The sequence below is a fragment of the Nycticebus coucang genome, chromosome 2 (genome assembly GCF_027406575.1).
Source record: "Nycticebus coucang isolate mNycCou1 chromosome 2, mNycCou1.pri, whole genome shotgun sequence".
NCBI lineage: Eukaryota > Metazoa > Chordata > Mammalia > Primates > Lorisidae > Nycticebus > Nycticebus coucang.
Genome location: NC_069781.1, coordinates 180,612,126 through 180,744,562, shown reverse-complemented (window position 1 = coordinate 180,744,562; position 132,437 = coordinate 180,612,126). Strand labels below are relative to the sequence as shown.

The following is a 132,437-nucleotide window of genomic DNA, read 5'->3' as shown; positions in this document are numbered from 1 at the left end:
AGGCACCTGCCAAAACAACTGGCTACTTTTTGTATTTTTAGTAGAGAGGGAGTCTCACTCTTTCTCAGCCTGGTCTCAAACTCCTGAGCTTAAGTGATCCACCTGCCTCGGCTTCCCAAAGTGCTGGGATTATAGGTGTGAGCTACCATGCCTGCTAACACTGACTGCTGACTTAAAGAAAGGGAGAATGGGGTGGCGCCTGTGGCTCAAGGAGTAGGGCGCCGGTCCCATATGCCGGAGGTGGTGGGTTCAAACCTAGCCCTGGCCAAAAAAAAAAAAAAAAAAAACCACAAAAAATAAAAAAGAAAGGGAGAATGATCTCAGTGGGGCTGACCTAATCAGGAGAGCCCTCCTCAGGGTCGCTTTCTCCCTGGCAGCAGCTTCAGTGTGTGTGAAGGTTTGACTTAAGGGAGGCTCTTCATCACTGAGGTCAGGGTGGGAAGGAGGGTGGCCCAGCCGGACTGTCTCTCTGTGCCAAGTCCTTAGTCCCAGGGGTTCAAAGAATGAATCCACAGACCATACAGATAAGCAAAAGGACAGAATTTATTGATAGATAACAAAATAGACAAGGGAAACATGGGAACAGAACCTCCGGTAGCAGAAGGGAGGCCCAAATGGCAGCCCACGTGGCCTCTGTCTGAGGTTTTACACACCGCTTTCCTATCCTGTGGGCAGGGGGTGTTTAGAGAGATGGAATGTATGTCTGGAACGTCTCAGAATTGGCTAGGAGCCTGCGGGTAAAAATCAATTTGATAACTGGCAGAAGAATGTGGTCCTTGCCCCAGGCCAGGCAGTAGGGTATGTGTTCCCTGCTCCTGGAGGGGCAGCCCAGAGGAGATACTGATCAGGCCGCTTTCTTCACCATCTCACTTTGGGTCCAGAGAATGTGGTCTGGGAAGAACCTGTTCTGTTCGTGCCTAGAGAAGGGGTCTGTGATGAGGCTGATTTCTGAGCTCACCCAGGCCTAGAAAATGGGGGGGGGAGGGGTGTCCATGTATCAATGGGACACAGGAAGGGCCTGACAGAGACTTCCAGGAGGTGAGGGTGACTCCTGGTCACCAGCCAGCAAGAATATAGGTACCCAGAGCCCTGTCACAAAGCCACGAGGGAGTGACGAGTGCCGACATACTGAGGGGTCTCAGAGGAGACACATCTCGCTGTCCACCTGGCGGGACCCTGTCCAGGCTCCCACAGTACAGATCTGTGATGTCATGAAGGGTAGTGTTTACATCGGTTTGCGTAGATAACTGATGCACGGCATTTCCATTGTTTCCAGCCTTGTTCGTTTGCTTCTAATTAATGTTTCTGTCTTGAGCCTCCTGGCATACACGTCTTTCTTCAGGAGCTTCAGTGGGATGGGTTTCTAAAAGAGTTTTGGGCTAACAGGTGCGTAGATAATGAATTACCCCCCACCCCCTGAAGCTGTGTGATGGTGTGCCTGTGGCTGATCATACGTGGGGTGGAATACGCCGTGAGATTGACCCCTTCAACTATTTTAGGGTGATCAAGTCAGCAGCATTCAGTACATTCCCGCTCTAGCTCCAGAACTTCACCCTCACTCAGAGGGAAACCCCACAGCTACTATAGACTCACTCCCCTCTCCCCCAACCCCCTTCCCCAGCCCCTGGCAACCACTAATCTGATTTGTCTCTTATTATTTATCTTTTTAATTTTTGCCAATGGGATATACAAACAGGGGTGTTTATGCAAATTTTAAGCTGCTCCGATGACAGGTGGAGCCTTTGGAGAGAAGCACAGGGCTCTCCCCGCCGCTGGAGCTCAATCCTGTATGTTTGAGGCTAAACAGCTCTCTGTGGGCACAGCCTCTGTTGACTCCCACCTCAGCATCTGCCCCAATCCTGTGGCTTGGGGCCTCAGCACGGCCTCCCTCTTTCTTCCCTTATCTCCAGGCCCCTGCCTACTCTAAGTCGAGAGGGCCTCCTGCGGCCTGTTCTGCCTCCTGCTTAGCTGTGACCCTCCTCTGACCTGTCGTTGGCTGAGGAGGAAGTAGATGAGGAATCACAGCCTCCAGGGCCTGCTGAGTTAGGGAGGGAGGGCTGGAGTCTGGCACAGGGAGACAATAGGGAGAGGTGGGGACTGTGGCCAAGAAGAGGGCATGTGCCCCTCTAGAGAGGGCAGCTGCCGCCCCCACCCCAATGGTGGCTATGTGTTCCCAGAGTGTCTGTTTTTCAAAAGAAGTCCCACATATGGGTATTTATATAAAGGTGATTAGCATCTCATCCAAAAAAAGCACGTTCTCATTGTCTGTCAAAAATGGAGGAGCAGGGGTGGCTGGTGGGGAGCCACTCGCCCCACACACCCCACGTGCCCCACACGCTGGGTTCTTTGCTGACAGAACAGCAGGTGCCGGGACAGGAGATCTGCAGGTTCCTGGAGACTTGAAAACCCAAGATAGAGGCACTTGGCTCCATCTCCAGGGCTCCTCGCCCCTGCCAGGCCCTCTACAGACTCTAAAACATTCTCTTCAGCTGCCTGAGTCCCTGTGCTGGTTTCCATGGCACTGCAGTGCGTCTGAGGAAAAAGTGAGCCTGCGAGTTGCTTCCCTGGAGCATCTCAAGGCCTCCTGTAGGCCAGGCACCCCTACCGTGTGATGTGGATTCAGAGCACTTTGAGCAGGTGCGGCGGGAGGGTCCTGCCTCCCGACCCCATGAGTGGATTGTGCTGAGATGGCCTTGGGGGCTGGGGTTACTAGTGGGCAGAGAGAGTGAGAAAGAAAACGCCAGCCACAAACCCCAGCCTAGGGAGTAGGCTGGGCACACCAACTGTTGGGGGAGGGAACCCTGAGCTGGGGGCGCTGGGGGGGTCCTACCAGACAGAGGGAAGCCTCTGGCTCTAACAAGCCCTGGGGGCCTTACCACCTGGCCCCTGCTTGGAAGTCATTCTAAAAGGCTCCCCTTGACAATACTTGTTATGCCCAAAGGTCCCGGTGATATTAACTTGGGATCTCAGGTGTCACTCGCAGGTGGGAAGAAATTAGCTCTGGCTTCCTGTGAGACCACAGCCGCGAGCCGGGTCCCAGCCTCTGAGATGCCGCTGAAAAATGGGCTGGGCAGTTCTGAGCACCCCTTCCCAGGCTGCCTGGCATTGCAGGGACTGGTTTAATTGGTGGCCTGTGTCATCCTCATCTATGAGAGAGGTGGCCTTGTTAAGCCATGTTGCAGAAGAGACCGAGGCTCCACGAGGGAAAGCTGCCTAGGAAGTTGTAGAGCTGGGATTCGAATGCAAGTCTGTTGGCTAAAATCCAAGTTCTCATCTTTCTCTTCCTTCCGGCCTCCCCCTTCCCTCCTTTTCTTCCTTCCTTCCCTCCCTCACTCTCTGGCAACCTCCACAACCATCTTTACACAGCAAGTAAGAAGGATGCTCCCCAGGCCCCTGAAGCATAACAGAGGGAGACAGAGCTGCCGTCAGCCCTCCCCTGCACTGCCACAGCCTCCCAATGCCCCCTTCCCTCTACAACACCCCCACCTGGGTCCATCCTCAGCCAGCAGCCAAAATGATGCTTGTAACACCTAAGTCAGACCACCTCCTTCTTTCCCTCAGAACCCCGACTGGCTCCCCACCCGTGCTGAGCAAAACATACAATCAATGCCATGTGCCAAGGCCAGTTGTGCTGGTGACCATCAGGCCTGGCTGACTGCATGGCCCACCATGCCCCCTCACGTACTCTGTTCCAGGCTCACGGGCTTCTTCCCTGTGCCTCATGCTCCCATGGCACAGACCTGCCCCAGGGCCTTTGCATGACTTCCTCTCTGCCTGGAGCCCTGTTCTCCACACTCTGCTGGCTCCCTCATTCATGTTCATGCAGCTGTCTGCTCTCTGCTGCTGAGAGCCTTGTCAGAGAGCTCCAGCCTCTGTTCTAAATCAGCACCCTCTGTCTTTCCTAGGCCCTGAGCCAGCCAGTGCACTTATCACCACTTGACATCAGGGACACATTTGCTGGTTCGTTGCCAGTCTTTCCCCTGAGAATGTAATCTCAATAGAGCAGGGACTTTGTTCACCGCTGTTTCTCCAACACCAAGAACGATTCCGGGCCCTAGCTGGGTCCTCAGTAAAGTGCGTTGAGCATGTGGTGCTCTCTCTGTCCGTGTCTACGCAGACAGACAGCTTGGCATTATGTTATGAACGCATGTGGTGCTGTCACTTTGTTCCCCTTACTGGTCGGTCTTGGAGGTCTTTATACTTCCCTGCCTGTACACTGGTGGTTCTCAGCCACCGGTAATTTTACCCCTTAGGGGACACTTGGCAATGCCTGGACGCATTTCTATCGTCACACCAAGGCAAGGTAGAGGCCAGGGATGCTGCTAACCCCAAGTGTGGCACAGACCCCACCACGAAGAGTCACCTGGCCCAATTGTCAATTGTGCCTATGTTAAGAGACCTTGATGCACATGTAACATTCTTTTTTTTTGTTGTTTGTTTGTTTTTTCTATGTAGCATTCTTTTTTTATGGTGACGTATTCCATCGAGTAAATGTACCATAATTTAACCACGCACCACATTTAGGCTGTTTCCAATTTTTTTTTTTTTTTCAAGACAGAGTCTTATTTTCTCTCCCATAGAGCACTGTGACATCACAGCTCACAGCAACCTTAAACCCCTGGGCTCAAGCGATCCTCCTGCCTCAGCCTCCTGAGTAGCTGGGACTACAGGTGCCCACCACAATGCCTGGCAATTTTTAGAGATGGAGTCTCGCTCTAGCTCAGGCTGGTATCAAACTCCTGAGCTCAGGCAATTCACTCGTCTTGGCCTCCCAGAATGCTAAGCATGAGCCACTCCTCCTGGCCCACCAACTCTTTTTTTTCGAGACAGTCTTACTTTGTCACTCTCAGTAGAGTGCTTTGGCATCACAGCTCACCGCAACCTTAAATTCTTGGGCTTAAGCAATTCTGTTGCCTCAGCCTCCTAAGTAGCTGAGCATTGTGGAGGGCACCCTCCACAATGCTCAGCTATTTTTAGAGATGAGGTCTCGCTCTGGCTCAGGCTGGTCTCGAACCTGTGAACTCAGGCGATTCACCCACCTTGGCCTCCCAAAGTACTAGGATTACAGATGTGAGCCACTGCGCCTGGCCTCCACCAACTCTTTACTGTTGTAAACTATGCTGCAAGGAATATCCTAGCACAAACAGCCCTCTGTGCACATGGATGGGACAGATACTCATCGGAGGGCAAATATCCTTAAAATGGGGAGAATTCCCCGCCCCTCCCCTGTCCACTGTCACTGCCTCAAGGCCCAGCTGCCACTCCTGTCCCCAAAGGGGATGGCTGCCTGAATCTCTGACCCCTGGGCTCAGCTGTGCTGATATGTACTGTGTCTAGGTACCTTCTCCCCCCATCATGTCTGAAACCCATACAAGTTTTTGGTTTAGCTGTTTATCGTTCATTTTCAATTTCTGTACACCTTTCATGGTGTGAATACACCACTATTTATTTCTCCATTCTGCTGTGACGGCCATTTGGGACTATGATAAGCAGAGCTTCCATGAACACTCCAGTCCCTGCCTTTCCGTGTACACATGGACACATTTCTACTGACGATATCCTAGGAGTAGAATTGCTGGGTCACAGGCAGCCACGTGTCCAGAGAAAGATGGAATTTTATCTGAAATCTTTCTATTTTATAGTGGTAGAAAGCAATGTTTCTTCTTTTTTAAACAAGAACTCAGGCAAACAAAACATTCTTGGGGCAGATTAGACCTGCTGGTGGCCAGGCTACACCCTTTAGTCTAGATCAGACTTCGTTTCCCCTATTAATCCTACTAGCCTACGATTGGTTTCTTTTGTTTTTTTTTTTTTTTTGGTTTTTAAATTTTTATCATTTTCATTATAGGAGATCTATACCACATTATAGAAATTCAGAAAATGGAGGAAAGGAAAAAAATCAGTATGTTTTAGTTGACTAAAACAAACCCACTATCCTTGTATATCTTGTTCTAGTGCCATTTTCCTGTGTACATAAATATTTTGAATACACTTGCAGTACTGAGCTGCATAAGTCATATAAACTGCCTTTCCATGTAATCCTGTGGGCATTTGTATGTCCTTACCTGGTCTTCATATCCAATGGTTTTAGATTTGTTTCATTTTCTGAGTAGAGAAAACAATGTCTTTCTATTTTAAGCTTATTATTATTAAATCTATAAATAACAGGCTGCAGGTTAGAAGCATTTTCTCCCCTGACAATGAGGCGTCATTCCAGGCATAAAGAATGTGGTGTTGAGAGCGTGGAGTCTGCAGTTGAATCAGAATCCCAGCTTGACTCCTTCTCAGCTAGGTGATAGCTCCCCATCTCAGTTGCCTGAGCTGGAAAATGGGGATGATAACCAGCCCCTGACTCATAGGCCAGGGTGAGGATTAAATGGGGTGATACCTATAACATGCTCAGAACAGGGGCTGGAATTTTGTAAACCTATAGCAAGGTCCAGTTATTTAGTCTTGGGTACTCTTGGGTACAATGATAACTATTTTTCATCTTTACTTTTCTCTATATAAAAGTAATATTTTATATTTATTTATAATAAATAAATTTTTATTTATTTATATAATAAATAAATGAAGTCATAAATAAGTAATATTTTATATTTATTTATTTATAATAAATAAATAAATAATATTTATTACATGGTGGCTCATGCCTGTAGGCACTCTGGGAGGCCAAGGCGGTTGGATTGCTTGAGCTCAGGGTTTCAAGACCAGCCTGAGCAAGAGCAAGATCCCATCTCTAGTTAAAATAGAAAAACTAACCGGGCATAGTGGTCCACATCTGTAGTCCTAGCTGCTCCAGAGGCTGAGGCAAGAGGATTGCTCAAGTCCAAAAGTTTGAGGTTGCTGTGAGCTATAATGCCATGCACTCTATTCAGGGAACAGAGTGAGACTCTCTGTCTCAAAAAAAAAAAAGAAAAAAAGTAATATTTATCATAGAAACTTCAGAATACCCAGAGAGAATCCCTGTGAACATCTGTGGCTCTATGCTGCTAGCCTGGTCTCAGTGCATATGTAAATATGCACACATGTATACCCAATATTCAAGATTACACATATATTCCATTTTGTTGCCTGTTTCTTGGTGACCCCAGATTTTCTTTCTGTGCCACTGCCGGGAGACAGTTCTTCGTGGGTTCCTCAAATTCCTGCATGTCTTGCAAGCAGAAGCATTTACCATGCTTTCAAGGATATTTGTATAGCAAACACCTTTGGTAGATAGATGTAGTGTCTCTCCTCTGTGTAACACAGATGTCTCCCTCCAGGGTGAGGATCAGGCAGGCTTCCTGCCCAGTATATGAGATTTGGGTTCCTTAAGCTCAGGGCTCCTTCGCTGTGAGGACCATGCTGTGTGCTGCATTCACATGGTCCCCTTCACACTGCCCTCCTGAGGCTTGTGGACGAGGGGAACTGATACAAACGTAAAGCTCATGCCACCTGCTGTGCTGTGAGAGTAATGAAGTCATTTGTCTCTGACCCAGGAGCCTCGTGTCTTCTGCCAGCAGCGTGCCACTGTGGCAGGTGGATTTGCGGGCCTGGCTTGGATGGAGGGCTGAATCTCAGCTCATGCACGGTAGGGAGAGTCAGGAAACTGCCTTCTCCAGCATCACATCCCAGTGCTGCACACTATTCCCTCGTTTGGCTCTTCCATCACTCTTTGGGTTACTATTCCTTTTGTTGGAAATGTAAGTTGTTTTCACTTTTTTGAACAATGTTGCTGTGAGCAATGGTATAGCTAAGCTTTGTTCTCATGCAACTATTCCCATGCCATAAGTCAGAATTTCTAACAGGAAGTGACAAAACCTCTGATATTTGCATCTTCAGACTCTGGATGGCTACTGTACTTTAAGGCCCAACTGACCCTGAGCACCTGGGGGTTGGCTCACCTTATCCTCCACCGGTCTGTCTCTGGGTCTTCAGAACCTTCCTGGCCTCCAACATCCTTCTGAATCTCCCTGGGGAGCATGGAACATTCTGGCCTCTAATTGAAGATTCATCTCTCTCCAAATCCTGAACTCTTTGAGGGCAGGGACTTTGTCGTCCTTTTTTCCCCAACCTGGCACACAGTGGGTGCTGATCCAATGTTCATTCCACTTGAATGGGAACTGTAAATAAATTCAGGAGGGTGCCAAGGCACCATATTTCAGGGCACTGAGCCTGCTGGTTCTCTCTGGTCACCACCGTACCCCAAGGGGTTTTCTGAGTGTCATAAAATCACGTCTACTGTCAGGGGCAGCGGGTGAGGAAAGTGAGGGCTTGGTGGGGCCTGTGCTGGGGAGGGGCACAGAGTCAGCGCCTTAACCTCCCTAAAGCTTCTCCACTGGAGGCCTTGGAAAAGGAGTATCATTTTCTACTTTTACTTTTTGTATAACCTATAAAGAGGAGGCCACTGATCTGAGGTGTGCAGCTCAGTGAATTCTCACTTGCTGAGCACAACCATGCAACCAACATTTGGACCAGGAACCACATTAGCAGCCCCCAAACCCCTACGTTGTGTCCCTCCTCGGAGTCGCCCCTTCAGTGGTGACAGTGGCCTAGCTTCTGACAGCAGAGGGCCACAGCCATGCCCTGCATCTTGTCCAGCCTCTTTCATATGTATTATGTATGCGAGAGTCAGCGGTGGGTGTCTGATTGGAAGGCACGCTTTTTTCTGCGTGGTTTTCTGTCATATAGATAGACAACATTTATTGCACCATGCTACCGTTGATGGGCATTTGGGTGGTTTGCAATGTGGGGCTATTGTGAACATTCTAGTTCAAGTCCTTACCCTGTACACATCCCTGTTTGGTATGTACTGGGCAGTGGAAATGCCTGGTTATGGCACAGGCTGTGGTTCAGCCTTCGTAGAGTCTCTGAAATGTGTAGAAATTTTTTTGTTTTTGAATTTCAGATTAATGTGAAGATACAATTAGGTTAAAATATTTGCATTTGTTAGGAAGAGTCCCTGTTGTAGTTGTGTCCTGACCCCTGACATTGTGCCCATTAAGTGGGAACACACCAATCCCCCTCCCTCCTCCCCTCTCCCATCTCCCTCCCCTTCTCTTCCCCCCTCCCCCACCTTCCTCCTATCCCCTCCCCCCATCATGAAATGAATTGAGTTTTTCTCTTATGTGGGCACGTATTAGATCGTCTACTGGTTTCATATCAGTATTGAGTACATTGGATACTTGCTTTTCTGTTCTTGTGATACTTTACTAAGCAGAATGTGTTTCAGCTCCATCCAGGTTAACACAAAAGAGGTAAAGTCTCCATCTTTTTGTGCCCAAATAATATTCCACTGTGTACGTATACCACAGTTTACTAATCCATTCCTGGGTTGATGTGCATTTAGGTTGTTTCCACATCTTAGTGATTATAAATTGAGCTGTGATAAACAGTCCAGTACAAATGTCCTTTTGATAAAATTGTTTTCTTCTGTGTAGATGCCTAGTAATGGGATTACAGGGTCAGATGGAAGGTCTATTTTGAGTTCTTTGAGGATTCTCCATGAAAATTGTTTATTTAATGAATGACTTTACTGAGTCAAAGAATCAGGACGATGGGTAAGTTGAAATAAGTTGTGGTCAGGGCTGGCCGCATGGGTGGTTCTCTCCCAGGACAGCGGTCAAGGGCCCTGAGCTCAGAAGGGCCCGTGCTTCAGACTTAATGCTCTGTGGTTGTTGTATTGAAATTCTTCTTCCTATTCTTCCTCTTCTTTTTTTTTTTTTTTTTGAGACAGAGCTTCAAGTTGTCGCCCTGGGTAGAGTGCTTTGACATCACAGCTCACAGTAACCTCCAACTCCTGGGCTTAAGCAATTCTCCTGCCTCAGCCTCCCAAGTAGTTGGGACTACAACCCTCGGCTATTTTTTGGTTGTAGCCGGCATTGTTTGGTGGGCCCAGGCTGGATTCAAACCCGCCAGCTCAGGTGTATGTGGCTGGCGCTTTAGCTGCTTGAGCCACAGGCACCGAGCCTGAAATTCTTAATATTTGTACCAATGGAACAGTGGGGCATGTCCTCCTCCCCCACCCTCCTGGGTGGCATCAGCAGGAGGCCTGGCTAGCATTTATGGCTGCAGTGTTGGCTGTCCCCCGGAGCTGGCATGAAGGGGCAGTGGGGGACATAGTCCTGAGGGAGCGGGGGGTGGGGGTCTCCTGCAGCTGGGCAGCCCCAGGCTGGGGAGCAGCCGTTTCAGAGATGGAAAAGCTCATGAAATGATCATGAGGTCGCGATTCATAATGCATGAGAGGTCGCATAGGCGCCTCGCTGGACACAGGGCCTTTGTTCCCTGCAAGGACTATGGGAGCACTTTCCTCATAATCGTCTCAGAGAGGAAGGAAGCGAAAAAGATTTATCTCCTAGAGTCTAATCAGCTTCCCTGGGCGAGGCGGCTATCTGTCCCTCACAAACCTCTGAGTGCTCCCGAGAGAGTTCTTTGTAATGGGTTACAAAGAGCCAGACTTTGAAGGGTCAAAGATATATAGCTTGCTTACAGAGTCAGAACATATACATTGTGTATATGACAGAGAGAGAGAGAAGCTTTCGCCTTTTCACAGCTGTCTGTTTTGTTCACTTCCAGCCTCCTTGTGAAAGACGTTTGTTTGTTTGCTTGCTTTAGTTGTTTTTTAAGCAAGAGGAGAAAGAAAATAACAGAAAACATTGTATTTTCCCTAAGCCCCCAGCACAAGTCAATACTAGCTTGGCTAGAAATCAGCTTGAGGCCAAAGGTCAACTAATCAATCACCAAATGCACTTTGAGGGCCTCCTCTCTAGAAGGGAGGCTCAGGGGAGAGGCAGCTGAGCTGGCTGAGCAGGAGGGCAATGCTGAGTGTGTTTCCCAGGAAGTTTCAAGGCAAATTTGTTTCTTGCTTTTTACCATTTGCTGACTATTTCCTGCTTCCACATGGCAGCCATGTTGGCAAAGAGGGACTCTGCCTCGGTGGCCAGAGCTGATTGGATCAGGGTTGGACACCTGACCCAAGCTGGGCCAATCAGATTCTCTGTCTTGTGAAATTACCATTCGACTGATGTTTGGGACAGAGGAGCTGAAGTCTTGGGTGAGGCAGTCACCTGTGTTGTCTGTCTCAGAGAGAGAGTAAGACAGGTGCAGAAATGATAGCTCAAAGCCGGGCAAGGGCATGCAAAAGGTGCCTCCTGGGCTCCTTTCAGTTTTCCAGGCCCTGCGTCCAGCCCTGTGAGGTCCAACCAGATTCTTGCCTTTGGGTTTTCTGTGACATCCCCTTGTCCTTCCAGTAAATCTCCTCTTGGTTATTAAAATGCCCACAATGGCTTTATCTAAGACCAGCCACAGAATGGGGGTGGGGGGGCTTAATGTAAAAGGAAAGGGTAGCTTCCTTTGTTCAAAAATTAAAAAAAATTTCAATATAGCAACAAAGCATGGACCCCTTCTAAGCTTGAGGCCCTGTGCAACTGTGTGGCTCACACACCTATCAAGCCAGCCCTGGGTTTATGTCATCTGCAACCAAGGGAACCCAGAGCAAGGCCGACCTGGTTGGAAAGGTGGTCATCTCACTCAAAGGAAAGACATTTCAAATCCTCCCCGCAGCTACATCAAAGGGGAAACCATGGACGTTGAAACCTCAGAGGACAGAAAAAGTCCAAGTTAATTAAATAGAAGGAAAGAAAAGGCATTCCAGGTGCAGGTGACTAAGCAGAGAGCTCTGGGGTGGGGTGGGAGCTGGGAGCAAACTCCACGCCACTGGTGCAGGTGCAGATAGAGTCTGAGGGTCAGGAGGAAGGTTTCCAGGGCCGAGGCTGCAGCCCAAGAATCCAAAAGGGACTAACCCAAGTGCATGACGATGAAGCAGGGGAGATCAAGGCACAGAGAGCTTTCTCTTCATCCAGAGAAAGGGGAAGGGGTTCAGTAAGCAGCACTGGCACCTCTTGGGAATATACGGCTACATCTGTTGTCAGGTGTCTGTTATGTTTAATTAGCTGCAGAATTAACAGACTCCTGTCTGCACTCTGCATGGTGGTTTCAAATATCCCCATGCAATCTTTTATAAACCCTCTTTGTTTTTTGGATTGGATAAAATGTATCTGTGCATGGAAGCCAAGATGCTGGGGCTCACAGTGGATGGGGAGACATCAGCGGTGTCCATACAGAGGCCCTGTGCTCCGGGGCAGGACCTCATGGTACCTGGGCACAGCTCTGGGGCTGATGGGGTACAGGGGTGTCTCCTGCCCACTTTCCTCTAGATCAGCGGTTCTCAACCTGTGGGTCATGACCCTTTTTCAACAATGAAAATACATCGTGGCATTAGGAAGGTTGAGAACCACTGCTCTAGATGATTGTTAGACTGTTGGCTAGGTCCACGCCGATCCCACAACTTGTGTCATGTCACTGTCACCTTCTTGGTGGCCACCCGTTCTGCCTGTGACTCAGAGACGTCCCATTGAGGGCCATCTCACAATGATTTGGGACCCACCAACTTGGATTAAATGTCTTGGAATCGTGGCAGGTCCAGAAATGGATGCCCAATTCTGGCTCACTAGTATTAAAAAATATTTCAGCTGTCATACTCTCACAGGTAGAATGAATTGTTACTGGCCACATATACCAGGGGAAGCATGGAAGCATTGCTTTGATAATCTTATACTTCAAGTTAAGATTTTAGAAACCTCCAGCTGTGAAAGCAACATAAATGGATTCTAAACTGTACTTCATTTGTTAAGCTCTCATGCCTGGAGAAGGTAATGTCATCTCATCATGTGATACTCAATTTGTATTATAAATTATGAACCTGGGGGAAAAAAAAATCATGAGAGACCTCGTTGACAAACTCTGATGCCCAGGCTTACTGTACCTGCAGCATTTTCCTGGTTTACTGTTTTTAGTAGCTTGTTGGAAATAAGATTGAGCTGGAGTGATGCTCTGAGTGTGACGGGGATCAGGCTGAGGGTGTGGGGAGGTCTACATCTGCGTCACAGCACTGCCACTGACTGGCCTGGGACAGTCAGTCAGCCTCTCTCAGCCTCATTTTCCTTCAGCTGTAAAATGAACAGAATCATCTTTCCCTACCTCCCAAAGTTGCTATAAGGATTAGAGGAGATAATTTGATAAATTCTAATGTTTTGCCTGGGGATAGCATCAAACTAATTTGTTAATCATACCTGAAATAACATCATTTTCTACAACTCTTCAGAGATCAGAACTAGCCCACTTTCTTGGGCTTGCAGACAACAGGTGTGTAAGGAGTGACTGTTGAGGAACAGCCCCAGCTGAGGGGAATGGTGCTCATTTATCAAATCCTGATGTAATGCACGCGAGAATTCAGCCATTAAAAATTATGATATCAGGGGCGGCGCCTGTGGCTCAGTGAGCAGGGCACCGGCCCCATATGCCGAGGGTGGCGGGTTCGGACCCAGCCCCGGCCAAACTGCAACAGAAAAATAGCCGGGTGTTGTAGCGAGGTCTCAATGCAAAGTAAGACTCTGGTTCCCAGGTGATCTCTAAACCATGAAGTAGGCCCAATCCAGGAGGCATAAAAGAAAACCACTGGCCACCACCCAGGCTTCTTTGCCCTTTAGTCTCGACAATGGAGGCCTGTTTGCTGTCTATGGCGAACACATCTTGCTCTGTGAAGCGTGTTACTCTATAACCTATCTTTCTCTTCCTCCGTAAGCTTGGTTTCATGCTGGCCTGACTTTGGGGTTGGCTGGTCATTCTTCGGCCAAGAGCATTCCAAGAACCGAGAACACAGACAGCTGCCTGGAACCCTGACATTTTAGGAGACAGGTAGCCACCTTGAAACCCAACAACTTCATATCACAAGACTGTAATTAAGATGTGTAAATAGTCACAAGTTTAAAAAAGGAAAGAAAGGAGGGCAGGTCAGGGAGGTGCTAGGAGTGGCTGTAGTGGAGCAGTGTGTACTGGACGTGCAGATGACAGCACAGCACAGGCCCGAGACCACCCTCTAGGGAGAGCTGCTTGGTAGACTGGGCCTTGGCTGACACGGGGAACTTGGCATTCTTTCTTTCCTAAGTGATAAAGGTGTCTCCCTGGGGCTAGATCACAGGCAATGTGGCTTGTGCTAACTACCTGCTTTTCCTTCTGGGAGTCTGGGAGTTGGTAGGTGCTAAGCAGAAGGTCCCTAGGTGACCAACCCCTTGGCAAACTCTTGGGTGCCGAGTCTGTGTTGGCCTTCCCTGGACAGAGACATTACAGAAATGTGGCTGCATTCGTTGCTAGCAGAAGAGTGCTCTGTGATCCTTCCCAGGAGGGGAGTGCGTGAGGGAGCCTCAGTAACATCCTACAGATTCACCCGTGTGCTTTCCCCTTTCCACCTGGCTGTGACATTGCCTCAAATATCGCCTAGCCACAAATGCAACTGCCTGTGTGTGCTGCAGGCTATTGAGTTCTTCCAGTAAATCTGTGACTGTGGGGGTGGTCTTAGGGATGCCTGCCCCAGTATGCATGCATGTGTGTGTGTGTGTGTGTGTGTGATTTTTTTCTTGCTTCTGTCTAGAAGGTAGTTATGTTGCTTTCCTAAAGAAAAAACAAAGACGCTTCTAAATTTTGCTCAATGAACATGCAGCCCTGATGTTGTCGCAGTAATAAGATCACGTTGCTGGTGTGGGGTCCTAAGTGACAGGTCCTAGCTGCTGCTCAGCTGGGCAGCTTCCTTCCCACACTGGCCCTGGCTTCTAATGTGCCTCCCGCTGAGACCTTCTGAACCTGCCACCACCCGTCATCCTACCCGGCTGCGTGCAGGAAATGCTAGGATATCCTGGAGCCAAGGTCTTGCCCCCAGAAGGGAACTGACCGTGAACATGATGAGATAGAAAAACTCCCCAATACAGACGTAATTTGGGCAGCATCCTTACCTGTCTTCAGAAACGAGACCAAGTCCCTCAGCTGTCCTGGGGAATTCCTTTCAGGAAGGCTGAGGCAGCTACTCATTCTTTCCTGAAAAGGTCACTGCTTGCCTTACATTTGCTGTCCCTTTGCCTGCCTCGGCTAAGCTTGTAAACAGGAGGATCAGAACAGAGGGACTTCAGCTAACCCAGCCCTTCAGCAAAAGGACACTTTGCCAAAAAGTGAAAACGTGGCAGCCAAGATTGCCCCAGAATTTTCAAGTTGGTAACACGTTTGTGTTTCTTTGTTCAGGCTCTGATTTGTCTGCTTGGACAGTGTGTGTGTCTGGGGTATCACAACTGGCCCAGGGTGGCCTTGCTCGATAAAGACTCGGCCCGCACCTGCCCATCTGTGGAAGTACGAATGGGCACGGGAAGGAAGGACTGCCCGGGCAGGTGCGGCTCTCAGAAACGCAGCAAACGTGATCCAGGACCCTACACTGTGGCAGGCTAGACGCCAAAGAGAGCTAAGCAGGGCGAGAACAGGGCTGTCGTGTAGACACGCTGGGGACCCAGACCTGCCCTGGCCACAGTGCACTCGGGCAAGGAAGTCTCGCATGAGACCTATCTGAACATCTGTGTCCTCGGATGACTCTTCGATGGTGTGTAGTGCCAGCAGCTGCTGTGGGCCCCCAGCTCCCCGGGGGAGAACCTGTTGGGGGAGAGGAGGAGGGTAGACTTTGTACTCTCCTGTGGGGAAGAAAGGATGTGGGGGAGGGAGTTGACCTTTATGGAAAGCAATAATGTACTAGGAACTTTACATTTTATTTAATCCAAGCAGGAATCCTTTGGACAAGGGGTTGGACTCTTCAAAAATTTAATATGCTCCCCAATACTTCAGGGATCTCATCACAATGTAGACTCCAGTCCAATGGGTCTAGGACTGGGGGCTGAGATCCTGCAGTTCTGACCACCCTGAGGGGGAGGTGACGCTGCTGGTCCATGACCACACTTTGAATGATGAGAATGTAGGGAACTCACTGTGCCCATTTCACAGATGAGGAAACCCAGGTCCATCTGACTCCAAGGCCTATGCTCTTTCTCCTGTGCTGATGAAAGTTTCCCAGTGGCTGATGACAGCCGATGGCAGTGTGACAGGGAGAGAAACGAGGCGGGTGAACAGCCTGGGTCTGAAGCCCAGGGAAGGAAGGAGGAACACAGACTGGGAAGTTGCCACAGCGGGTCAGGCGTGAGGTTGTATAGCTGGGTATAGGAGGTGAGAATTGGCAGGTAACAGGTTCAGGGAAGCTGTGCAGGCAGAGCCCGGGGTGCATGGGTGAGGATGGGTATGGCAGGGGGCAAGGCGTGGTGCTGAGTGCTGGAAAGCTGAGCCTGGTCAGTCAGGGTCTTCAGGAAGGGTGGCACACCCAAAGCAAAGAAGGGCCTTTACAGAAGCATGGGCAGGCCAGAGGGGCCCACAGCAGGGCAAGAGGAGAGAATGTGGTCACTCGAGTCCGGGGGCATTTGCTACGATGTGGGGAGAGGTCGGCCAGCAGGAGCTGGGGCTGAAGGACGTAGCCACTGCCCGAGCCTGGTGTGGATGGTGGTGGTCGGGGGGCAGGGGTCTCTTTTCTTCTGGCCTCTGAGTTCCTGCTGCCCAAATACAGGGAGCCTGAGTGACCAGGTCCTAGAGATCAGCTCCTAGAGCCAGAGGCCAGAGGTCAGGAATGACATGGAAGGACACACAGAGAGTAATCAGCGTGTCCTGAATCCTGGGTCGGCCGCTTCCTGGATGGGTGGTTTGAGGCCAGAGTTATCATCTCGGAGTCTTGGTTTCTGTCATCGTGAGGTGGGGCACATAACAGTGCCTTTCCCACGCAGTCACTGCAAACATTCAAAAAGATGAGGTACATCGTGGCTCTTATAACCCTGCTGACCTGGAAAGCAGCTTTGGGAAAAGAAAAAGGCTTTTTCTCAGATGCTAAGAGCTAAAGACACAGTGGTCCCATTGAACGAGTCAGTAGCCCAAGCTGGAGGCCTATTTTCCAAACAAAAGGCCTCCAGGCCCTCTGTAATGTGCTCACGAACCAGTCCCGAAGCTCCACCACCATGCTCAGGCGTAGCAACCGTCTCCATTACATGATGGCTTGACGTGAAGTGCAGAGACTGTGGAAACCTGACTTTCTGCAGCTGCGTCTGATGACTGTTGGAGAAACAGTGAAGAGTTTGCAGTTGTCAGGGAGCTGCTCCTGTCACTGTCTCAGGGAAAGACCCTGCCACGTTCCACATGCACATCCCGGAAGCCCGGGGGCATCCTGGTGACGCTGTCCAGTCCATTACGAGTGCGGCTCACTTCCACCTCTGCCCCTATGGCAGAAGCCCTTACTGCCCTTCACCTCCTCACTGGTTTCCACATGTCCACCCGTTGTTCACACAGTGGCCAAAGTGACCTGCCCAGCAGGCAAATCTTAGCATGTCACTTCCTGCGGAAACCTGGAATGAATTCCCATCACTCTAAGAACACACAGTCCTACAGGCCTCTCGGGAGCTGGTATTGTCCACGTCTGTCCTGTGCTCCACGCCAACAAACACCTGACCCCTACGGCCTTTTCTGCTTCTCCAGGTCTCCCTGCTGCCTGGACCCATGTCCCCCCACTCTTAACTGCCCCTTCCCTCCTCCTCATCGCCCAGGTCTCAGCCCCTCTTCCTCAGGGCCTCCCTGAGCAGGTGCCATCCTTTATCCTGGCCCTGTTGTGTTTTAGTTCTCAGCACTGTGGCTAAGTGACTATGTGTGTGATAGGTGGACTGATGGCATCTGTCCCTTTAAAACAGGCATCCTTGGGGCGGCGCCTGTGGCTCAAGGAGTAGGGCACTGGCCCCATATGTCGGAGGTGGCAGGTTCAAATCCACCCTGGCCAAAAACTGCAAAAAAAAAAAAAAAAAAGAACAGGCGTCCTCAAACTGCGGCCCACGGGCCACATGAAGTGGTGTGAATTGTATTTGTTCCCGTTTTGTTTTTTTACTTCAAAATAAGTTATGTGCAGTATGCATAGGAATTTGTTCATAGTTTTTTGTTTTTTTTTAAACTACAGTCCGGCCCTCCAACGGTCTGAGGGACAGTGAATTGGCCCCGTTTAAAAAATTTGAGGACGCCTGCTTTAGAATGTTTCAGGGGCAGCCCCCGTGCTCATCTTATCCGCCACTCTTTGCCAGTGTGTAGCGGAATGTCTGGCACATAGCAGCTCCTCCTGGAACATTTGCTGAATGAATGAATGAGCAAATGAATAAATGAGACAGGCTCTCCTTCTGTCCCCAGTTCCTAAATCTTAACACTCATGGTTTCAGCTCGGGAGGGGCTGGCGTGAGTTCTCACTTTGAGGGCAGACACCTCAAGGGCTTGGTGTGGAAATGAGAGCAGCAACTTGCGGACATAGTTGTGACCCTTTGGTGACTTTTGAAAAGTCCGTCAGAAGTCATAAGCCCCTGTGGCTCGTGTATGGTGGTACTAAGTTAGCTGGACAGGTTCTGACCCAGGGGCTATATTACCCCTGCAAATTCACTCTGCCTTTCACAGGAGGGGTCAGGGATGGCATTGTTTGGCAGGTGCGTTGAACTGAGCAGGAAGCTAAAGGGTGAGGCTTTGTGGAGTCCTTAAGAAGAGCCAGCACAGTGGGACTGCAAACTAGTACAACCTTTCTGGAAGGAAGTATGGAGAAACCTCAAAGCACTCAAGCTAGACCTCCCATTTGATCCTGCAATCGCATTACTGGGCCTCTACCCAGAAGGAAAGAAATCCTTTTATCATAAGGACACTTGTACTAGACTGTTTATTGCAGCTCAATTTACAATCGCCAAAATGTGGAAACAGCCTAAATGCCCACCAACCCAGGAATGGATTAACAAGCTGTGGTACATGTATACCATGGAATACTATTCAGCCATTAAAAGAAATGGAGACTTTACATCCTTCGTATTAACCTGGATGGACGTGGAAGACATTATTCTTAGTAAAGCATCACAAGAATGGAGAAGCATGAATCCTATGTACTTAATTTTGATATGAGGACAATTAACGACAATTAAGGTTATGGGGGGGAAGCAGAAAGAGGGATGGAGGGAGGTGGGTGGGGCCTTGGTGTGTGTCACACTTTATGGGGGCAAGACATGATTGCAAGAGGGACTTTACCTAACAATTGCAATCAGTGTAACTGGCTTATTGTACCCTCAATGAATCCCCAACAATAAAAAAAAAAAAAAAAAGAAGAAGAGCCAGCACTGTTCCAAGAGCCCTGCTCATTCAGTGCACATGACACAAAGCAGGTGTCACCATCCCCATTTTACAGATGGGGAAGCTGAGGCCAGTAGCTCGTGCATTTGCAGTCTGGCTGCTGGCCGGAGCTCCTTGCCCCTGCGCTCTGTTGCCTCTGGCTGACGGTGGGCACGTTTTCTCAAGCTGCTGTGTGACCCAGGCCCTGGGGAACTTTGATCCTGTGCACAAGCCCAGTGGCTCTTTCTCTGAGTCTCCTTCCCTTCTCCCAAGTACAGGGCAATGGCTAAGTACATCCCTTCTGGAATCAAATGCCCTGGTGTGAGCACCAGCCCAGCCTCTCTTGTGCCCTGATTTTCTCGTATCTAATGTTTGGATAATACCTGAACTTGCTTCATGGAATTTTGGAGATTAAAGGAGTGGATGCTGGTAAAGGGCTTAGCACAGGGCTTGGCTGCTATGTCATGAGCATGATCCCTATGCTTGGTATTAATATATTTTAAAATAACAACAAATCCATTATTTGCTCAAAAGAACAGAACTTTGTCTGAAGATTTAAAAAATCTGTCCCCGGGTGGCCTGTCAAGCCGTCTGCTCTGCTTAGCACTAGGAGTCCTGAGCCACAGCCTGATTCCTGCTGCCCCAGCTGTCTGCTCCAGGCAGGTGACAGGGTCCCTCTGAGTTTCAGTTTTCACATCTGTGAGGTTGGAGGTCATCCTGCCCAAGATGCCTATGGGCGTTTAAAAAACACGGGCTTAAAAGCAGCCAGTAGCTGAATCTGAGAGTCCTCCCTTTCTTTTGCAACCATTTAATCTCAGACTCAGGCAGACAGAACATCAGAGGCACCGTAGTGCCTCTATGAGTTGGCCGCCCGCCATCATTGGGAAGCCCTCGGAGTCATTAGCAACACGGTCGCAAAAGTAGCAGCCTCTGTCTTTTCCTGTTTTCCACCTCGTGGGCTGATGAGGGGCCAGAATTGTCATCTCCACAGTGGGACTGAAAGGACCTCAGGAACTCCAAGTCCCAACAAAGGGAACAATATGCTAGTGGCTCCCAGGAGGCCGTGGCCTCTACCGAGTGTGCTGGGGCTTGGCCCCATGGCCCCTTCTCTGAGGCATCACATGACTCTCCCGAGTCGGGGGAAGGTCCCCCTTCCTCTGACTGGCTGGGTCGACTGAGGGCGGATTTGTGTTTCCTGGCAGGGATTTGTGCAGAATCTCCTTAGGCCCTCAGCAGAGCTGGTGAGGTTGACCAAGGTTGCCCAAAGGCGGGCGTGGAGGCCCGATCTGCAGGACTGGTGGGAAGGAGGCAGAAGGGCAGCTGGTGACACCCCTCCCTCCCCTAACCCTCACTCTGCATGGGAGGGGGCCAAAGCTGGAAATCTGAACTCTGTCTCTGATTTTTAGGGATGGGCTCTGGGGAGGGGCCGAGGGGGTTGCAGTGAGCACAGAGTGGACAGAGCCACCAAGGCAGAGCCTGGGCCTCCCCAGCTCCTTCCTTGGGTTCCCCTGAGCAAACAGTTGGCATCACCGGACTTTCCTTTTCCACATAGCTAAGGGAGGCTTGGTAGTCACACAAAAGCAGGTTGTGGAGATATTTTAATCACTAAGATGGTGACCAGGGGACGGGGTCAAAAACATTAACAAAAAAGTCTGCACTGCCTTTGCTGCCCTTCCAAGCAGGGTTGAGGGGCAGGTGGTAGGGCTGACAGGCTCCAGGTCCTTGCAGCTTGATGAGGGTGACAGGTTACATGTATATCAGGGAGGATGGGAGATGCAGCTGCTAAAGGGAACAAATACAAGATCCTTTCCAGAAAAAATGGAGCTTCCACCCTGGAGCAGGAATCTAACACCCGTCTTCTGAAGAAGGGGCGGGACAGAGGGCAGGCTGCGAGGGCCCACCTGAGAGCACCAGATACCCCCTCATTGCCTGTGGCCAGCTGGGGCTTGGGGACACCTAGGGCAGCTCCTGGTACCCCCTCATTTCCTGTGGCCAGCTGAGGGTTGGGGACACCCAGGGCAGCTCCCGGTACACTAGTGTGCACAGGAGTCTCCTGGGATCTTGTTTAAATGCAGATCCTGACTCAGTAGGGCCTGAGGCTGCATTTCTAGCTGGCTCCAGGGTGGTGCTGCTGGTGCTGGGACCCCACTCTGTAGCCGAGGGATAGTGTTTCTTCTTCTTCTTTGTTCTCTGGACCAAACGCATCAAAGTCACCTGGGAAGCGGGTTAAAACTGGGGAAACCCCGGGCATCCTTCCTGGCCTGCAGAATCAGGTTTTCTGGGACAGAGCCCCAGAAATCCATGTGTTTAACTACCTCTCCAGGATAGTGTCTTCTAACTTCTGAGGTCTGCAGTGCTCAGGGTCTTCCTGGAGTGAAGTAGACATGGGAACATGGCCGCTTCTGAAGGAGCCTGGGCCTCCCGTTTATTGGGGTGGGGAGAGGAGCACCCACATTTTTGGAAAACCTTTCCTGCTCCAAGTCCCTGGCCTTACATTCACAAGTGTATTTAATCCTCACAGCAACCCCAGTGAGGCAGGCCCCATTTCTCCTCCCATTTTACAGATGAGGAGACTGAGGCTAAGGGAAAAGCTCCTTATTCAACATTGGTTATTAACACTTTCTTTTTTTTTTTTGGTTTTTGGCCGGGGCTAGGTTTGAACCTGCCACCTCCGGCATATGGAACGGGTGCTCTACTCCTTGAGCCACAGGTCTTCTTATTCAACACTGGGTGCACGGCGGCTGTCTGGCAAGCTCTGCTCCTAGTTCCATCCCTGCCCCCTTGCTTGGTCTCAGCATAGCTCTATTCAGATCAGAGACTTTAACGTGTGTGCGAATCACCTGGTCACAACCCAGATTCGGGTTCCCAGGTGTTGCCAACCCTGTTGCCCTTGGCCCAGGCATTGGTTAGCACAGGCTTGGGAGCCAGGGCATGTGTCTTAACACCCTAGGACAATGGCTCGGCGCCTGTAGCTCAAGTGGCTAAGGCGCTAGCCACATGCACCAGAGCTGGCACATTCCAATCCAGTCCCGGCCTGCCAAACAACGACCACAACTACAACTAAAAAATAGTTAGGCGTTGTGATGCGCTCATGTAGTCCCAGCTACTTGGGAGGCTGAGGCAAGAGAATCGCTTAAGCCCAGGAGTTGGAGGTTGCTGTGAGCTGTGTGAGGCCACGGCACTCTACCTAGGGCCATAAAGTGAGACTCTGTCTTTACAAAACAAAACAAAACAAAACAAAAATCCTGGCACACCTAAGATACTCTCAGGACACGCTGGTTGAAAATCAGTGCTCTAGGCTTGGCGCCTGCAGCTCGGTGGTTAGAGCGCAAGCCACATACGCTGAAGTTGGTGGGTTCGAACCTGGCCCAGGGCCTGCTAAATAACAATAACTGCAACAACAACAACAAAATAGCTGGGCGTTGTGGCGGGCGCCTGTAGTCCCAGCTATTTGGGAGGCTGAGGCAAGAGAATTGCGTAAGCCCAAGAGTTTGAGGTTGCTGTGAGCTGTGACGCTATGGCTCTCTGAGACGCATGGCGACATAGTGAGACTCTGACTCAAAAAAAAAAGAAAAAAAAAGAAAGAAAGAACAAAGAAAATCAGTGATCTAAGAGATGAGACCCCAGGCATCCTTCAGTGGGGCAGGGAAAGTCATCCAGACCTCCGGCAGCATCCTTCCTATCTTCTAGCCATTTTAACAGCTGCTCAAAGAGACCAGGTTGTCATCTAATTGCAGAGTGATTGGCACTTCATAGCCACAAATAGCCTGTTTACTTGCTCACTGTGGATGAGCACCTGCTAGAGGATTTCTCTGAAAACCAAACAGCTGTCCAGGGGCCTGTTGGTCTCCTTAGGCACCTGATGGGAATCACCTTTTCTAAGCAACTCAGTGGACCTGCCTGCCTAGAACAGAAGCTATAAACTAGAAAATCCTGGGAAGGCTGGGCGTGGCAGCTCAGACCTGTAATCCCAGCACCCTGGAAGGCTGAGGGGGGTGCATTGAGACCCCCGTCTCTACTAAAAATAGAAAAATTAGCCAGTCATCATGGTGGGCGCTTGTAGTCCCAGCTACTTGGGAGGCTGAGGCAGAAGGATCATTTGAGCCCAGGAATTTGCGGTTGATGACACCATAGCACTCTACCCAGGGTGACAGAGGGAGACTGTCTCAAAAATAAATGAATGAATGGATGAATAAGAAAAGCTTAGGAGGTCATCAGGGTGGTGTGGCTACAAACAGGAGGGAGGGAGCCTGTAGGAGGGCCTCATACAGAAGGACATCCTTGGGATGTGGTGGGTGAACACCTGGGACAGGTGGGTACAGGGTCCGTTTTCATGTCACAAACTGGCCCACAATGAAGCTGCTGTAGGTCTTTCATCACGGGAGAAGAGTGAACATTCTACAGAAGGATGCACTTACTGTGTTTTTAATCTCATCTTTTCTAATATTTAGGTGTTAAGATGACTTTGTTCTGAAACGGGCACTCAGAAAGGGTAGTGTCTTTTTTTTTTTTTCCTTTGAATGTCCTTAGTTGGTAAAATTATCAGCAGGCAGTTTTTCCATTCACCCATGAAACCCTCAAGTCTGGAAATCTCAGTGTTGGGCTGTATGTAAGTGTGAAGACGCACAGACTCGGGTGTCAGATGCAGGCTTGTGCAGAAAAGCAAAAGATGGGAAGCACCTGAAACGCCCATCCTGCAGCCACTGGCTCCGTAAATGACGCAGCCTCCGACAAGGGCACAGTCCGGAGACGCGTGTGAGAGCCATGATTCTGCTACATGGAGGGAAAGGATGTAACATCAGTTGGTTTCTAGCCTGTTCACAAGAGATAACAGATATGGATGTGTTTTCACAGAACTTTGACAAATGTGCATGAAGCCTCCAGCCACAATTGCTTCTGGGGAGCGAGTTTCCTTTTTCTTATATCCTCTTTCAGACTCTGCAAAATTTTACTGTGTGAATGATGAAGGAAACTCCCGGCTCAGAGGCTATCGACATGGGATTTTATTTCTTTACACCTCACCTTGAAGCTGATGGCTCTTAAAATCCCAGTGGGCTGGTGCAGAGGCTGCCAGGAGGCTCAGGGCCCCTCACCACGAGGTCCTTACACAGAGTCAGATCACAGCAGGGCTCCCTAAACCAGGTGCTGGTAAATATTTGCATTTTTAACAAGCTGCTGTTGCTGTTGGTGGTTGGGACCCCACTGAGGCTGCCCCCTTAAGGGCTCCAACCCTGGTGGTGGGTTTTTCTCTCCCCATAAAGCAGCAGCAATGGGGACTCCCTTGACCTGCCACTTCAAGGTTAACCAGGAAAGCTGAGGCTGGCTTGGCTGCAGTTTAGCAGGACCCAGGAGTGGTTGAAAGGGCCCACACCTGAGCCTGATCCTGGACCTGTCACATCAAAATCTTCAGCGTGGGCTCGGCCATGGGTATTTTTAAGAAAACCACAGGTGAACTTTGAATATGGACTGTGTGTTCATTTGCTAAGGCCGCCATAACCAAGAACCACAAACAAGGCGGCTAAAAACAACAGAAGAGTATTTTCTCATGGCTCTGGAGGCTGGAAGCCTGGAACAAGGCGTCAGCAGTGTGGTCCCTTCTGAGGCCCCTCTCTCTGGCTTGTAGGTGGCTGTCTTTTCCCTGTGTCTCCCCACATCATCTGCCCTCAATCCACGTCTGTTTCTGTGTCCTAATTTCTACTTTTTCAAAGGACACCCTTCCCTGGTATGACCCCATCTCAACTAATCTCACCTATAATGCTCCCATCTCCAAATAAGGTCACAAACTGAGGTCCTGGGGTTAGGAGTGCATATGAATTGGGAGGGGGGGTTTACAAAATTTAAATTTTGCTGCTCATACTGTAGGAGCACACCAGTTACTGGGGGACCTTGTTAAGATGCAGACTCTTGTCAATGGGCCTGGGGAGGGACCTGAGATTCTGCATTTCTAACCAGAGTCTAGCAACTGAAGGTCAGATTAGATGAAAAACTTAGGTGTGTCATGGTTTTGAGGTTAGTAAAAAAGTATCAAAAACATCAAATGTATTGAAACCTGAAATGTTGGATAACTCACTTTCTTCCAGTAAACAGTAGGAGTTATAGCAAAACCTGTAGGTGGTGGTGGGTATAAGAGGATTTGCTGGTCTGCGTTTTGGCATTTTAGAAATCCTTCATAATAAAATCAGGAAACGGTCCCCAGAGGGGGCCACTTTTACACTGTTGGTGGGACTGCAAACTCATATAGCCTCTTTGGAAGGAAACATGGAAAGTCCTCAGAGAACTCAGATTAGACCCCCCATTTGACCCTGCAATCCTGCCTACTAGGCATCTACCCAGAAGATAAAAACATTATTTTATCACAAAGATATTTGCACTAGACTGTTTATCTCAGCTCCATGTATAATTGCCACGATGTGGAAACAACCTAAATGCCCATTGATTCAGGAACAGATTAAGAAACTGTGGTATGGGTGGCGCCTGTGGCTCAAAGGAGTAGGGCGCCGGCCCCATATACTGGCGGCCAAAAAAACTGCAGGAAAAAAAACAAGACACTGTGGTAGATGTACACCATGGGATACTGTTTCAAGCCCTAAAAAGAGGGGGACTTTACATCTTTTGTGTTAACCTGGATGGAGCTGAAGCACATTCTTCTTAGTGAAGTATCACAAGAATGGAAAAGCAAGCATGCAATGTGCTCCATACTGATATGAAGCCAGCGGACAATCTAATGCACACCCACTTCGCAGAAAAACTCCCTTCCATTCAAGTTGGGGAAGAGGACGTTTGGGAGGGGGGGATGGGGGAGGGGGATTGGCGTGCCCCCACTGAATGGGCACAATGTAGGAGTATCAGGCACACCTTTTGGGTGCAGGACACAACTGTAAGATGGACTTTACCTAACAAATTCAAATATTATGACCTGCTTCTTTGTACCCTCCTATTAACCTGAAGTGAAAGAAAAGCTCCCCAGGTGAGTCTAAGGTGGGGGTGGGGGCTGGCGACCCCAAGTTCCCTAACTGCTGGCAGCCACCCCCTCCGTGACAGCTTTTCATGCCTGTTTTCCAACCATGGATATCTCTGCCTTTTGGAATGAAGGTAGGAGGCAAGATCCTGGGATTCCCCCTGCCTGGCCACCTGCTCTGGGCGACGGGGACAATTTAGGTTTTAAGCGACATTTTGTTTCTGCTCTTTGCGGACCACAAATCTCTTTATCATCATCATCGTGTCGTGGGCAAGTCTGTGCCCTGTGCCCGAGTTCTACTCTCAAGTTCTCCCCTCTGTTATTATTTAACTCCTACTGGCCCCCGTTCCACCTGTTGGGCTCCTAACGACCAGCCTCCGTGGGGTCCTTCATGGGCTGCCCTCACTCTGGAGGACAGAGTCTCTTGTCGCCTTTGGAGTCCCTATCCTCAGCACAAAGCCCAGCACACTGCAGGCACCAGAGAAACGTATAGAGTGTGTGAAGAGTTAATTGTGCAGGTATCTAAAGGCCCGGTGTACTCCCAAGGAGCCAAGGTCAGGGAGCTTATATAACCCATCCTAGGCAGCCAAACCAGCATCGGAATTTTCAGGCCAGTGCTGTCCGATATCCACACATGGACAACAGAAAGAGAATGCAACTCCCATGCTGTGCAATTCTAAATTTTCTAGTATGCTTTAAAAACAAGAAAAAAAGCATGCATTGATTTTGATAATTTAACCGAATATTGCCAAGATATTTCCCCCTATAACCTGCATTTTATAGTCATTGCAAGGGAGTGTGAAAATGAGCACGTGGTGGTGGAGTGTCCTGTGTTTGAATACAGATTTGGACATTGTGCTAGAATTATGTGAGGCTTGAACACAGGGGGAAGCAGTTATATGGGACCCCTGGGAGCTATCTTTGCAACTTCCCATGAGCCTATAATTATTTCCAAATAGTATAAAGATTTAAGATGTCATATAACCGTAGCAGGAAAACAAACAAAAAAACAAGTCCTTGAACTCTGGGGTATATATCATGGGTATAGCCCATCTCAGTTCAGCCCAGGGGAGTTCAGGTGCTCGGCAGCCATGTGTGGCCAGTGGCTGCTGTGTTGGCAGCCGTGGCCTTTACACCCTTAATCCAGGGCAGTGTCCTTGGAGGCGAACTCCCCGGTTGTCTGGCAGAGAAGCTGCTGATCTCAGATTTACTGCTCTGCTCCAGCCTCTTCCCTTGTCTGCCTGCCCCACCCCCCAGCTCTAACTGTTGAACTGAAAACCTTATCTGTTAAATGGGATAATAATGGCGCCAGCCCCTGGAGTTGCTGTAAGGGTTAAGTGAGATACCATGTACCCAGCACTTGGTATGAGCCTGGCCCATGGGTTGCCGACCTGGTTGCTAACACTGGCATTAACCACGTTTTAAATCCAAAACAGTGGCTTCCTCTGGTTCTGCTTAATGTTAGAGAACCCTACCAGCTCTCTCTCTCTTAATCTTCCCCAAACAGTAAATTCCTGAGCATCTCCCCTCCTGCATGCAGCTCTGCGCCAGAGTCCTGCTTGCCCGATCCCCTGTCCCTTGATCCCCTGTCCCTCGTGGGAGGGCAGCTGGCTGGCCAGACCTCCTGCAGAGACCCGTGTAAAGCCTCTTGTGACAATGAGGACTTCCTGGGTAAGCCTTGGACTGTGCTTTGTCACCATATAAGGCAGACCCTTCGTAGGCGGGACACAGGTGAGCTGGCAGCCGCGGGGCCTCACTCAGCTAAGCCACAGAGGTTCCTCCAACTCAGCCTGTGCACAGAGGATTTTAGCAACTAGGAGATCTTGATGCCTTTTATGGTTTTAAGAAGAAGATCTGTGTACCGCAAAAGCAGAAACACAGCCTTATCGTGGTGAGAAACGGAGGTCTGAACTCACAGCCACTCTTACTGCAAAACCAACCTTTGCCAGAAGCCCAGGATGTAGCTAACTCGGCGTAGGGGGCTGGGGCACAGAGGAAAGCAGAGGTGGGGCTGTGAGTGCCCTGGGTTACCATGGTGGGAGGGGGCAGCAGCTGCAGGAATCAGCTACAGAGTTTAAGTCAGAGGGGTTTCTGGATGGGGGCATACCTCCACCCCCTTGGCCTGATGGTGCATGTGTCCTGGGGTCAGGATTTCCCTGGCACTGCCCTTGACCCTGTACTGTCTGCAAAGGACCTTACCTTTCTCTGCCCCCACCTTTTCATCTTGGGCTGGGTTAGGGCTACCCACCTGAGGCGTAGGTGGGGAGGTGGCATTTGAGCTGAATCCTAGGGTGACGGAGAGGGGACAGCAGGGACTGGAAGGCATGTGTGAGGCCTCCACCTGCAAAATTGTCTAACTTGGAAGGTGGGCAGCCACCAAAGGGTTTCTGAGTAGGTGGGAGGTGTAGCTGATTTACTTGGGGGAACCGAGGGCCATGAGAATCACCAGCCTGATACTGTTTGTTCAGCAGTCACTTTTTTTTTTTTGAGACAGAGTCTCATTTTGTTGCCCTTGGTAGTGTGCCCCGGCATCACAGCTCACAGCAACCTCCAACTCTTGGGCTTAAGCTATTCTCTTGCCTCAGCTTCCCAGGAAGCTGGGAATACAGGCGCCTGCCACAATGCCCAGCGATTTTTAGAGACGAGGTCTTGCTCTTACTCAGGCTGCTCTCGAACACCTGAGCTCAGGCAATCCACCCGCCTCGGCCTCCCAGAGTGCTAGGATTTCAAGCGTGAGCTACAAGCCACTTCTTGAGCACCTGCTGTGGGTCAGGCCAGGCCAAGGGCAGGGGACTCAGACACACGGTCCTGCTCCAGGATTTGCATCCTGTGGGTGCTTAGAGGACAGGGGACCGGGTTGCCTTCACTTTTCTCTGCTGCTTTGCTTCAGCCGCCTCTTGCCGGCCTATTCCTATCACCCCTTCAAGGATCCTAATTTGAGGTTTGCTTGGATGATTTAAGAAGCAGGAGCCCCAGATCACCATTCTATGCTCTGACCTTGGCAGGCCACTGGGCCCTGGTCGTGGCTTCCTCCTCAGTCACACATTTGACCAGTGCCCTTGCCCCCCACTTCCCACCCTCACCCACCCTAACCCAGCAGATGGTTCTCAAGGCCAAGGGGGCAGGAAATGGTAAAACTGTCCTTCTAAAGCCAGACCCAAAGAGCACAGTGCAGAAAAGGGTAACTTCTGTGGGGAGCAGCTCGACAGAGGCCCTTGGCCAGGCAGACAGTGTTGACCCAGCCAGGAGGAGTTGCTGATGTACGCACCCTCCACAGGACGACGGGGACAGGGCATTTCCCCTCCGGGATCTTCCCCCCACAAACCCCTGACCCCTTTTCCAGCCAAGAGGGAAACCTCGCTAAGCCCATGGGCATGCCATGAAACTGCCAAGGCCACCAACCCAAGGGAGGCCTGAGAAAGTGTCACAGCCAAGAGGAGCCTGAGGACACCTGAGACGAAATGTCACCTGCATTCTGGATGGGATCCTGGAGCAGAGAAAGACATTGGGTAACCGCTAAGGAAATCTGAATGAAGTGTGGACTCCAGTTGTGAATGACATTGTCACTGTTGGTTCATTAATGATGACAAGCGTAGGAGTCACGTAAGACAGTCATGACAGGGGAAGTGGTGTGGGTTGTACGGTAACCCCAGATCAGATTCTCAACAGCCTTGTAAATTTAAAACTGTTCTAAATGGTTTAATGTAAAAAGCTAGGAGTGTAGCGATTGATCTTGCCAGGATCATGAGTGCCACCTTGTGGACACACGGGCACACTTGCTGCATGTGAGAATTGTTAGAAACTTAACAGGTCCTTATCCGAGGACCAAGGATGTTAGGAGCAGCTGAGAAGGATGCTGGGCTGGGGATGGGAGAGGCCTGCTTCCTGCCCTGCAGCGGCTCTTGACCCAGGGGATAGGGGCGATGTGAGGCAGGTACCTATTTGCATCTTTATGGGGCGAGGGGCGGCGGAAGCCGATTTATCCCATTGGAACTGGTCCAGACAGCCTCACAGGGCCATAACGCAACAAGCTTTATTTTCCATAGCCCCTCAAACCTGCTCAGTGGGGATGGGAAAGGAGGGCCAGCCTCTTGACCCGCTGTGAAAAACTCAGACCTTCTTCAGGATTTTTTCTGTCTGTTCTCAGGAAATTAGGTCTCGGAGTTACTTTAGATCGCAAGCAGTCTCTTTCCATGAAATGGAACATCTTTGGATGATAAAATGTGGACCATGGCTGATTACAGGCTCATGCCTGTAATCCTAGCACTTTGGGAGACATAGCAGGAGTATAGCTTGAGGCCAGGAGTTTGAGACCAGCTTGGGCAATATAGCAAGACCCTGTCTCTATAAAAAAATAAAAAAAATTAGCTGGACATAGTGGCACATGCCTGCAGTTCCAGCTACTCAGGAAGGCGTGAGCCCAGCAGTGTGAGGCTGGAGTGAGCGATGATGATGCCACTGCACTCTAGCCTGGGCGACAGAGCGAGACTCTCTCTCAAAAACAAAAGAAGACAAACAGGATATGGACACTGACCCCACATTAGACCTCCCTGTCCCTCTGGAGCCTGCTGCAGACAGCAGGGAATGTAGGTTTTCTCTTTCTTGCTCCCCTCTCCTGCCACTGCCATTTGTGACTAGGATAGACAGATGTCATCAGGATGCCTAGTCACATTTACATTTCATATGAACAACAATTTTTAGTATAATTATGCCTCATGCAATATTTGGTACTATTTATACTAAAACATTATGCATTATCTGAAGTTCAGACTTAGCTGGATGTCCTGTGTTTTTATTTTCTGTGTCTGGCAGCTGATTTCAGACCTCACAGCCTCACAAGGGAGGAGGCAGAAAGTTTTTACTTCCAGCTCTGCAGATCAGATGTCTGCAGTCAGGAGCCAGATGGTCGAGTTCTCTCCGGAGGCCCTAGAGGGGACTCCCTTCCCTTCTCTGGGTTCAGGCACGCCTGCCTCTTCCAGCCTCCCCCTCCTCTACCCCTTTCTTTGCTCTCATTGTCACATCTCCTGACCCTCCTGCCTTCCCTCACCTTATTAGGATCCCCGTGACCACATGGGCCCACCTGGCTAATCCAGGATCATCTCCCCATTTCAAGGTCCTTAACGCAATCACATCTGCAAAGTGCCTCTTGCCATGTCAGGTAACATATGTGCAGTTCTGGGGATTAGGACGTGGGTGACTCTGGGGGCTGTTCTCCTTCCCACGGGTGGTCAGCTGTCTTCTGGCTGTCCAGGCCTGGCCATATTTCAAGCTGACTGTGAGCTCATGGCCACTTTTGTGCGTTCTTTGAGATCCTCTTCCTGGGCCTCCCCCAATGCCAGGGCCCTGGCTGGGTGATGCTCATTTCTTTGGCTGGTGGCTCCCGATTCACCCTGGGCTAGGGCCCCTGCAGCCTCTCACAGCTGCACGCCGGTTGCCTTGTGGGGGGGCCCCCTTGTGTGATGAGAACAGGCTGCCACACCTACGTATCACAGCTCCCCCACCTCTGACCTGTCGGGTGGCAGGGCACTCACTTCCCAGGAACAGACCCTGCTGTGCTGCCCCAGCTCCTTAGCTGCCTTGCATGTGACACTTTGGGGTTCCCTGTATAGTTTCAGAGACGGGAAGCCAGGGGCATGGAGCATGTGGGAAAGAGAGAATGGACACCCAGCTGAAGCTGATGCCCGGCGGGGGCTCCGCTGTTCTTTGCAGGCATCAAAGTTGAGCTTGGAAAACCCGGTTGGGATGTTGTTAGCAGAGGTACCACTGCAAACAGCAGGACCCTGGGAGCAGAGGAGGTTTTAATATCCGAAGTCAGCATAAAAGACAGGAGTGCATTTGGGGGTAGCTAGAGCACACACAGGGTTCCTAGGGAGCAGTAACTGGTGGAAGAAGTATGGTGTTAGCCAGGCATAGTGGAGCAGGCCCGGAGTCCTCACTGGGGAGGCTGAGGGGTGCAGGGAAAGACAGAGGCAGGGGAATCACATGAGCTTAAGAGTTTGAGGTTGCATCGAGCTATCATCGCACTATTCACTCTAGTTTGGATGACAGAGACTCTGTATAAAAAAGCACAATGGATTATATATATATATATATTTTTTAAGTCTCAGTTCATCCATAGAATTGCTGGTAATAACAAATTTCCCCCATTAAACTCTCCAAGTAGGTGAGCAAAGGGAGTGCAAGCGATTTCTGCTATGGCCACTAGGGGCGCTACTCCACCAGCCTGCAGGTGGCACCTCCACACATTCGCTCCTATTTCGCTGTCCTGATGCCTGCAACAGAGGGGCCACTGAGCCCACCCTAGTCCCCAGCCTCAGCTTTCAGGAAACTGCCTCTCTGTTTAAAATGCAACTGCCTTGGATTTTCCTGAACATACACATGCAGGCTTATGTGTGCAAGCAGTGCCTGGGCATGAAAGCCCGTACTTGGGACCTGATACGTCACATCTTAAGTCCAGTGTCTTGGGCATCAGGAGTCTTGGCTGCAGATGACATGTGTCACTGTTGCCCAGGAGGATGGGGGATGGATATGTCACTCTTGATATGTGTCAGTCTTGCATCTGCTGCTCCTGGTGTGTTGGCATCAGTGCTCAGACTGACTCTTCCATGAGGCCCAGACCTGTGTTTCATCATCTAGGCCTGCCACCCTCAGCATGAAGGACTCTTGTTCTGGCCCCATTTAAACAGCCAGCGGGTGTCTGGTTGGCAGGGTGCCTGTGTGGCCAGCCAGCCCTATACATCCTCCCTAGAGAATGTCACAGGGGGTGGGAAGATGACAGGTCTGTCCTCCAGTGCCCCCAAACCCAGGTGTTGGGCTGCAGTGCCAGCCTCCTCCACTGTTGGCTGGAATTCGTTGGCTGAGTGTGGTCACTGACTGCACAGCTCAGCTTGGCGGGTACCCATGCTGCTGAGTGGTCAGGCCACTGGAGTGCTCACCCTGTTCTGTCCTTTTTGCAACAGATATTTACAGACCCCTGTCAAGTGCCCTCTGCACAGGCACTTGGCTCAAGTGCCCTCTGCACAGGCACTTGGCTGTGTGCTGAGGATACAACAGCAAACCAGTTAGGCTATGTTTACCAGGAGGCTACATCCTTATGGGGACAGCATAAAACAAAGACAGTGGAATTAAGATAGGAGAGCAAGGTCGGAGAGCCAAGACGGCAGGAACAGGTGTACAGGGCCTCCCAAGGGGCACAAGCAGGCCTTGCTGAGGAAGACATTCGGAGGGCCAGACTACACCTGGAGGATGCTCCTTCCAAATAGGAGTGAAGCAGGAGAGGGCTGGTCCTGCTCCAGATGCTGCAGAAGGCCTGGGAGGCTGGAGTTACCCAAGGAGAGCAGAGCAGCCCAGAGATGATTGGAAATTGGGTAAGGCAATGTGAACTGCAGTAAGAAGCTTCTGAAGGTGTTCAGAAGTGGTTAGGGTGACTTGCTGTGTGTTAGGAAAGATGACTCTGGTGTCTGCATTGAGGAGGGAGCCAGGGTGGACTGGGTGGGACCCCGGGTGGCATGGGAGAGGAACAAGGACCCTCTTCCCCCCACAGTCTTACAATGGCTATGAACCCCTCTGCTGCTGTCATCTCACAAAGTGGTGGTTTGCAGTTGGAGTCCTTGACCCCAGGGCTCCCCTGGGCTGGGGAACAGCCTGTGCTTGGATCACCTGCCTTTCTGCAGTGAGTCAGCATCTTGGAGCCAAGGCCAGCCCAAGACTTATTCTGAAATGAATTCTTTCCTGGAGACTGTTGGGTCCTCCCTGCAAATACAATGCCCTCTGTGGGATGACCCAAGGGGACAGCTGGGGCTCAGTCCTCTCTCTCCAGAGCAATGACTGTGGAACCATTGAACCAGGTTACTTCCATAGCAACTGGTGGTCCGTCCAGCTGTGTGTCCCTGGAAAAGGCACTTAACTTCTCTGAACCCCATTTTCTACATGATGGGAGTAATGACTCCTCTCCAGTGCTGTTATGAATTTGTCACTGGATTTGGATTAAGGACAGGCTGATGGGGCCAGGACAACCAAGATCCACAGGGCAGAGTTGTGGAAAGGCAGCAGACACTTGACACACAAGAAAGGAAAATACGTGGTGGCCTCTGAATTATTTCAAGCTGAGAGACTGTTGTTTCCAACTTCAGATCTCATCCGTTTCCTTGCTGACGGCCACTCACCCTCAAGACCACACTGACCTTGTTTTCTTTTCTTATCCACAGCCACGTCCCCCCTAACCATTTCCTCTCCTCTCAATTGAACAGACATCCTCTTCCAGCAAGTGGGGGCTGAGTGGTGGACATGTGTGCCGAGGGCAGGGACTCTGCTCACTGCTGGGTCACCCCTGCCTGGCATGCTGCAAGTGTGCAACGTGTTTGCAAACTGTAAAGACAAACTCTGCCCTGTGGATCTTGGTTGTCCTGGCCCCATCAGCCTGAAACGACAAGGATCCATTCTGTCGTCTGACAGTATCAGGTTTGTTACCTGGTGAGACTGGGGGGACCCTGGGCAGCTCACCTGACAAGAGAGTTGTCACAGGATTTGGCGGGAAGATAGAGTTAGACGAGGCCGTTATTTCCACGGGCTCAGAGCAAGGCTGCATGTGAAGCGGCTGGCATCAGCCTGTACTGCTGGGTGGACCCAGCTCCCCCTTTCTTGGGAACCACCAAGTCAAGAGGGCTGTGGGTCGTCGTGTCTATAAACAGCTTATGTGGCGCTCTTCACCCAAGCGCCTGGAACACTGCAGGCAAAGTTTCTCAGCAACGACTGTAGCCCCGCCCCTTCCCCGCCCACCCTTTCCGGTCACGCCCACTCCCCAGAAGGCGTATCGCCATTGGCTGATTCCTGTCTTGGGTTCCGGCCCTCGGCTTCCGCTTCCCGGATTGGGGCAAATGACCGTCCGTCATAGGTGTTGCTCTAGTGGCAACCCCGGGCTCCTGGATCCTACCGGACCGGAAGGCGGGTCTAGGGTCAGTGCGGGGGGCGCAGGGTCGTCAGGAGTAGGCGTGGGCCGGGCGGCAGGCCCAGCTGGGGCGGGGATCGGAGCCGACAGTGTCTGGAGTGGGCCTGGGCCCTGCCCCTCCCTGGCTGCCCACACCTCTACAGCCTGGGGTGGGGCTCGGCTGAGAGGGAGCCAGGAGGTCTCCTGGTGTGGTCAGTCGGAGCACAGAATCACCCCGCTTCCTCCGCTGTTCCTACGGTGAGGATGGGGGGATGTTCCCCAGGGCCACGGCCAGCTGTCAGGGGGGGAGACTGTGTGGGAGCCTGGCGTGGGCGGGAAAGGAAGGAGGGCCTTGCGGGGAAGGTGAGTCGGGGCACACACTGGGGTACGTGTGTGTGGCGGGCTCTTCCTCTTTGTGTTCTGACAACAACTGACTGTTGCTTGTTGCAGGGCAGTGGAGCTGAGAATCGTTCCCAAGGCAACATCCCTACAGATTAGCCGGGGGTCAAGCCAGCCTGTGGCCACACAGGACTGGTCACCTTCTGGCCCAAGGAACTCCTTGTTCTGGCTCAATCTGCCCCTTTGTGGAATGGTGGCTGGGCTCTGAGACATAAACAGGACTGGAAGCCTGTCCAGATGCGGCTATTGGAATCTCCCCAGGAGGGGGATACTAAGGGGCCCCTTCATGTCTCTAAGGGTGATGGTCCTTCCGAGGTAGAGGGCTGGAGGTTGGCCTGGCAGGGTGGAAAGACCCCATGATGACAGGGGCCAGCCAGAGAAGCTGTGACTCCCCTGTCCTAGGATGCCAGTAGGAGCTTAGATCTGCCCATTTTTTGCTTGTATCATGACTACAGAGCCTGGGTCCCTGTGCCAAGGGGCCAGCGCTGTGGATGTCAGCGCACTTCAGGGAGGATCTTCCTGTTCTGCCCTTGTCAAGTATCCTCAGAAGCCAGGGTCTCTCCCCTTTCGCCTTACTGCTCCCGAGGCTGGATAGTTCTCCGTTGTGGGGCTGCCCTGTCCACTGGAGGATATCAAGTGGTTTCTCTACCTGCCAGATGTCAGCAGTGATTCTCTCCCTCTCCAGTCATTGCCAGATGGCTCCTGGGGGACAAGACCACCCCCCGTGAAGTTCACTGGTACAGGCAATCCTAATGCGCTCCCCTAAATGAGCACTCCCCTAAATTTGCATCCTCTGTGCAAACTTGACAGGGGCAAACCTATGGAAGTCTTGGGGCTAGGGCAGGGGTGTGTCGTGTACGACTTGCCAGCAGAAGACTGTCCCACTTACCAAGGTGTACTCATGAAAGTCCCATGACGCCCAGAAGACATGTCAGGGACTGAAAGTTCAGGAACTTGAATTTGGAGAGAAGTGAGGGATGCAGAGGGTGTCCTAACGGAGGCAAGAGAGCCCTCTGATCTTGCCAAGTGAGTTCTTGGCTTCTCATGGGAAAGAACTGGATTGCAGCAAGAAAGTTTTATTGAGACAGACACAGACAACAGATCTTATTTATTTATTTATTTATTGGAGACAGAGTCTCACTCTGTCACCCTCAGTAGGGTGCTATGGCATCACAGCTCACAGCAACCTCTAACTCTTGGGCTTAAGCAATTCTCTTGCCTCAGCCTCCCAAGTACCTGGGAATACAGACGCCTGCCACAACGCCTGGCTATTATTTTATTTATTTATTTTTGTTGTTACAGTTGTCATTATTGTTTAGCAGGCCCAAGTCAGGTTCAAACCCACCTGCCTTAGTGTACATGACTGGTGCCCAACCCACTGAGCTATGGCCCTGCCAGCAGATCTTACTCCATGGACAGAGGAGGGGGTCCTCTCTCAAGTAGGAGGGGGATGGCTTACAGGGCAGTGGTGACGTTTTTAGATGTTCAAAAGCCCCATATGTGACCAGCATTGTCTTGAGATCAGGCCGTAAAGGTTAATTATCAACTATGGTTACAGAAAGGTGAGTACCAACAGTGTGTGGGGCATCTGGTTTAGAAATTCATCCATCCTCGGGAGGTCCTGGGTAGTGGTACGCTGGAGAGCTTCTTGACCTCCCTTTTCTGCATTACCCCTACATTGACCGCCTTCATTTCCTCCTCAAAGCTGATTAAAGAGATTTCTTGCCTGATTAGAGAGATTGAGGCTAGGATAGATAAATTTTGGAACACTTTGTCATTGCCTTGCAGGGGGCTCTTTAAAATGAGATATTCTTTGGGGCTGTTCTGAGTCAGTGGCACTAAGAACGGTGACCCACGGGACAGGGCTTGCTCTTAGGGGCTGTCCATTCTCTCATTGTTCTATGGCTCCCCTGGGGGCTCCTGCACCCACCCTCCTCCCTCCTAGTCAAAAAACCGGTGTCACTGGCATTGCTGTGCTCTCAGGCCCTTCCCTGAGTCCTGGCACTGCCCTGCGCATACCCTGTACTACTGGTCTGCCCCTCTTCTGAGCATTTCTGTGTCTGTTGGTGGCTTGCCCAGCCCTGTTCTTTCCTTGTAGCTATTTGGGGCCCCGGTGAGTGTGTGTGAGGCTGTGCCAGGCTGCCGTTTCCAGACAACAGCGGAGGAGCCTGTTTCCAGTTAGTGGAGCAGAAGGCGGTTGGGGTGGGCTGGGAGGGGCCGCTAGGGGAGGATGGCCAGGGCCCCCCTTCCTCTGCAGCTTTTTCCTTTCCCATGTGCCCTGTATCCCACCCTTGCTAAATCCTGCCTCACTGATTGAGATATTTTTACCCATTGCCTTTGGGCACAACTGTTCCCACTTCCTATGCCTGTGGGTCGCTGAAGAGCCAGCCAGCTGTGTCCTTTGGGGCAAGTTCCACTCTTGACTCCTGGTGGTCCCATACTCCCCTGATCCACACTGGTCCTTGTGCCCTTGTCTCTGTCTCCCCTGTTAGACTGGAAGCTCCTGCAGGTCTAGGTGTTTCTTGGGCTTCTCTGTGTCTGCCTGCTCCCTCTGATGGGCCTGGCCCAGGAAGTGGGCTATTTATTGAATGAATGATGTCAGGATGGACAGTGTCCTGGAGGAGGCGAGACTCGTGACCTCTTAAAGGGGGCATGACCCCTAGACACACTTGACATCTCTGTCAAGGAGTGTGTGGAAGCTCCTGGGAAGCTGGCAGCCTTTTAGCCCCAGAATTTACCCCCTGGTAGAGCAATTCGTTGGTTTTGAGCAGGAAGGAAGTGTTCACAGGATTTGGGGAATCTGAGTGGTGGAGAAGGCACCTGGCCAAGGTCCTAGTGTGATGATTTTGGGAGGAAGACCCTATGTAAGAACAAAATATAATTCATTAGGATGTATTTCTGTGTTATTTTGTTTTTGAGATAGGGTCTCGCTCTATTGCCCAGGCTGCAGTGCAGTGGTGTCATCATAGCTCACTGCAGCCTCCAACTCCTGGGCTCAAATGATCCTCCTGCCTCAGCCGCCCAAAATGCTAGGATTACAGGCGCCCACCACCGTGCCTGGCTTAGGGTGTGTTTTTATACATTTGTTGATTACAGGATTTCAGCGGAATAAGAAGACGGGAGCATAGGAGAGTATGCAACACGAGCTTTTGGTGATTTGGTAGATTAACACTGATTTTGAGAAAATCTTGAATTTTCCTGGTGTGGGGGGGAAATACGAACCTAACAAAAGTCATGGGTAAAGTTGTCGCAGCTTACTGGTAATGCATGTGAAGCTGTGACCGTCGCGGGGTCTCAGGTTGTGCACAGTATTAGTTAGGGTGGCTGTGAAGAACAGAGCAAGAAGGAGACCAGGCCGCACAGTATGAACAATGTCAGCTTCCTAATTATGATGCTGGCCTGCAGACCCAGTACAGAGCTAACCCTCCCTTCTCTGGCCCTCCCCAGTCACCTGAGATGGCCCTGACCCCTTGGGCACCACGTCCCTCCACACATTGTCTCCCCAAGACCTTCCGGGCTTCCTTGCTGCTGCCCGTCGTCCGCGCAGCTCCGGCTACAGGCGTTGTCACACGTCTCCTATTGTAGTTTCTCCTGGGGATCGTGTTAGGACACTCGCTCATGTTTCAGCAGGGGTACGTGATTGATCCCTGGATAGATGAGCTGCAGAGTCGGTGATGCCAGGAGCCTCTTTCTCCCCGTGCTCTGCACTCTCCCCCACTTTCCTCCACAGTTAGTGTTTACAAGTCCAGTGCTGATGGCTCATCTCCTAATTGACCCCTCCATGGTGATGTTTCTTGGGATAGTTTGGTCCACCTGGTGTAGATAATTTGGTCCACCTGGTTGCCTCTTAGAGGCTTTGTCGAAGAGGAGGGGTCTGCTTGAGTGGTGCTGCTTAGGCTGTGCCCTGGAGGGCCCTGAACCAGGTGGTGCAGCCCCTCTATTTTAGAGGTGAGGACAGTCTCCCACTGCTGGACACTGAGGCCAAAGCTGGAGGTTTCCCTTCCAGGCTTTTATACCATGGAGAAACTTGAGATCAGACAAACCAGCTTGGATAAGCCCTGGCTGCCAGCCTGCTTCTGCAAGATGCCCTGCAGTCCTCCTCCAGGGTGACCCTCGCTGGAGTGGCCCTCACATTAGCAGTGATGCTTGTCAAAGGCAGGTCCCCCTGCAAGGATGACTATAATAAAAAAGATGGGAAAATAGCAAGTATTAATGAACAAGTGGAGAAATTGAAACTTGCTTTGCTGGTGGAAGTGTAAAATGGATAACAGTCCAGCCCAGGGGATGGGGAACTTCCATCCTGGCCTTCTAGGTCCTCAAGTGTGGCTTTTCAACTCAGTCCAGATTTTATAGAACAAACCCTTTCATTTTTTAAAATACGTTTTTGTCTGTCTTTTATATTTTTATTCAATTTTTAAAATAAACACATATACTAAAGAATATGGTAGGTTTCAATGAAATAATGCTCCCAGATTGGTGAAATTAGAGCATATTAGTCATTGATGAGGGCTAAATTGATGGTGATGATTTTATTCAAATACATGCGATCATTCAGCCTTAGATTTTTTTTTCAACTCAGGTTTTAAAAAGAGGATTACTTAGGTTGATTAAAATACAGGGTTTTTTTTTTCTACTTTTTAATCACATCAGCTTGTGAACTGTTTCCAGATGAAGCAATCCAGACTGTCATGTGACAATTATAGCCACACTTCAGAGATTCGCGCGAGTCAGGATGAGGGTTTCCACACTTTATTTGTGGCAACTACTCATTTTTATCATGTTGAAACAAGATTATGCAGCTCGGATGTGTTTTAGCCGCATTTTGTAGCTAAATCAATACTTGTTAACTTTGTTACTGAACTCACAAAGGAAGTTCACTGCTGCTCGCCATGCAGAAAGCCAGTGACTGAGACATGAGGATTGTTGCGGTTGAGGAAGAAAGGATTTATCAGCAAGGGTGTGTCAGCTGGGAGGTGGGTGGCACAGCCTGCCTCATGCTGCGTCCCCGACCAACAGGTCAAGGCTTTTTCTGGAGGTGAGATGAACAGTGCAGGAGTGAGCATCATTGCATGTTTGGGGTGGAGTGTGGGGCGCACAAGCGCAGTGAAAAATTATACTAGTACACATATCGCGTGATCAAAAAATGGCAGGTAACTTCCTCCCAGGGAGGGGATTTTAGTGGTACGAGCTAGGGGTTAATATTGGTCATTCTTTCAACCTTCAGTGCAGGTGGGGTGCAGGGAATGGGCTTCCAGGCGGGTCATACGGCATGATCTGTGATGGGCATTGCTTACGTCATCTTTTCCGGACAAACAGGTAGTGTAAGGCTTTGTGGTTGTCTTGTGGCTGCAATGAGAGCCTGCATTTCTGGGAAAGAAACTCACAAGGGATGCATCAGTACAACAGAAAGTTACAAAGTCTCGGTCAGCAAGTCTGGCCAAGTCAGCTGGGCTCTCTGTCTATTATTTTTATTGCCTACTTGGAAACAGCAGTTGTAAGTTATTGGCTTTTGAGATAAAACTCACTGTCTCCAGCACCACCAATACAAGGCAGCCAGTTGTAGCCACCATATGAACACTGAGAACTCATCCGAAGCATAAGGGAACTAAAAATACTATTAAAAAATATTTTCTTGCTTAGGGAGCCAGTTACAACTTGACCATCTAATTATCAACATTAATTTCTATGATGATTGCATTTTGATGTCTCTCTAACTTTGTGATTTTTCCTTCTGCAGAGAATTCTGCCAGATACCAGTAGAGATGGGGAACAGCAAAAGCTCTTCCAGGCAGAATTTTTGTTCCCAGTTTCTTCCTGAGGAACAGGCTGAGATAGACGGATTGTTCGCTGCTCTGTCATCCGATGAAAACAGCTCAGATACCTCATCCAAGTCCTTCTCTTTGAAGGCATTAAAGGCAAGAATAATAATCAGTTAGCTAATGTTGAGTTGGGCACCAGGGGTCTGCAAACTCTGGCCCTTGGGCCAAAATGGGCTTTCCTACTTTCTTTTTTTTTTTTTTGAGACAGAGTCTCATTCTGTTGCTCCAGGCTAGAGTGTCACAGCTCACAGCAACCTCAAACTCTTGGGCTTAAGTGATCCTCTTGCCTCAGCCTCCCGAGTATCTGGTACTACAGGCATGTGCCACCATGCCGAGCTAATTTTTCTATTTTTGGTAGAGATGGGGTCTCTTGCTCAGCCTGGTCTGGAACTCCTGAGCTCAGGTAATCTACCTGCCTTGGCCTCTGAAAGTGCTAGGATTTCAGGCATGAGCCACCCCACCCGGCTGGCTCTCCTTTTTTGTAAGACAGTTGTATGGGAGTACTGAACAATTTGTTTCCTGTAAAGGTCCAGATAGTACATATTTTTGGCTTTGTGGCTATGTGGTCTCTGTTGTAACTATTCCGCCCTGCCACTGTACTGCAAAATTGGCCGTGCACAATAGCTAAATACATCCCTCCCCCTTTCTGAAATCAATACTCTTATCTGTGCTAAAGAAAGGAACTCAGTAAATAATGAATGATTTACACAATGTTTTGGAAACGTTTCTAACTTGAGATTGACACCAAAGAGGGCAGCCTGTTTTGTGTCTCTCAATCCTGGTGTCTCTCCAGGGCCCTCCTGCCTCTGCGGACTTGTAGATTTAGTAACTACAACATTTCAAGTGTACTTTTGTCTCTAGAATTTGTAAGTTGTCTGACGTCCTAGGAATTTTGTAATACTCCTAATAAAACAATGACATTTCAAATTCAAGGTTTACCTTACCTCCTCTTTTAACAAGGAGTTAAAACTGCCCATTTCCCCATCTTTTTTGCCCCGTTCTGTGGGGCTCTTAGCCGCGTGTTTGAGTGCTCAGACTAAGGTGGAGATACCATCAGCTCATCTTCCTGGGAGTCTGGGGAGGCGCCCTACTGGCCTCCTCTCTAGAACACACAGGACGGAAGGAAACTGGCCAAGGAGATTGTCGGGCTCATCATGGTGTGGTCTGATACGCACGCGTCTGAGTCTCTGCTAGATCCAGAGTGCACCTCATGGCCCGGGGCACACACAGCAGAGCTGGAGCAAACAGATGCAGATAGGCCAGCGAAAGACTTGCCCGCAGACCGGGTGGTTGATGTTCATGAAAGTTTATCTAGATAAATGTGGGTAAGAGTTGATCAGAGGACCGTGGCGACTACATAAAGTTTTCTTAGAGAAGGAATGAGAGGTTTTTCCAATTGAACTTTGCAAACACTGACAGAAACAGGATACTCTTTTTGAGCAGTGAGGGTGGAAGCCTCCTTTGATGAGTGGTCTGATGATATTGATGCTGTAACCAATGGTGTGTTATGAAGTCAGTGGTTATAGGAGACCCCACCCTTCAGACCCTGCTAGGCAGGAAGCCTGGGATTTGTCATTTCCCTTCTCACCATTTACTTGTAATCCCTGGATCAAATCAGATTTAATTCTGGAGCCAGCAAGGAGAACAAATATTTACAGAAAGTTATTGTCAAGGCATTAAGAATTAATTTTTTTTTTTGAGACAGAGTCTCACTCTGCCACCCTGGGTAGAGTGCCCTGGCATCATAGCTCACAGTAACCTCAAACTTCTGGGCTCAAGGGATCCTCTTGCCTCAGCCTCCTGAGTAGCTAGGACTATAGGTACCCGCCACAATACCCAGCTAGTTTTTCTGTTTTTGGTAGAGACAGGAGGTCTTGCTCTTGCTCAGGTTGGTCTCGAACTCCTGAGCTCAAGGGATCTTCCCACCTTGGTCTTACAGATTTCTAGGATTAAAGGCCTGAGCCATTGCGCCTGGCCTTTAAGAATTAAATTTAAAATTTAAATACAAAATAACTAAAAATGCACATTGAGCACAAAGAATGTAGATAAGAAGTAAAAGCTAGCTAATATATTTGGTTCCTAATATAGAGACCAAATCAGCTATACATAGACATTTGCTACGGGTGTGGGGGGGGTGGACCCATGGGGATGCAGGAAGGCTCAGGGGCTGATGGAGGCATCGTGAGGTAGCAGTGGTTGGTCTTGGCCCCCTACGTATTTCTGCGATGCTGTCAGTTTGAACTTGCAGCCTTTCCAGCCTTTTCTACTGCTTGTCCCCAACAGAACCACATTGGGGACGCTCTTCCCTCGGAGATGGTCACCAGACTGTACGATGGCATGCGGAGGCTCGACCTGACAGGGAAGGCACAGGGGCCCAGTGAGAACGTGTCCCAGGAGCAGTTCTCAGTGTCCATGTCCCACCTGTTGAAGGGAAACTCAGAGGAAAAGACTCTGGTGATTCTGAAAATGATTTCGGCTGCAGAAGGGCCTGTGAAAGCCAGAGAAGTCCTAAAGGTAGGGGGGCTTCGAGGCCCTCTGCAGGCCCTAAGCTGCCTTGGTATCCTCAGATGGGGACTTGGGCCAGGCTACACAGCTGACGGGGGGCATCGTGAGATGCCCACCCCTTGGGGAACCCTGGACTGCAGACGTATCTGGGTGAGGTCAGAACTCCCGGACAAAGGCTTTGGCAGAAATTCTAGGCCAGACAAATGTATTGTTAGAAAAACAAATAACTACGTAAGTTGCATAATTTTCTCCCACATTATGACTCCTCATAGTTGGCATTAAAGGGATAAAGGAAACTGCCCTTCTCTGTATTGTGATAGGACTTAGGTTACAGAGGACCGTTTTTAATGGTAAAATTGTGATCTTAAAGTTTACAGAGGACCTGGTGGGCTCTGTGGTGCACGTGCTAAGCCACAGACAGGAGCTGAAGGGCTGGACTCAGAAGAAGACCCCTGGTCCTGCCCCAAGTGTGCAGGTGCTGGCCACTCAGCTGCTCTCTGAGATGAAGCTTCAAGGCAAGTGCCTGGTGGGTGCTCAGCGGTTGAGACCTTGTGTGGCAGGGTGCTGCTTGCACCTACTGTTTCCATTACTGGAGCCTTGCGGTTAAGTTTAGAAGTCAGGACATGTGAGTCCTCCAACCTTGTTCTAGGTGATCTGACCTGTTGGCATCTAGCTGTTCATAGTATCCCCTATAATCCTAGTCATTTCTGCAAAAGCATAGTGATGTCCCACTTTTATTTCTGGTTTGAGTAATTTGAGTCTTTTCTCTCTCTCTCTCTTTTTTTTTTTTTCTTTTTATCAGTCAGCTAAAGTTTTCACAATTTTTTGTTAATCTTTTAAAAGAACCAACTTTTGGGTTCACTGGTTTTTCTTTTCCCCCTCAAGGAGGATTAAGGGTAGACTGGAGTGAATGGCTGAGGGGCAATTTCATTTATTTTTGCCTTGGTCTTTTATTTTCTTCTGCTTTCTTTAGATTTAGTTTAGTCATCTTTTCTGAGTTTCTCAAGGTGGAATGTTAGGTTATTATTTTGGATCATAGATCCATCTTCTCCAATATGGGCATTTATAGCTATAAATTTTCTTCTAAGCACTGCTTTAGCTACATCCCATAGTTTTGGTATGCTATGTTTTTGTATTATACTTGATCTTGGCCAAAAGGTCAAGAAGCAATATGTTATGTTCTTTTTTCATTCACTTAGGTATTTTCTAATGTTTCTCCTGATTTTTTCTTTGGCCTACTGGCTAGGTAGAAGTGTGTTATTTAGTTTCTACACACTTGTGAATTCCTCAGACTGCCATGTTAATCATTTTTAATTTCATTTCCTTATGATTGAAGAATGTACTTTGTATGATTTCAATCCTTTAAAACTTATTGAGGCAACTTTTATGGCCTGTAGCTTAGTCTATACTGGATAATGCTCACTGTACGCTTGAGAAGAATGTGTACTCTGCTGTTGTTGGGTGAGAAACGGTTTATATTTAAATTGGGTTTTTAAAAAACTTGTGGTGAATCTCTTTGCAAAGCAGACTTTATAAAGATGTTGTTCTTTAGTTATAAAGCCAGAGTTTTAAATGCAGTTTGAAAATATGTTATATTCAAAAACTAATTTAAATGAGGTATTTGAAACCTGGAAATAATAAAAATATAATGTATGTGCGTATCAATAATTTGTCTTAGGGGCAAAATGTTCATCAGTCCAGAGTCAGTATGTTTTAAAAGAGGAATCATAAAAATAGGATATTAAAGTTATAATTTTAGTGGCAAAAGTCAAGTTGAATGATTAAAATCAGCCTTCAGTTTTCAAGTAGTACACAGGTAATGAGAGATGAAACTATTGAAAAAAATAGTTTACTTAAAAATCATAGGAATTTCAAAACATCACGCAAGTTGGGAAGTAGAAGATTAAGTAATCAGGCGTTTGCATCTTCTGGTTAATAAAATGGACTGAGGGGGCAGCGCCTATGACTCAGTGGGCAGGGCGGCGGCCCCATATACCGAGGGTGGCGGGTTCAAACCCGGCCCCAACCAAAGTGTAACAAAAAATAGCCGGGCATTGTGGCGGGTGCCTGTAGTCCCAGCTACTTGGGAGGCTGAGGCAAGAGAATTGCCTAAGCCCAGGAGTTGGAGGTTGCTGTGAGCTGTGCTGTAGGACAAAGTGAGACTCTGTCTCTAAAAAATAAATAAATAAATAAATAAATTTAAAATAAAATAAAATAAAATGGACTGAGTTAGAGGAGACACCCTTATTTCAGGTTGGACCCAGAATCTCAGTAGGTGGGAATCACAGTAGCTCTAAATCGAGCCTCCCTGTGTGCCAGTAAGAGCTTAGAACACATAAAAGCTCCTCTCTTCTTCGTAACAACTGAATGAGATCTGTCCTAGCATTGCCTCCATTTTGCACACAAGGAAACTGAGGCAGAGAGAAGACCTTGCCAAGGTCACGGGGCTAGGGAGCCAGGATTTGAAGCCAGTTTGTGTGAGTCCCAGGTGTGTGTTCTACAGTACCACCCTGTACCTCCACTCTTAGTGGGTGGGAGGTGGCAGATGGGACGATGGATGCTGATTGGAAATGATTGAGCGTGATTATAGTTAATGAAACCGCTCTACCCAGAGAGACTCCTGGGGTCCTGGAGAGCAGCCTGGCACTTCTAAAGCCTCTGCACATGGGTGAGCGAGGGTTTAGAGAGTAGTGACAAGGTGACATGACAGTCCCACTGACATTGAGTGTCCCTCTCCCCTAGATGGCGAGGGGTTCCGGGGCTCCCAGTGGCTGGACCAGGAGTGTGACCAAGCTGTAATCGAGGACTGGGTGTTCAGGGTACCCCATGTGGCCGTGTTTCTGAGCGTGGTCATCCACAAGGGCTTTCCCGTACTGTGCTCATCCCTCAATCTGAGCACCCTGGTCCCCGAGTGTCAAGTGGACCAGGGTGGGAAGTTCGAGAGCATCCTGGACGTGCTTGGGGTCATCTACATCAACTCCCACCTGCCCAGAGAGCAGCGGCACCGCTGGCACCTGCTGTTCTCAGCTGAGCTCCACGGGCATAGCTTCTCCCAGCTCTGTGGGCGCATCACCCACCGGGGGCCCTGCGTGGCTGTCCTGGAGGACCACGACGGCCACGTGTTTGGCGGGTTCGCCTCCTGCACCTGGGAGGTCAAGCCTCAGTTTCAAGGTAACGTGGCAGCCTGAGCCCCAGAGGGTGCTACAGTGCTGGCAGAGAGTGCTGATGAGGCAGCTGCTGCCGTGGACACCTGCACGCTGGCAGAAGGTGGAGGAGGCAGAGAGGGGGCCGTGGTGAGCCGGGCTGCTGCTCTGTGGTGGCCAGCCACATCTCAGATATCTTCTGTGATTCTGGCATTGGGGTGTTACAGTACACAGGACGGGCCTTGCCGCCTGTTTCCAGGTGGGGAAACAGGCCCGGTGTTGCTATAGGGTGTGGAGACTTTGGGCCATGGTGCCTCAGAGGGACCAGGGGATGCTGCTGCTTCCAGATGCTTCCCGCGCCCACCACCGTGTGTCTGCTTGGGGCCTTTGCCTTTCTTTTCTGTTGTATAGTTGGCCCAATTTTTGGTTCTGTTGGGAATTCAAAGGTCTTTGTGTGACCTGGGGTGAAAGATTCCGAGTAGATTCTCTTTCCCTCAAAGAACACTCTGATAAAAACGGTCCTTTGAAAATGTTCACAGAGGCACGTTGGCCTGCAGGGGCTGCTGTCTGTACTCCAGGTAGGCTGCCTTCCCTGGGTTTGTCAGGGCTGTGTCTCCCCTGCACGTCTTATCACGGGCCCCCGGAATTGTCATCTTCCCCCTGCCAGGCAGAGCTTCTGGAGGCTGAGAGCTGTGTCCAGCAGAATGACCTTTGCTGGAAGACTTTTAGCAGAAGCTGGGTAGCAATTTGGCTGGGATGGGTGGGGGGAATCACTGGGTGGTGGGCTGGGAACCTCTCTCTCCTGCATCCTATTTCTGGGATTTAATTTATTTTTAGATTTTACAACATTCCAGATCTTTGTTCTAGTCTGGGAATGGCAAGAACCCTCCCCAAATCAAGGTTCCCAGGTGCCAGGCAAGGGCTGCCCCTGCAGGGGGCTTTTCTAGAGAGCTTGCTCTGCCAGTATCGCGGGGCTGGGGTGGTCCTTCCCTGCCAGGGATTTGGAAGATTCAGATTGCTCTGTCTCACCACGCAGCTAGAGGCTGTGCTTTAGGATGTGGAAAATGCTTATTGCAGATAAAGCTTCCACTAGCTCCAGCTCCTTTAATGTTGATTTCAGATGGACTCTGCCGGGTCTTAATGTCTTACTAACAAGGAGACTTAATTTTCCTGAAGAATGTGGGAAAATGAAATGACACAAAACTTCAAATTTCATTTCATTCTGGTCTGAGATGTGAGGATGAGCTTACAGCAGAGGGCAGCCTTGCACCGCAGGTGGTGCAAATCCATGGGCTCTGGGTCAAGTTCAGAGTGTTCTATTTGTCCTGGAAATGATAACTTCTAGTGCCTGAGACTTTATGTAGTTTAAAAACCATAGGGTCACTTAACTTTTGCTTATGTTTTCCGGGTTGCAGTTTCAAAGGCCCAAGGCACTGGACTGAACAGACAGGATTTCTGAGTCCCAGCTCTGGCACTGGGCAACGTGCTTGATTCCCTAGGCCTCAGTTCCCCAGAAATACACGTGACTGCACCACGTGGGCAGGTGGCTTGGGGACAGTTGTGGGCTAGGTGGTGTCTGCTGCATGGTAGAGCATTACTCATGTGAGAATTAGATAAGGAGCCTTGGCGGTTGGCTTGGGTTTTTATGCAGGTAATGATGACTCACTGGGTCCTTGCCTTGTATCCTGGAGAAAGATGTTTTACTCACGCGGCCTTCCATTGAGAGCAGTTCTCAGCACAGACCACAGTGGGGGCACATTGCAGCTGGGGGCCCATGCTCTGTGGTCCTGACACATTGCTTAGAGGTGGACCAGCAAATGTGGGTCAAATAACAGCCTTAGTATTGCAAAGCGCAGTGCCTGGGAGGGCAGGGCTGGGGATGCCAGGCAGGGCGTGGCCAAGCAGTTCATCTGTCTGAAACTATCTTCAACCCTCTGGGGCTGCTGGAGTCCAGGGAAGCAAGCCCAGCCCTAGGCCAGGGTAAAGCCCTTCCACTGCCTGGGTCCAGCTGATCTTCCTGATCTTACTCCCCTTCTCCTCCCACCGACATCCACAAGCCCTGCTGTTTCCTGTTTGTCCTCACCTTATCGTGAGAGGGGTACTTCCTCCATGGAGTGGCTCTCCCTCAGCCGACTCTGTGCCAGGATGTCCTTCTTGACCTTGGAGGCCTCCAGAAGCCTGACCCTGACCACAGAGCCCCCCATGGCTCTGTCTGTCCACCAGTGCTCTGCTGGCGGGACCCTATCTGCTTGATCAGGGCCATCCTCCATAAAGCCCCTCCGGGTCTGGACGCCCCTTCACCTCTGCCCATTGCACGCATGCTCCTGGCTGCTTCCCGGGACTGCCTCGGTGCCTAATAAATATCCCAGCCCTACCCCACCCTGTGCTCATCCCTCTGCAGGCCCTTCTGGCTTGTTTGCTGGGGAGCCTCCGTAGGCGAGGCCTTTATCCGGGTGCTGGAGGTCCTTGTGGGATGAAGGGATCTGACACCAGGTTCCGACTGGCACCTTTCTGTTACGGGCATGTGTATCCACCCCTGTGCCGCGGGCAGACCGTCACCTTTTACTGTCCCCTCCCTGTAGGTTACACCCTCTGGGCAGTGTGTGTCTATAAGTCTTCTATGTTCATATGCATGGTGCATACTCTCAGGTTGGGGACAGCCCCAGGCCAGTGTCATCTGCCTCTGTGAGCAGGCTGTGCTGGGGCTGCCAGTATCTGTGGGGTGACTGCCTGCCCCCTTGCTCATGAGTTATAAGGAAGCCTGTTCTCTCTGGCTCCGATGTGTTTGGCCAGCCTGACCTGACGCCAGCAAAAGGGGCAGAGTTCTGATCTCTGTTCTCCCAGCCAGGGCTAAAAGACATCCCCAGAACAGCTGTCCTATTCTCATCCAACCGGGTCCCCAGTTAGCTTGTCCTGGTCCTTGAGCCTCTGATGTCCAGGAGTGTGGTGCGTCCGGCACACATGAGGGTGGTGAGAAGTCCTGGCTGCTGGGCCCTCTGCACTGGGGCTCATTAGTGTCCCCGGCTCTTTGGGCCCAGCTCAGACACAATGACCCTTTTATTTTGCTCTCTGGTCAATTTCAGGGGACCAGAAATGCTTCCTGTTCTCCATCGCCCCCAGCATGGCCGTGTACACGCACACGGGCTATAATGACCACTACATGTACTTGAACCACGGGCAGCAGACGATCCCGAACGGACTGGTAAGGACTCAGGGAGAGCCTGGAGCACCTCCTGATATCGGCCCCATGGAGGTGTTTGTCCTCAGGCACAGTGTGACGTGTTCCCTCTCAAATCGGGGGAGAACTGCATGGCATTCAGCTTGTCACTCGTGCCATGTTCAGTTCATTCTGTCCCCAGTCCCTGGCTGGGAGCAGTGGCAGCTAGGGCAGGATTTCCCTTCGGGAAGGACGTGACCTCTGCTGGGGCTGTTTTGTGGTTTGTGTGCACATGGCCCCTATGGCCCGTTTTCTTGGTTCTCAGACGGTTGGTGTGTGATCTGTGTGGTTCGAGGTGGCATCAGGGCCTGCCCTGTCACCCTGCCTCATGCCTGGGGATGCTGGGTAAGGGTGGCCCCGGGCTGGGGTCACTAGACCTTGGTAGGTCATTCATCAAACAGCACATGGGGCTTAAGTTGGGGTGACCGTGGCTTCTATCTGGTCCTTGCTCCAGCTTGGTGATTTGGCCACAGGAAAAGGATGAAGAGGGGGAAAAGCCCAGGCCGGGCAGAGAGGGCTGGTGGGCACAGGGCAGAGGGCACCAGCTAGGATGGGACCCAGGCGGAGGCTTGACTTGCTCCTGCCAGCTCCCTCCCCCCACCCAGTTTCTTTTCTCTGCTTTTTGACAAAACTCTCCTTTTGGGGAACTCTAGCCCTGTGTGTGCAGAGCAGAGGGTGGGGGCCCAATTCAGCTAGAGGGGCCCAATTCCTCTCCAGGTGTGCCACGCTGTAGCCACAGAGAAGGAAGGACACGGCCAGGCCCTCTGAGGACACCCATCACCTCCCAGAGAGGGCAGTTGGGTGACGCCAGGAGCGAAGGCTTTGGCTCCCACTCGGTCCCCACTAATCATCAGTAATTAGTGTGAGAAAAACAGAGCAGCTCTGTGAGCTGATGAGGGACTGCGTACCTGCCCAAGGTCAGAACCAGGTGCTCCAGGCCTAGAGAGGGACGAGAGGTGGCGTCAGGGAGGCCAGGCTGGAAACCTGCTCAGGGCCAGGAGTGTGACGGGGGTGGCAGGAACGGGGGCTTGAATCCCTCGGAGTCTGCCTCGGTCTGCGTAAGTTGCTTCCCCACTCAAAGCCTGTGCCAGGATGAGGATCCCGGCCTGGACGTAGGTGGGGGACGAGGGCCCTGACACGTGACACGGCGGTTTGCCCATGTTAGCTTCTCCCCTTCATGTGCTGTGCTCTGGGCCCAGGGCCCACGTCCATATTTTCTGTTCTCTGCTGTCACATGTGTGGGCTTCCAGCCAGCACAGCCTCTGGAGAAGGAGTGTGGGTGGGTTTCCGGAGTCACTGCTCTGGTGACGTGGAGAGCGATGCTCAGCCTACAGTGGTCTGTGCATCTCAGCCAAGGAGAACAAGATCACAGTCCCCATTCTGCCCATCCTGGCGGGTACTCTCAGGAGCCGCTGACACCACTCTCTGTGTGACTTCCTCTGCAGGGCATGGGGGGGCAGCACAATTACTTTGGCCTTTGGGTGGATGTCGACTTTGGGAAAGGACACAGCAAAGCCAAGCCCACATGCACCACGTACAACAGCCCGCAGCTGTCGGCCAAGGAGCACTTCTGCTTTGATAGGATGGAGGTGTGGGCGGTCGGGGACCCCTCGGAGGCGGAGCTGGTGAGTGGAGGTGTCCTCTGCATCCAGGCAGGGGCCTTGCTGGCCGTGCTGATGCTGGTAGCCACATAGCTCCAAGTCCTGCCAGGGAATCCTGAATGGTTTAATAGAGTAGCCCTGGGGATTTTGGACCTGCCCTCCGTGTGACCCTGGCTGGCTGGGTGGCCCTGTGCTCCCTCTGCCTGTCTGCAAGACAAGGTGGGGTCTGGCGTGCCGTCTAATTCCCTGGTGCTGCAACTGAGTCATTGAGGGCCCCTGGTACCTCTTACAACACCTCACACACATCCTCCCGAATCCCAGGGTGGGAGCCCGCAGGGAGGGGACTGTGCCCATTATCCCAGTGGGAACAGTGGAGTCCTGCTTCCACTCCATCAGGGGACAGCTAGCCGGATGTCACTGCTTGCTCTTGGTTACTGGGGAGCCCTCCTCTCTGTGCTTGTCGCTGAACACACCCACCCACTTCTCTCTTCCCCAGGCCAAGAGCAACAAGAGCATCCTTGATGTGGACCCCGAGGCCCAGGCCCTGCTGGAGATCAGCGGGAGGACCCGCCACAGCGAAGGGCTCCGGGAGCCCCTGGACGAGAACGACTAAGGAGGAGCCGGGGCTGCGGCTCAGTGGAATAGAAGGCCTGTCTGTGCCCCATCCCCTCCCTCGTTGGCTTAACTTTACTGGAGAGCACATGGGCCATGGCCAGGTGGTCCTAGACCTGCTCAATCAGACCCAGAGGCAAGAAAAATCCCTCTGATGCCCTGGACTGATGGGCAGAAATCGTTAAGTGTCAGGTCAGTGACTTAACCTTACCCTTTGTTCATTTACTATCAACAAGACTCTGCGATGCTGAGACATTTGATAGCTCTGCCGCCATTAGCATGTTAGGAGCCCGAGTTCCCTCCTGGAGGAGCAGGCTCCATCGCTGGGGTTCCCGAGGCCGTCCTGGTTAGAAAGTACACCTTGATGGTCTGTTTCCGCTCTTACAGGTCAGAGGCATTTGGGTGAAAGTCTTTATGCTTTTTTTGGTACAGTTTGCAATGGCTTGGAATTTCTGTATTTTTTTTATAAAGGCATGAAGAAGTGTATAAAAGGGAGAAATGAAAGCTAACAACTTTGATGATAACACGGTCTCATGGTGGCACAGCTCCTTAGGAGGTGTCTGCAATTAAGGTCCCCCGTCTGGCTTTCTCAGCTGTGTTTAAATCATTCTGTGTCATGAACAAATGGGGCATTTGGGAGGAGCAAAGTTTTGGTTCTGTTAAATCTGGGAGCTTGGTCAATATGCATATATATGGCCCATCTTGTCAGTAAGTGGTGAGTGACATCCCAGGGCTGGCCTGGCGTGTAGACCTCTGGGCCAGAGTCATAGCCCTCAGTATTACTGCTTGCCCAGGGCTGCTTTCAAAGGGGATGATGGGCAATTCAGTGGTGTAGACTCACTCTAAATAAACTTCAGTTATCCTGAAATACTCAACATTACATAGGTGGGAGGGGGGTGTCCCATCAGACACAGGTCTGGAAAACCGCATGCTCTGAGGCCGTCAACGCTGCCACTACTTAAAGGAACTGTGAGCTCTTCTTTAAGAGGGATTTCTCTTCCTTTAGTCTTTTGCTGTAACCCTTGACCTTTTGCAGATCAGATGAAAATGCAGCCTTTTCCGTAGTTCGCCTTGATTATAAGCCATAGTAAACTGAGCTGTTTGGATTTTGCAGGGAAGCTCATAAAAACTTCCACTTAGCAATACCCCCAACTATGCCTTGTGTATTGGCTTCCTAAAGAAAGCGCATGCTCAGAGGCGCGCCACAGACAGGCATAGTCATGTTTGGTATACCTATAAAAAGCCAGCTTTTAATGGCTTGTTGGCAACATTATATGATCTTAACTGACAGCTTAGCAGATTCGGAATATTAAGATCCTCAAATATCTCCTCATGAATCCAAAGAATTAGGTCCCTACTGTCACTTAGTTTTTAGATTTTTTTGGGTAAAAATGCAATTAGATACCTCACTAATAAAAGGTCGGCGTCTGTGCCTTGAATAACACTTGCTGGTGCCTCTGCCTTCCGGCTGTCAGGAGGGTTATAATTTGTCTACTGATAAATAGCTCGCTTCTTACCTTGAGCTTGTTCTAACGAAGAGTTCAGATCACAAAGGGGGATCTGCTTCCTGAGAGGACCGACACACAGGGAAGCAGGGCACCTGCTGGGTGTTTGGCACCCGTGCGCTGCCCTGGGGTTGAGATTCTGCCTCTCAGCAGACTGACAGCCAGTTAGCTGGGTCTGAGAAACTTCCAACGCCGGTTTTAACAGATGAAGAGTTTGTTCTTTTGTGAAACCAGACTCAGTGTTTCTTAGCGGCCATGGTTTTCTTGTTCATTTATTAGTAAGGAATATGAAATTAATAGGTTTCCAAACACTGAACCACCTTTGTATTTTAATTCTCATTCTGCTAATGTGTTGGCTTTAGTTTGGTTTGTCCATGTTTAGTACTTTGTAGCAATGTGTATAAGCGATTTGGTCTGGAATTACATTTTATGTAAATCGTGCTTTAGTTTTATTTTATTATTATTATTTTTAATTAATTTTTTTTTTGAGAGAGTCTCACTATGTCACCCTTGGTAGAGTGCGATGGCATCACAGCTCACAGCAACCTCAAACTCTTGGACTTAAGCAATTCTCTTGCCTCAGCCTCTCAAGTAGCTGGGACTCCAGGTGCCTGCCACAGCGCCCTGCTATTTTTTTTGTTGCAGTTGTCATTGCTGTTTAGCTGGGTTCGAACCCGTCAGCCTGGGTATATGTGGCTGGCACCCTATCCACTGAGCTACCGGTGCTGCCCGTGCTTTACTTTTAAAATTGTACTGGCTTTACAAAAATAATTTAGAACCTTTTGCCAGTTTCCAGAAAATGCAAATGGAGGGAGTTCTTTAAAGTTTAGGTAGAATTCATCTTGTACTTGGTTTGGTAGTCAAGGATGGTGTTAACCCTTGATAACCTTATCAGCTTCTTTTACCATCTGGGTGGTTTTAATAAATCTTCTGGGATTAGCGCTGACCATTTTCATATTCCCTAGTAAAATTTCCACTTTCTGTTTTCACATTAATTTCCGTAATACCGACCATTGTATCCGTAATCTTTTGTAGTTGTCCATTTCCCCCTTCTTTTGTTTCCCTTTCATTTTCCTAGATTGGTTTCTCCCAAGTATGTTTTAAAATTAATTTTGCTTTTATATTTCCTCTTGCGTATGTTTCCTCTAATTTTTCGAGTTGTTAAATTACTAAAAAGTGAAAGTCAGTAAATATATGAAGCTATTCCTTTTTTCTCTTTGGGGTCTGTTTTATTTTGTAGTGATGCATAGATTCTGAGAGGTATGTGTATATTATCAGCTTCTAGATTTTAGCAGTTTTTTTTATTGTGATTTTTCTCTTGGACCCAAGTGTATTTAAATTTTAGTATGCTGGATAATTTTTTACTTTTATTGCATATTGATTAGAGAATTCATCCTTATCTATTTTTTGGGATCACATTGAGGTTTTATGTCCTGACATGTGGCCAGTTAGTCTCCTAAATGAATTTTCTGTGTGCCTTTTCTAACTTTTTCATACTGTTTGCTCTTTGAATTTAGATGTTGTGTTGGTGTATAGTCTGGCCTACAGGATTTTTGTTGATGATTCTTTATTAAATTCTTCTTTGTCTAACTTAATGCTTTTGGCCTTGATTTTAATCTTGCCTGATATTCACAGTGTCAACCCCATTTGTACATGATGTTTGCAATTGCCTGGCATTTTTTGTTCAATTGTTATGAATATGGATTTTTTTCTTATAAATGTTATTTTGAAATAATTTTAGATTCACATAAAAAATTGCAAAAAACTGTATAGGAGTTCCTGCCTACCCATCGCCCATCTTCTCCCAGTAGAAACGTTCGACAGAGCTGTGGAGTGCAATTATTAAAAGCAGAAAATGGATGTTGTCAGTACAATACTATTATTTATCTCCAGTGAGTTTTGGCAGTTTGGTTTATTAATGTCTTCAGTTTAGGTGCCTAAAGATGTCTGAGGTATTAGTCCCTCATTATTTTAATTTCTTAAGGGGTCTGACCTTGGCAATTTGTCTCTTTCAGTTTTATTGGTCTTTTCAAAGAACTAGCTTTAGATTGATTCTTCTGTTCTTGAATTTGATTTCTGGTCTCTATTTTTATTTTGGTGAATATTTAGCTACTATTAACAAAATGTTTTATAAATGTAAATCAAGCTAAGTTGCTTGATGGTGGTGTTAAAGTCTACTATATCCTTGATGAAAGAAAGTCTTCATTTTAGTGTGGTCCAATTATCCATTATACTTTATTGGAGTTTTGTCTTGTTTAGTAAAATTTACCCTTTTCTTCCAAAAGCTTTGTTTTATCAATCTTATTTTATATGGTATATGTAAGAGGTACAAATATCTTTTGCTGTTGTTATTGCAAGTATCACTAGACCCTGGTTCCTTTTAGTATAAGAGATAGGGTTTTGCGGTGTTGCCCAGATGGAAATGCAATGGCCCATCACGGCTCACTGCAGCCTCCCGACTCAGGCACGCGCTGCCATGCCTGGCTAGTTAAAAATTTTGTAGAGACTTAGGGTCTTGCTATGTTGCCCAGGTTGGTGTCAAACAATCCTCCCACCTTGGTCTCCTGAGTTGTTGAGATTCTAGGCGTGAGCCACTGAGCCTGGCATATTTACTTATTTTTTAATGGGAAGCCTATATCTTGGAACAGCAGTTTGCCAAAGGATCCCGAGAAGTGGTTCAGGAAGTACTCCCCACCCGGAGGGAAACACCTGGTAAGTCTATTTGTGGGACATGGTTCAGCATTGACCTCTTGGTTCTGGGGAGATACCACCCCTGCTCTAAAGGTTTCTTCTCTAGACACCCCTGGGAATGCTGCTTGTCAGATGGCACATCTGGGATCTCCTCCTTTAGCCTGGTGTCATGGGTGGGGCAGGGGAGAAGAGCTTCCAGGTTGTGGATCCTACCTTGGGGGACTTTGGAATCTGCCTGGGAGCTGCAGACGTCCCCTCTGCACTTTCTCTTCCTGATGTGGCCCAGGTTTCACCAGCGTAGGTGAAAGCTGACTCATAGCTGCAGGCTTCCAACTGGCCATTTGCAGGAAAAACAGTAAATCCACCTCAACCTCGGGCTATAGGCCCCTGGCATAGCACTTTACAAAATACTCCAAACGCTCATTTACAATGAGGAAATGGGGCCTCAAGGAGGACAACGTGTGGCAGTCCTGCCGCCGGCACGGCTGTGCGCTGGCAGGAGGGGGCTGCACACTACGGCACAAAGACACAGGCGCTATAATAAAAATCACTGATTTAATAAATAGTGTGATGTTTCTGGGCAGGCTGCTCTCTGGTGTCCCAGAGCCGGGGCCTCCCGAGGCTCCTGCAGGTCCCTAGTGGGGAGAACCGAGTGAGTGACCTACTGCTATAACGTCCCCAAATCTCCCTCTGAGGAGTCTGCATGGCAGAAGGACTAGGGGAAGAGCCAGAGTCACGTAAAAATAGAGCCTCTGGGGGACGTGCCAGGGAACGAGGGCCACTATATGTCTTCGTGGTACGTCTGCACTTCCATGGCTCTAGGGCAGTATTTCTCAAAAAGTTTGAGGAGTTCTGAGACAATGAAGACAGATGAAGCCAATCCGGTTAAAGACAGCAGATCTGCCAAAAGGGGAAGGGAGAAAATGGTCAGAGTACACATCACACCCCTCTGGGTCCGGGCCCTGCCCCACGGCCACGCGGTCTCGTCAGGCAGAGTTGGTCCCGGGCTCTAAACCACAGCAGTGGCTACAGCCAGAGTAGGAAGGCGGGAGCTGTCACCCAGGGGGCGGGTCCCAAGTCACTGCTTCTTGCAAACGCAACTCCCCAACCCCCATGCTAAGCTCCCCATCTAGGAAACCTGCCTCATTCCATTCCATTAATTCCTAAGCCTCCTTCTGCCTCCGCTGTGTCCTGCCCGGCAGACCCATCTCTGGCCCCTGCTCTCAACACGCAGGCTGCCCAGCAGTCACTCTACGTTTGTTAAGCTGCCTTTCTTCCCAGAGGACGGAAACATCTGTCAAATCTTGTTTTGGGGGCTCCCTTTCTTTTGTCTGCTCCTGCAGGGAATTGAGCAGTGACCCACGCTGACAGTGCTTTTCAGGTGACAGGGAAGAGTCTTACCTGAGGTGTCTCTACGGCCCCAGACCTGACTGATCACCCTGAGCTGGGCCGGAGCCATGTTCCACCCCGGGCTCTGATGGGCCTATGGGGCTGCCTCCCCAGCCTCCCTGTCCTCTGTCCCCTGGTAGTGGGGGGCCAGCAGCAAGCCTGGGCCAGAAGGGAGGGGAGAACCTCCTCTTTACAACTGTCCCTTGGTCCCTCTCCTGCTGAAACAGGGGCTTCAGAGGAAGGTCTCACCCCACTGGGGTGAGAGGTATGGCGTCCCCAGGTTTCTGCCCAAGGCTTATGCACTCAGGGCCCTTAGAAAGCCACAGTCACTAAATCACGTCCCTTTCAGCAAGGACTAGAGAAAATCCAGCTCTCTGTCTTCAGAGGAGCAGGTGTCTGGGTCACATTGCTGGGCCCAGGCCTCCCACGGTGCCTCCATCCCTACCCATCCTCCCCTGGGCCCTACTCCGGGAGCGGCCTTGCCCCAAGTCTCCCTTATGTCCCCCATCCCATGAAGCAGAGCAAGAGGCCACATAAGAGTCCATTCCTTTGAGGACGACTTTGGCCCCTCAGGGTGCTCTGCTGTCCAGCTGCTCTCCTCCCATCAGCCAGCGCCATGCCAAGCAGCCAGGCTGTGCCCCTGCTCGAGGACCCTGGTCCCCTGCACTCACCTAGCACTCCCAGGTTCTCAGTCTGGAAGACCTTCTGCAGGGGTGGGATGTAAATCACGGCCAGCTGCCCTAGCACTGAGCCGAGCACGGAGTAGAGGAACATGTGGTTCCTGAAGAAGCCGACCTCAAATATCAGCTTGGTCTGCGGGACGAGAAGGCCTCGTCACCCATCTGCAACCTGCGTCGCAGCTAAGGCAGCAGGGCCTGGCTGCCCCCGCGGAGCCTCAGCACCTGTCACCAAGAGCCTAAGGTCCTGCAGTGAGGGGGGCTGCCAGGGTGGGGGGCCCGGGCCTCACCTGGGAGCGGCAGGTCAAGGCGTTGAAGAGGTCAAACAATACAAAACACGTGAATGTCATCGTTGTGGTGCGCGGGGTGTTGGCTTTGTCCTCGGGCATCTGGAACATTAGTGCACAGGAGGGAGGTTGTAGCAGAAGACGAGGTGGTTCCGGGGATGCAATTCATCACCACCCACAGAGCTGCAGGCAGGGCTGGCTGTCCCCAGGGCAGGCTGCAGGCGCTGCCTTCAGCCTCACTGTCAGCAGTCATGACACCAGCAGTGAGTCTCCCGGGCACACGTGCCCGCCACAAGGACCCAGCCCCTCGTCAGGACTGTCAGCTGCTGGGATGATAAGGCTGCCTAGACACGATGGCACAGAGAGGTGGCACAGCCATGGAAACACCACCTCGTCCGGGAGGTAAGGCTCCCAGGGAGCTGATGCTATGATGGCTACTTCCATGTAACAGAGCGTCGCTTCCTGTAGCTAGGTCAACAAGGGCTGGCTCGTAAGAGGTACCTGAACCTGGGCCCAGGGGCAGCCCTCGACCTCTCCCTGCCTGGTACTGGAACCCTGGGGACCCGAGCTGAGGTCACAGTCGGGCCAACATTGCAGTGTATGGCCGGAGCTGAGGGGAGACCAGTTCAGAAGTTTCTGGGCAGTGCTCACTTCAGCTTCCTACCGCCTGAGAGGCCCCGCTCCCTAGCCTGGGCAGAAGGCCCTCCTCGTTTCTTGCCTAAGTTCAGCTGCCAGAGCAGAGGTGTTCAGACGTGAGCCTTAAAACAGCATCTGTGGCAGCAGGGCCTGGGTAGGGCCCAGGCATCTGCGTTTCTCACAGGCTCCCAGGCCCACTGAGCCACCGCCAGGACCGGGGAGGCCTGTCTCTTCCCCCATAGGCTGGACAGGTGAGACTGCAGGGAACTCAGGGCAGGGGTAGCAGAGAAAGCAGGCCAAGGCTAGGAAAGGGAGTCTTGTGGACAAATGTGGCCCTGCTGGCCAGCGTCCCACCCTACTTCCCGCATATAGGCAAGAAGCTGGATGGATCACCTGCCTGCTGCCCATCTAGGCCATTGTACATCTCAGCCCAGAGTGCCCTGAACCTGCAGGCCAAGAAAATGACCCCTGATGAGATCTGAGGCCAACTGCCAGTTCTGGAGATTTCGAATTGTCCCCTGGTGACAATAATAGTATTAGGGGGCACCCTGCCTCTGTAGAAAGAAATCTGAATTTCTTTCTGAAAAGCCTCAAGTCCTGTCCACTTCCTGACAGCCCCACGGTCTCCTGCGTGAGCCCCCCAGGAGTGAGGCAGGACCATCCAGTTCAGTGTCTGTGCCATGAGAGGTCAGCAGGCTCACCTCCTTCCAGAAGATGAACAGGGTCCCACTGATGATGACCGCGGCAGACAGGAGCACCTTCAGGAGGAGGGCACGGCTGAGGATGGTGTCCTTGATGCTCCGCGGAGGCTGCCTGAGGGCGTCTTTGTCAACTGGCTCTACCCCCAAGCTGCTCAGGACAAGAGAGACACCTTGAAATGAATCATAATGGAAAAAGGACCCTCAAAGCTATGTCTGGCAAAGCCTGCCGGGACAGGGTGTTTGCCACATGCCCTGGGTGTTGCAGTCCTGGCAGCTGTATGCCTCTACACTCACGCCGGCCTCTCACTCTGTGCCCCAGACATCGGGGGAAAAACCACCTGAGGAGGCTGCCCACCCTGTGGTCTTGGAGCCAGGCTTAGCTGTCCCTTACACTTGGACGATCCCATCACCACAAGGGGACCCCCGAGAGTCAGGATGCAGGCTCTGCCCTGTGCAGAGCCCCTGTCAGTGAGGGCCGCTGCCTCCAGCCAACCTCCAAACAGCAGGGGAGGCAGGTGGTATGGCGGAGCAGGCCAGTGAGGCCCCCACTGCGGGGAGGGGATTCATCCGAGGGCCAGCACTGTACGTACACTATCGCACTCTTAGGGAGAGCTTGCAACACTCACAATGGGCTGCGGGGGGACAAACAAGGACAGGCTTTCCCTGGGCAGCTGCAGTGATTAAGGCAGCTGAGACCGTAAGCTGGCTACTTCAGAAACAGCATCTAATGCCAGTCTTCCGACTCCACAGCCCACTCTTTCCCCTGTGCCCTCAGGCTGGCTTAGGTCCCCCTTCTCACTCACTCCTGCAGCTGGTGACTTTCTGAGCAGCTGCTGTGGCCAAGCTCTTTAGAAGCTGGCAATAAAGGAGGGAAATTATCAAGAACCCTGCCTTGCGAAGCTGACAGTGTAAAGGGGAGGCAGGTTAGAACCAGATAAATAAGATACACGTTATATATGCATGTGTATAGGTATATACGCCTGTGTGTCTGTGTATCCACATGTATCTCCATTTTCACCTTTAGGGAAAACTAAAGCAGGGTGAGGGGACTGAAAGGAGGAGGCTGCTGTTAGAGCAATCAGGGAGGACTTCTCAGAGGCAGTGACTAGGCAGGGGGGCAGAAAGCTCGACCCTCTCCCAGCCCTGCCCACCAGGTGCGCCCCTCTCACCCCAGTGCACACGTCAGTTTTCTGGGAACTCGTTATGGAGAGTCACTGTTCATCCCTGCAGCCCGGCCGCCCCGCCTCACCTCTGCGCCGGTGGCCCGTCCATGATGATGTTGATCCACAGGATCTGCATGGCATTCAGGGGGCTGGGCAGGTTGAACACGGTTGACAGAGCGATGAGGCTCAGGGCGGAGATGCTCCTGCGGGCACGGGCAGACACAGGCCATCAGCAGCTGCCCCTGCTTGGCACCCAATTCTGGGAAACGCTGGGCTCCACTTACGTGCTCAGCTGGAACCGGACAAAGTTTTTGATGTTGTAGAAAATCCCCTTGCCTTCCTCCACTGCATTCCTGTGAGAGAAGAGGGCGGTTACTCAAGAGGGTCCTGGGGGAGGGCACAGTCAGCTCAGCAGCTGCTGAGCAGAGCAGCGGTGACCAGCCTGGGTGGACATTGCACTCGGAGCCCAGGAGCACACACCAATAGGAGACAATATTGCCCTAACTGATGCCCACCAGGGACTAGTCCCTAAGCCATGTCAGTGTGCAAATCATATCCTCAACGCCTCCAGGTAGATCCTAAATCTCTCCCATCCTGAGTCCATAAACCCTGCCCCTTGCCCAAGACCCCTGACGTGCTTAAGGCTCCTCTGTGACTTACCAGGGAAGAGATAGCAAACCCATTACACCTGAAAATGAGATCTGGGGGCGGGACAGAGTGGGGGTCAGGAGGTGGGCGGGCACCACCTGCTGCGTCCTCAGCAGGCTCTTTGCAAAAGTCCTTATGAAAACTTGGCCTGAGGTCCCTAATGTAGTAGGAAAAAAACTGTCTAATGCCTCCCCATAATTTTACTAAAAGATTGTGTGAAAGAAAATTATAGAGTTATGACTATACTTTTTCTTTTTAACTAAGAGAGTACGTGTGTGTGTGTGTGTGTTTATTGAGACAAAGTCTCACTATGTCACCCTTAGTAGAGTGCTGTGGGGTCACAGCTCACCTTAAACTCTTGGGCTCAAGTGATTCTCTTGCCTCAGCCTCCCAAGTAGCTGGAACTACGGGCTCCTGCCACAACGCTGGCTATTTTGTTGTTGTTGTTGTTGTTTAGCAGGCCTGGGCCGGGTTTGAACCCACCAGCCCCGGTGCATGTGGCTGGTGCCCTAACCACTGAGGGACAGGCACCGAGCCAGGAGTATGTGTTTTAAGGATTCCTGTAGTGAATCCACTGTAGAAAAAAGACTGCTCTGGGAAGAGCATGATCACACAGAACTTAAGTGTTTGTTCAAGATTTTTGACATCAGGCTTAAAGAGTTTTCCCCAATTACTGTGAAAAAAAAAAATGAGTAAAATCTCAATTAGAACTAATTAAAATCAGATCCAGAGGAAAGGTACATCTATTAAGAGGAAATACTGATAAATGAAACAGAAGAAAAATTTTTTGTTTTTTTCGTAATCCCAGAACCTAGAGATGACATCAGTGGTGATTGATACGGGGCATTTCTGGCTGGTCCTGTCTCTCTTCACTGCGCATGTCCACAGGGCACACGGGACTCGGTGTAATATCCCCACGTGCATCTTCTCAGCATGCTACAGTAGGAACAGTGCTATTTCTTTGTGTCATCAAAATACTTTTCAAAACACGACTTTTACCTGGCATGCAGCACTCCTCTGTCTCACCGTGAGCTACTTAGGGGGACGCTAGGCTTTCCTTATACATAACTCACTGCTGCTGCCTGCAGACCTGACCCAGCTCTCCTAGAGAGGCTGGGGCCTGAAACACAACTGCAAGTGAAAAACTCAAGTTCTGCAAGTGTCCGTAACATCCCCTGGGTGCTGAGTGCGACTGGCCCCACCACCCTACTTTGAGAGGGCCTTGGTGTCTGCAGGTGGTAACACCTCCCACTGCCGTGAGCTATGAGATCCAGCAATCACTGGGGATTCCTTGGGACCTCTTCTTGGCAGGAGCCCCCTCTGTCACTACAGTGGCAGATCCCACAGGGAAGCAGGCAACCTAAGGTGTTTTGCAACTGCGAATCCCCCTCGTGGGCAGCTTACATGATGGCTGAGAAGTCGTCGTCCACCAGGATCATGTTGGCGGCCTCTTTACTGACATCCGTCCCTGTCCGCCCCATGGCAATTCCAATGTCGGCAGACTTCAGGGCAACCGCATCGTTCACCCCATCCCCAGTCATGGCCACAATGGCTCCTGACTCCTGCAAAGCCTTTGGAGAGAGCAGGCAAGAGAGGTCTGCGGGCTGAGGACCCACCTTGGGTCCTTCCTCCTGACACTCTGCTACGCACACTGTGGCCACAGTCGAGGGACCCTCTTAGAGGACACCACGTCGGCTGGCCTGAGCCTGAGTCCCAGCTCTATGCAGAGCAGCGTGGGAACCGGACAAGCCCTTCACCCACTCAACCTCAGTTTCCCCCTCTGCAAAGTGAGATCAACCAACCCAACTTCATAGGGCCGTTGTGAGGTCCAAACCAAGATGATGGACACAGTGGAGCCCACCACTGTCAAGAAAGCCTCATAACACTTATCCATTACTATTAAAAAATAATAATCAGCACTGCATGCCCTGAAACCATGAGGGGCCCAGTAAAGATTAATATTTTCTTTGAGTAACAACTTGCATAGGGATTTGCTCTGTAGAATTAAAAAACATAACAAAAGAAAAAGCGTAACTACTGGAAGAGTCCACAGGCAAATTTTCCAAGTACATGAGAAGAAAGCCAAGCACACTTTGTGTCTTTCAGTTTTTTGATGCACAATCAGCTCTTTACCGGGCCCTTGCAATGCTTCAAGAGAATCACAGGCCTGGCTTTGTTTGATCCTCTTGCCAGCCTTGCACACCAGCTGATGTCATTAATAGTGTCCCCATTTTACAGATGAGGAAACTGAGGCACAGAGTTACATCACGAGAATGACGCCAAGGAGTGCCCAGCTAGCATGCTAGTAAAGGGTCACTTCCGTTTATTTTTTCCCTTTGCCTTATTCAATTCTAGCTCTTTCTTTGTGGCAAATGGCCCCCGAGTTCTTTCTTCCTCCTCCTAATAGGCTGCCGGGGTAGATGACATTTCCCAGCATCTCTTGCAGCTAGACCTGGCCACATGACCTCGTGCTGGTGGGGTGGGGTGGGGGTGTAAGCAGGCAATTTCTGAGCCCTGCCCTTCAGGGACCTGCCTGCCCACCCCTGCTAGCTGTGAAAAGTCCAGCCCTGGAGCAGCAGCCTTGGGCACAGAGAAGGAAGCCACGGTCGGGTCTTGTACCAATGCGTCTGGGGCCTCCCTCACTCAACGTACCTTTATGATTTTGAGCTTGTGCTTTGGGCTGGTCCTGAAGAACACAGACACCTGGAAACAGGGAGGTAACAGAGCCAAGAGTCACAGAATTCAGAGCTGGAGGCCCACCCACTGCCCCTGCTGAGCCTCTGGGGAACCTTACCTTTGAGGCGCGGTCAGCCAGCTGGTCCTTCTCCAAGCTGTCCACCTCCTCTCCAGACATGGCTTGCAGCTTCCCGTTGCCCAGGCCGATGTTTCTGCCTTTAGAGAGAATCAGCTCTGAGGGCCTGAGACTGTGTGACCCCACCCAACGGGTCCCTATCTTGGCCACGAAGAACAAGAATGCAACCCTGATGGATACCACTGACCGGTACCTGCTGTATAAACACGATCTCAATTCTATCCATGTTAACGTGTGACAAGAGCCTTGCTCACCCCACTTTAAAGATGGGGAAACAGTGACTTTCCCAAGGACATATGGCTGGTAAGTCGTAATAATGGAACCTGGCAAGGTTCTATCTGATGCCAAAGATTTTACCTTTTCAGTGCCAAATGGCTTCAAGACAGGGAAAGAACCCAAGGTGTGGCAACCCTCAAAGCAGTAATAATTGGAGGAATCAGAAGAGGGCTGCTCGCTGTCTGCTGATGAAGAGTCTGAGGGTCAGAGTGCTCAATGCTTTGCCAGAAATACATAGATAGTGGCAGAAACCAGTATCTGGGGCACAGTGCTGCCTGTGAAGATGAGGTTCAGTGTACAAGAGGACTCTTCCCTTCAGGAGAACCTGCCAACATTTTGGAAATGGGAACACAGCTCCGCAAATCTCTTTTCTGAGCATGCAGAGCCAGTGTGATCACTCCTGACCAGAGTCACCCAGGATGACTGGTGGCAGTGGCCCTGCTGTAAAGGACGTGGGATTCTTTCTTTCTTAATCCACTCGGTCCATTACCTATTGCCAAGGCTGTTTCCAGAGCATCTCCCGTTATCATTTTCACGGACACTCCTGACTCCGAGAGAACTTTCACCGCTTCCCTCACGCCGGCCCGTGGAGGGTCGATGATGCCGACGAGACCCAAAAACGTCAGCCTCCCCAGCTCGGGCCCTGAGGCCAGGGCCAGCACTGAGGAGAGACCAAAGCCCAGCAAGAGTCATGGGGGCCCAGGGACCATTCTTAGGCCGAATACAGGCCCCACCCTGGCCCAGATCCCCCTCTGTCTTTAAGGGGTGGGGGAGGCAAATTCCCAGACTGCATAGGGGAGGCAGAGAGCTCTCGCTGGCTCTCAGGCCTGTACAGATGTGCCCTGAATTGACGACAGCCCCAGGACCAGCCTGCACAGACGGAAATGAGACTGTGGTCCGTTTGTTCAAGTTACAGAATCTGGCCCCCGCCCCAACAATAACAGCCACAGAGAAGCTTTGAAGTGGTGGACAAGGGGACAGCTCTTCCCTTCATCTGCTCTGTGCACCTTTTGTCTCCTCCAGCAGACTTGGAGTAGCAGCTACCAGAGGTTGAGAAAAATCTACCGAGTTGGGTGGACTCTCTCTGGGGGCCTGCCCCTGACTCTGTTTCAGTGGTACAGAAGCTAGGCCCAGCCCTTGGGGGCCCAGTGGTCTGACAAGAGGGTGGAGTAAGAACTGGCCTTTCATTGTCACCTTACTGACCCCGAAGGGGGCTGTGACTTAGAAGTCTCTAGCACTTCCCTCTTGCATAGCCATGACGCCATGCTAATAATGTCGGCGCCATGTGCTAATAATGGTGGTGTTATGTGCTAATGATGTGAGTGCCATGTGCAAATAATGCTGGTGTCATGTGCTAATGATGTGAGCGCCATGTGCGAATAATGCTGGTGCCATGTGCTAATAATGCTGGTGCTATGTGCTAATAATGCTGGTGTCATGTGCTAATGATGTGAGTGCCATGTGTGAATAATGCTGGTGCCATGTGCTAATAATGCAGGTCCATGTGCTAATAATGCTGGTGCCATGTGCTAATAATGCAGGTCCATGTGCTAATTATGGTGGTGCTTTTCCTCCCTTTCCCAGTGCTCCCCTCTCAACGCTGACGGGTCTACAAATCCCAGAAGCCCCATCACAAGCATGCCCTGCCCCTGGGAAGCACATGGAAAAGCTCTATCCCAGAGGACCTTGCTTCTACCTCTGCCCCTATCACCCTGCCTCGCCTTACCACTCCATGGGACATGCCATCTTTTCCTCGGGGGAGATGCTGCAAAGCCCAAGCCGAGTTTCTAGGGGTTCCAGCAGGCTGAGGGGCTTTGCTAAGTCCCCTGGCCCCACTCTATGCCTATCACACGGCAGGCGCTCAGTTCACACCCACTGGTGATGAGTTGCAGCCCCTCTGATTCCCCGGCCTGCTGTGGGCTTGGAGGAACGCACAGGCCCTTTGTAACTCCAGTCACCAGGATGCACTTTCCCAGCCACAGGTCGGAGTTATGCCCATTTATAAAGGTGAAAAGACTCATGTGTTGGGGGAGGCAGTGGAAAGTCTCAACCCACCTCCATAAGTGACCAACTCTTGCTATGTTCTCTTTCGACGCCCTGTGTATGGGTTCAAGAGCTGGCTCCTCTCCAGACTAGCTGTGTGGCCTTGCCAGTTCCTCAACCTCTCAGGGCCTCACCGCAGCCCAGGGGGGATGCAGGGCATGGTCAGGGGGTGGGGGAGCAGGACCCAATTACCAGTGTCATGTAGAGCAGGGATAGGGCTACATGGGAGATTTATATACTAAAGTGGCCACTCTTTAATGATGCTATCAGCAGATGGCAATGTGACGCAAATGTGTAGCTACTTAATAACTTGGCATGTCAGCCGTAACAGCTGCAACAGCCAGTTCCATGCCAGTCTCTCCTGTGCACGGCGTCTTCCACTCCTCCCAAAATCCACCAAGTAACAGCTACTACGCCTCCTTGGTGCAGAGGGAGAAACTGAGGCACAGGGTTCCCTGTGAGGCTGTTATAGATCTAAGTGCTGCACAGACCCTTCTGGGGGCACTGAGATGGGTAAAGTGCCCCTGCTTTGGGGGAACACACGCCTCACTCAGGAAGAGGTGACACACTCTCAAGGGTTGGCCATGCTCTGCCCCAGTGATCCTTGAGGGCCTCGCCCTGCACAGCGTGACTCATGATTCTGCTCCCTGAGCGGGAAACCATGGCAACTGGAAGGGACAGGGCAAGCCCAGCCTCTTGTCTTCCCAAGAGGATGCAGGCTGTCTGGAGTGTTTTAAACGCTTCCTCTGAAGCTGAACGTGGTCACAAGTGACACCGCAGGGAGGCTCTGGTGCAGAAAATTGGAAATGGCTGACAAATGAAAAATGTTCCTTGATGAAAAGGAGTTTGGGTTTTCCTAACAAGAGGCAACAACAAGGGAGCCCTGCCAGGCAAGCTGGTGGAGGGAAGGAGGAGGCGGCATCCCATTCATCTGTCTTAGAAAACTCAGCAAGTGGGGGCCACCTGTCTCAGACACAGGAGCCACACACAGACCCATGGGTGTCCTTAGTGGCTGGAATTGGGGGGCTCTTTGACTTTACTCTGACATAAGATTCTAAGCTCACTTTGCTGCTGTCAGCATGCTGCTGGTAGTGACCTTATCCACTAAAGACCCTGCATTAAGGTACCCCCCAAAGTCAATGCTGTGTGCAAACTTAGAGCTCCAGAATGAGGCCACAGGCACTGACCCCGTAGACCGAGGGATCCCATCCTCCTCTCTTCCTGCTGGCAGAACGACCTCTGCTGGGGCGTCAGTGGCAGGGGGATGCCCCCGTTATTGTACATGGTGCAGTGGCAAATCACCTCTTCAAAGGCCCCCTTCATGAAGTAAATGTCTTCTCGATCCTTGGAAAAGACAAAAGGAAAAAAATCTGCTGTTACTGGTTATCTCGATTCCCAGTGACTGCCACCTCATTCTGCACAAGGGTCCACAGAGTGCCCCAGATGTTTGCAATGGAGTTACTGACAGTGAACAGCTACTGGTCACTGAGTCGGAGCAGGTCCGGGGAACCACGGATCTGCACATGGGGCGCTAGTCTCTGAGTAAGGTCGGTCTCTGACCCCCACCCCCATTCCACACGAAGCTCCCTTGTTCATGTCGCCCAGCGCGTCCTGGCCCATGTTACAATTTTGCTGTGTGCTTCACTTCCTGTTTTCTCTCCAGGGCAGGTGCCACATCTTTTTGTTCCCTCCTATACTCTGCTGGCAAGAGTAAACCCAAGTAAGCCGGGCATGGCTCTTCAAAGTATCCCAGCACTCTGGGAGGTCGAGGCAGGAGGGTCTCTTGAGCTCAGGAGTTTGAGACCAGCCTGCACAAGAGTGAGACCCCATCTCTATTAAAAATAGAAAAACGAGCCAGGTGTTATGGCAGGCGGCTATAGTCCTAGCTCCTTAGGAGGCTGAGGCAAGAGGATCACTTGCAGCCAGGAGTTCAAGACCAGCTTGGGCAACATAGCAAGACCCTGTCTTTACTAAAAATAGAAAAATTAGCCAAGTGTTATGGCAGGTGCCTGTAGTCCCAGCTACTTGGGAGGCTGAGGCAGGAGGATTGCTTGAGCCCAAGAGTTTGAGGTTGCTGTGAGCTAGGCTGACACCATAGCTTGGCCTAGCTCATAGCAACCTTAAACTCTTGAGGCACCCTAGCCTGGGTGACAGAGCGAGACATTATCTCAAAAATAAAAAAAAATCAAAAAAAGAAAGAAAGAAAGAAAAAAGAGTGAAGCCAAGTGAATAGATGACCATTTTCTCTGTGTTTTTTGTCAAGATCTGTTTTGACAAATATGTGGACTATAAGCTCCATGTGGGCCCTGGGTCAGTTTGGTGACACCAAGTCCCAACATTACCACAGCGTCTGCCTGGTTCACCACAGGTGCCTGGTAAACACAGGGAATGAACTCATATGAATTGGCACAGAAAGGTGCCTAAGAGGTGACAACAAGGGAAAACTGTATAACTAAAAAGTTCAAACGCTACATACAGCACGGCCTTGTTTTGAAATCTACTATCCCAGATGCTGCTACGCACACATTTAGAAGCCGGAACACTCTATTCCAGGCTGCAAAGGGGAGTTAGTTACCTGGAGTAGGGGTGGCCAGGCAGGGAAGAGGGGCAGAGTTATAAAAGATTTTAATTTTTCAGGTCATATTTCTATACTTTTTTCAATGAGAATATATCACCATTGCTGTTGGGGAAAAGAGATTTGAAGGTATAAAAAAATGTTAAAAAATTTATAATCCCTTGTAAGTACTCAGAATGTCCATCCACCCACAGCAGGGCCTGGGTGAGCCTCCTGCAGAGCAGAACAAGAGGTGAGCCCTCTGCACAGGGAGACATGACAGATTCTAGAAAGAGCGGGAGAGAAGAGGAAGGCTGGAGAAAAGGGTAGAAGGCAACTGTTTTTTATGAATCCTTTTCACTGAAGAATATCTGCAAAGCCACAGCAGATCTGAAAAGGGAAATAGAAAGATCAGCTGTGACCCCAGCCCGGGGTAGCCACAGTTTGCTGAGTACTCCTGTGGTTCCTGACAACACGCGCGTGCACGATGCTCCTTCCTGACTGTTTCCGCGTCATGGTGGTGAAATGAGCTGGTGTGGGTCAAGAACTCAGCACCGATGCAAAGATAGGACCTGCAAGTCAGCTGTGGGCTCAGTGTCGTGGGGAGTGACGAGGGGGACGCACAGGTGCTCAGCTGTAACTACTCGGTAATCCCATCACAGGCCAGTGAGTCTCACGCCTGAGCCTGCAGCAGAATCCCCACAAACACAGCTGACTGGATCCCACCCCCAGGATTTCCAACTCAGGAGGTCTGGCATGGGATGTGAAAGGCTGCGTTGCTAAGCAATTCCCAAGAAATGTTGACCCAGAGATCCTGCTTTGAGAACTGCCATTTTTAAATGAAAAGCTCATTTCAAAGAGGACCTGAGAGAATCAAAGGTTTAATCACTATCAGCCATATTTTAGTGCGTTTGAAACCTCACAGAGTGCTGGGAACTTGGGGTTCTTCTCGAGGTCTGCATTTTGCCTTAGTTTGGGCAGGGGGCCGGGGAGGGGGAGGGGGCGGCGGCAGCTGACTCACCTCATTCTTTGGGCTGCATTTTACCGCCATCCACTTCTGCTCTGAGCTGAATGGAATCTCTTTCTTTCTTACATATGAATTTTTAATGTCACTCAAGTCCATCTAGGATCATAAAATGAGACATTGTTAGTGAGTCATCTGAAGCCAATCTCCATGCAAAGCTCAGTCCACTTAAATTATTCATTCTTTAAACTGTCCACAGCAGATGAGAAATCTGGGCATTTAGCTCACACAGAAAGACCACTTATTTTCAAATGTCACTCCCAGAAAAAAAGAAAAATGTCTCTCGTCCCAGGGGAGGAACTGATGGTCTTTGCAACTGTGTCTATCTAAAACCCACTTGGAAATAGAATCCTGTAGGTAGAGTTTCTGCCGAGAGGAAGGTACAGCCATTTCCCCCAAAGAAACAACCCCCTGAGTCAGTGCAGGGGCCCTGCTCGGTCCTGAGGTGAGTTTACTTTGGAGCCAGTTATTTGACAGCTCAGAAACTCAGTTTCTCCAGTTTTAAACCCATGATCTAACCAGTGCATCCCATTACTCCCAGGGGTGGAAATGGATTGGGGGTGGGAGGTTGTGTGTAGGATGCAGACGCACGGCACACAGATGGGTCCCAGAACATCTGTGGTCTTACAATTTCATGGGGAATGCTTAAAAAGAAAGTCTCTAAAATGTCTCCTTAGGGGAGTGCTATGCATTGAATTGTGTCTCCCAAAAGATATACTGAAATCCTAATCCCAGAACCTATGAATGTCACATTCTTTGAAAACACGGGTCTTTGCAGATGTCATCAAGTTTGATGAGGTCATGAGGGTGGGTCCTAATCCATTGTGACCTGACTTAAGGAGAGGAAGACGCCCTGTGAAGACAGATGCAGGGACAGCACTGAGGGATAGGGGCAGAGAGTGGGGTGACGCCCCTGCAAGCTGAGGAACTCCTGGATCACCCCCGACTATCAGGTGCTGGGAGGGAGCCTGGCCCTGGCCACACCTATCTGCACTTCTGGCCTCCATGACTGAGATTCAGTAAGTTTCAGTCATTATAACCACCCCACCCACTTCCCCAGTCTAAGGTATATTATTTTGGCAACTCCAGGACAGTGATATGGGGGCAATGATGGAGAACAGCTTGGGAACTGCTGGCCACACCATGCTCAGGGCCCACCTGTCACATAGAAGTCACCTCATATGTGTCAGCCATTATTTATCCTATTCCAAAAGGTATATTCTAAAATCCTAAGTCAGGCCCCTCAAAGGAGGAAAATCCTAGCACGTCAAGGAAAGAGGCTCTGGACCCTCATCCTTTTCTAAGCTGCAGTGGCAGCTGGTGGTGGAAGCAAGAGGGGGTGCTGGACTCCAGAGGTCACTCCTCCTGGACGGCCAGGCCAGGCCCCTTCACTTTGGGGGCTGCTAAGTGGGGCTGACTTAGCACTTTTTGAAAAGGGGAAATATTTGGTGAGTGGAAGACAAAGAACATGATGTAACAATTTCTTAATGTTCTCCACTGGGGAGAAACCGCACCTCATCTGCCTGTACGGGGAGGCATCAAACGCTGACTAAGTCTTCTCCCTCCTACCCACCAACCAGCTCTGGCTTCCCAAAGGTGGCGCTGGAGGAGTGACAGGAAGACACACGGACACAGGGCCGAGGAGAGGGCCCAGGGCCACGCAGCTGAGAACAGGAGGCCAAAGAGGTGGATACTGAACTTGAAGGGAGGGTCCAGGTCAGTGAGGACAGATGGACTGTGCGCAAGGCTGGGAGGCCAGGAGGGACTGGCAGGTACAGGATAATAAGCAGCCGCTTTTCTCTTGACCTTGATGAGAGAAAACTGATTGGCCCTGAGCCCGAGACCAGTCACCTGGGCAGTGAGCAGTCAGGACAGCGGTGGGCAGCGGGGAGAGCAGAGGGGCTCCCACCATGTCCCAGGGAGCCACAGTCCCGGCCAGGCTGGCCGTGGACACAGATGCCGGTGCCACCAGGGTCACCCACCTTGTTTGCTCCTTTTCTTACTTTCTGCGCCCCACGTCCCTCCCCACCTCCTTTGTCCCCACTTCCTCCTCCTTTCTCTTTCCCTGCACCCTCAGGCCTGGCTGTTTTGCCTCATTTTCTTTCAAGGTGTCCCCAAGCCCAAAGCGTAGCAAGTGGGCACACCTGCAAGTCCCCTCGGTGCCTGGCACTGGGCGCCAAGTGGCCCAGGGCGTTCTGCACAGCCACGGAACTCAGGGCCCAAGGACCGACTGAGAGGAACAGGCCACCCCATGGGGCCTCGGGGAGGATGGAGCTGTGTTGGGGGTGCACAGATGAGTCCTGTTCCCTGTCTCCCCAACACCTGAAGGGGTATGAGCCATGGGGGTGCTCAGAGGATTCTTCTGGAATCTCCAGCAGAGGGGTTAGAGATCTATAGAGCTTTCTGAAGCCACACAGAACCTCCACACAGAACCTCAGAGCCCACCTGATTCAGTCTGAGGCTATTTGGGGTCATGTTCTCCATTAGTGTAATACGAAACCCCCCAAGCCTCATGTGCTCAGATGGAAACTTGAAATCTGTTAACCAACCCAGCCTGAGTGAGAGAATGGACATCCTGGAACCCTTACCTTCATTGCCAAGGCGATCAAGGCCCCCTCCGTGGGCTGGCCCATCACAGCATTCTTCCTGATGACAGCGTTGTTGGCAACACAGCCCGCCTGAAAGGGGGATTGTCTAGATGTCTACTGTTCAACCTAACCAGGAGCCAGGGGCCCTCAGGCTCTGGGTTCACTCAGGCCCCTGAAAGAGTCAGACCCTGCAGGCCCACCCATTCTTACAGCTGAGGCTTTGGGGACAAGACTTGCTTTTTAAAATAAATCAGCATCCTGGCTCTTCAAATGGAACACAGTCAGTATTTCTGACCATGTTGAGTGGTGGGTGCCATGAAGCCATTTTTTTTTTGAGACAAGTCTCACTCTGTCACCCTGGGTAGAGTGCAGTGGCATCATCATAGCTCGCAGCAACCTCAAACTCCTGAGCTCAAGCAATCCACCTGTCTTGGCCTCCCCAAGTGCTAGGATTATGGGCGTGAGCCACCGTGCCTGGCACAAAGCTGTTATTTTGATAGTAGAGAAACCAATGGGAAGTTGGGGGGACTGGTGGTTACAAGTGGTGGGTAATGGGGATCGACCACTAACGGGGATAGCGTCTTGATTTGGGGTGAAAAAGTGTTCTAGAATTCAGCAGTGACGATGGATACACAACTTAGTGAAGATGCTAAAACCACTGACCCGTGTACTTTAACAGGGTGAATCCTATGATCTATGACTTCCATCTCAGGTAAAAACTCAATGTATAAAAAATGAAAAAATGGAAACAAAGTGTATGAGTGGCTCCCAACTGCCCCCCGCCCTCGGCCTGGTGGGCTGAGCCTGGGCACGCACATTGCCCGTCTGAGCCCTGTTTCTTTTTCTTTCTTTTAAAAAAATTGATACTTAATAGTCACACATATTTTTGTTCCTTAATCTGCAAAACTGAGACAGTGGTCTCTGTGATAATGAAGTGGGACCCTGGCAGGGTCCTTGAGGGGTGGGGCTTGCTGTTCATTATGGAGGAAGAAGGTGCCTGTCACTGTGAGCTTCGAGGAAGAAGGTGCCCTGTCACTGTGAGCTTCGAGGAAGAAGGTGCCTGTCACTGTGAGCTTCGGCAGCTGGTGGGGAAAGGACCGACAGTATTTGCCGAGCACCTTGTCTGGTGTCACTTAGGTGCCCTCCCAGCAGGCTGTGATGAGCGCAAGGGACTCTAGCTCCCCCTATTGCCTCCAATGTCACCATTTCTTTCAGGGCCATTTTTCCAATGCTGTGACCACCTTACCCCTGGGTGGCCCAGTCACTGTCAAGGAGCGGTTGGCCCAACTGCTATTTCCCTTTTCAGAACGGATTTTCAGAAGTCCTGTTCGACATGCCTATTTCCTCCAGGACACTTTTGACACTTACCTCCACTAACTTGCCCACTGAAACATTGGAAAATTCCTTAATCACTTCCTTTGATGGTAAAAGACACACAGTCCCTTTGCCGTCATACCCAACTCCGCTGACCTGGAGGACCGAGCAGAAGAAAGGATGTCACCAGGAGGCAAAGGGACGCTCCCCTGGTTGGCCTGCAGACTCTTTCCCGGGCATCTACCGCAAGGACGGAATACTAAACACAGGCGAGGCTTTAGGTCTGAAGACGTTCCCTGCAGGACTGTTTCCCGGTCAGCACAGCTCGCCCAAGGGTAGAGTGAATTACAGCAAGTTCACGTCACGGCATCTTTGCAGCCATGTACGTCATGGGTAAGAAAACCCAGCACCAGCATAGGAGAGCACTTGCATTCTAGAACAGGGTGGGCAGTGTTTTCTTATAGAGACAGATAAGCAAATACTTCAGCCTTTGCAGCCTGTGCACCCTCTGTCAGAGCTATTCAACTCTGTCCTTGCGGCCCCAAAACCGCCCCTGACCACATGAACAAGGGGGTGTGGCAGTGTGCCAGTCACACCGTACTTTCAAAACTAAGCACTGGCTCATGGCAATCATTGGCCAACCCCCTTGCTCTGTAAAGTTTTGTGAAAAAGTATCAGGGTACAACATCAGGTGTTCAGGGAGCTTCCAGCTGTGCAAATGCATTCAACAGAGGCTGAAAACCACTAATGAACCAACCAGGAATCACTAGCTGGTCACCGGAGGGTAAGGGCTGTCTCCCAGCTTGCCGATTTTGTGATGTGCATGTTATTTATCAGTGATAAAAATTAAAGGGGCTACCTTAAATTAGTCTTTTGAAACAAAGTATGGGATAATTTAAAAAAAATCAGTCTTGTTTCTTGCTGCTCTCGGTAGCAAGGAGACTGTGCAATGAGCCCTGTTTGTTTCTTCCTTACTGAGCCCTAGACGACACCGCGTGCTTGCTTTCTCTAGAAAGGTGAGGGTCTGGCCGGGCACAGCTCTGTTTCCAGCCTCCTGCATTCCATCAAGACTCACCTCGGCATGAAGCCCATCGGACGTCACGAGCTGGGTCACCGTCATTTCATTGGCAGTCAGAGTCCCTGTCTTGTCAGAACAGAGGACGTTGCAGCAACCTGATTCAACCAAACACACCAGTTTGCACAACAGAGGCTTCATCAAACACCCAAGCTGGGTTGGTGCATGACACCCAAGGCTCACGCTGTCCCACCTGTAATAATCCCACCAGCTCAGGCCCCTCACCTAAAGTCTCCACGATCGGCAGCTTCTTCACAATGACCCTCTTCTTGGCCATCCGCAGCACTCCCAGGACCAAGGTGACTGTGACAACGATGGGCAGACCCTCTGGAATGGCTGCTACAGCCAGACTGGGTTGAAAGGTCAAACAGGCCCCATTAACATGCCCTGAGGGACACTGTGAGTCTCCACTGGGGTTGGCAACTCTTTTGGCCAGTGACGTTTGTCTTTGGTGTCCCCAATGCCCAGTTCTATTCTCCGTTCTCAATTCCCTGGTGCACCTGCCTCCTCCTTCAGCCCCCAGTGCCCTGAGTGCTCCCCTGCAAACCTAGCACTTGGGAAGGGGCCTTTCCTATCAGCCATCCACACTTTAGTGTAAATTAGTCTATCAGACGTTTTGTCTCTTTATGAGCTTTTGCATTGAAATTATTTTCATTTATTAGAGAGAAAGGTCTTGGGTTCCATGAAAGGAATTTCCAGACTCATACAGTGAGAGTAAGTATTTTGGCACAGAGGGTCTTCCCTGGGTCCTTTGCATTTCCCTTTTCCTTAGCTAGGGCTTAGATGTTCCTACGAGGAAGCCAGACGAGGGAATTAAGTCAGGGAAATGAAATGGCAGGGCTGTGCCTTTGCCTGTGGAGCTGATCAGGTTGAGGGTGTCAGCTTTCTTCTTTACAATCCCCCTAACTCACTGTGTCATCTCTACTTTTACATGTGCTTAAAACTTTCCTTAAAAGATTTTAAAAGCAAATGTACAAAGACACCCCGGCAACCCAATGCCCACCAGTGGGCAAGTGGGCGAGTGGTGAGTGGTGAGTGGGTGGACCGAATGTGGTCTCTCCACGCAGTGGCACCCTCTTTAGCCATAAAAAGGAATGGAGTTCCCAGACGCGCCGCAGACATGCAGGGTAGAAGAAGCCAGGTGCAAAAGGCCACAGAGTGTGTGATTTTGTTCATACGAAATGTCCAGAACAGGGAAAGCTGTTGAAACCAGAAGTAGCTTAGGGATTGCTTAGGCCTGGAGTGCAGATTGGGGGATGGGGAGTGACGGCTAAGGGACACAAGATTTCTTTTAGAGGATATAAGAAAAGATTCCAAAATCAACTGTGGTGAGGGTGGCCTCCTTCTGTGGATATGCTAAAAACCATTAAACTGTATATTTCATATGGGTGAATTCTATGGTATATGAATTAAATCTCAATAAAACTGTGTAAGGAAAAAAAGAAAAGAAACCATAGCTAGTGACTTCAGAAGAAGAGAGATGGCGGGAGGTGGAGGACAGTGTGGCCAAACTTCCCCAGCCACGCCGCCTTCCACCTGAGGCCACGCCTTTGGTGCAGGGATGCTGTGCCTTACGTGAAGCTTTAAGTGTTGTCGTCACATGGAACTTTTCACTGTAGCTTCTAGAAAGAGACTATGTTGGGACTAGAAATGACAGGGAATTTCTGATATCCAAGAAAAGCCAGAAAAAAGATCGGTAGAAGGCGCCAGTGTCACATGGAGCCTGCTCTGCAGGAGTCCTCTTGGACACGGCCAGCCCAGGCCCCAGGCTCAGAACATAAGGGAAGTGAGTCAGTCTGAGCAAGGCCAAGTGGAGACAGAGCCACCTGGGAAACAGCAACGCCCCACGTGGCCCGTGTTACCTTTCCCATGAGAAACCAGAAACCCAGTATTTTTTCCATGCTAAGTCCTAATTTTTAAATACTAGCCACAGATTCTAATTTTTAAGAAAAGATAACAATTGAAACCCCCAAGTAGTTGTTTGTACCCTCACGCCCCAGCATCCTGTTGGTGTTCAGTAAATATTTGCTGAATGAGCAAAAGTGAATAAGGAAGGGAAGTGTTCAGACCTGCGCTGGCCTCGCACATAGCGAGCACTCCACAAGGGTGGGTTACTAGTCAAAACATCCTAGTGAGATGGAGTCACAAGCTGCGGGGTATGTATACCATGGAACACTATTCCGCTATTAAAAAAGATGGAGACTTTACATCTTTTGTATTAACCTGGATGGAGGTGGAACATATTCTTCTTAGGAAAGCATCGCAAGAATGGAGAAGCAAGAATCCTAGGTACTCAACTCTAATATGGAGCCAGTAGATGATCTTATATACACCCACATAAGGAAAAACTCAATTCAAGATGGGGGGCAGGGGAATGAGGGAGTGGGGAGAGGGGCGGAGGGAGAGGGATGGGTGTGCTCTCAATTAACGGGCACAATGTTAGGGTGTATGGCACACCTCTTGGGAGCAGGACATAATTATAAGAGGGAATTTACTTAACAAAGGTAAACATTGTAACAATTCTTTGTACCCTCAATTAGCCTGAAACAATAAAAAATTAAAAGAAAAAATCCTGGTGAGGATTCCAGCCAGCCAGAATCACACAGGGCTAACTGTGTTTTACGGAGCTAAACTTTATACAGCACTAAGGGAGAGGCGAGGCACTGCCCATTCATCAGTAACACCCAGCCGGCTTCTGACATCACTTATTAGAAACAGTCCGACTTCAGAGGAGTTCAAACGTGAAAACGAACATGGACCATGGTGACCTTTTATCCGGAGACAATGGCATGTTTCGGGACAAGTTATATAAACCAAGATTACGGAATTTGGTCAAGGGGCTATGCCCAGTCTCTATGGGGACACACACACACCTTCCTTGGTTTTCCGGCTTTGGCTGACAAGACCAGCTAAGCAAACATTTGTGGAGGGTAACGACGGGGACTCTCCCCTCTATATGGCAGGGCAAGGGCGTGTTTGCATGGACTGGGAGATGTTCATAATAATAAAAAATTAATCCACAAACTAATAAAGATTAGCATGAACCAGGAAAAAGCAAGTGCCTCAGATCATCCTGAATGTTACTGAAGGCAAATGGAATGAGGATAAAGTTTTTAAAAGAAACGATTCTCTCCTTTTATTTATTTTGGAAAATCTTGCTGTTTCTACTCTGCCATTTCTACCTTCTGATTGAGCAGTTTCGAGTGACTTTCATCATCCTCTAAAAACTGGAAAAGCTCACTCTTCCAAAGTCACAAGGGAAAGGGGCAAATTGTCTCAAGTGCAAGTTCACCACGAATCAAGTGGGCAAATAAAGTGAAAAGAAATGTTAGGACAAGGAATTAGAAATGACCAACAGCACTGGGGGTGGGACAGGGAAGGCAGGGACGGATAGAAAAGCTTTCTGCTTCATCCTGGAAATATTTAATTAGTCCTTTTTGGCTCATGAACTTTTAATGGTTTATAAAATAGGAACAGAGGGTAAAGGGAGGGTGATTGGTGGGATTACACCTGCGGTGCATCTTACAAGGGTACATGTGAAACTTAGTAAATGTAGAATGTAAATGTCTTAACACAATAAGAAAATGCCAGGAAGGCTATGTTCACCAGCGTGATGAAAATGTGTTAAACGGTCTATAAAACCAGTGTATGGTGCCCCATGATCGCATTAATGTACACAGCTATGATTTAATAAAAGAAAAAAAGATAGGAACACAGCACATCATTCTTTTAGGGAGGTTTTTAAGCATTCTGGTGGCCGAGAGCCCTGGGTGCTCATCCTTCCCCCTCCTGGCCACACGACACTTGCCCTGCCAGCTTAGTCACCCGAGTTTCCAGGGTCTCAGTGTTCTCCCCTGGTTCTGTGCTTGCTTGAGCCTCGATCAGGCTTATTATGGAATCCCAGGCTCTATGTCCCTGGGGCATGTTAGAAATGCCATGTGTCAGCCTAAACCTCAGTTTCCTGCTCTGTAAAAGGGAGGCTGTGTGGGGATGTGCTGGGGTCTCATGTCTCCAATTCCCACTTGCTCAAACTATGGGGAGAAGCACTGCCCATTAATTAGTAACACGGAGCCCATTCATCAGTAACACCCAGCCGGTGTTACTGATGAATGGGCTTTGTAATAGGACACTCCCCTGCCCACTTAGTGATTTTGGCACCTATCTCAGTGAATGCTGACTGTGCAGAGTGATTGAAAAAAAATTAGGCATTTGGAATTTTCAAAAGACCTGCATTTGAGTAAATTCCATCGCTGGTTACCAGGTGACCGCGTGCACTTATTTATATACAGGCACGCTTCACCAGGTGTCCTGGACACACACACCAGGTACTGTGTATCATGCCATGGACCACAGCTGCACAAGCCCAGCCCTGAAACTGAGCTGCTCTTGCCCACTGGTCAGCACACCCTGGATGCCTCCATGAGATGGGTTGGCTGACATTGACTGTCAACAGGTTGCTTTTTACATGTAAATTAGAAAGGTTCTAAAGATCTTTTTAATAACAGTATTTTTAGTTACTTCTACGCTCTCTTTCTGCTGCCTTTATTGATATGGAATTCACATACCATAAAATCCACCCCCTTTAAACCATATCATTCCATTGTTTTTAGTGTATTCATTTATGACCATTGCTACAAGTGCTAGGACATTCTCCTCACCCCTGTAACTGTGACCAGCCACTGACCACTCCCAGCTCCTGGCAGACACTCATCTACCAAAGTCTCCAGGGAGTGACCTGTTTTTGCACATTTCATGTAAATTAAGCTCTTATCCTAGTGGTCTTTTGCAACTGGCTTCTTTCACTTAGCAAGATGGTTTCAGCGCTGCACCACCCTGTAGCATGAATTAGTACTTCCTCTCCGTGGCTGAGTCACTTTCTGTTGTACGTACGTGGTCTGTGCGTTCATTAATCGATGGACGTCTAAGTTTGCTTACCTCATAGATGTATCTTTTTTCTAACAGACAGTAAAATAATTTTCCATGTATCACCTGAAACCACCCTGCAGACACCAGCAGCACATGGGTTACACCTGAGAACCACTGGGCTTGACATCAGCCGAGGAATGTGTTGGCTCCTCTGTGTCCTAGAAGGGCCCCCAGCCTCCCCTCTGCCGGGACAATCCCCAGCGCTCTGCTTCCCTGGCCTCAGCAAGCAGTTGCAGAAGAGCCACCAGCAAAGTCCCATCACCAGACGGCTGCCCGTCCTCCTCTCTGCAGCAGCCACCACCAGGACCCAAGGGCTTGGGATCACTGATCAGAACCACAGTGTAGAGGATGGGTAGGTCCCCTGAGCGTAAAGTCAAGTGCCCTGACTCCAGGCCCTGCTGTCACTGGTGTGGTCTTTGGCTACATGCCCACCATCCTCACTTACAGCCTCCTCTGGAAAACGAGGGCTTGGAACAAGTTCAGACTAGTAGCAAGAAGCGGCACTCACCACTCGCTGGGCACTGTGGGGCCCCTTGCACGGCCACCTCGTTTAACCCTCCTGGTGACTCCAGGAGAGGGTACACCAGCTTCCCATTTTATAGAGGGGGAAACCAGGGCACAGAGAACTAAGAAACTTGTCCTAGGTCACACAGCGAGTGCAGCAGCCCCAGAATTTAAACTGAGGCAGGCTAGAAAGACCTGCACCCTAGGGCAAAGAGCAGGAAGAAATGGGACTCCGAATCACAAGTTTCATTCACTTTGCAAGTGATCCCCAGGCATCCTGATCTGTCCAACAACATGCTCAAGGGAGACAGGGGTCTGGGTGACGAGGACACACCTACCCTGCGGCCTCCCACCCTACAGCCCCCCACCTGCTCTTGATGCAGGGAGGGGCCCCGTGCCCTCACCTGACTCCAATCGTGAACATACTGAGCAGCTGCTTCCCCTGCAACCAGCCGATGAACATGATCACACCTGGGGAAGAGGCAGAAAACAGGAGTCTGCACACGCCCGAGCACATTCTCTGACGTCCGGGGGCATTTCCAACTCATTTCCTTGAAGAGTTTACAGGAATACACACACAAGGAAATGATGTGTAACCTCAAATACTTTCAATTACTCTTTTTTCTTTTTAAGGAATATACTTTTATACATTGAAAAAAACCTGACCTTTTTCAGGAAGGAGTCAAGCCCAATTGAGGAAATAATCCACCAGTTTATTCTGGGCTGTTTGCAAGCATGTCCACATTATCCCCAAAGCCCCCATGCGTTGCATGTGCCCAGGCTCCCTGGCCACCCTCCCAGGTGTCTGATGTGTAAATGAAGCTGCTCCTGTGATCAGCAGATGGGCCACTGTATTTTAAATTATTTTATCCTACTGTGTTCACAATTAAATACATTCCCCTTTCCATTTTTTCTTTAACAATTTACCAAAGGCTAACTAAACACTGGGCTAGGCGCAGGGACAGGGAAACTGTCACAGATGGATCCTCAAGGCAGAAGTGACAGAAGCTGTGCCAGGCCCTGTGAGAGTTCACGAGATGTTCTGGCAATAAGAAAGAGTGCTGGGGCCGACAGATGCAGCGTCAGTTTCCTCCTCTGTAAAATGGGGATAATGGCCAGGACTCCTTCAAGAAGTTCTTTTGGGGTTTAAGAAGATCTGTTTTGAGGGCTCAGCACTGTTTCTGGCCAACAGCCAATGCCTCGTCACGACTGTCCTCACTGTCATTATCAAAAGGGGTGGGAAGGTGGGTGGGTTGCCTGGTGGAGGTGCTAGAGAACTCCAGCTTTGTTTTGTAGGAAATGGGGAACCAGGAGTGTTTTAGGCCAGGCAATAGTGGGGTGTGTTGGGGGGCACAATATGTTATTTTCATTTGGAGCATATTGACTAGCTACAGAGCTCAGCTGAAATCTTAGCTAGATCTCCCCAAATGAACTCAGACGTAATAGTTTAGAGAGCAGAGTTCCATTAGAAATGGGGGAGGGCAGTGAGCTGAAAGCCCCACCCACTAGCAACTCACCCCACCCTGTGGCCTTCCTATAGTAGAATGCTACAGCTTGTGTCCAGGACTCACAAGAGTCTCTTCCCAAATTCATGTTCAGTAACTTTGCATTGGCAGCTCGAAGTTGGCCATGCTGACAGCATTTACACCATGGAGAGCGGCAAACACTACCTTCCCGTAAAAGGCATTTCCCCAGCCTGTTGGTGTGCCCTTGCCTCTCTCCCGGGACCCTCTTGGGATCCATGGAACATGGTTTCAAAACTCCTGCATTGCTAGAGTACTTCTTGACATGTTAGAAAGAAAAAAATGTCTGAATTCTATCATGGGCCTTGTCACGGACATGCCAATATCATAAGTTCTAAAACTTGAGGGCTTATACAAGACAATCTGCAGGACCCCTGCCTCGGAAGATTTTGTTATAAACAAATTCATCTTGTGGAAAGTCCTTTAAATGCTATCTACTTTGACAATCTGCCGAGAGGCACATTTACTCAGTATTTGCCCTTGGGGTTAATGAAGTAGAAAGATCAGCCTCATTACTGTAGCACAATCTCCTCCTGGCAACCCCATCAGCTAGGGCAGATGTCGGAAAACGTTTTCTGTAACGGGCCAGACAGTAAACAGTCCTGGTTTTGTGGGTCACATGGTCTCTGTTGTAACCCAACTTCACTGTGGCAGCTTGAAGGCCACCGTAGACAGCGCGTGAAGGGCAGGCCTGAGTTCCAATAAGATGTTAATGAACACAGAAATTTCAATTTCATGTAACTTTTATATCACGAAATATTTTTCCTCATTTGATTTTTTTTAAAATCATTTTAAAATGTAAAAAAAAAAAAACCTCTGTTTGCTGGCCATACAAAAACAGGGGGAGATCAAATTTGGCCTGGAAGCCACCGTTTCCAGAATGCAAGAGAGGCCTCTGCAGCTAGCGCCCTGGGGATTCCTGTGCCAGAGATGTCTAATTGATCTGAAGCCTGGGAAGGCACGTGAAGGATGGCCGCACACAGCTGCTTCCCCCCCTGTGTCTGGGCAGGCATTGCTAATCCATCAGAGTTCTCTGCCACCAAGCCTGAGCGGGGCTTTGAAATCTCCTCACAGCAGGGAGCCCCACTTGCTGTGTCAGCTTGCAGATTAAGATAAAACCCATTTCCATCTCTGGGCCAGGACAACACTGGGCAGAGAAGAGGGCAGAGAGCTACTTCAAGACAGCAAACACAGTGGTTTAGCAAACTCTGGGCAGTACACCCAAAGCTGAGGTTTGGGAAGAAGACTAGAAGTTGAACAGTTGGGGTCTACTGTCACCAGCACAGTAGACCCGAGAGCCGTGGGTTCCTCCGTGTGACTTCTGGGTGCCTCTCAAGTTCATTAAGACCTGGGGGGTTGTGTTCAGGACTTCACAGTGAAAGGGTGACCCGCCACACACACCTCCGCCTGTGCGGCTCCTTCACCTATTTCCTCTTATTTCAACTGCCCCCAACAGAGAGAACAGAGCAGCTTCGGGAGGCAAAGAGAGTTGGGTTTGTCCTCTCCCTCCTCTCCCTCCGCCTCCTCCGCCTCCATGAATCAACTGCATGAAATGAGCAAACCGCTTCACTTCTCTGGGTTTCCTCATTCATAAAATGGGATAACATTTACCTTAAAGGGTTTTACTGAGGATTAGGACAATGTAGTAAAAGCAGCCATCCACCTCAGAGCAGGTACTCAGGACACACAGACACCTTAGTGACCGCGCCTCCCCCAGGCCCGGCTGAGCACCAGGCGCTTTGTCTGTGTTAACTCCTGGACTGCTCACGAATGACCCTGCGAAACGGCAGTGAGATTATGCCTCCTCTTATGCAGAACAACAGCACGGCTCACAGAGGTCATGTAACTGCCTAGGGGCATCAGGCTACAAGAGGCAGAACCAGGCTTTTGGCCAGGGCATCTGACCTCAGAGCACATCTTCGTAATCATCCTAAATTCACCACCTCTTAAACATTATAAAGGATGAGAAGACGTCCTCCATGCTTTTGAATGTACCATTCCTTCTGCCTGGGTCTGAGCCAGCACATGTAGCCCTGCAATCCAGAAAGCCAGGGACGGGTCTATGGACGGCAGCGTGAGCAAGAAACAACTTTGTGCTGTGTTAAGGCATGAGAATGGAGGGGCTGCTTGTCCTGGCTGTTAGCCGGGTGGAGCCAGCACAGGCGCCTCGCATTGCTGTCAGAGAGCCTCTGGTTTCTGTCCCTGTGCAGGTGAGTAGCAAGCTGTCTGAGAAACAGCTTCGGCGGCTCCCTTCCACCCTAGAACCCAGCCTGGGACGCTTCACTCACCGATTATGCCGAAGGAAAAAAGCGTCAGCTGCTCCCCTAGCTTGCCCATGCTTTTCTGTAAAGGGGTTTTAGGCGTCTGAAAGGGTGAGAACAATGGGCTGGTTAGATGAGCTCCCAGCAGCGTGTGCCCAGGGGATGCCGGGCTTTTCCCCAAATGCATTTGCCCTGCCACCCATGGCTTGAGCTGAGTGACGGTTGCACAAGGGCACACGTGTGTCAAAACGCACTGACTTTTATGCTTCAGATCTGTGCAGGTTACTGTCTGAGAGTTCTATCTTTCGGAAAATGCTGGCAAATGTTTTAAAACAAAAATGTTTAAAAGAGATACGCCATGAACTACATCCTGCTCATCCCTAGGGGCAGGTGGCAGCGGCACTATTCACTTGGAACAGTCTCAAACCCTGGCCCACAAACACCCAGAGTCCCCCCTCTTGCTCACCTCTTCAGCCTGCATCATCTTAAACACTTCTCCAAACTGAGACCTCTCCCCCGTTCCAATCACGACTCCCTGTGTTCAGGAGAAAGGGATGTGTGTAAAATCCAAGGCCCGGGCCTATGGGTGAGACTGAGGCTGAGGGCTCAGGAGCCCTGGGGCTTACCTGGCCCCTCCCGTACTGCACGAGGGTCCCCATGAAGACGATGTTGCTCAGGGTGGTGAGGTCACCCCCGCCCGTCAGTGGGCTGTCGGTTTTACTGCTCGGCTCGGCTTCCCCTGTGAAACTGGATTCATCCACCAGGAGGTCTGTGACCTAGGAGAGCAAAGGGGAAGGCCATGGGACTGCACGCCTCATCCTGAGGGTCAGTTCTGAAAGCACAGAGGGGTATCCGGCACCTTCAGGGATGTCAAACAAGGAACGTGTTGAAATCAGGGAATGAATCTCCCAGAATTAGGACCGCCAATGCATCCGGGAATCAGACAAGCTTTGAAAATGTGGTCCTTGAAAAACATGAAAGTCTCATACCTTCTTTTAATGTTATTTGAAATTTTCATATAGCCTAAGAAAAACTAAAGCAATAGTTGTTTTAGAATATACTTTTGGGAACACTGCGCTCTTCTCCTAATACCTGGCATCCAGCCCACCTTGGAGATTCCTGCACAGTCCCATGGAATAACTTAGCCAGGTTATTCAGTGACATCCTAAGGTTGTGTTGACACCAGAAACACACACAGAGATGTAGAAGTTCCCACACCCCCCAGGAAAAGGGAGGCGCGTGCCAGCATGTGTGATGTGCTTCCTGGGGGCCTGGCCCTGGGCTGAGCTCTTCCCGAGGCTTAGCTCCTAGTCCTCACCACCCCCCATGCAAGATGCTATTATTTCCCTGTTGACATATGGGGAAACTGAGGCACTGAGAGTTTTTTTTTTTTTAATAACTTGCTCAAATTTCCACAGCTAGTTAGTGGCAAAAGAGAGATTGGACCCAAGGCACTGGTTCTAGAAATTGCACTCTTAACCATCTCACAAAGCTGCTGTTCAATCACAGACCCAGTACATGTCACCCACCAGGTGAGGCTCCCGTGGCCAGAACTGTGCCAGATACTGTTGAGGCCATATAAGGGGTGCACAGTGGGCTCCATCCTGAAGGACCTTATCACTGAAGCACACAGAACCAGCTTAGAGAGAGAAGCCACCTTCCGCAAACCCACATTGAACAATGGTGAGATCAGTGTTTCTCAAATGGGGGCCTGTGAGTTCTGAATAATTTAAAACCTTTAAAATGTGAGGTGGTGCCTGTGGCTCAAGAAGTAGGGGGCCTGCCCCATATACTGGAGGTGGCAGGTTCAAACCTGGCCCCAGCCAAAAAAAAAAAAAAAAAATCTTTAAAATGTGATTACAAGATTTTCTCATTTGGGAAATCCAGGATTCCCCAAGCAGTCGCTGAGTTGTGAGTAGGTTTAGGGTTGCTCTGTGGCTCTGGGCTATAAACTCAGGAGCATGGTAACCTCGGCACCCAGCACAGTGCCTGGCACACAGTAGGTACTCAAGAAATATTACTTGAATGAGTGAGTGATGGGGCTAGGGCAGGAGGCCCTGAGGCTGGAGAGGGCTGTGAATGTGGCTGCTGAGTAATACTCCCTGACACTGTAAATGTTCAGTGTGACACATCCAGACAGACCTCGCAGATGTGATTAACTTAAGGACTCTGCAATGGGGAGACTATCCTGGGTTTCCCAGCGGGGTCCTCGTAAGGGAGGGGCAGCAGGAGGGTCGGGGTGTGGCTGAGGGTCAGGAGACATGGTCAGAGAAGCAGAGGTTGTAGTGTTGCACAGCCAAGGGCTGTGGGCCTCTAGGAGGTGGGGAAGGGAAGGTAACAGCCCCTTCCAGAACCTCTGGGGGGAGTGTGGTCCCAATGGTACCCCAGATTGCCACCTGGTGAAATCGGTTTTGATTTAAACCTCCAGAACTGTGCAATCACATAATTGTGCCAATTTGTTACAGCAGCCACAGGGAACCAATGCATGGAAGAAACCCAGAGGGACAGACAGCTGGAAAGAGTCAGCACTGCTGGTCACAGCGAAAGGTGGGGGGTCGGGGGGCAGCGTCTTGTGGCTAAGGACGTGCTCCCTGGAGCCAGGGGCCCAGGTTCCAATCCCCTCCACCATGTACCACGATGTAAAGCATCACTTGCAGTCTTGTCAATGCCAACCCGAGTCCCTTTTCGTTTTAGAAATGGTAGGGGAAAAAAGAAAGGCCCGTGACCCTGCCTTCCTGCCGCTACCAGGTCAGCCTCGGCCTGGGGCCTTGTGCCTTTGTTTTTAATTCTGGGAAAGAGAAAATAATGTCTCATGACCTGCACACACTGTGCAGGAAGGGCCGTTACTGGGTTACTTATTTTGTGAGCTTTCTTGAACCTGCTGCTTTCTGCATCTAAGAGATTCTAAAACACATGTAAAGTGCTCTTGAATCTCAGATCTCCACTGTGAATAAACAAAGCTATTGACTGTTCATCAGAGCTGCAAAATACCAGTAGGGACCCTTTACAGTCTTCACACTGGTAGCCTTGAAAAAAAAAATCCTTGGCGGTATCAACACACGGGGCACAGTTTAACGTTTTAGAGGCAGGGCCCGGAGAGAGCCAGCTGAAGTGTCAGGGAGTCATTTAGGGTTGGAAAGTTGTTTCCGAGAACTGCCATATAGATCCATAATGACAAAGTCATTTGCTAATATCTGGGGACTATTTACTCCATGGCAGGTGCCTGCTAAGCAGATCACAGGTCATAGCTCGGTTCTCTTCACCACATCCCTGTGAAAGGGAAGCCAACATCACCCCTTTTAGAGATGAGGAAACTGAAACTCAGAGCAGCAACTCCCTTCCCCAAGTCACACGTGAGCTGTAGGGCCCGGACTGCGACCCAGGGAGCTCTGACTCCCAAGATGCACTGTGGTAACAGCTGCCAGACCCTGTCCCGTCACCCATCCACACCGGGCACTGTTCTGAGCATTTTGCATCTGTGCAGTCCCTTAATCCTCACAACTACCCTGTGGGCATTATCTTTCCTATTTTACAGATGATAAGGCTGAGGCACAGAGAGGTTAAGTAACTGGCCCAAGGCCACACAGCTGTGAATTGCAGACCCAGGGCTCCAACCCAGGCATTATCCACCTCTCTGCCCGGCCTCTGTTGGCCTCCACGGCAGCACTGGGAGTGGACATGTGTCCTTCTTAGTGGCTGCCTGGCATCTGGACCCCATCCTGTGCCTGAAGAATTCTACACGCTGTTGGGCAGAGCCCACCTCCCAAGAGAGATGTGGAAAACCTCAGAGGGGCTCTCCTGGCCTTCCTTGCAGGGGGGGCTTGGCCACATGACAAATGGTTTCTTTGACAAACCCAGGAGCCCATGACTTGGAGTCAGGTGCAGGGGTCTGACGCCGGGAGAAGCTGCACAGGGCATGGGCCTGAAAGTGAGCCCTCCTTAGATTTGGTGTCCTGAGCGCCTCCCTGCCCGGTCCCTGACCTGCCTGGAGGTTTGAGAGTCAGGGGCAGAGAAGTTTGAGTGCTTGAGTGCCCTCACGTCAGATCACCCTGAGGCTCCACCACTGTTGCCAAGACTGGCTGGGAACATGGCCAGTGCAGGTCCCAGGGCTGGCTGCCCTCTCTACGCCTCCCCCTACCCACCTCGACACCACCCTGCTACCAGCACATCCTTGACGGTCCGTAAGACAGCATCAGCAAGTACGCTAGAACCTCCATAGCTGACCACCTGCCTGCGCTGACCACCTCCTTAACTTGACCTAACTTTCATAGCCCAGATGTGCACTGCATGTGTGTATCAGTGCCGTGGGCCCAGTTCCTTATGGTGACCACCTCTGTGTGTTGACCAGTTTGTTACAGTCCCTTGGAGGTCACCTTACAGAGGTTCTACTGTAATTCCACACACAACCTGTGCTGGAAAAATCACACAACCAAATTTTGTCAGGCTTGTACTTAAAGTGAGACTAGATAATGTATTAAGTGGGTTGGAGGGGCCTGTTTGCTAACATCCTGGCTGGTTTGTATCTGTGTGTGCACGTATGTGTGTGTGTGTGTGTGAGAGAGAGAGCGGGGGGAAGGGGGGACAGAGAGAATGAATGGATACTCACGGCTACATCAAACTAAGTGTCCTCACATCCCACCGACAAGGCCTTGGGGACACTCACCTCTGTGAGGCGGATGTCCGCGGGGATCCGGTCTCCGATGGAGAGAGACACAACGTCTCCGGGAACCAGCTCTCGAGCGAGCAGGTGCTGGAGTTTTCCTTCTCGGAGGCTGCATTTGACGAGGTGAAAAACGAAAGCACCACACTGACTTTCCATTTTTTCGCATTTTGATGCATTTGAGCAAAGCGAATAGAAACATACTTTCTCTTTCAATGATAAACAAACCCTGTGCCTTTACAGTTTCATTAGTTTTTAAAATTCACATATCCTAAAAGAGATTTGGGGAAAGTGTGTGTCTTCTGGGCACCCCTGAACCTCGTCTGAAACATGGGGCTACTGCTGTTTACCCTGCCTGGAAATAAGCTGGCCACAAGGCCCCCTTGAAGCTTCTGAAGGTCTAGGTCCTTGGTTCTGTAGCCTTCCAAGACAGCTGGCAGGGCTTCTGTCCACTCCTGTCGCTGCTGGAAGGAGCATCTCACTGCCTGAGGGGCCCAGGACCTGCTTTCCCAGGGGGCCATGACCACCTGCCCTGGACTAGGGATGCGCTTCCCTGCACCCCACCTTTGCCTGGCCCCACTGGCTCCTGCCTGTCCCCTGGCCCCTTTAATCCATCATGCACATGATAGCCAGAGAGCTCCTAGAGCCCCAAGTCAGACCACAACTCCCTCCTGCTTCAGACCTCAGTGGCTTCCCAGTGATCTTGGAACCAAATCCAGAGATCTCACCAGCCCTCTCACCAGAGCTGCCTCCTGCCTTCCCTTCTCATTCTCCCAGTAAACACATTCAGCTCTTTCTGGTCTCAGGCTCCCTGCAGACCTTGACTGCTGGGGCAGATGTTCCCTTCTTCCTTATTAACAGAATATGATCTTTCTCAGGTAGTCACCCTTTTCCCCACAGCCTCCTCCTCCAGGGAGTGGGTGATACCCACCTAAGACCCCTGTCTGTGATTGCCTTAGACATGGGCACGTGATATATAGCTCTGGCCTGTGTGACACAAGTGGATCTTTGCTGGGGGCTTGTGGGAGAGGTTTCCTTACTCTGTGCACATACCCTGTTCTGTGAGCCCTTGCATGTTGTGCTGTGATGGATGGAGCTGTGACAGCCACTTTGGGACCACGAAGGGGAGCCAGCCAGGGGACAAAGCCACCAAGCCAAAGAGGGCAGAGTAAAGAGGTGAAAGGACCGAGCCCTTGGTATCATCTTGAACTAACTAACCGTTACACTGCTCTTTGCATCAGAGCCCTGACTATGACACATTATGACTCCCTGTGGTTTCCTTGTATGCAGACACACCTGCTGCTCCTTGAGTTCCTTCCGTGGCTGGCTCCTGTCCCTCAGGGCTCAACTTAAATGTCAGCTCCTCTTTAAATGTCAGATCAGGGCAGCCTCATCAAGGGCTACTCTGGCTCTCCTCACCCCCCTCCACCAGACTCTATAACATCCTGGTGGGGCTTTCTGTTTCAGTTTTTGTGTGGCTTTGGGTTTGGGGCTACGTTTTGGCTTTAATGTGCCATGCAATTCCAAAACCACCTGTTTCTCCGGTTTCATCAACCTCTCCCAGTGGGAACGTGAGCCCCCCGAAAGTCTTTGTGACCTCGGCACTCTTTTCCCCAGGTAAGCAGGAGGTGCTCAATAAGCGTTTGATGGCTGCACCCAGGTGGGGGTCACAGGGGAGGGGCTCTGTGTGGTAGGGCTTCCCCTGGTTTGCAAAACGGGTCTCAGAGACTTGGAGTGTGGGCGCTTCATGTCATCAGGGGCTTTCAGCTGTTCTGCCACCTGACGCGGCTGTTATTGTAAATGAAATTGTCCCTCTGAAGCAAGTCCTGGGGACATCAATCATGCACACTATTCACCAGAAAGGCCAAGACTTGATATTTAATCATAAGATTGGATCATTAAACCACATAAATCATTTATGCTTCTGTTTGCTCACATGATCACATCACACACATCGACTTCCAACAGTCTCATCCCTCTAGCCATGGAGCCCAGACATTCTCACTGCTTCCAGAGGCCCGTCTAGAACTGACTCACCTTGGTGATAATTTCCACGCCATCCCCTCTTTGTCCCAACTTTGTCATTCTCTATTTATTCTCTCTCCACCCCACCCCCCACCCCCGCCCCTCTCATACACACCCTTGAGGGCGGATTCCTGGAGAGGTAGGACTATATCTCACTGGCACTTTCTATCCCCAGCCCTGAGGCTCAGTGGTACCCTTGCCCCTCACCACCAAATTCTGCTTTAGAAAATAGAGTTGCCATATGTTTAGGTCCCTTGGGGGCCACAGATCCAGAGACACCTTCTATTCCTTAGACCAGCCCTGTATGTTCGGGAGAAACATATTAGTCTGAAATGATCTCATTGTCAATAAGGCTAAGGGAGATATTGGACTTTTTAATATCACATCATTTTTAACAAGGAGAGTAAACTTAGGGACTACTGGAATACCTAAAATTAAGTTTAGTAAAAGCCATTTCCTCTTCTGTGCCTGCCAGTCCCCTTTGTCGGTGGTGGCCGTCCCTAAAAGAACGGGCCTTACAAATGCTCTAAGCCTGACCTGGTTAGCACGGTAGCCGCCAGGCCCTGTGCGAATTTAAATGAAAATGAAAAATCCAGTTCCTCAGTTGTCCCGGTCACATTTGAAGTCCTTGGTAACCTCGTGTGACTAGTGGTGCCACACTGGGCAGGACAGATTCTAGAACATTCCAGCAAGTTCTATCACACAGTGCTGGACGAAACAGAAATTTCAGTGAGGCATTGGTGGACATTTTTGGCTTTTATGGCTCCTTTTAAAACATCTTTGGCAAGAACCATGCAAGTTCAAAGGGAACAGTAAGAATGTCTGTTCAGAAAATGGTCCCACAGGGCTGTGGAGCAAATGCTCAGAACTCGCTCCCTGCAGGTTCTCTACCTTCAACTGCGCTCAGATACTGCAGCTTGTGAAAGCCCTGGTCATAACCTTTTCTGAATCCACCCTTTGAGAATTCAAAGAAGCCTCTGAGCCCTCTCCCTGGAACAAGTGTACACAGTTTGCAGACTTTCCCACGATTCAGGGGCCACCCTCTTCCCAAAGCCACGCCTGTCATCCATGGCCCCAGGCTAGGTATTCTTTTTTTTTTTTTTTTTTGAGACAGAGCCTCAAGCTGTCACCCTGGGTAGAGTGCCGTGATATCACAGCTCACAGCAACCTCCAACTCCTGGGCTTAAGCGATTCTCCTGCCTCCGCCTCCCAAGTAGCTGGGACTACAGGTGCCCACCACAACGCCCGGCTATTTTTTGGTTGCAGCCATCATTGTTGTTTGGCGGGCCCGGGCTGGATTCAAACCCGCCAGCTCGGGTGTATGTGGCTGGCACCTTAGCAGCTTGAGCCACAGGTGCCAAGCCAGGCTAGGTATTCTGATCTGGACACTGATGATAGAGTCGAGGCCCAGAGTGGTTGTGTGACATGCCCCAAGACACACAGCAATCTGCTGGCAAGGCAGACACCAGGTGTCACAACTTCCAGTAAGGTGCGGCATGCAAAGGATACAATGTCTGCCCCACACTCGCCAAACTCACCAGCCCACCAGCTTCTCTAATGAACCAAAAAGTCTCAAAGAGGTTCCAACCTACCAATTACATTCCGGAGGCACCAGCTTCGTCAGCTCTTCCAGAGATTTCTCCGACCTGTACTCCTGGCAGGAAGCACATCAGACACGCTGTTCAGAGGTGGGAACTCCATAAAGCTCTCTTCCCACCAGGTTACCATGGCCAGGACCTCAGGAGATACTCACCTGGATGAAGGCCACAGTGACCACGATGAGCACAGCCTAGAAAGCAAATGGGGGCGGGGGCGTGAGCACCAGGGCAGGTGGCAGAGGGAGGGGCCGGGGACATTGTCTTTCAAAGTGTATTTCCCTTCTTCTTGCAAAATAAGTGCACTATGCAGAAATTTAGGAAACAGACCCCCAGGCAAGAGGGCAGAGAAACCACACCAAATTCCACTATCCAGAGGTTGGCATTTTGGGTCATCCAACCCGATTTTCCTGCAAAACTCAGCGTCACACAACTCAGACATATTCTCTTATAAACTGCCATTTTCTCTCATCCTGTTGTAAACACCCCACATCTGTAGGTGTGGATCTAACCCCAGGCTTTTAAACAGAGGCAGCAGATTCCGTGGTGTGGAATGAGTCTGCATTTGTATTTTAAAACCATAATTTGCATAAATAGCAAGAAGTAGGATAAGAGCCATCAAAAGTGCTCCCTAGAAGGCAGATGTCCTCAGTGGTCTCATATTGTCTGAATCTGTCTCTGTGACATCCAGAATAGATAAATACTGTGCGTGGAGACAGAAGCAGGTTGGGGCTGCCCAGGTGTGGAGGGAGGGGGAGGAGGAAATGACTGTTCAATGAGTCTGGGGGTCTCGGTGGAGGTGATGAAGATGATTTGGAACTAGACACCGTAGTAGTTACACAATATCACGAATGCACTAAATTCTGCTCAATTGAACACTTCAGAATGGTGCATTTTTTATTATGTAAATTTCACCTAACTTGAGGGAAAAGAATTTATGTTTGAGATAGGGTCTTGTTCTGTCACCAGGCTGGAGTGCTGTGGTGTGATCACAGGTCACTGCAGCTTGGAACTCCTGGGCTCAAGAGATCTTCCTAGCTCAGCCCCCAGAGTAGCTGGGAGTACAGGTGTGTGCCACCATGCCTGGCTAACTTAATTTTTTTTTTTTTAGACATAGGCTCTCTTGCTATGTTTTCCAGGCTAGTCTCAAACTCCTGGCCTCAAGCGATCCTACTGCCTCAGCCACTCAAAGTCCTGGGATTATAAGTGTGAGCACCAGGTCTGGCCAATTTTTTTTTAAGTGTTCAGTGATTACCTCTGAATAGTGGATTAATGTGATTACTCTCTGCAAATGTGCACAGTTGAGGGTCTAGCCCTCCCATCCCAGGGACCACGGGAATGAAATTCACTGCCACGTTGTTCTCAACAGCAAAGAACTAGAAATATCCTGCTCCACCCCACGAGGACGTAGGGGGCAGGGGTGAAAGATGTGGATTTGCTTTCCTTTCTTCTGCTGCATTTTCTACCCTTTTTTCCCTGCAGCAAACTGTTATTCTTGATCATGACAATAAGCGGAGACTTAGCCAGCCCCATGGCAGCCCTTCCTGGGAGCCTGGTGCTGCTCTAGGCACACTCACCACTGCGATGCTGACGGCATCCTCGTACTCCCTGGTGAGGACGCTCACCAAGGCGGAGCCCAGCAGCAGCAGGATCAGCGGGTTCTTAAACTGGAAGATGAAATACAGGGTGATGTGTTCTTTAGTTTCACAATGACCAGTCTGGGCTTTTCACTGCAGAATTGAATGTGATGGAGCCCTTCGTTGAAGGTCATGCCTCTGGGTCAGCCATGCAGTGATCAGGACCACAACCATGCAGTGGTCCTTCTCTGCCTGCATGTCCACTGCTGACAACCCTTCCAAGAGTCATCCTGACACCCATCAAGACACTAGCCTTGGCCCTGCCTTTGGGTTCTTGGCCTTGCCTCACCAAATCCCCACAGTGCTCCAGGCTGGGGGAAATGGGGTCCCCAGCTGCAGAGGGGAGAGCATCCCTTACAGCCCATGCCTCAGCCTCCTTCCTTGAACCACAACTTCCAGGAGCCTCTGCTGTCTCTTCCCAACACTGGGGTTCCAGGAAGGTGCTGGGCGGGCCAGAGCCGCCCAGACTGTTTGGTGCCAAATGCATCAAGGGCAAACATCCTCAGCACGCTGAGCGCTGAGCAGGGTGGGGACCAAAAGGGTAATGGAGCATGAGGATGCTGCAAGGAGAACTGTGATTGGTCCCTGAACTGACCTATCCCGGAAGCTTCAGACAGGAGGCCAGTAGGAAGGTAGCTGAGGCTGGGGCAGCCCAGGAGCCAGAGAACAAGAGAGGATGCCAGGGATGGGATGGGGGCCAAAGGTGTACAAAAGGCCAGGGAGTTGGAACTGAGGCAACCTAAATCCCCTCAGTATCTGGAAAATTCTGCCTGTTAACTGGGCCTGCTTGGGTGGTGGGGGTGCCAACTTCTAGACTGGAACTCGCAGCTATGTCCATTTCAATCTTTTTCTCTTTTCTCTTCCTCGTGGCTTCTGGGCATTTCACTTGCATGCCACCCATTCAGCACCGTGCCAGCTTGAGGGGCAGCTTCTATCAAGGGCAGCGGCTCCAGTGCCAGCTCCCTGGATGGGCTTCTCAGTGCTGCTCTCCCAACCATGTGACTTGGAGCTCAGGTTGCAGATAAACTACAGGATGCCCAGTTAAATTCGAATCTCAGATAAACAAGGAACTTTAAAAAAATTAGCGTAAGTGTGTTCATTGCAATATTTGGTACATATATGTATTAAAATAGTCTCTTGCTTACCTATCTGAAATTCAAATTTGAAAGAGCAGCCTGTATTTTTATTTGCTACACCTGGCAGCCGTACACACCCTGGGGAAATCTTTCAATCTCTCTGTACTTCACCCTCCTCATCTACAAAACAGGGATTAGCAGGAGGATTAAGCAGGTGAATGCTGATTTATCTACTCATTCATTTAGCCGGGTGCTTGGCATGTGGTAAACCTTCTGCAAATGTAATCACTATCATTTATGACCATGGCTGCCTGGGGGGTTAGTTATCCACTCATGGGCGCTCTTCCTGCTGGCTAAGAGCAGCCTGAAAGGGGAGCGACCTGTCCAAAGATACCGCAATCAATATTTAAATAATGAATGGTTGCCCCACCCTCCCTGGCTTGCTCTTGTTAATGCAAAGAATGACACCCTGGGGTCCTACCTGATCGAGGTATTTCTTCCATATGGGTTCGGTGTTGTCAGCAACAAACTCATTCCAGCCGTGGACCAGCCTGCGCTGTGCCACCGAGAACTCAGACAGTCCCGTCTGTAAGTCCACCTGTGGGGAGACAGCCAAGCACAAGCTCACTGATGGGTCCCCCCAGAGCTGAGGAACCCAGGTCACAGATTCCCACCCTGGAAGCCAGCTGCTTCACCACGATGGACTAGAAAAATGGGCTTGCCCACAAGGGTGGGGAACTGCTCCAAGACCCCACGCAGAGGGTTCAGAGAGAGAAGGGAAATGCACATTTAGATCACCACTATCGCCCTCTAATTAGCGCGGAGAAGATGACTCTCCTAAATTTCAACAAATGGTATTGCAATATGGAATTTCAGAAGTGCAGAAAGACGTATTTTTTTTTTATTTATAAAAAATAGGCCTTGAGACTGTATAATGGTGCAGCAGCTATGGAAAACAATATGGAAGTTCCTCAAAAATGAAAAATAGAATTATCACGTGATCTAACAATTCCACTTTGGGGTACAGACTCAAAAGAATTGAAAGGGAGTCTTAAAGAGACGTTTGCACAGCATGTTCATAACAGCATGGCTCACGATAGCCAAATGGTGGAAGCAACCCAACTGTCCACAGATGAATGAATGAAATGAGGCATATTCCTGCAATGCAATATTGTTTAGCCTTAAAATTCAGAGAGTCTCAAACAGGCTACAACACAGCTGAACCTTAGAGTTACACTTTGAGGTTGAAATGTAATGAGCTGGTCACAAAAAGACAAATTCTGTACGATGCCACTTATATGAGGTCCCCCGTAGTCAAATTCAGAGGGACAGAAATTAGAATGAGGGCCTGTCGAGTGCTGGGGCGAGGGGACGCAGAGTCAGTGTTTCATGGAGACAGAGATTCAGTTTTGTAAGATGAAAAGAATTCCAGAGATGGGTAATGCTGATGGTCATACGATAATGTGTTCTCAACACTCCTGAAATGTACACTTAAACATGATTAAAATGGGAAATTTTATGTGGTTTGTTTTACCACAATCAAAAATTAAAAAAAAAAAGCATAAAAAGGCTTGTCCTATGAAAACATAGGAGCTAAAACTACTATATTGTGCATTCATTGTGCCAAACACTATTCCAAGCTCTTTCCCTTAACAAATTCATTAAACATAGCTAATTTGGGCCAATAATAATGGAAGGAAACTTTGTTATTTTGGTTACAACAAGGGCATCCTTGTTTTTAAAAACTCAACAATAGGAGAGTTGTACTTGGTGAAAAAGGTGACCGGGAGAGCTGAATGACTTTCTAGACTGAATACGGGGGGGGGGGGGGGGGGGGAATCCAGCTCATTTTCTTTTTTTTAGAGACAGAGTCTCACTTTATCGTCTTTGGTAGAGTGCTGTGGCATCACAGCTCACAGCAACCTCCAATTCCTGGGCTTAGGGAATCCTCTTGCCTCAGCCTCCCTAGTAGCTGGGACTACAGGCGCCCGCCACAACGCCTGGCTATTTTTTTGTTGCAGTTTGGCCGGGGCCAGGTTTGAACCCCCCACCCTCGGTATATGAGGTCGGCACCCTACCCATTGAGCCACAGGTGCCTTCCTCCAGCTCATTTTCTTGACAGGGAAAAAAAATATTCCCTCCCCTTCTCCAAATAAAAATAAGCAGAACTTGAATTTAAAAAGACTTTCGGATTATTCTTAAGACAGGCATGAATCATCAACGTCCAACCTCCTTGAAATTGTAGGGTGCACTCTTTTACTGGTGGATTTTTATTTGCGTTCCCAAAGTGTGGCGTGTGATGAGTGTGTACACACCCACTTGTGCCCCATTGTGTTTGCTCAGTTTTCTCAGTAAAGAAAATGAAAAGAGCTCACATTTGGGTGGGGGGTGGCTCCCCCACCCAGGGCTGTGCTACTTCCAACCTGTGTCAGTTACATCATTCTCTAGGTGTCTGTGTTTCTGCCTGCAGGTAAAAGCGTGGAGAGAAAGAACGCACACCGAGTGGGTGGAAGGACGTGGGTCTTCCGGTAAGGGCTTACTGGGGAGTTAGCACTACAGGGTGTCCGTAAAGTTCACGTGCAATGTACAATAGTTGTCCGTTTTCAATTGCACATCCACTTTATGGACATAAAGAGTTTTATGGACCCCCTGTGTTGACAACAATGCTGATGTTCTACACTCGGTATACTTGGACACTTTCCTACATTGATGACAAAGATGTATAATAACTCAGAATTTCAAAGCAGCCTCAGGGCTTCCTGCGGCTTTCTTTTAAATCTAAAAAGCTGATACTAGTCGCATCAGCTGCGAACTCCATTCTTACGCAAAGTGCTTTGGCCAAATCCTCTTTGTGGCACTTGCACGCTTCCTTGGGGGGCAGAGCAGCCACCTTCTTCTCTTTTTCGATGGCTTTCAGCTCACATGCTTCATCAATCTGTGGGGAGGACAGGACCGTGGTTAACCAAATTGAAGTTTTGTGCTGACGCCTCTTTTCTAAAGTATAACACAACGTGCAGAAAGTGTAGGTGAGCGTCCAACTCACAAAACCAGCCTCAAATCAAGAAACACACACTACCGCCCCCAAATACTCTCTTGTGCTACACACCAGACCGCTCTCAGGATTCCTATCGCCAGTGATTACGCTTGCTAGGGTTTGGACTTTATAGAAATGGCAACACACGATATACGCGCTTTCGTGTCCAATTTCTTTTGGTCCACGCTGTTAGTTAGATTCACGTAAGATGTTGCATGTAGCAAGAGTTGACTCTTCCTGTGGTTGCTTGGCTTTCTGCTGTGTGCTACGGCACAATCAATTTAGCCATTCTACTATGGGTGGACATTCAGGTTACTTCCAGTCACTGGTTAATACAGATGTCTTTGTTTTTAAGCAAACTTATTTAACAGAATTGGATCTCATCAGCAGATAGTGTAGGGCAACAGTACCCATTTGAGAACCCTGAACCTTGAACTTCTGGGATGCTCAGTTAAGTACAAGCCACGTTTCAGAGAGTGCCTCCTGCTGATGGCCAGCTGTATTGCAGCCTGTTTCTATGAGACTATTTTATTTTGTTTTATTTATTTATTTATTTATTTTTTGAGACACAGTTACCCTCAGTAAAGTGCCAAGGCATAATATGTCATAGCAACCTCAAACTCTTGGGCTCAAGCGATTCTCTTGCCTCAACCTCCCAAGTAGCTGGGACTATAGGCGCCCGCCACAACACCTGGTTATTTTTAGAAATGAGGTCTCACTCTGGCTTCAGACTGGTCTCAAACCTGTGAGCTCAGGCAATCCACCTGACTCAGCCTCCCAGAGTGCTAGGATTACAGGCATGAACCACTGCACCCGGCCTCTATGAGACATTTTAAATAACCTGAGAAAGGGGGTGGAGGACACAGCAAGTTCGGGGAGTCTGAGTGTGCTGTGTTGAGAACCATTTCCTCCTGGAAATAAGCCGCATGAAACACACAGAGGCTTTGAGAGGCTGTGCTGACACAGAGGAGTCCTCAGAATCAGAGAAATGTTAGTATTTTTGCAAAGTGATTCTCAGTAGTCTGAGGCCCAGGACATGATAACCATCTTTTCCTTTTCTAGCAGGTTGTTGGTACTTGGGAAGGGGTAGGGGGAGAGGAATTGGCCACCGTCTTCCTTTAGCTGGAATAGAGATGGCACGTTCCTCTTTTCCCTCTGGCCAGCCACCGTCCCCACCCCCAGCTGGCCTCCTCCCTCAAGCCGGCTGCCTGTTCCCAGCAGCACTGCAGCGGTCACACATGCTTGTCCATCATTTCTGGCTTCCGTGAAATCAAAGTCACATTTTTCATGCATTACACAGTAAGAGGCATTCCCTTTTCCATTCTCAAGATCTGGTTCCATTGTGTCCAGTAAGTGCTGGAGTCTTTCCCACACCACAGGTGGAGGCCGTCCTGGGGGTTCAGCACCTGCTCCCCTGGCTGGCCTCCATCTTGCCATAACTACACCCAAGTCATTTTCCATATGGCACCTCAGGTAACCCAGAAGTATATAAATCCAGTCATGATGTGTCACCCCCTTATGCTTGGAAACACTTGGAGAAGAGGCTACGAGATTCACTTATTTTTTCCATTAACAACCGTAATCCACTCTCTTCTGTTGCTTTGTAGTATCCTAAGTTCCACTGCCTGGATATATCCCTTTTCTTTTTTAAACTATGAGCATGTGGCCAGTATTTAGGCCGTGTCCAGGTTGGGCTATTATAATAGCACTGGTGTGACCATGCATGTGAAAGTCATCTGACGGACATGAACCCCCAGATATACCCTGAGTGGAACTGCTGGGTCACAGTGCACGCCTGTGTTCCGTTACAGAGGACACTTTCCCCAGTGGTGGTGCCACTAACAATAGGTAGAGTAGGGAACCAAAAAGGGGGCACATGACGTTGAGTGGGTTAGCCTGTGCTCGCAGGTGGCAGAATCCACCAGCACCAGGGACTTGGGCTGCCTTCAGGGGTGAACCAGAGACAGGGGGAGGCTCTTTCCTGGACACCCTTTATAGCTTCCTGAATCTTGGACAAGTGTGAATTGCTGATTGAAAGGGAGAAAGTTAGTTCTAAGCAAGCCCTAGGATAGGGCCTGGAGGGAGGTGAGCAGAGGCTTCTCAGAGGGCAGGGGAAGGAGGCGTGGGAGGAAGAGCCTCCTGACAGGGAGACAGAGTGCAGGAAAGGTGTGAGCAGAGGGGAGGAGTTCGTTTGAGGGACTGAGAGAGTGGCGAGCAGCCTCTGATTCTGCCCCCCCCCCCCCGCAGGTGATGCATGACAGTGGAACTGGAGACCATGTGGGAAAACAGAACGGCACACTGAACTCAGAGGGGCCTGACCAGTATTTCTTAGTGTCGTCAGGGGGGGCCCCTAAAGACAGCACACGAGGTGCAGGAGCTTCACGAGGCCGAGTCTGCCTGACCTGACTCCCCCACCTCCCTGGGTGACCCTCTGCAAGACCTTGGGCCTTTCTGAGTCTTGGTTTCTTCCTCTGTAAATTGGAAATAATAACACTGTACACCCAGGAATGCTGTGAGGAGGGGGGTTCAGAGGTGTATTCCAGTCCCAAAAGTTGTGTCTAGGTAGCGTCTGCGTGCGCCTGTGTCTGTGTGCGTCTGTGTGTGCCTGTGTCTGCGTCCCTGCACAGTGTAGTGTGACCCCAGAGAGCAAACTACTATCGGTAGGGGAGAGAAACACACAGAGAGAAGGTAACTTGCTCAGGGGAGGCCAGTGCAGTCAGGGCCACGAGGAGACAGTGGTGCAGCGCTGTGGCCAATATACTTAGGGCCCCGCAGGCAGTTGGCGAGGTGGGGAGATGGTGACATCTGGGGAGATGGCGCAATAAGGAAATGGCGATGGTGCAGGAAGTTGGCCTCTGCACTGGGGTGAAGGGAGTTGCAGATGTACAGATTGCTGGTATCAGCCTTCTGGTGTTTACTGGGTTGAGATCTACAGAGCTATATAGACAGATATAAAACTGAACATGGATCTAACAAGGTACACATCTACACCCTCCTCCTCCGAGAGGCCGTGGCGCGCCAGTCATAGCGACTACCTGCTACCAGGCCTGGGTTTCTAAATGTGACTCTTCCAGGAGAGAGCAAGGATCCTGGGAGAAACAGCTGGTTCCAGCCCTGAGATGTGGAAGGTACGTGAAGCGGAAGTTTCTTGTCCTGCCAAAAAATAGGAACGTGCTAAGGAATGATGAACAAAGAGTTAAGAGGACACAGAGGCCTCCTTGAAGAGCTTCTGTTTCTTCAAAAATGGCGTTGAAACACATTCTTCTTAGTGAAGTATCACAAGAATGGAAAAGCCAGTATCCATTGTACTCAATAGTAATGTGAAGCTAGTAGGTGATTTAATACACGCCCACATAGGAGAAAGACTCAATTCAATTAAGTTGGGGTAGGAGGAAGGAGAGAGAAGGAAGAGAGGGAGGGAGACTGGTGAGCTCTCCCCTAATGGGCACAATGTGGGGGTGTCTGGCACACCTCCTGGGGCAGGACACAACTACAACAGGGACTCTACCTGACAAATGCAAACAGAGTAACCTAATCATTTGTGCCCTCATATCCATATGAAATATAAAAGAAGACAATCTGAGCATTAACATAGTTAACCAAGCAGGAACCCATGTGTGCAAACTGATGTGAATACTAAGTCCTTAGTAGGAAGTATGATGTACTAAGTCCTTAGTACTAAATACTAAGTCCTTCAGTACTAAATACTAAGTCCTTACAATAGGACATTGTCACAAATGTGCTGACCCAAACTGCTTCTCTGTGTCCCCTGAAAGGGCTGGGGGCTCCCCAAAGTGGTTGCAGGCCGCTCCCCAGCCCCTTCTCCTGTCTCCACCAGTGCCCTCACACAGTGGCCTAGAAGGGTCTGGGCTCTGACTCGACACTGCTGTCCCCAGCGTCACCTCCACCCAGCTGCACCTGCCCCGCTGAGAAGGGCACCCAGACTTCTCCTTTCTTCAAACCTCCTTTTTGCTTTTCACATAACTCTTTCTTCTGGTTGCAAAATTAACCCCTGCTTAGACATTTGAAAAATGCAAAAGACTGCAAAGGTATCTGTCTTTCCAGATTTTATGCTCTGCGTACTGTGGAAGTTTGTTTTCTCAGAAGAGGTCACATCCATTAGTTTCCACTTAATGATGCGTCACGTAAAGCAAAATAATGGAATCTAGGTGGAGAGCGCGCCTTCAGCTTTTCTGTGTATTTGACATTTTTCATAATGGAAATGCTAGATTACAACCACAGCCATCCCCTGTGTCCTTATATATTATAATCTACAGCATCATTTTCAGAGTCTGCCTAGAATTCTGTTATATAGATGTTTAAACAAACTTCTACTCATGTGCATTTAGGTTGCTCATTTAAAAAAATATTTTAACATCTCACTCCCTGTTTTTTTTTTTTTTTTTGTAGAGACAGAGTCTCACTTTATGGCCCTCGGTAGAGTGCCGTGGCCTCACACAGCTCACAGCAACCTCCAACTCCTGGGCTCAAGTGATTCTCCTGCCTCAGCCTCCCGAGCAGCTGGGACTACAGGGCCCGCCACAACGCCCGGCTATTTTTTTTTTTTGTTGCAATTTGGCCGGGGCTGGGTTTGAACCTGCCACCCTCGGCATATGGGGCCGGCGCCCTACCGACTGAGCCACAGGCGCCGCCCCACTCCCTGTTTTAAAATAAGTGTTTGTGTCAGATATGATATTAGCCAAATCCTTTTTGTCTATACTAACCCTCTAACCACCTAATACTTTCTCTCCCAATTTTTGAGTTAGCCAGTTTACTTGAAATACCTCCTATCATTCCTTTTCCTTTTTTTTGAGATAGAGTCTCACTTGGTCACTCTCAGTAGAGTACCATGGCACCATAGCTCACAGCAACCTCAAACTCTCGGGTTCAAGTGATCCTCCTGCCTCAGCCTCCTGAGTAGCTGGGACTACAGGTGCCCGCTACAACACCCAGCTAATTTTTTTTTTTTTTTTATTATACCAGATGAACAGAACACTTGGTAACCTGCTGTCGTAGTGGCATGCATTCTCCTTTGTGCAGCAGCTTTGGAGTTCAAGATCACTGCAGGACGGGGAGTGGACGTCTGTCAGGCCCACCCTCAATCGCAGGCCTCTGCAGGATACCGTGGCTGGGCTTTGTGGGACCCCACTGCACTCTTATCGCAGACTGCATATAAGAACCACCCTCCAGAGGGAGCAGAAGGGGAGACTGCAATCCTCGTTCTCCTGAGGACCAGCAGACCCAGGGTGCTTCACTGCTACTGCAGTCTAGGCCCTCACGGGGTGGGTGGGTGTGCTTTAAACAGTTAACATGGTCGGGGTCTCGCTCGTGCTCAGGCTGGTCTCTAACTCCTGAGCTCAGGTTATCTGCCTGTCTTGGCCCCCCAGAGTGCTGGGATAAGCTTTCTGCTAACGCCCTTTCCTCTTTGATAGACTGGTAGGTAGGGTGTGATAAGAACGGGAACCCTTAGGTCTTTTGTATTTGTTTGTCCATGAAAGAGAAACAGCAGCTGAATGTTCACCCCCGAAGGAGGAGAAGGAAGACCTGACCTACGCACAGTTGGTGTGCCTGAGAGGGGAGGGCCTAGGAGCCCCCATCAGCCCCCATCAGCTCCCCATCCATCACATGGAAACCACCAAACACCAACCATTGAGCATACCAGAAATTCCCCTACTCTCCTCTGGAATTTGTCACCCTTCATAAAAAGGCTCATGACATTAGCGTTGGGAGCAGAATTTTCAGGATGTCATTTTCACACATATTCTCAAGAGCCCTCAAGTTTTCTGAGAACTTACTAACTTCAAATATGTGTTTCAGAGATCAGCCTCCTCCACGCAGACCTTCCAGGTGGCCAGCTCACCACAGACTGTGATGTGAAACCAGGATACGCACTTAACAGCTGTGACAACAATCACATCCCACGCTGGAGGGATGAAAGCTTCTCAGTGACAGAGAGGAAGGTTAGCAGGAGAATGGTGTCATCAGGCACCACCATCAACCCTGAACTATGTGGACAACTGAGGAGTGTGGGCAAGCAGGTGTCTTGTGAGAATCCAGCTTTTGTACATAGCAACTGCCACAGTCAATGAGAATAAATGTAAAGTGAAGAAACACTCTCTCAACAGTACCCAAGGCAATCTGAACCTTATCTTCAAGTCACCCTGCCAGTCTGACAGTTATCAAAGGACAGCCTTTAAAATTAGCATTCCCCAAACTTGCTGGTGATTGTACTTAAGTCTGAAGCTGATTATCCTAACCTAGCAAACAAACTTCTGGCATATTTATATATCATTTTAAACACACACATGTAGGCTGACATTTTCAGTACAGCGTTATCAAAATGAAGATCCCAAGAGTCTAAGTAAAACTAGAACTCCAGAAGGAGGAGAAACCCACCAGAAATACATAACTTCTGAGCAGGTGACATGTTAGGACATTTTTTTGCAGTTTTTGGCCGAGGCTGGGTTTGAACCCGCCACCTCCCGCATATGGGGCCTGCGCCCTACTCTGTTGAGCCACAGGCACCACCCCATGTTAGGACTTTTTATGTGAATTATCTCATTTAAAGAAATATTTCCTGGGCAGCACGTGCACCTGTGGCTCAGTGAGTAGGGCACCGGCCCCATATACTGAGGGTGGCGGGTTCAAACCCAGCCCCAGCCAAACTGCAACCAAAAAATAGCAGGACGTTGTGGCGGGCGCCTGTAGTCCCAGCTACTCGGGAGGCTGAGGCAAGAGAATCTCCTAGGCCCAGGAGTTGGAGGTTGCTGTGAGCTGAGTGACACCATGGCACTCTACCGAGGGCGATAAAGTGAGACTCTGTCTCTACAAAAAAAAAAAGAAGAAGAAAAGAAAGAAATATTTCCTTGCGCCATTCTGGTAGGCAGCCTCTAAGACAGTCACAGGTCACTGATTCCTCCCAGGATTCAAGCCCTTCTGTAATCCCCTCTCTTCCCTTTGAGGAGAGACTGGACCTAGTTTTGCTTCAAATGAATGAAAGATGGCAGAAGCTGTGAAATCTCTTTTCTGAGGCGATGATATTAAAAGACTGGTTTGCAGTCTTTTTATGGGGTTTTTCTCAGACCGTTCACCCTTATGAAATGCAGCTGTACAGAGACTCACATAGCAAGAGTCTGAAAACACCCCCAAGAATGAGCATGAAAGTGGACCCGACCCCCTTTCCTCCCCATGAACCTTCAGGTGAGACCACAGCCCCGACCACCATCTCCACTGCAATTCCATGAGACCTGGAGCCAGGAGCACCCGGCTGAGCCACTCCCAGATTTCTGACCCACAGAAATTGTGAGGTAACAAACATTTGTTATTATAAGCCACATGTGGAAGCAATTTGTTATATAGCAATGGATAACTAATCTGAGTTTTAATAGAACATCACCAGTCATATATCAAAATAAGGTTGCTACACCTGTTATTATGAATTTGATTTTACAGTTAGTTATAAACACATAGCTATGTTGATTACAAGTTTTATGACTTTATACCTACCGAAGTCACTAATATAAATACTTCAAGACAACACTGGGTGGGCACAATACATTTCTTCACAAAGATGCTCATATATGGCTAATTTCTTTCTTTCTTTTTTTTTTTTTTTTTGTAGAGACAGAGTCTTACTTTATTGCCCTTGGTAGAGTGCCATAGCGTCACTCAGCTCACAGCAACCTCCAACTCCTGGGCTTAGGCGATTCTCCTGCCTCAGCCTCCCGAGTAGCTGGGATCATAGGTGCCCACCACAATGCCTGGCTTTTTTTGTTGCAGTTTGGCCAGGGCTGGGTTTGAATCCGCCACCCTCGGTATATGGGGCCGGCGTTCTACTCACTGAGCCACAGGCACCACCTATATTGCTAATTTCTGAGAAACATTAATGATTTGTGTGTGTACGGGCAATCTCAAAATCCCCTCTCATACTTTCTCTTCCTGTAATTGAATATGATCTCTTAAAATTACATATCTGATTGTGTCTGTTTTGTTTATTGTATTTCTGATGGTTGGTGCGTCTGTGACTAACTGGATGACTGCCATGCCCCGACTTAAAACCTTTCAATAATTCCCTGTTGGTGTAAGGATTGGGCTCTGTGTGGCCCACCCCCACGGCCTCGCTTCCTGCTGCCAACCTCTGCATCACATTCCCTTTTGTCTACGACTCTCTGTCACCCCCCCCCCTTCATCCAGCACACTCCAAACCTTTGCCCTGCCTATTAATCTTAAACATCATGTCTTTCTCCCAGGTCTTCCAAACCTACTATTTGGTGCCCATCTCTGCTCACCAGGTGTGCATCTTTCCAGCACCCCAGCCTCTGGTGTGCAGCCCCCGCCTGACACAGGGTGGTCGCTCCGAGAATTTGAGTTGAATGACTATGTCGCTTCTGCACATATCTGTTGGGACCCAACCTCTAGAGACCTCAGCAGGATGAAACCCGTTCACCCCCCTGGAAGGCAAAGTGGGCTGGAGCTGTGTCTGCCTCAGTTAAAAGATGGGAACCCCAACTGTGGGGCAGAGGCGGCTTCCCCAAAGTTGGCACTGAGTCCTCTAGCAAGCGGGAGTTTCTAATCGAATGCTAATCTTACCGTAAGGGTCAGGTCAGCAAAAGAAGCTTTCCCCACTGACTAAATTAAGGGAGCCTCTCAAACACCTTTCTTGTCATTCCTTGGGAGCACAGGAAGAACATGCCCTCTTCAGAACACTGAGGGCTGTGTGTAAATCCGGCCTCCTGAGCCTCCAGCGCCGGGTCCTCGCTGGTCTTCCCTCCTCTGTCTGGTCACTATACACTTTTATTCTCTGCTGCACCTGATACCACTGGATCTCAACCAAGCTTCTCCTGGTTTCTCTGTTATCCCTGGGCCTTCGCCATGAGCTTTGTTTTGCACTCACCTCCCCGCTCCGTGTCTGGCACAACTGGCCATTGGTAAAGGCTCACTGAATAAGTGGAAGTGGCCCACTGTGACCCTCGGAGTCCTCCTCTACCACGGGATTACAGTAAGAGGCCGGAGAGAAGACACGGCAAGTCCTCAGGAACACTTACTATTTTCCCTAGGGTAACAGGGCAAATTGGCTAGTGGGGCTTAGGGATTGGGCCTCCAGGACATGGGAAACAAGAAAAGAGAGTTCCAATAGTGTAGAAGTGATCACTTTATAAATGTTGCTCCTTTTACAAACCTTCTTGAGAGAAAAGGAGTTCACATCAGAGGGTGTGAGTATGAAAGCAGAGGTGTCCGGGTAGTGAGCTGAGCTGGCAGGAAACAGGTGCCCTGCCTGGCCAGCTCCGCCCCCCCTCACACTTCCCATTTATCCTTATTGAAATTTACTGGTTTTGCACAAGGCCACCTTGGAGACAGCATGCCTTGTTTCTCAGCTGACCTTGGCTGCTGGCATCACCAACCTCCCTGACACTGCCGATTATCACAGACTCCACATCATGCATCCCCAGGGTGCTGTGGGGAACACCCTGGCCCAAAAGCAGGGGGAGACCATGCTTATGGAGGGAGAAGACCCGTTGGACCTTCGAGAGCTTCTGAGAAGCTCTGGAGGAATGAAGTCCGCCTGGCAGAGAGATCAAAATCTCCCCTTTGGCGATTTCATCCCAGCACCTGGATCTTTGCATATGTGGATATCCACACACTGGAACTGTGCATGCCTGGTCATCCTATCAAACTTGATCATAACCTCAGGAATGTCTGAAAAATAGCCAGCCTGATGCAAAATCTCAAAGATGGAAAGACAGAAAGGGAACAGTAGTATAGGAAAGGCATCCTGTGTTGGCAACCTAACTTCAAACTCCTTTAATGGAATGTTTTGCACAGCATAGCAGTGGAGAAACAGAACTCGGCAATTAAACCGTATGTCCTATCAATGTTAATACACATTACTTCGGAAAAATAGAGCTTATTTAAAAACTCCTAGTTACCTGGCCCTCCAGTCTACCACCCTAACATCAGAATTCTCATGTCAACACTGATGTATAAACTACTATTTTTAAAATGCACGCATATTTAAGAATCACACAACCAAAACGTTTTGACCACTGGCATTCTTTGGGGGGAAGGAATTTAAATTTAAATATTTTTGGCTGATTTTTTTCATAAGGTTTTGAGGTTTCCCTTCAAACCTTTGAGGTTTCCCTGGTCAAAAGGCGATGGCAAAGTCATATTTCTCATGAGCAAGCTCAGAGGACTATTTCAGAAGTTTTATTTTTGAAGGACTGATGGAGTTTAAGAGAAAAAAGAAACTGCAAAGACACTCTGGCAGACCAATAGATGCTTTTGCAGAAATCTAGTGCTCCCTGCCCTTGAATCATGCAAGGTGTTCTGCTTATAAAGCTAAGGAGAAAGTTGTTTGGTCACCGTCAAGTCATGTCTGAGTTCCTCCCTGGCTTCCAAGAATCAGAGGAACAGGATGGGCTTTAGTTGACAGCTGGGTCACTTTGTCCCCTGATAAACTCCCCTGCCCTAGAATCCTATTGGTTTATCCTAGGGTGTTTCCTAGAGGTTGCAAAGTCAATATACAAATTAGTGGTTCTTAAAAAGCATGCTGATGATGTAGAAGGGAGGCTGGGAGACCCCTCTGCTCTTGACTTCTAAGGTTATTGCTAAACATTTGCCCAACTTAGCTGGGCATTGTGGCGGGCGCCTGTAGTCCCAGCTGCTCAGGAGGCTGAGGCAAGAGAATTGCTTAAGCCCAGGAGTTGGAGGTTGCTGTGAGCTGTGTGAGGCCACGGCACTCTACCGAGGGCCATAAAGTGAGACTCTGTCTCTACCAAAAAAAAAACATTTGCCCAACTGTTTTGCTTTTTACGTTGCTCTAAATTTTCTTCCAATTTAAGTAGGTTTTAAAAATCCACAAAACAGCCTGGGTTTGGGACCTAGAAATTTGAATTTTCTGGAGTCACGGAAGCTTTAGCTAGGTCACTTGAAAGCTCCTTAAGAAGCATAACATCTCTGGGCCCCAGTTTCCCATCTGCAAAATGGACTGCGGTGTGAGGGTTCCGTGGTGAGCTGTGGGCCTGGAGCAGACAGGACAGCTTGGTTGCTATGAAGGAGAGTGAGTTGCAGGGGGAAGATGGGGGCTTGGGGGATGCGTGGTCAGGAAGGAAGGTTCGAGATCGGGTCGCACGCCCGGCGCCAGTCGCCCAGACTCACCAAGATTTCCACCTCGTCCTTTCCCAGAACCTGGTACTGGCGGCCCGGGCCCGAGAGGGAGAGTTTCTGCAGGAACTTGGAGAAGCGTCTCTCCACCATCGCGAACCGGCCGAGGCTCCCGGCCAGCCTCCCGTCTGGCCGGGGGCCGCCCCTGCCCACGTCCTCCGTCCCCAGCGAGGCCCGGGCCAGTCGCGCGCCTCCAAGCCTCCGGGGCCGGCGCGGGTTACCTGGCAGCTGCCTACCTGCGCGCAGCAGGTGAGGCCCCGCCCCGGGGCGGGGCTGCGCACGGAACAGGACTGTGCGCACCTGGCCCCACCGCGTCTTCGCCTGGGATCCCAGCTCCCTTGGGGACCTCGGCAGCTGCACCTCAGAACTTGAATTGTTTCCCAGATTTGCCAGAATATGGGAATCACCTGGAAAGGGAGGCAGAGGCTCTAACGCTTATTTAAAATCGGGATTCCCAGACCCCTTCCCGCCCAGAGTCCTTGCCTAGGGGAATGGGGGGTGGCCAGGAAGATGTTGTTTGGCAAGCTCCCAGGTGACTCTCTCCAGGTGTCAAAGGTGGTCAACACCAACATGCCCCGGGCAGGTGCGCGGAGCCATATCCAGCTCCTGCCCAGTCGCCCTGCGGCTTTGCATGTGTCTCCACCTCTCTCAGCCTCAGTTGCCTTCTCTGTGCTTGTGGGGCAGCGGAAGGCCGAGACCTCGCCTGCAGGAGCCTGCGAGTGAGGCCTGGCAGCGGGAGAGTTTGAGGACGGTGCTGCCGTGGCCTCCATGCGGTCTTGGGCCATCTTAGAGCCGCCCCTGCACTTGCTAACCTGGGGCCTGGGGCAGGGTTCCTGTTCCTCGGTTCACTGCTCTGTAGAATGGCCATTGTGACAGCACGTTTTCCACATTGATACCGAAGGGGTTACATGACAGTGCGGTATGGAAGGCCTGGGGCAGGGTCCGGAGTATTCCTGGGTAGCATCCTCATCGCTGGGAAGCTTCTGGGCTCCTCAGAAGTACAAGATTGAATGTGCAGTGGGGACAGTCTCCAGCCATGCTGGAAGGCCTGAGGGCTTTCCTTCGCTTAAGACCAGACTAGAATCTGCACCTAGACCTACCACTTTGCAGCAGGTGCTTTGGGAATGCCGGTACCACTGCTGTGTGCCCGGGTGTCCTCATCTCTAGAGTGGAGATCCTTCTAGATCACAGGAGGTGGCAGCACGTCTGTACTTGGAATTGATTGGATCCTTTTGAGCAAGTATTACCCCACTGCTTCTCAGGGGGCGGCCACCTTAGGCCCATTCGACCGACCTGATGTGACGTTCTAGTGGCCCTTCTGGCCTCTCCTGCATGGTTCCCTTTTAAGGAAACAAACGAGGCTGTCCCACCATGCTGCCCCTACCACACCAGTCCCTCAAGCCAATCAACACACAAGCGATTTCACTTATTATACAGAAATGTCAGCGATTCCAGAGAACAGTGGGGATGGCTCCTCAAGGAGCTGCCCCGCTCTCCTGTCCCTGTGTTACTTTTACACCCTCCCAGGAAGAGCAGCATCAGCAGTGTTATCAATCATCATAGCACACCGTAAACAGATTCCCCCGCATGGGTTACAAGATTACACAATATCCTCCTATCTTAAAGTGGTTATCTCTTTAAAGCATTCCTACTCTAGACTAAATGTGTCGTTAGTCTGGGTCTGGAGTTGGGGTGGTATAGGAAGGGGCCTGGATATCAGCATCACAGCCATCAGAGGAGCGGGTGCTCCTCTTGCTGCTTCTCAGAGTGCCCCGCTGCTGATTCAAGTCTTGGCAGAACACCCGTGAACGGCCCAGGACACAGGAGGTTTGTGACTTGCTGCTACAAGGCCCTGTCCCCAGCCTCCTAGTCTCCTGTCTTCCTGGGTGGCTGCCCTGGCACCATGGTCCTTGTAGCGTCTGATCTCTTAACTTTATCTATAACAGAAGGCCTTGTACACGAGTAAACAGCTCCAGATGGGGGCACATGGGCTCATCCAGCCCTGCCAGGGGCTAACCAACAGGTTCATTACTCTGTAGAATGGCCCCTGTGACAGCATGTTTTCCACATTGATACTGAAGGGGTTGCGTGACAACTGCAGGGGTTGCCCTGTATGTATTGGTTATTTAGGGTGACAGTAGCCTCCATCCCAGGAATAGCAGAAAAACTCAGGTGTCAGTCCAGATGTGAACCCCAAAGGCCTGTTCCTTTCAGATGTGTCACCTTGTGAAACTTTCTTCGTGCTTCTCCCCTTTGCTCTACTTGTCCACAAAACGGGGATGTTACTACCTAGTCGCATGAGTCCGGGTCGCAGTAGGAAATAGCACCCTCAAACTGAGCGATCTGGGGAGAGTTTGAGAAATAGACTATTTACAAAGGCTCAGGCAGGGTGCTGAGAAACCAGAAGGGAGAAACCAGAAGGGATTGAGCCATTCCCCAACATTAGCAGTAATGAGAAGCTGCTCCCACCCGAGGCCTGAAGGGTCAGAGGTGAGAGCAGTTACTTGGAGCAGGTGGCTATGGAGCTGGAGACTTCAGTGGAGGGGAACAGGTCGGACTGGGAGCCAGAGGGCAAGGGAGCTACCCATGCAGACTCCTGGGCTCAGAGTCCAAAGGAGAGAGAAAAGGGTGGAGACTGTTCTGGAGGAACAAAGGCAAGACGTCTGGAAGAAGCTAACTTCACAGTCCCATTGTGCAGGCTGAGCTGATGCTGGCAAGGTGGTACTTCCCAGCAATTCCTGGTGTAGTAGGTCCTCAGGGTATTCTATTCTTAACATGAAGAATGCCTGGGAACTCAACTCATGTGTCTCTTTTTCCAAGTGGCATTTTGGAATTTTAAGGTAATGTTAGATCAGGGAAAGAAGAATGCTTTCTTGGCATGCAACTTCATGCTTTTCCAAGGGTGTTAATCAGGTATCATTTCTCCAGATGGTGCAGAGCCCACGGCAGGGAGCAATAAGTCAGTCAAATGCCCTCCCCTAGGCTCCCATCACCGTGGCCTCTGCTCCAGCCCAGAGACATCAAGGCTTGGATTTGTGGACCAGGTCTGAGACAGCTGGAAATGCTGCCTGGTGGATATTGTGAGGACACCTGGACCTGCTGGGGTGAAAAAAAAAAAATGGAGTGGACCAGAGAGAGAGACAGAGAAAGAAAGAGATGGCTTTTTGGTTAGAAGGAGCTGCATGGGCGCCCTTAGGCTTATATTTGTTTAATTTGTGACCCTTTTTTGCACAGTGATCAGAAAATGGAGTCTGCACAGATCTGCTAAATTTTCTTAATGTACTGAGCCTGAATGACTGGTTTGTAAACAATTTTTATAAATATTTCAATGGCATTAGAAAAGTTGGTATGTTCTTCTCTGTAAGGGTGTTCTTACGATCTTTTTTGCAAATTTGTGCTGTGTCTATTCATTCTAACTTCCTCATGGCACACGTCATGTCCTTATTTATTTTTGGCTACTTGATCTGACGCAGGAAGGTAAGGAAGAATGTACAATTTCCCACCCTGGTCACTCTCCTGTCCATTGTCCCCTGTTGGTCTAAACGATCTCTTTTTGTGTGATGCCACTCTGCTGATTAGTGCCTGTGATTTAGTGGTTCATTGTGACTTTTGTAATTTGCTTCACATCATCTGTCTTATTAAAACACAGTCCTTCAATTTCACTTTGTAGAGCGACGGTCGCCATGTTCCCTCCCCACGGCTTCCGTCTGAGTGGTCTACACCCCGTAACCTATTTGTGGCTGTCCTGTTTCATCTGCTACCAGACTGTAAGTTCCACCAGAGAGGGAACGTGGCCGTCTTCATCATTGTGCAACCACCCAGTATTTGTCAGGGTAAATGATGTGTCTGAAACACAGCGTGTGCCCCAAAATATTTACTGACTGTGTCTGTCTCATAAACAGCAGGTGACTGAAAATTGCTTTTAATCTAACTTGAAGTTATTTACACTCTCCCAGGGAATGTATCGGGTCTCCACTGTGACAGTTGGCCCCGTTAGACTGACTCTTATCATCTTCTTTCAGGTTTTATTTCTGTGTGTTTTGAGGCAACACTCTGCTAGTCACTCTTACCTTTTACTTTGATTTTGGAATAAACATCTCACTGAAAGTTCTATCAGGAACTACCTGAAAGCATTTTAGGAATACTGTTATGTAGTTTCTTTTGGTTTCCTTTTACCGATTTAAAGAAATGTTGTTGTAATTTTCACTTTCATTTTTCCTTTTTTGTCTGAGGCAGGGTCTCACTCTGTTGCCCCAGGACAGAATGCTATGGCGTCATCATAGCTCACAGCAACCTCAAACTTCTGGTCTCAAGCGATCCTCCCAACTCAGCCTCCTGAATAGCTGGGACTACAAGCACCCGTCACGAGGCCTGACTAGTTTTTCTATTTTTATTAGAGGCTGGTCTAGAACTCTTGAGCTCAAGGGGGCCTCTGGCCTGGGCCTCCCAGAGTGCTGGCATTACAGGTATGAGCCATGCCCAGCCTCATTTTTGTTTTTCTAACCTTCACTTCTTTACATATTCTAAGTAATTTAATCCATTAATAATTACCCAGACCTTTAGCTTTTGAGTCAACTTTTTTGTTGTTCTGTTGTCCAGCTGTCCCTTCCCCAGCAGTTCCATGTGCCCCTTCTGGTTGTTTTCAATGTCCTTTCCAAGTCCTGTCACTTTGGGTGCCAGGGTCATCCCCACTGACTTTAAACTTCTTTCCTTTAAAAGTTCTTTTTGTTTCTTTGTTTTTTTCTGCCATCAGCCTAGAAATTCTAGAGCCCACTCCCAAGGAAGTCTTCATCCAAGACAGCTGGCTGGCAAACTTTCTGAGGTTTGCAGCTCTGAGAATGACCTGCCCAGTGATGAGTGTCAGGGTGGGGCCCAGAAAAGGCATCCAGCCTTTCCTGAAATGTCTGCTCTGGGCACCTTGAACAATGAAGTTCACACCTGCAACTCCCATTCACTCTCTAGTGAAATCGGTGTTTTCTCACTGCCCATAAATTGTCTCCCAACAGTACACTCTGTTGGGAAGCCCTGGTGTTACCTCAAAGCCTCTGAAGTTTATTGGGTAAAAAAAAAAAAAAAAAAAAAACCTCACTCACAGGTCATAAGGTTGGCATGGAAAGTATCCTTTTCATAAAGAGTGTTCTGTGCAAAGGAATGTTTCATGCAATTTTTCTAATTTTAGGCATTAGCTTGAAGCTATGGCTCCTTGCATAAACCCTTGATTCTGTTTGTTTTTTAATGGCTATGCACATGGGCAACAACATAATCATTTTAGAGATAAACAAGTTAGGACTTTGAAAAGTAAAACCATTTCACTCATTCAACAACTTTTTTTTTTTTTTTTAAACAGGGTCTCGCGCTATTGCCCAGGCTGAAGTGCAGTGGGGGCATAGCTCACAGCAACCTCAAACCTCCTGGGCTCTAGTGATCCTCCTCCCTCAGCCTCCCCAGTAGCTGGGACTATAGGCACCTCCCACCATGCCTGGCTAATTTTTCTATTTTTAGTAGAGATGTGGTTTTGCTTGTGCTCAGGCTGATCACAAACTCCTGAGCTCAAGGGATCCTCCAGCCTGGGCCTCCCAGGGTGCTGGGATTATAGGCATGAACCACTGCACTTGGTCTCAACAAATATTTTTAAGCACCTGCCATGTGGCACTGGAGGTGAATCTGTGAACACAGCAGACTCTGTCCCTGCTTTCTTGTATCTCACCTCGTAATGGGTGAAACAGGCTGAAACAAATCTGCTTATAATACAGAGCCAGGCAGCGTGTATCATGGGTGGAATGATGGCTGCCCAAAAAAGATGTGTCCACATCCTAACCCCTGGAAGCTGTGAAGGTGACCTTATTTGCAGAAAGGATCTTTATAGAGATATAATTAAGGATCTCAGGATGAAACCATCCTGGACTCTAAGACCTGGGCTCTAAATTAGGAAGGCCACGTGAGATGGAGGCTGAGACTAGAGGGAGGCAGCCGCAGACCAGGGCTGTCTATGGCCACCAGGAGTCCAAGGAGGCAGGAAGGTCCTTCCCTGAAGACTCCGGAGGAGGACAGCTCTGCCAACACATTGACGTCAGACCTCTGGCCTCCAAAATGGAAAGAAAATAAATTTCTTTTGCTTCAAGGCACCAGTTTGTGGTCATTTGTTGTGACAGACCCAGGACACGCATCTAGGGGGCAACACTGGGAGGCAGGTGAGCTGGGTGGGGAGTGGAGAGTGAGGCTCTGTGGCCAGGTGGGGATTGGGAGGTGATACAGGGGCAGAGAGGTGAGTAAGTGAGAGGGGCCGTGCAGATCCTAGGGAAAGTATTCCAGGCAGAGGGAAAGGCAAGAGCCCAGGCCCGAGGTGGCAATGTGCTCTGCAGGGACCCTGGCAGTGAAGCGCTGTTATTTGCACCAACTCTGGCTGCTCATTCCCTCTCCCACAGAGCCTCCTTGGCGCCATGCCCTAGCTGTCTCTTCCTTAGCCACCGTCTGCTAAATGCCAGGCCAGCACTGGCTGAGCACCTCCTCCGGCTGTGGGCATTGCTGGGCACCTGAGGGGTTTCATTCCATCAGGAGAGACAGGGCACAACCTGGGAACCCAGTGAGCGTGCCCAGGACTTGCTAAATTACAAGAGGTAAACCCAGCGCAGAGACCTCGCTCCCTCCTCCCCTTTCCTTGCCCTCACTAGACATGGCTGTTTGACCCTCCTCCCCTTTCCTTGCCCTCACTAGACATGGCTATTTGACCCTCCTCCCCTTTCCTTGCCCTCACCAGACATGGCTGTTTGATCACTGTCTTGGGGGGATATTTCCCCTTGGCTGGGACAGGCCTGGGAATCCGTTTCTACCTGGCAGGTGATGACCCATGTCCCAAAGGATTTTCAGAAGGGAAGTTGAGTGATGCAGCAGGAGGACGTGATGGAACCTTCTAGAACAGCGGTTTCAACCTGTGGGTTGTGACCCCTTCGGGGGTCGAACAACCCTTTCATAGGGGTCATCTAAATACATCCTGCATATCAGATATTTACATTATGATTCATAACAGCAGCAAAATTACAGTTATGAAGTAGCAATGAAAATGATTTTATGGTTGGGGGTCACCTCATCATGAGGAACTGTATTAAAGGGCTGCGGCATTAGGAAGGTTGAGAACCACTGTTCTAGAACAGTGGTAGTGGTGTGGCTGATTGAGATCTCCCTATGTGGAGAGAAGAATAGAGCAGGGAGGGGGAAAAAGAAAAACCCAGACAGAGCAAAGCTGATTTCAGGATTCCAAAACTTAAAAGGCCTTTCATTCCCCCAGGCCAGTGGCCTGGTGTCTGGGGAAATTTTTGTTGACCACTAGACAAAAACGTCAATTTCACCATTTCACGGGATCTTTTCACTGCCTCTGTGTGACATGTGTTCAGTGGAGATTGACTCCTTTTTGACTATTTTTTAGAGCAGTTTTAGAAAGATGGTGCAGAAAGTACAGAGTTCGTGCAAGTGGGTCTCCCCACACGCACGCAATTCCTGATTACTGACATCAAGCATCAGTGTGGCTCAGTCAGGACGCCTGATACACAAATATTGGTACATTGTTACTAACTAAAGACCATGTTTGCATTAGTATTCACTCCCAGTGCTCCTTCTATGGGTTTGGACAAGCACACAAGGACACGTGTCCACCATCCCAGTGTTCTGCAAAGAGTTGCACTGCCCTGGTCGTCCCCGCCCCCTCCCTTACCCCGTGACAACACGGATCTTTTTGCTGCCTCTGTGAGGCATGTGCTCCGTGCCTAGGAGCCCAGTGAATGTGCCCAGGACTTGCTCAATCACAAGAGGCAAACCCTTCGTAGTTTTGCTTTTCCCAGGACGTACAAGTTAAAAATTTGACTGCATTTTAACATTTAAAATTCACTCTCCATTCAAAAACCCACAAGTATCCAGGCTTGTCACTCAGAGTCAAGGGAATTTTAGCCAGAAACAAAGAGGCTCAAGACCTTCCATATTGAAACCCCCCACTTTGGGCTCCCTGTGGTCACCCACGAAGGTGACAAGCCAGCTTGCTTTGGCTGGGATGGGTGCAGTTTTAGCACTGGATGTCCTGGCCCCCTAAAACTCACATCTGATTTTGTCACTTCCTCAGAGCGAAGTCCAGATTCCTTCCTGGTCCCTGGCCCGTCCCGGTCTCTCCACTCTAGACACTCCAACCCCCTTTCTTCCTGAGGTCCCAGCTGGGTGCTCCCTCCCACCAGCCTCTGACTGGGCACTCTCCAGAGGCCTCTGCACCCCCAGACCCTCACCATGCTGCTGCCTGCTCTCCCTTCAGGTTTTAAACAAATTGTGGCTTCTGAGAGGCCCTCCTGGTGCAAGGCCAAGTGAGATCTCTGCAGGGGACCCAAAGCCATGGTACTTTGAGTGCAGGGACCCCAAATGTCCATCAGCAGCAAAGGACAAATGACATGTGGGCTCCTTACATGGCAGGATATTATTTGACCAAGGCCAGGAGTGTGGCACTGCTCCATGCTACGACATGGAGGAGCTCTGGAAACACCATAAAAGTCTGTCACAAACGGCCACATCCCGTATGATTACATTTATACAAACTGTCCGGAACAGGCAAAGCCACAACGCAAAGAACAGGGAAGCAGCTGCCAGATGCTGGGCTGGATGGGAAACTTGGAGGAACGGAGTTTCTTTTTTGGGTGATGACATGTTTTAGAATTAGAGGGAATGGTTGCATGACCTTGCGAATATACTAAAACGTACTGAACCCTACTTTAAACTGATGAATTTTATGTATCTGACTTTTATCTCAATAAAAATGTATTTTAAATATAGGCACTGAATACATACTTGATGAAAGGAAAATGAAAGAGTTAATATTTTTAGCTGGGAAGCCTGATCAGAAGTAAATATCTGGCCTCTGTTGGCTTTTTTCCCCTTTGAGACAGAGTCTTGCTCTGTCACCCAGGCCCAGAGTACAGTGGTGTGATCATAGCTCACGGTAGCCCCTAACTCCCAGGCTCAGGTGATCCCCCTGCCTCAGCTTCCTGAGTGGCTGAGACTACAGGCTTGAGCCACCAAACCCAGCTAATTGTCAATTTTTTTAGAGACAGGGGTCTCACTATGTTGCCCAGGCTGGTCTCAAATTCTAGGCCTCAAGTGATTATCCCTCCTTCACCTCCCAAAGTGCTATAATTTCAGGCGTAAGCCACTGCACTACCATGCCCAGTCTCTGTTGGCTTTTAGATAAAATGCAGAGTTGTAAATCCCCAGTTTCTCACTCTGAAAAGTCTCTAGGGCTTCTGAGTTAGGCTGTGCCTGTGGGGGTGAAGTCAGTTTTTTTATAGCCGCTGTCAGAAATGAGGAGGCAGAAGGGGGGATCTGGGGCTGAACCTCCCTTTCCCTGATTTGGTACAACCTTTCTGAGACTCATTTCCTGGGATTTGGGGATTCAGAGGGCTTGGGGTCCCCCGAGCTAAGGCCCCCCCCACAGTCAAGAATCTTGGTAACACAGGCAGGGTGGCCCCGAGTGCAACCCCCTCCCCCGGTTTAAAGGCCCCCTTATCCTGGACCAGAAGCAGGTATTCAACCTCTGCTTCACCTTCAAACGGAGGCTGCGTTCTGGGAACCCCCCAGTCTCTCCAAGGGATTTTATTCTGGCACCTGGGCCAGAAATGTTAACAGAAGAGTTACTGTGCTCCCCAACCTCTGCACTCCCCCAAGACTAACCCAGTGGAAGAGTAAAGACCTTGCTTCCTCACACCAGAGGGGAGAGCCTGGTGGTGTGTCTGACATCTACCCTATGGGGACCCAGCTGCCCTCAGCTGTGGTAATGACCATGATAACACACCCTCTGTGCTGCTTCCCTGCGTTACTCCCAAGATATCAGACTCCTGTTCCTGACCCCATCTGTCACCGCCTCCTCCCACACAGCCTACAGACCCCACCCCAGCCTCCAGGCTGTGTGTCCAGCTCGGTCCGGCCTCTGGGCCTTGGTACTTCAAGGTCCCTCTGCCAGGCCTGCTCCACCTCCAGCTCTTCATGGGGCTGACCCTCAGCCAGGCTTAGGTGCAAGGGTCGTCTCCCCAGGGAAGCCCCAACTCAAGCGCACCCCAGCTACAGGGCACCCTCCCGCCACCTGGCCTGTGTGTTCACGTTGTAACAACCCATTAAGTGGAACTTGTGGTTTGTGTACTTTTCTCTAGACAAGTTTTGCTTCAATGAAAACATCTGTTAAAACAAGGGAGTTTAATGAGAAACTGGGTAATTAGAAGGTCTCACAGTCCGGCCCACTGGACACCTTGATCACAAAGGGGAAGCAGTCCCCTTCCGGTGGAGAGGCCTGGCAAACACAAACCGAGACAAGCATCAGAGCTGTCACTACCAGGAACCGGACAAGCTACATCATGTGCCCCTGTTACAAGGCACAGAGGACACCATGTTGCTTCTGGGGTTCTTACCCCAAAACTCGACCTTGTGCCAAGTGGAGGATATCCTGGAAAATAACTGGCTTACAGTCTCTACAAGTGGGAGGAGGAGAGAGTGTGGAATGTTCCAGATTTCAGGAGACTGAAGAGGGATCACGATCAAATGACTGGATCAGACCAGGACAATGGAAACGTGGCCTTATCTTTCACCATAAAGGATGTTGGGGGGACTCGGTGCCTATAGCTCAGCAGCTAGGGCACCAGCCACATACACCAGAGCTGGCGGGTTTGAACCCAGTTTGGGCCTGTCAAACAACAATAACAACTACAACCAAAAAAATAGCTGGGCTTTGTGGCGGGCTCCTGTAGTCCCAGCTACTTGGGAGGCTGAGGCAAAAGAATCGCTTAAGCCCATGAGTTTGAGGTTGCTGTGAGCTGTGATGCCACAGCACTCTACCGAGGGCGACATAATGAGACTGTCTCAAAACAAACAAACAAACAAAAAAGGACATTAAGGGGGCCAGATGTGGTGGCTCACACCTGCAATCCTAGCACTCTGGGAGGCCAAGGTGGGTAAATTACCTAAGCTCACAGGTAGTGAGACCTCATCTCTAGCTACTTGGGAGGCTGAGGCAGGAGGATCACTTGAGCCCAAGAGTTTGAGGTTGCAATGAGCCATGGTGACAAAGTAAGACTCTGTCGCAAAAAAAAAAAAAAAAGAAAAAGGATGTCAGGGGACAATCGGGATTTGAATTAGGTCTGTGGGATTGTGTTGATGTGGGCATCTTGGTTATCATCAATATACTCTGCTTACCAAAAAGAATGTTCCCCTTCTTTGGGAAATGCACCCTGAAGTTTCCAGGGGTAAAGGAGGGGAAGGAGAAGAAGATGGGGGTAAAGGGGATAGGGGAGAGAGAGCACACAGACCCAAGGAATCTGGTAAAGAGTATTTCCACTCATCTAACATTCTCAAAATGACAAAATTATAGAGAACAGATCAGTGGTTGTAGGGCTTACGGGGTGGTGTGGGTATGACCAGGCCAGGGGTAGCACCAGCCAGGTCCTCACAGTGGCTGTCTATCCTGGTCGTGGTGACAATTGCATGAATCTATACACATGACAAAATGACACAGAAACTAGGTACAGTCAGCCTGCTTATTCCTAGGAACCCGCAGAAATGGGAAGGCCAGCTTGAGCTGCCTTGGATTTTGGTATCCTAGGAATGTCCCAAAGCCAGTCCCCACAGATAACAGGGCGTGTCTGCACCTGCACCTACAGTAGCACCTGGTCCCCAGCTTTGACTAACACCACGGTCACATGAGGTGTGACCATGGGGGGAAGTTAGGGCAGTGACCTGGGACCTCTCTGCACAATCTTCGTAGCTTCCTATTAGATTGAAATTATTTTAAAATAAAAGGGTACAAAATGGGCAGCGCTGGTCGCTCGGTGGGTAGGGCACCGGCCACATGCACCAAGGCTGATGGGTTCTAACCCAGCCCGGGCCTGCTAAACAGTGACAACTGCAACAAAAAATAACTGGGTGTCGTGGCAGGCGCCTGTAGTCCCAGCTACTTGGGAGGCTGAGGCAAGAGAATTGCTTAAGCTCAAGAGTTTGAAGTTGCTATGAGCTGTGATGCCTCGGCACTCTACCGAGGGCAGCATAATGAGACTCTGTCTCAAAAAAAAAAAAAAAAAAGGTAAAAAATAAGAAAGTACCCACCTCTGTCCCTCTCCATTCCTTACTCTGCTTTATTTTCCTCCCAACCTCTTCTATTCATTGATTTTGTCTATTTGCGTTTGTTCACCCTCTGTCCCCCTGCAGACCATCAGCTTTACCAGGGCAAGGGAAGGAACTGTCTGTTGTGTTTCTTGTATTATTCCCAGCACCACACAGCAGATGCTTAACATTTTGTTGGAATGATAAATGAGGCAACAGAGCACCTTGGCTCAGGGACAGCGACTGCGTCCAAGCACCTGCAGGCCCCTCCAGGAGGGCCAGGGCCCTCTCGGCTACACACCCCAAGTCAGCTTCTTCCTGGTGTTGGAAGACGCCAACCTGGGCACAAAGATGCTTTTGACCAACAGCTCAGCTGGTGCAGGAGTGGGCAACACGAACCCAGTTGAACCAGTAAGGAAGCTGGTTTGTTCATTCAATAAATATTTACTGAGAGGCTGGCCACCGGGAGTGAGTCAGGGCTAGTGAACAGTATCGCTGACTTGGCACCAGGCTCTGGCTCAGATTTCTGCCCTCACTTAATCCTCCTAACAAGTGTCTTATTTGCACTCAGAATTCTCTTTCTTACAGAAGAGAAAATTACAGCAGACAACGTGGTGCTCCGCCCAGTTCCCCTCCACTTCTCTCCCCAGTCATGTGCCCCCTCCCTGGGTGCTGTGGCCTCCTCTCTAATACGCAGCACCTGCAGAGTTTTCGAAGCCAGATCTGGGCTCCTGAGCTGTTCTGTTTGGAAGTTCAAGACCAGAAGTACCTGGAAATGTTCTCACCTCCAGGACATCCCTTGACCAGCTCCTAGTAAGGGCAAGGCAGGAAAGCCCTGCTCCTGGCTTCTAAGTAACTCACCCTCCAGAGCTCCCCAGCCTGGACCTGGCCCCAAGCCACACCGTGGCCAGTTCCTGCACCCCCTTCCCAGTGTCTGCTGAGAGCACTTCCTTAATGAGTTACTTGCACATGAGTCTTGGGACCTGCTTCTGGGAACCTGGCCTGAGATGGAATCCAGGTGCACAGCCTTTGAGTAGCTGGAAGAAGAGGAGGAGCTCGGTTTCATGTCCCTGGAGTCTGATGCCAGAGCCTGCACTGCTGACTGTCAAGCTGCACGGCACCTAGGTAGACCCATCCATCTGTGTCATCTGTCCATCATCCACCATCCCCCACCCATCCTTCCACAAACCCTTTTTGGACTATCCCTACTGTTAGGCACAGAGGTGGGGGACAGCTGAGAATGGAGGCAGACTCAACCTCATCGCTCTGATCATGTGAGCACCCAACAGTTCCAGGCCGAGTCCCTACTGTGTGCCTGTTGCATGCTAGATGCCCAAGAGAGATGACTCAGACAGGGTCTCTGCCCTCTAGGAGCTCTCAGTCCACAGCGGAGGAGCACCGGGCATATGTTACAATCTCACCGTACAGGGCCCAGTGGGGACATGGAGGGATGTGTCTGTGAGGCTCAGAAAACACTTCCAAAGAGATGACACAGAGCTGGGTCTAAAGAACACGGAGGAGTCCTGCTGCGGGCAGGGGGCGGAGACGCCGGTCTGGGAGAGCCTTGGTTGCTCAACATCTGAGGCTCCTGGCTGCTGCTGAGCCCAGGACAGGAAATCCCAGCCAGCTGGCTCTTGGCCCAGCTTCACAGGCAACACCCTCTGCCAGTCCTCAGACAGGGCCTTGTGACACCTCCTTCTGTGCGGGCCGAGCTCCAGGACCCCAGTTTGGTGTACAATGAACCTCTGAAATGCCTCCATTCAGACTGTCCATCTTGCTTCATAAGTGGTCGCCTCGTTTAGATGGGACTCTCCATCCTCTCTGAGGTATAAATACTATGACTTCTCTTTGTGAAGACAGGCGGTCTGGGAGCCTTCCCTCCTGTATGGAGATGAGGGAAATACGGCATCTATCCTGTCACTAGATTTCTCATTTAAACGGAGGTGGAGAGTTCAGGTCCTATTTAAATTCACAATGTGTAACTCGGTCCCTGAGACTTGAGGACAATCAAACCTGGGACAATTGAGGCACTGGCGTTTGCTTAGAACCCAGCCCCGGCCTCCTGGACCTCAGCCTCCCTGGACGTCCGGGATACCCCACTCCTCAATTGATGTGTGCCCGTCTTCCCACTGGACCTGGGAGAGGAGAACCTTCTAGAGGCTCCCAGAGGCATTCTGGCTCTTCCAGCTCACAGGCCCCCTCCTCCTCTCACTGGGACTTTGTGGAGTGGATCCTCCACTGGAACTGTTCTGGAGGTATCCAAAGAACATCGCCGTCAGCAACCGTGAGCTCATTCCTCACCAGCTCCTGCCAGGTCACTGCCTGTGGTTTCCCCTTGGCCCTTCCTTAATCCTGTACTCCTCAACGCTGCAGGGACAGCCCTCGAATCTCCTTCCTATTCTCTCCCTGCAAAGCAGACTCCTGGTGACATGCTGTGGCCTCACCCCTAGGGTCCTATGATGGCACATAGATGGGGCTGCCTGCTCAGTCCTGCTGCCCTGTGGTGGGGAGCAGAGCAAATGCCTTCGGAAGGCTGTGCTCTGGGAGCTCAGGGTGCTAAGTGGCTACCACACCCCGATGGCCTGCTCCTCGCTGGGCTGCTCTCCTGCAAGGCAGGTGTGTTATGTATGCATTTTATGGATGAGGGGCAGGCTTGGCGGTGCCTGGCAGTGGGAGGAGGCGCTGGGTCTTGCCTGCTGACAGGCAGCCCCAGAGTCAGTGCTTCTAACTGGAAGACACTCCTGCTCGAGACCACCCCTCAGCATCCTGTGGGGAAGGACCCAGAACCTGCCTGGCAGGTAAACCCACCAAATGCAAGAGCAGAACCATTTCCTGTGCCATCTGTCTCTCTAGACCAGCAGTTCTCCAACCTGAGCTCCAGCCACGTCACCTGGAGGGCTTGTTGAAACTCTGATTGCCAGGCCCAGTGCCAGAGTTCCTGACTCAGTAGATCTGGGATGGGCATGGAGAATCTGCATTTCTAGAGAACCTGTTGGTTCCCAGGAATCCACTTTGGGAACCACTGCTCTAGTGAACTTGACCCCCAAGAAAGGACAGGATAGGCTGGGATTGTCCTTATTCCTCCTAGGATACAAGGTGTGGTGGTTCCAACTCTAACTTTATAAACCAGCTCCTGGTTATATTAAAATAAACAAATATGTAGATGGTCTCCCTCTGTTAGTGATTCATTCTGAAGCACTCACCGGTGACATGGCTGATGTCAGGGATTTGCTTTAAATATTCTAGTCCCCTCTCCCCTGCAAAAGGTTTTGGATACAGTTGAAATGTCAGCATCTGAGGGAGAAGCACAGAGAGACCTATTACACCATGTTCTATGCTTTGTTTCTGTTTTAAAACGTTAATAATAAATCTCATTTATTTCATGGAGGAAAAAAAGTTCTTGCTCTCTTGCTTAGTGACTGTGTGACCTCGAGTAAGACGCTGACTTATTACAATATCTGAGCCTCACTTACAATATCTCGCCACTGTCAGTGGAGGTGGTGGCAACTTTCCCACGAGGTTCTCCAGGAGATGATAGATGTTAACAGCAGCACTGACCTTGGCGGTAACTAGTGAGGCCGTAATTACCTCGGTTCAGTGGGGAGGGGTGTTGCCCATCTCAAGGCACCTGCTCAGTGGGTTCCTGGATCCGGTGCAGAACTTGCCAGAAGAAAGCCCCTCTGGGAGCAGCAGGTGGATGTGGGATGCGGGGTGGGTAGGACAGGAGGGTTTCCTGGCAGTCACAGGCAGGACAGCTTCCCAGGAGCTTCCGTGGCTGCCCCACACTGTGGCTGGGCCTGCTGAGTTTTTTCTATACATGTGACCCTGTCTGGGGCAGGCAGGAATCTCTGGCACCCAGATTGTAGGTGTTTCCTGCAGATTCCACAGGGCCTTCGCCCTGCCAAACTGTCTCAGTCACTGCGTGTTTTGACCATTTGGTTTGGTTTTGGTTGAAGGTACTAGAAACCCCTTCGTGCCAGTCAAAGTCAGGAGCGGCTGGCTACCAGTGGCCGTGGAGTTTTTGCCTTGAACCTTACAGTACAGGAGGGCAGCCAAGTATCCTGCCCCTTGGAAGAAAGAAAATGGTCGGGGTGGCTTTGCTCTCTTTCTGCCTTCCTCCTCCTCTCTCTCTTCCTCCCGCCCATAAAGAAGTCAGCTTCCCACAGCCCCAAGTTCCATCCCCTCTCTTCATGCGACCAGCAGATTCAGCTGATGTTTGCTTGTCCATTTCTGAGTGCCAGGCCTTGGGCCAAAAGCTTCACTGTCAAGGTTTCACTTAATTCCATAGTAGCCATGGAGGAAAGTGCTGTTTTCATTGTTCTGACCCCCTAAGAAGTCAGTTAGTGAGCAGAGAGGTTCAAGAACCTCCCTGAGGTCACACAGTTGAGAGCCTGGCTCCAAATCTCTTCTTTTATTTGTTACCTTCTGGCATTAAAAAGACTCAAGAGAACATTCTTGGGAGGGAAACACGATTAGCTTGATTTGAGTCAGGTGACCTATTTCTGGATCAGTCAGCTGTGGCCAAGGAGGGAGGCTCAGAGGACCAAGGTGGCCACCCCAGCCTCGGCTTTGGAGTGCTATTCCCAGGTGGTGTGGGGGGTCTGACACCTGTCCCCAACCCCTTGGTCCCTCCCTCCTTCCTGAGTATCCTATCTCCTGCCTTCCACAGAAACACAAATTTCCCTTCCCCCTTCATGCAGTTAGATGAGGCCTGAGTTCCAGTCCCACCCTGCCATTTTCCTAATGGTCTGCTCTTGGGCAAGTAACTTCACCTCTCTGAGCCTCAGAGATTTCATCTGTTAATAGGGACCCAAGACCAGCCACTTGCAATGTGGGGAAATTCAAGGGAGATAATAACCCTCAGCAGTTCCCTTTCATTTTCAGGTGGAGAAAAAAAATAGCTCAGAGCAGTCTGAGGGATGAGAGGTATGCAAAATTGTCAGGCCCAGAGAGAACAGAGTTTAGGAGGAGAGTGGGGGAACATCAGTCACCTTCCCCCCTTCCCCTGGGGCCCAGGACAATCATTGAAAGGCATTTAGTTCCTGACTGGCTGCATCACCCATTATTTTCATGTTTTAGAAATTTGTGATACTGAGAACAATGTACATCAATCAGTAGCTTATGTGATTTTCATGTAAATTGTTGGTAAACAACTTAGGAACTGTTCCCCACCACCCCACTCCTAACTACTGTTAACAGGAGCATCGATCTAGGACAATTTGCATCTATGCTCCCAGGCTGCAGTCCTCAAACCTCTGCCCAAATAATCTCCCTACTTATGTTAGTTTTGCCTCAGTTTTTTCCTTTAGCTTGGCAGGTTCAAGTTCAAACTCAATACATGAACTGTGTGACACTTGCTTAATCTTCTGGCCTGATATCCCCTGACTCCCAGAATGCCCCTCTCTCCGGCCATGCCCCACTGGAAGCTCCTTGAATTCTCTGCCCCGTGTCCAGTATTGTTTCCTCCGCCTCCTCCCACCTAACCTAGCTAAGTGGGATGAGGTCAACTGTGTCCCCTCACAATGTCCACATCCTAACCCCCAAACCTTATTTGAAAATAGGGTCTGTGCAGATGTGATTAAGTTAAGGATCTTGAGATGAGATCATGGTGTCCCTAAATCCCGTGACTTAGAGTCCTTATAGGGGAAAAACAGAGGGGAATTTGAGACACAGAGACAGAGGTCAAGCGAGGCGTCTACAGGCCGAGGACGGCTGGCAGCCCACAGGAGCCAGGCCCGGAGCAGACTTTCCCTCTGAGTCTCGGAGGAGACCAGCTCTGCCCATACCTTGATTTTGGATCTCTGGCTTCCAGAACTGAGAGAGAATAAATTTCTGTTGTTTCATACCACCCAGTTTGTGATAATTTGTTACAGCAGCCCAGGGAAACGGGTACTCAGAAACTTAATGCAGACATCTCCTCCTCTGGGGAGCCCTCCCTGACTCCTCCCTCACCTTGACCATGAGCCCAGAGCCCAGGTGTGCGGTCTGCCACCCTGACCATGAGGCCCGCAGTCCTGAGAGCAGCTGTGTATCTCCTTTTCCAGGACACAAACTGGTGTCTGCGATGCTGACGGCTTAGAGCGCAGTGGTCTCTCCCAGGGATGTCCACAATCTAACAGGTGGGATTTCAGGTGGGGCCCATAGTGCCTGCAGGAAGGGTCTGTCCTGGGGTCTGAGCTACCTCCACTCCCTCAACTGTGGGCTGCAACCTACCCAGGGTATACACTCAAGAAAGCCCCCTAGTGGGTGTTCCCGCACCATAGCCACTGTGGACCCACCTGCTTGCTCTTTAGACTAACTCACTGAGTTCTGTGAGCATGTTCTAGAAAAAAGCCTTGGGGTAGGGAGCTAATACTGGTGGCTCAGATGGAAAACAACCCTAAAAAGAATGTGGCCATGTCCATGTAACCAGGGTACAGGTACAAGGGGTTTTAGTTAAGTTTGTTCTTATGGACACACTGCGTGCAGAGGTGAGACTAGGCTGTTTTGTCTCCAGCAGATGTGGGAGTGGCCCACGGGCTCCACCACACGTTCCAAGCTTTCTGGTGTCCTGCCTCGCTGTGGGACCTTACGCACCCAGGGGTCCATCCTGCAGTCGTGTTCTGAGCCCCTGTTTGTTGTTAGGAAGAAGGTAGTCCTCTGAGCACCCGGCCACCCTAATCCCTGAAGCTGAGGAAAAGTCCCCAGGCAGGTGGGAGGCAGCCACAGCCTCAGCTGTCCCTTCAGTACAGGAGAACTTGTGTGGCAAGAGAAAAACTCCAGACCACAGATCCAGAGAAGTGGGGCCAGCCCCCTGTGGTTCCTGGGAAAATGGGATGAGGTGGGGCTCTGATGTCTCAACAACCAGCCCAACCAGTTGCAGGCTGTGTGGCCCAGGGCAAATTGCCTGGGCACTTCTAACTTCCTCCATGAACCACCTGGTGGGGACCAGGAGATAGTGCGGTTAGGATCTCTGATGGGAGGACGGTTACTCATGTGGTCAGATTGCACAATGTCCCTAATGAACAGAGAAGCTTAGCAAATCAAACCCACCCTGAGACACCACCTAACCCCAACAAGAATGGCCCGCCTCACAAAGTCTCAAAGCTGCAGATGCTGGCGTGGATGTGGAGAGAAGGGAACTCTTTTTACACTGCTGCTGGGACTGCAAACTAATATAACCTTTTTGGAAGGAAGTATGAAGAATCCTCAAAGAACTCAAATTAGACCTCCCACTTGATCCTGCAATCCCATTACTGGGCATCTATCCAGAAGAAAAAAAATCGTTTTATCATAAGGACACTTGTACTAGACTGTTTATCGCAGCTCAATTTACAATCGCCAACATGTGCAAACGCCTAAATGCCCATTGATGCAGGAACGGATTAACAAGCTGTTCTTTCAGAGCCAGGACTTAAACCCTGCCAGCCCAGCACTGAAGCCCCCGGTCACTCCCTGCACACTGCCCTTCCTGGTGGTCCTTTCCGCCCTAGGTGGTTCCAGCTGGGGGTCTGTCATTGCCACCAGCACAGGAGCATCCAGCCCCTCTAACCCCTTCCATTCCTTCCATTCCAGACAGTTCCTCTGTTGTCTCTGGAAGTTTCCACCACACTGCTGGGTGTCCAGTGAGTCTCCTGCTTTTCCCTGCCTCCTAGGCCGGGAAGTTTCCTGACCATTTTCACATCCTCATCTTATCTGGTCTTGCCGAAGGCATGGAAGGTGCTATCCCTGTTTTGAAGCTGTGATAACAGGCTTGGGGAGGCTGAGCTTTTTTGCCCAGGGACACACAGCCGAAGACCAGCAGCTGCCTGGGGAGCTCAGCTCCAGTCCAGAGCTCTCCCGTTTGCCCAGGCAGCTGGATGTCTGCTCAGACTGCAGCTCAGAAGAGAGACACTGTCTCTGGTTTCCAAACCAGGCAGGTCCAAGGGAGAGCTGTGACAGCTCAGAAGGGAAACTGCTCCAGGTTCAAAGTCAAGAAATACAGCCACATCCCAGACAGGTGGGGGAGGCATCACTGGCTATCACAGTCAATCTGTGTCCTTCTCCAAATGTGGAGGGAGGCTCTCCAGCTCGCTGGGGATCAGCAGGCCCTGGTTCCAATCTTCCCTTATGTACGATTCCACTAGGCCATAGGCACTGTGCAGGCAAGACTATTTCTAGGCTGCTCCTCTTCTTTGGCACATACCCTACCTCAAATGGAACTTGGCGTAGAATTAAAGGAAAAAGCACTGATGCCTAGGCCCATATAATCCCTTCACCTTTTTATTTCGAACTCACTAAAGTCTTCCTTTAGATTTATTTAGACATAGATTTTTTAAATCCTATCTCATTTGTGCAGACATCAAATAAAAAATGTAACTGTGACAATATTTCCTAGAATGTCTTCCTGAGAGCACTGACAGTTCCTCTATTGTCTCTGGAAGTTTCCACCACGCTGCTGATATCCATCCTGCACATCCCGACACACACGGATCGGGCAGTTCTGCCACCATCATGCCTGGGGCCTGATGGACAGTGGCCAGGACACGCCCAAACTTCAAGAATGTCAAAAGGTTAAAATAAACTGGCATCTCAGATTTAATAGGAAAAGGTGGACATGGCCTGGGGAATGTTATCCTTGGAGGACGAAGGTTTGCGTGAGTGAATAGCAGGTGATGAGTGAGGGGGAAGGTTAATTACCTTGAACCCAAGGAGAACCTACGGGGGGATTTACTGATGGAGGAAATGATATAAAGTAGAGATCATTGGGCTTCAACCAGATGCCCTCACTGGGGACTTTGGCAATGTCACATTTTTGGTTGTCACACCTTGGGGATGGATGCTGCTGCACCTAGTGGGTGGAGGCCAGGGCTGCTGCTCGGCACCTACAGTGCACGGGACAGCCTCCCCCACACAGAATGACCCTGCCCAAAACACTGTGTCAAGTTTGGGAAACTGGCTTAAACCAGACTGGGAGAGCAGTCCCCTTAAGGTGTTAATATTCAGACATTAATCACAGCCACACTTCCTCCAGGAAGCCTCCCATGACTGCCCTTCCCCTGCCCACAGACTGGGCTCACTTGTCACCCTGGCACCTGTTCCCTTGTGTGTCCTCACACTGGACCTGCACTCCCATATTTTCTCTGACTCCCTTGAGGGCAGAAAGCAGATCTTATTTCCCTCCGTGCTCCCGCCACCCGGCGGTATACGGCCCCCTTCCCACCCAGCGTTCTTATCTTAGTTGACAATTCACTCACATTCCTACAATCTTGATTCAGTTCACAGTAACTCTGTGAGGCTGAAGTTCTTGTTGACACATTAGAAACATGGATCCCGAGGCTCAGGACTGTGCTGTAACTTGCTCAGGATTCCCAGGCAGAGCCGGCTCATCTAGATGGTGTCGATGGCCCAGGGTTCAACGCTCAGCAACACCATTTGCTTGCTGGGTGATCCTCAGCAACCTGCTTAACCTCACCGAGGCCAAAATTCTACAGTTGGACAATGCAAATGTTCATTATCTCCCTATCAGGTTTTGTGAGGATTAGGAGAATTAGCGGGTACTGTGTCTGTCTACCGAGGACCTAATATGTGGCATCTCACTGCTCATCCCTCCCTGGTCCCAGCAGCTCTGAAAGGCAGCTGCTGTGCTACGCTGCACAGAGGCTGGGCCCACAGAGGGCCCACACCTTCCCAGGACTGGAACCCAGGTAGGCCTTTCTGCTTTCTGCCAGAAAGTGGGGCTAGGCTCATCCACCCCTCAAACCGAGAGACTTCTGCAGGACCCACAGCAGAGGGGTGCCCTCAGGGACAGGACAGACCAGCAGGCTCTTACTGGCTTCATGACTTTGTGTGAGTCTTTTAAGACCTCAGAGACCCTCGGCTTCCTCATCTGAGAGATGCGCAGACATTGCACAGACTCAAGTCTGTATGGATGTAATTGTTTGCTTCCACCATGTGCAGCCAGGTGGGGAGCGTGTAGTCCTCTAGAACCTCTGTTCTCAGCTGATGAACTCCCTGGAGTGTCAGCCAACTGCAGGCCAGTGAGGTTGGCCATCTGGCGTACATGGGCACCCATGGTTTAAGGGTGATCCTGGCTGTGACTCCTGGCTTGGCCCACAGAACTCAGGTGCATAAATCCTGAAAAGGGACTTACACCTGGAATCCACCTAGGCCTTGTTCTACCAAATGGAAATCGTGTTCATCTCTCATGGACACTGTTCTTGGGAAAAGTCATCTTTTTATTCCATCAAAGTGGAGATCAGAGCCTCCCCAGGAAGTGCAACTCTTACATAAGTCACACAACCTTTTCTTTTCCTACGTTCCCCCCATCTCA

General features: G+C 50.1%; 2 protein-coding genes across 7 annotated transcripts; one reads left to right on the top strand and one right to left on the bottom strand.

Annotated features, from left to right (window-relative positions):
• The first annotated feature begins 34,911 nt into the window (after positions 1-34,911).
• On the top strand, positions 34,912-56,034 carry MEAK7 (MTOR associated protein, eak-7 homolog). Of its 3 annotated transcripts, XM_053553581.1 has the most exons (9): positions 34,912-35,207; positions 37,447-37,525; positions 41,086-41,263; positions 43,451-43,681; positions 44,043-44,187; positions 46,415-46,843; positions 49,899-50,017; positions 51,478-51,657; positions 52,130-56,034. In XM_053553581.1, the coding sequence occupies exons 3-9, from the start codon at positions 41,111-41,113 to the stop codon at positions 52,244-52,246; spliced, it is 1,374 nt and encodes a 457-aa protein (XP_053409556.1). In that variant the 5' UTR covers positions 34,912-35,207; positions 37,447-37,525; positions 41,086-41,110; the 3' UTR covers positions 52,247-56,034. The 3 variants fall into 3 exon arrangements, with proteins under 3 accessions (XP_053409556.1, XP_053409547.1, XP_053409562.1); XM_053553572.1 differs by lacking the exon at positions 37,447-37,525; XM_053553587.1 differs by lacking the exons at positions 34,912-35,207; positions 37,447-37,525; positions 41,086-41,263 and adding an exon at positions 42,274-42,492.
• ATP2C2 (ATPase secretory pathway Ca2+ transporting 2) lies at positions 55,469-110,259 on the bottom strand. Of its 4 annotated transcripts, XR_008372880.1 has the most exons (28): positions 110,027-110,259; positions 98,660-98,770; positions 96,317-96,433; positions 94,700-94,789; positions 93,281-93,316; positions 93,120-93,181; positions 89,506-89,614; positions 85,469-85,618; positions 85,309-85,377; positions 84,870-84,945; positions 81,463-81,529; positions 75,854-75,978; positions 75,629-75,726; positions 74,608-74,709; positions 73,240-73,329; positions 70,649-70,750; positions 68,261-68,417; positions 65,521-65,691; positions 64,737-64,834; positions 64,595-64,645; positions 63,347-63,513; positions 61,579-61,647; positions 61,381-61,497; positions 60,132-60,279; positions 58,798-58,896; positions 58,502-58,643; positions 57,843-57,989; positions 57,213-57,341 (listed from the first exon to the last, which is right to left on the bottom strand). XR_008372880.1 is itself a non-coding variant. In XM_053553558.1 (27 exons), the coding sequence occupies exons 1-27, from the start codon at positions 110,123-110,125 to the stop codon at positions 57,925-57,927; spliced, it is 2,787 nt and encodes a 928-aa protein (XP_053409533.1). In that variant the 5' UTR covers positions 110,126-110,259; the 3' UTR covers positions 55,469-57,924. The 4 variants fall into 4 exon arrangements, 2 of the variants coding, with proteins under 2 accessions (XP_053409533.1, XP_053409526.1); XM_053553558.1 differs by having other exon boundaries at positions 55,469-57,989; XM_053553551.1 differs by lacking the exon at positions 57,843-57,989 and having other exon boundaries at positions 55,469-57,341.
• Positions 110,260-132,437: the final 22,178 nt, after the last annotated feature.

Coding starts and splice junctions, on each gene's coding strand:
- MEAK7 (XM_053553572.1), top strand. CDS start 41,111: ATGGGGAACAGCAAAAGCTCTTCCAGGCAGAATTTTTGTTCCCAGTTT. Junction 43,682..44,042: donor AAGCCAGAGAAGTCCTAAAG/GTAGGGGGGCTT, acceptor GTGATCTTAAAG/TTTACAGAGGACCTGGTGGG. Junction 50,018..51,477: donor AGACGATCCCGAACGGACTG/GTAAGGACTCAG, acceptor CTTCCTCTGCAG/GGCATGGGGGGGCAGCACAA.
- ATP2C2 (XM_053553551.1), bottom strand. CDS start 110,125: ATGGTGGAGAGACGCTTCTCCAAGTTCCTGCAGAAACTCTCCCTCTCG. Junction 98,771..110,026: donor AGGACGAGGTGGAAATCTTG/GTGAGTCTGGGC, acceptor TCCTCCCCACAG/ATTGATGAAGCATGTGAGCT. Junction 58,897..60,131: donor TGTTCATCTTCTGGAAGGAG/GTGAGCCTGCTG, acceptor CTAATGTTCCAG/ATGCCCGAGGACAAAGCCAA.